This window comes from Petromyzon marinus, chromosome 19 (assembly GCF_048934315.1).
Source record: "Petromyzon marinus isolate PM22_M1 ecotype Great Lakes invasive population chromosome 19, UKy_Petmar_22M1.pri1.0, whole genome shotgun sequence".
NCBI lineage: Eukaryota > Metazoa > Chordata > Hyperoartia > Petromyzontiformes > Petromyzontidae > Petromyzon > Petromyzon marinus.
In genome coordinates, this window is record NC_133685.1 from 3795048 (window position 1) to 3939226 (window position 144179).

At 49.5% G+C, this 144179-nt stretch overlaps 1 protein-coding gene across 1 annotated transcript; it reads right to left on the bottom strand.

The window, feature by feature from the left end:
* Window positions 1-50808: 50808 nt before the first annotated feature.
* Window positions 50809-112940, bottom strand: LOC116943917 (uncharacterized). Its single transcript, XM_032957263.2, has 2 exons — window positions 110460-112940; window positions 50809-62713 (listed from the first exon to the last, which is right to left on the bottom strand). The coding sequence occupies exons 1-2, from the start codon at window positions 111475-111477 to the stop codon at window positions 62322-62324; spliced, it is 1410 nt and encodes a 469-aa protein (XP_032813154.2). The 5' UTR covers window positions 111478-112940; the 3' UTR covers window positions 50809-62321.
* Window positions 112941-144179: the final 31239 nt, after the last annotated feature.

Below are 144179 nucleotides of genomic sequence, written 5' to 3' on the forward strand. Positions count from 1 at the left end.
TCTACTATAGATTCAGTAGTATCTACTATAGAGTCAGTAGCATCTACTATAGAGTCAGTAGCATCTACTATAGAGTCAGTAGTATCTACTATAGAGTCAGTAGTATCTACTATAGAGTCAGTAGCATCTACTATAGAGTCAGTAGTATCTACTATAGAGTCAGTCGTATCTACTATAGAGTCAGTAGTATCTACTATAGAGTCAGTAGTATCTACTATAGTCAGTAGTATCTACTATAGAGTCAGTCGTATCTAGTATAGAGTCAGTAGCATCTACTATAGAGTAAGTAGTATCTACTATAGTCAGTAGTATCTACTATAGAGTCAGTAGTATCTACTATAGAGTCAGTAGCATCTACTATAGAGTCAGTAGTATCTACTATAGAGTCAGTAGTATCTACTATAGAGTCAGTAGTATCTGCACACATTGGGAAGGAGAAGAGGACATCAGTCGGGGCTACGAGCGAGGTGCGTAGCCCTGGGAAGACCTCCAGTGGAGCCAGAATGAGACGGCGGCCCTAGGCTGCCGAAATTCTCGTTTGTTTCGACTTGTCTTTATTTCGACTTGTCTTTCCATGGCATTGTGATTGGCGAATGTGGTAAATTGTTTCGGACAATTGTGCGTGTGCACAAATCGACCGCATACCGACAGATCGTCGAATAGAGTTCAGCGTCCCAAGGGATTCCGAGGCATCTCAAGGACGCGTTTAGCAGTTGAACCACCAACACACAGCAAGCGTACGCAGACACAACACAAAGCATGCCTCCGTGATACGCAACACACGGCATGGGTACACAGACACAACACAAAGCATGCCTTCGTGATACACAACACAAAACATGCATGCATAACACAAAGCATGCGTACCCAGACACAACACACGGCATGCGTACACAGACACAACACAAACAATGCGTGGACAACACAACACAAAGTATGCGTGCACAGACACAACATACAAGGCATGGGTACACAGACACAACACACGGCATGGGTACACAGACACAACACAAACAAGCTGTCAGGCCGTTGTTGGTGGCTGCGCACGTGGGCCTGTGATCCACCACTATCGAGGCGGCAGCAGCAGCAGCGAGGGGTTGGTGGATCACCGCGCACTCCTGTTGGGGAACTCCCTTCCCGCGGGTGTGTCGAGGAGTCGCCCTATCAACATTCGCCAGAAGGCGTACAGCAAGTGGACTGATCGCCACGTGTTTACATCTGTACGGGAGGTGGTGAGGGGTGATGGGATAGAGCGTTGCTCTCTCGCGCGAGGCGTGGGGTGTCTCCGGGTGCTCCGGGTTTCTTGCATCTCCGATTAGCGCGGTTGGCTATGGTAAGGTGCGATAGAAGTTCAACATACATAGCTGCACCCACGTGTAGAGTAACCGCCCATTATTAATTGGATGAAAACATCTTTGAAATAAAAAAAACGAAATGTAGCGGCAAGACTCTCCTGAAAGATAGTCATACGACTCGGCGTGGCTCTCCTCGATAGATGATAATGATTGTTATTATAAATATGCATGCAACCAAACCAAAAAACACAACCCTCAAGTCTGATTGGCGCGCAAGCGTTACTTTTAACCTTGCCGTGCCCAAACCACGGTCACGGTACTTGCTGAGTCGCTGACAGTTCTGGTGCGTAGTGAGTGTCATTTCGAGATGCTGCTGCTGCTGCTGCTCCGTAGCTATTCGGGGTCGAGCCCTAGAGCCGCGCTGCGTCGATGATCACCACACCACGGGGTGCACACACAAACGCCGTATGTCTCCACGTGGCTTTAGTGGGTAAATGATCATTATTAGCCACCGTGATGATGATGATGATAGAGAGACACACACACAAACTCCAAATATACAGCAGGCGTCACAGGGTCGGAATCGCACCCACGACCTCCTGTGTACCGGGCGAGGTAGTTAACATCTCCTAGCCACCGCCGGAGCCGAGGGGGGGGGGGTTTGGGCGAGTGAGGGGGGGGGGGCTGGTGGGCCACGCACCCGGACCCATGCCAACTAAACCCGCTCCTCCGCCTCTCTGAATATTTGAATATCTGTCTAATTTTCAACCCACGCTGACCAAGTACCGCGCCGCGTGATGAGAGCGCCCTGCGGCGACAGAAGCGACCAAGCGAGGGGACGTCCACAAACACGCCGTGGTCACAAAGCGTCGACAAGATGCCCCCTTGAGTGCCCGATGAGCGCTGACAAGACGACGCTACGCGTGCGCTGCAGCTGTCCGACGCGAAGTTTGTTCTCGGGTCTGCGCGGCGTAGCTTCCCCCGGTGCGTATCTCGAGTTGCGCCTCGTGCGTCTTCCGCAGGGTGTCCGACGTTTCGGTCCACGTGCCGTGTTAAATAACCCCGCCGCCCCCGCTTCCCCCAACAGCACCACGTTAAAAAAAAATGTTATCGTGAAACAAAGCGGTCGGACACCATGGCGAACGGCACACGGAGCAGGTGGCCACGTGGGAGAAGCCGGGTCCCGTGTCGTTCCGGGGATCGCTTCCGAGCGCTATAGATTAGGGCCTCGTACGACCGACCGACCGTGCGGAGTGGAGTTGTGCGGGACGGGGTTACGGCCAGGCTGGATGGAGGGGGGGGGGTGTCGGGGCCATGGAAGCTCGCCGCACACGCGAGCTTGGGAGAGAGACAGAGGTGGGGAAGGGGTTTGGGTGGGAGGATGGGAGATGGGGGGCGCTTGTTGACGATGTGTTGTCCTCACGTCTGTCGTCGATTCGCCGTCCAATTAGCGGGCGATCGTTACTTTGGGGGGGGGGGGGGGTGGTGGGGGACAGCGCACAGCCGAGGCCACTTGGGCTTACCGGCTCTTTGCCACGAAACCTTGGACTCTGCGTGCCTTTGTCTTTGGCAAAAACTTTACAAACTAATTATAACGCGGGCTCATTTGAAAGCCGGGCCAGAGCTGTCCGCGGTTACTAATTATATACGCGCCTGTAACGCGGTGTTGATCATAACAAAGCAGTTTAAATTTCATATGTGTGTGTATGTGTGTGTATGTGCAGCCTCAAATGAGTACCTGGTGCGATGTGTAAACATCGCCACTAAGGAGACAAAGGCGGTCAGGCGTGCTGCTGGCCACCCACCCCCCTCGCGTACCGTTGCGGCCTTCATAGGTGCTCGCTAACAGCACTTTCCCCAACAGATTGCTAAGACTTTACGGGGGATCTTTCTCTTTTGCATAAGTATAGTCCAGCGGTTAGCGTGCTGCGCTACGACCCACCGCAGCAGTCTCACTGGGCCTCGATACGGGTCGACTCGATCGGTAGGTCGCGTGTTGGTGGGGCAAAGTGTGGGTAACTCTGCCACCTCATTCGACACGTGTAGTCAGTGTGCGTCGGCCCTTGCTTCACTGCTCTGCTTCATTCGTTTAGCGTTTGACGTCGCGGTCTTTAGTGACCAACGTCACTCATGCAATCGGGATTTCAGAGCATCCCTGATCGAGCCGCGCTGTGCCATTAGCAGAGCACATGTTACAAACTGTCTAAAAAAAAGTTTTGCTGGCTGGCTGGACGGATGGACAGTCACGTCCAAAGCACATGCGGGCTGCTAGTACGCACTAATACTCAACCAAATAAAACTCATAGGAATAGGTTTTACCCTTTTAACTGGCACAAAAACTGACACCTTTATTCAAGGCATCATGTTTGCAATAACCACAATAACCACAACACTGCTTGTGTTGTGGTTATTGCAAACATGATGCCTTGAATATAGGTGTCAGTTTTTGTGCCAGTTAAAAGGGTAAAACCTATTCCTATATCTTGTTACTGGCAAAGGAGGTCTCATAATGTTAATGCTAACCCCGAGCTCTCAATACTCTGATAGTGCGCTGTTTTTGAGTTGTATGCCTTTTGGCGTCTTCTGGTCCAACACCAATGGAAACTAGGCTCTAAGAAAAGCCGTCTCTGGTGTGGACCAATCAAATTCAAGGAAGTGCATATTATTATCAGAGTTGTCTTTTTTGTTTGCATTTTGACTGCTTGTGTTGTGGTTATTGAAAACATGATGCCTTGAATAAAGGTGTCAGTTTTTGTGGCGGTAAAAAGGGTAAAACCTATTCCTATATCTTGTTACTGGCAAAGGAGGTATCATAATGGAAAGAAAACTCATTTTGAGTGCCAATATCCCAAACAGTGTCGATTTGGGATATCCTAAACTAGATATTAAAAAAAAACATACCAGGTAAGGCCCACTGAAATATACAGCTCTTTTTCAGAAGCGACCTGCCCACAAACGATAGCTCAACAAAGTGGCTCAACGCGTGGACATTTATGGCGGCCAAACACTCTGAACGCGTGACGTCGATTTCTAAATTGTGGAGGGGAAAAAACGCAGGACCCGGAGAAAATTCCACGCGACCACGGGGAGAGAGAGAAACCACAAACTCTAAATATACAGCAGGCGTCAGGGTCGGGATCGAACCCACGACCTCCTGTGTACCGGGCGAGGTAGGTAACATCTCCTAGCCACCGTGATAATGATGAGAGAGAGACACGCAGATTCCAAATATACAACAACAGGCGTCAGGGTCGGGATCGAACCCACGACCTCCTGTGTACCGGGCGAGGTAGTTAACATCTCCTAGCCACCGTGATGATGATGATGATGAGAGATAGAAACGCAGACTCTAAATATACAACAGGCGTCAGGGTCGGGATCGAACCCACGACTCCTGTGTACCGGGCGAGGTAGTTAACATCTCCTAGACCACCGCCTGCAACTGCACGAGGAGGCCCAGGCGACGGGCTACGAAGACCGGGGAAAGGGGGGCGGGTGGAGAGGGGTGACCCTGGGGGGAGGGGGGGGGCGAGTGAGGGGGGGGGCTGGTGGGGCATGCACCCGGACCCATGCCAACTAAAACCACTCTCCGCCTCTCGGAATATTTGTCTCATTTCCAACCCCCCCTCCCCCACCACACAAACAACAACAACCTTGGGAACAGTGAATTTCCTAAATTTGATCCGCACATCTATGCGGAGTCTTTGATTTTTGTTATTTATATATCCAGGGCTGTGCATGCGCAAGTGGCGGCGGCTTAGGGGCTTTAAAATGGGAATGAACAGAGAGAGAGCGAGAGCGAGCGAGCGAGCGGGCGCTGTGATCAGGATGCGATGCATTAGCATTACAAAGGTGGTCGGGATATACTCCCGGCATTCATTCACGCACCAGACTGAGCTCTTCCTCATTCAATTCGCATCCATACACCACTCTCTCTCTCTCTCTCACTCACCTTCAAAAGTCCGCAATAACCAACGAGGTGAAGTATAGCAGATGAAAATAAAATAAGTAAATTAAAACTCACGCCCGACATTGAGTAGGAGAAGCACTTCATCCGGCAGTGGATTCATATGAAGGCAGTTTGGATTCACATGAAGGCAGTCAGATCTGGCTGTCCGCCTGATGATGCTGGTTGTAATTACTGGCGAAACGTCGTACACTCAGATTGTAAATGTTGTCGATTTGCTCTCCAACACACCGGTGTGCTGGACTCGTAACGAATTGGGCACGTTCTGTTTACGTGACAAACCTTACTAATTGGGTGTGTTGGGCGGTGGCGGGTTTAACGAGACATTAACCCAACAAAAACCTCTATTATGGGATGATATTGGTCGTGAAAGCCCTAACATGTGTTGAACTGTCTCGGTCGCGGCTCACATCAGTGGCGAGTGACTTTGGTTTCTGTAAAGTTACATCGACCAAACCCCGTCGCAGCGACATGGAGAGGCCGGCGTGAATTGTTGGATTGAAAACGGGGTGGAATTTTACGTATTGAATGTACACAGAGAGACAAAGATTACCCGTTTACCCTCCAACATGCTTTTGGGGCAAGTGCTGTTAGCGAGCGCATATTAAGGCCAGAACGCACCAGGCAGGATACCCATTTAATGCTTCGTCGATCAGAGGGGAAGCCAAAGACCGGTACAGATATTCCTCGCCGATGTTGGCGGCGAGCGGGAATCGAACTCGCGTCGCCGGGGTCGCAATGCAGTGCACGAAGCGCGCAACTCGATACCGCTTCTCATGTACCGCATGTATATATATAGGAACATGCACACACTCTAAACCACACAGCGCTCTATCTATCTACTGCTGAGTGCTGGCCTCCCCCTAGCGCCGTGCGGGTCGTGGTGATGGCGGTGGGGGAGGGAGGGGGGGGGTTGGGTTGTTTGACCATACTTCACCACGCTGGTCAATGCGGATTGGCGAAAGCGGGCATCTATATACGTGGGCGCATGAACATGCCGTGGCGTACAACAGGAGTGGATGTTTCTGCCAGGGGTCGTGAACCAAACTAACAAGAGGGGACATTAAACATAATCGAGAGTTTTTTTTTTCTTTCGTGGGGTGCGATCGCTTGACTATAAAATGCGTCATTGAAACCCGCCATCACCCGACACAGCCAATTAGTCATCTTTGTCACGTAAATGAAACAGCACACCGGTTGGAGAATAAACCCCGCACAGCATTTACAATTCGAGCGCCGTGACGTTTCGCCGGTAATTACAACCAGCATCATCAGGCGAGAGCCAGAGTTGTGGAGAAATCCTTTCGGTCTTGAATAGACGGGGGATGATTAGAACGAACAAAAAAAAGCCTCAATATTTCAAAAGCCGCGGTGGCACACGTGGTGGTGAACACGAGACGGCGGCGGTCGATTTGCTCACGAAGAAAATATTTAAAGAGCCACCACATGCGACTCCGAAGCTGCAGGTTTCCGGACCCCTGCTCTAACCTATCGCACCTGTTATGCATCGTGATCGCCTATATCCAAGTAGTATCCAGCTCCCTCATGCTTCTCTGCCTCTAGACCCATGACTTACTCGCCTGGTACGCCGGAGTTCCGAGGGTATATTTGGAGTTTGCGTGTCTCTCTCTCTCTCTCCCCCGTGACCGCGTGGATTCTTTTCACCGTGTCCTCCGGATCTTCCCTCCGCATTCAGAATCAACATCACGCGTTTAGACTATTTGGATTAGTTTGCTGCTATGAAAATGCCCAAACGACAAGCCACTTTGTTGAGCTATCGTTTGTGGCCAGATCGCTTTTTAAAAAATAAGTTGAGTTTTGTCTGGTGGGATGAGGATGGTTTAGTTTTATTTGTATTTGTTTAGATTTTTTTTTACATTTATTGTACTTTGCACTCCTATCACGTGTTTTTTTATTGTGTGTGTGTGTTGTTGTAACGTTCTTACCCCGTGCCGCTACGGGACATCTGTGAGAAAAAGCTTTGCAGCTCATCGGATTCCTCTAGTCCAAATACATATTCTGATTCTGTTTCGCTGAGAACCGTGCCTACTTATAACGAGTCAATCGCCGTCGATGTCTGTCCTACCTACTCCATTAACACGTGCGCATGTATTGCCACGAAAAATAATAATAACAATAATAACAACAACAACGGCACAGCAATGATCATGATCGCACTTTTACGCTTCAATAACAGGATCGAGATGTTGCGCATCGCCTTGACACTCGGCCGAGATGCACCGCGTCCATCGTGCGGATGGAGCGCGCGAGCGATGGGCTCGCGCGCTGGAACCTGCGGCATCACGGCGCCGTGAACGATGCTTCGTTTGTTTGTGCCCCCCCGACACCACCACCACCACCACGTCTCCATCCGTGCGCCTCGCCTCTATCCACAGCAGTGGACGGATCACGGTTGAAGATTCCGTGCTACGTTCGCGTACGGCGGTTCGCAATGTGGTTCAGGGAGTCGAGGCTCAATGCGAAATGCCAACATCGAGGTCTGTTCCTCGCCACGACGAGAAGGTTCCGGGAAAGAGATCGAGAGTTCGTGTCGTTTGCCGTTCATCCTCTTCTGTTGAAGGAGGGCATAACAGTACGGTGGTTTGAATGTCTAGTCCATAGACAAACACGGGACCCATAGAATAATATTGCCAATCGGAATAACATTGGATCCACGGAATAATATTGCCCATTGGCATATCAATGGACCAATAGACTAACGCTGCCCATAGATTCACATTGCACGCAACACCATTCTGTTCTTGCTGAATCGATATATCGGCAATGGGCAGTGAGCGGTGGCGTCTGCTTTCCCGGTGCTTCGACGTCACACGCCAGGAGTCGCTTCGTCCCCTGCTGATGGGGGGGCTTCGCCGTGACTAACAGGAGGGAGCTTCCCAGAGCACAAAGATTCCCCCGCATCCCCTGGACATCGTTTTTGGGGCAAGTGCTGTTAGCGAGTCGCCCCTGTTACGTACGGCGCGGCACACGAGGGGGTGGGTGGCCAGCGCAGCGCCCGGCCGTCTTTGTCTCCGCAGTGGCGATGTTTACACATCGCACCAGGTACTCATTTGAGGCCGAGTAGACCTAGGGGAGGCCCAGGACCGGTTCAGATAATCGTCACTGGTGTTGACCGTGAGCGGGAATGGAACTCGGGTCGCCAGGTTCCTAGCGTAGCGCAGGGCGCTAACCACTGCACCACCGCTCAGTAGTTAGACAAAGATCCCCCGTATAGCCTTAACAGACTGTTGGGGCAAGTGCTGTTAGCGAGCACCCTATGAAAGCAGGCTCGGCACACACGGGATGGGTGGCCAGCACCACGCCCGGACGCCTTTGTCTCCCTAGTGGCAATGTTTTTACACGTGGCACTTAGTACTAAACTGAGGCTGGGTCTGCCTAGTGGAGGCCCAGGACCGGTTCAGATAATCGTCACCACCGGTGTTGACCGTGAGCGGGAATGGAACTCGATGTCGCCGGGTTCGTAGCGCAGCGTAGCGCAGGGCGCTAACCACTGCAACACCACTCAGTAGTTAGACACACACACACACGGACACGCGCGTGTACAAAAAGCACTGTGTCCGTGCATTTTGCAGCAGCAACAACAACAGGAACAACAACAAAACAAATCCACCAGCAGTTCCTGAAGAACTGCGTTGTTGGTGTGTGTGTCCCCTGTCCACCATCCCCCCGGTGTCTTTGGGTCACGATCACAAATCAATTTGAGCGAAAAACACAAAGCACGTGGCCGACTCACAGCAGCAACAACAACGGCGGCGGCGGCAGCAGCAGCAGCAAGGGGTGATGCTACAGAGCGTGGATCGCGACGACTGTGATGGTGTGTGTGTGGGGGGGGGGGGGTTGTGATGGTTGAGGGTGACGCTACTTGCTTGGCCCTCCGTGTTGTTGGGCCGCGACGCGCAGGGGAGCGGAGGGGAGGGAAGTCCACCCCGTGGTTTGTGCCGACTTCTTTAATTGTTTACTTTGCTTGAGATTCGCTCTTTATGTTTGTAGCTTCAAAACAATGTTAACACTTACATGGGACTGTCGTTTTATGGGAAGAGAACGGATACTACTACACTGTGACACGATAACAATGTGTGTTAATAGCTCCAAAAACTCAAAGAGTCTCCCACGTGTTCGCAAATCGTTGTCAACGAAAATAACACTGTAACATGATAACAAATGTAATGTTAACAGCTTCAAAAAGTCAGTCTCCCACGTGTTCGCAAATCGTTGTCAACACCTGGCCTGGAATCTTCTCCAGGTGGTCTCCAGGGCCCGGAGGCAGCAGCACATGTCACGTGGTATTGTTGCAAATTCTCCAAAGCGTTAACATTTTTTTGAAGCACCCTGTGGAAACGTGGAGAGCGGTAGTGTCGCGGTTAGTTCTTAATGCATTGGTCAATAGCACTGCCCTAATAGGACAAAAAAGCATAAAAATCGGCGATGTTTCGGGTAAAAGGGGGGCTTTGTTATCGTACAAATTGGTGTACAGGATCACACTTCGTAATAAACGTGCTATGGGTAAGGACCATTACCCGAAACGTCGCTTAGTATCTGTACATCTCTCCAATTTGTTTTAGGCCACGGTGCTATCGACGGATGTGCTCAGCTGGTGTTGTTAGTGTGTGCAGTAGCAGCAGCATCGCCATCACCACCACGTAAGGCCGACAGTTCCCGTATCAAGCTTTAGCAATCACATCGTGCGGGCTACAAAGTGCATTTAGGAGCGATACTTTAATACCTAAATGTAGAACTCCTCCATAGCGGCGGTGCTTCTTAAACTTTCCCGCAGCCTTACACCCCTTTGATTCTCAATATTTATATTAAAACAATCTATAATGTTAATAAATACATCGGGGTTTGATGAAACAAAGTAGTTGTACTTATACTCTTTGGTTCTATCCGGTTAAGTCACGTAGATGACTTAACCGAATAGTGATTTTTTATTTTATTATTTTTTACCTACGTGACTTAACCGAATAGAACCAAAGAGTATGGATCCTTGCAGTCACGAAAGCTTCAAATCTTAGTTGTACTTACGTGCCTCTCCCCCCCCCCCCGCATCCTCCGATAATAATTAGCGACCGGTTTGGCTACTTACGGCAGTGCGAAATAAGTTCCACGTGCACGCAGTACAACAACCAACGCACCGGTCGCGGCACGGTGTCATTACAATGTGCAATCTGCGGTGCGCATTGCAATGCGAACGTTGCGTGGACGTGGCCGCTACGACTACTGCTTAGGTCACGTGCACACGGTGCCACACAGCCACGTGATTACGTTGTTCGGGCAAAATAATTGATTATCATCATAATAACAATAATAATTCCATTTAGCGGATTTTTTTTTTATCAAGGGATCTCAAAGCGCTGCACAGGAGCACAGCAGCAGACACTCAGCGTATGCGAAGATGATAACGACGCAACGCAAGTGACTAATTGGCATTTTGTTTTACGTGACGGTGGTGGGTTTAACGACACTTATGTTGACGCGTTCGAACCCAAACAAAACATCTTTTATGGACGACGCATGTAAATAAATGTAGTAAAAGCCGAGGGAGACCATTTGCCTGCATTTTTAATTGTGAGATTGTCTGAAGCAGCTGAACGCACGTAAATTATATTTCATAATGGAGCATCGACTCGTACACCTTGCAATGCTGGATTATAACGTGTAGCACCATAACACAACAACAACAAACTCAACACATTCCAACACATTCCTGTATAAGACGCAACCTTTCGGTCAATGGACTATCTTTATAGTGCAAATTACCAAGAAGGAACATTGCCTATTATATATTTTTGTTGTATGTTAAGATCCACGGTGTTATTGACGAATATAAATTGTTTGTGTTGTCTAATGCTTGTGGACCGCTGCCTAACGCAGTAGCAGCATCACCGAATTATTATTGATAATAATAATTTACATTTAATCTGTAGATCGCAATGCGTGCCGCCGTGTGTGGAAATCCAGGTAATAAACAGCCCCTTCAGGGTACACGGTCATAACTGGTCCAGTGGGGGGGGGGGGGGGGGGGGGGGGTACAGGTGAGTTTCCAAGACAGGACTTAAATAGACCTCTAACGACTCTGATTGTCTTATTTAGCAAAAGCGCAAAACGTGGTTCGAAAGCTCCAAAGCTTGGGAGCTGCACACCTGCAGAAACAGAGCCTTGACCTCGGAGCATCGAGAAGAAGGCGATCCCGAGGATATCTGGGGCCATGATGTGGTCGGGGGAGCGGTGGCGCAGCAGTTATAGCAACTGCACGGTGAACCAGGTGCAATTGAATACGACATTATACACTTTGAAGAACGTCTCCGTGAATATTTGGAGAGATAGAGGTGGGGGGGGAGGAGGGCGATGGAGCGCTTGTTAGTCCACCTCACTGTGCACATTTGCCACCTGAGTTCGAATCCCGGCCCCCGTGCTCTTGGCAGCCAAAAGGGAACGAAACGGGTCTGAGAAATACGTCCGTAGTGGAGATGGAGCGATTAATTCGGCACGTCTGCTGATGCCCTGTGGGATTATTACTCCACAGGATCGTGGGAGATGGTGGCAGTTTTGGAATGCCTCCATTCAGCATGGTGATTTATCTAAATGCATCATTTACACAATGTATTTGGTGATGCTGTTGCATTGGCAGTGACGCACATGCGCTAACAATAATAACAACAGCGCTCAACGCATTCGGCAAAGACATTGTGGCCTTTGGAGGACAAGTCTCAGAGGCGACGTTTCGGGCAATGACTCTTATGCTATGCAGAAGGGAAATTATCCAATTAATGTCACCTTGGCTTTTCAGGCAGTGGTATTCACGAATGTGCGGCGTTTTACATTTATAATGTAGTTCGACACAACGTGTGTATGATTACAGGCTATTGTGTGTGTGTATATATATACGTAGACGTGTTTAAGTTAGGGTGTGTGTCTGTGAATTAGTGCTCCCTAACAACAGTCGCCCCAACAGTAATGTCAAGCATACGCTATCACAATTCAATAAAGCGATGTGCATCAAAACTAGAACTCTGAGACCAGCACCAATCCCTTGGTTCCGCTGAAACATTCTGCCACCGAATATCGACAGAGGCGTGCTAACTGCAAAGGAATATTCTGCACACGTTTCTTACCAATTACAACCACTAAGACCTCAACCAATGTCACCTCTCAAGTCCAGATTTCCTCTCTCTGGAATCGCACTGCTGCTGCTACTGTGGCCATCCTAGAATCTCGCCCAGATCCCGAAGAACTCCAGTGAACAGAGCGGAAATAACACGGACGTACCAGAATAAACGCCTCCTCATTCGAGACCCAAACATCGTCGCCTTTGACATTCCTCCTCGAAGGCACAGCTGGCGGAACCACAAAACCGCATCGGAACATCGCCGGGCCGATGCGCGCATCTCATTCATGAGTGGAAAATTAAAGGCGCGAGCCACAGCCGCGCGACTGTGGGCCACGCGGCCCAAGCCTATGGACCGCACGGCAGTAACAGCCGCTGTAGCCTGCGCTCCTTCAGCAGAGGGGGGAAGGGGGGGGTCAGGAAAACGAGACGAACTCTCTCTCTCTCTCTGCTGAAGCCCTCTCGTCGTGGCATTCAGACCTCGGGGCAGTGACATTTTAACTCCCGAACATATTGCTGCGCAAAAAAATTAAGTGTGTTGCGTCTCCTATCATATGCCTGCGCAGTGTATGTGTTCAGTGGCAAGCGGTATTTGAAATATGCGTTTGGCCTCTCGTAGGTCAACTTGGGTATTAATGAGTGCCTGGTCCGGTGCGCATTAAACATCGGCACGGGGGAGCCAAAGGCGACCGGCCCTTGTGCCACGTCGCGCGCACTCAGATGCGCTGCTTCCGCGGCCGTCTGGAACGCTCTTCATTCCGATATGAGGAAGCCACTGGAGCTATGCACTTTTAAATAACTTAGATTGAAAATTAATTCCTTTAGAACTGTGTGTGTGTGTTTAGGCTATTTTCCTTCCCTCGCACCTCCGATCTGCAGGGCTGGCTTAAGTAAGGTGGTGCGAAATACGTTCAACATGCAAGCATGCGTACATGCGTACTCATTAACTCCAGCGTCTCTCTCGCTCACCGCCTTGTCAGTCGTCTCCTCGTCACTCTTCTATCGCTACTGCTACTACGTGGGTAACCATTCCCATGACACTCCATGAATTCATTTCAATCACAGGACCATTCATTACCCCGCATGCCGCTATGATTGATAAAGCGCCGAACGATCCATCTCGGCAATAATTAAACTGCTTTGTTGTTGTGATGCTACTGCGACGGCTTGCATAAACACAAATAACAGCAACAACACAAACTGAACACATTTGTCAGTAACGCCACTGCACTACTCTATAACGGAGGCAATGTCATAGGTGATGTCGGCCATTGCTCCTCCAGGGCAGAGAGAACAACAACAATGGAGGATCGCAGCCCCCCCCCCCCCCCCCCACACACACACACGCCAATGGGCCAGCAACAAACAGCACCGTTAACATTTCGACAGTGAACACGTTTTGTCGGATGGAGCGAGGCTTAGAACGTTTTCTTGACCCACGAGATGGTGGAAGGGCTTTCCAGGAACCACGGCGACGATGTTCATGGCGAGGATAGCCATGAACAGGTAGGTCGTTATTTATTCAGGATCACCGTCTCATTATTCACCACATTGCATTGCCGCTCCTGAAATGTCGCCCCCTCCCCCCAAAAAAGGGTCGTTTTTTTGGAGGGTTTTGCCCAAGCCCCTGGCCATGAGGATCGGATATTTTATTGGGGGGGGGGATTTCTTTCATCAATAGATATATATTTTTTAATGTCGAAACAATTGGTGATCTGTTCCTACCGCGAGAAGGAATATTGGCCGGAACATCACCTCTTATATATTTGTTTTCATTTTACGGCCGCGGTGTTCTGAGATAATGTGAGCGTTAGTTGTGCTTGTGCACTACTGTCAACGCAGCAGCATCACCCGATAAGCAGAATCATATGTGGCAGTGGTTATCGCACTGCGCTATACATCCACAGTACTGTAAATTAATACTATCGCGCCACCTAAATACATCTGGGGTGGAGGGGGTGACGGCGATCGAGCAGTGTTTAGCACTGCACAGGCACCATCAATTTTGCCTCCTGAGTGGCAAGGACAATTGCCCGAAACGTCGCCTATTACGTACAGTATATATATAATATCCATATATATACAATATTCCTTCTATAGAAGAACAGTGTGTGCAGCAGTGGTTTCTGTTTACTGGCACTTATGGATTGCTGGCACAAGGCAAGGACACGCAGACACACGCAGGCACAGCGGTAACGACACGAAACGGCAGCGGTTGAGGGGGGTGGGCGCTTGACGGTTTAGCATGGAAGGCCAGCGTGATTATCTAAAGGGAAACTTTATACTTTCTTTATATATAACAGCAGCCCCCCTCCCTCCCCTCCCTCTCTCCACCCCACCCCTTACATTTCGGGCTGTCCCTCGCAGATGTCACAGTTACTTGCGAGCCGTTTCATCTCCACACATTAACATTCCTCCACATTGCCGGCCCAATCCTATTAATAATACACGCTGCTGCTGCTCCTGTTGCTGCTGCTGCTGCTGTGTGTTTGGAGACCATTATTTTTTTTTTCACGTGGATCGCAAGCTTCCTCGCTTACTCGCGTGACGGACGCGCATTGATATGAACACAACGACTTTTGGGCGGACATAACTGGGGATATACATCAGAGTAAGGGGGGGGGGGTGAGTTTATAGACTGTCTGTGTGTGTGTCTGTGTGTGTCTGTGTGTGGGGAGCGGTAGTGTAGCGGTTAGCGCTACGCTGCGCTACGAAACTGGCGACCTTAGTTCGATTCCCGCTCACGGCCAACACCGGTGGTGACGATTATCTGAACCGGTTCTGGACATCCCCTAGGTCGACTCAGCCTCAAATTAGTTCCTGGGTGTGTGTGTAAACATCGCCACTGGGGAGACAAAGGCGGTCGGGCGTGGTGCTGGCCACCCACCCCCTCGTGTGCCGTGCCGGCCTTCATAGGTCCTCGCTAAACAGTACTTGCCCCAACAGTCTGTTCAGGCTTTATGGGGGGGGGGGGGGTGGGGGTATCTTTATATTTCTCTTTGTGTATGCATACATCGGATATTTAAGTCCAATTTCTGTATCTTCAACATTTGTTCTCGGAGTATTTACATTACGGATTCAACTATACAATTATTTTCGTAATTTTACCAGGTAAGGCCCACGAAGCTGTACAGCTCTTTTTCAGAAGCGACCTGACCACAAAATGATAGCTCGACAAAGTGGCTTCGAATGTGGAAACATACAGCGGTGAAACACTCTCAACGCGTGGATGTTGATTGTAAATGTGGAGGGAAAAACCGGAGGACCCAGAGACAAAATCCCCGCGACCACTGAGAGAGAGAGACACGCAAACTCCAAATATAGGGCATTGTCAGGGTCTTGATCGAACCCGCGACCTCCTGCGTACCGGGCGAGGTAGTTAACATCTCCTTGCCACTCAGGAACTAAACTAACTAAATAAGCCGATGGTTAGCATCGGTGCGATTATCACCTGCTGTGACACGTGGATTAGAAGCCTTGGACATTGACAGAGAGAGACAAAATCGGTTGGACACGTGGATTTAGTTAACATCTCGCTACCACCGTGGATTTAACAAAGGGATGAGATAGATCCGCTCATCTTTTTCAATGCCTGGATCGCGACTTGTATTGCCCTCGTGCTGCTAACCATAGTGACGTCACCCGATGCCACGTGCCGGACGTGACGTCACGCTTCGGGATTAATAAAAAAACGAGAAATGTGCAAAATGAAGATCGTTCGAAATGTCGTATTTCGTGCACACACACACATACAAACACGTTCTTGCATGCGAATGAACACGCATTGCTCGGGTCATTATTGATGGCTCGCCGGGATCAATGTGATTGAAATAAAGAGGCAAGGAGAACCCGATGAACGAGGAACTAAACTAACTAAATAAGCCGATGGTTAGCATCGGTGCGATTATCACCTGCTGTGACACGTGGATTAGAAGCCTTGGACATTGACAGAGAGAGACAAAATCGGTTGGACACGTGGATTTAGAGGGACGAACGTCTTGACATACGGTGATGCACTTGGTCCCATTACGTGACGCTAATTGAACCACTCCTCCTGGGTGGCTTCGAGCGAACTGCAGCTCATCAGCATTTAGACGAGGTGTGAACGAGTCTGTTGTTGTGTCGCCACGTAAGCGTTCACAGTTACAGGGTACAACCGACGTCGCATGTGCAACACGATGTGGGGTGGGGGGGATGAGGTGTCATAACACTACCGACGAACCGCAGTGCCGAAGAGTGTACGCGTGTCTTGAATTGAGCGATATTATTATAAAAAAATCATAATGAGACAATGGGAGGGAATTCCAAAGTGGAACAGTGAAGTGTTGTGATCTGTAAGTGTGGTGTGTGTGTGTAGGTGGTAGACCAAGATAGTCTTCTTTGCAAGAGTGCGTGAAGAATGAATGACTAGGTGAGTGGGTGAGTGAGTGAGAGTGAGGGTGGGTGAGTGGATGAGTAATTCAATAGGTGGGTGATTAAGCGAGTGGGTTGGGTGGGTGAGTGTTGTTGTGGCCTCTAGTAGTCGCGTGGGGATTGAACGCCGAGTGACGGACGAGACAAGAAGAGTCAGTGTGTGTCTGGTAGACCGGAGTCCTCAACGTGCCTGGAGGTACATGCGGATACTTGAACATATCTGACATGTGACCATGGAGAAAACGAAAATACACTTGCACCCACGTACAGATACTGCCCGTGGGTGTGCGAGCCGTTACATGGATATGTGATGGCCGGATATGCGAAGTCGTGATTGTGTTGCTCATCGTACTAATGTGCGAAAAGGCTCACGGACTTGGTCTATCGACGATTATGCTTTAAAGTGCACGCATAAGTAGTATGCGTCGAATATATAGCGTCCCATTGCTCAAACGAAACTCAAACTCGAGTTGGCCAAACATCCAACAGATTTGTCAAGTATCCTGCGGCCTTCGAATGAGACGTATGTAAACAGGCGACGTTTCGGGCAATGAGCCTTCCTTCTTGCGGTTAATGAAGAAGAATTGCCTGAAATGTCGCCTATTATAAACCGTTTAGCTTTTAAGGCGCAAGTGTTGACAAATATGATGAGTTGTTGTTGTTAAGTGTGTTCGTACACCACTGCCCGCCCTTCGATTGACTCAGCCTGAAAAATGAGTACCTGCTGCGGTGTGTAGTAAACATCGCCACTGGGGAGACAAAGACGGTCGGGCGTGGTGTTGGCCACCCACCCACTCGTGTACCGTGCCGGCCTTCATAGGTGCCTCTCGCTGGCAGCACTCTCCCCAACAGCCTGTGAAGGCTACACAGGGGATCTTTGTCTTTGTGCGCCACCGCCAATGCAGGAGCAGCGGTAGCAGCATCACCGCGTGATTTGTGAAACTCCATTTGGCCTTGAGCCGCTGGTGGCAAGTCCACATTTGGGTGGCACTGAAGGGTCATTCCTACACACAGGCAAATGTCGAGTCCACCACAGCCCAGCGGCTCCTCTTTGCCGATAGCGAGCGATTGAATTGTTAATGTGTCAATCACGGCGGAGGTATAACGACGGTGGTGGTGGCGACGCGAGATCTGGGTGAACAAATAGTCGCAATGGTGACCCGTGATGCTCCAGATACGTTGGAAGCTAAGCGGTGTTGAGCCTTGGACAGTGCTTGGAGGTGTGTGGCCACCACGCGTGAGAACAACGCAACATACTCGCCGATAATGCTGCCTCTAAAGACAACAACGTGTATACAGGAATACTCCGATTTGACGTGTCTCCCTGTTACGTCGTTCAGCAAATACGTCGTCACTGTTATAATTATGAACACCGCTACCCCCCCGCACACTTACGTCGCTGACAGCACGGTGTGTGGTGTATAGTGTAGTGTGATGTATAGTGTGGTGTATAGTGTAGTGTATAGTGTAGTGTGTGATGTATAGTGTGGTGTATAGTGTAGTGTATAGTGTAGTGTGTGGTGTATAGTGTAGTGTGTGGTGTATAGTGTGGTGTGTGGTGTATAGTGTAGTGTATAGTGTAGTGTGTGGTGTATAGTGTGGTGTGTGATGTATAGTGTAGTGTGATGTATAGTGTGGTGTATAGTGTAGTGTGTGGTGTATAGTGTGGTGTGTGGTGTATACTGTGGTGTGTGGTGTATAGTGTGGTGTATAGTGTGGTGTGTGGTGTATAGTGTAGTGTGTGGTGTATAGTGTGGTGTGTGGTTTATAGTGTAGTGTGTGGTGTATAGTGTAGTGTGTGGTGTATAGTGTGGTGTGTGGTGTATAGTGTAGTGTATAGTGTAGTGTGTGGTGTATAGTGTAGTGTGTGGTGTATAGTGTGGTGTGTGGTGTATAGTGTGGTGTATAGTGTAGTGTGTGGTGTATAGTGTGGTGTGTGGTGTATAGTGTAGTGTGTGGTGTATAGTGTAGTGTGTGGTGTGTGGTGTATAGTGTGGTGTGTGGTGTATAGTGTAGTGTATAGTGTAGTGTGTGGTGTATAGTGTAGTGTGTGGTGTATAGTGTGGTGTGTGGTGTATAGTGTAGTGTATAGTGTAGGGTGTGGTGTATAGTGTAGTGTGTGGTGTATAGTGTAGTGTGTGGTGTATAGTGTAGTGTGTGGTGTATAGTGTGGTGTGTGGTGTATAGTGTAGTGTGTGGTGTATAGTGTAGTGTATATTGTAGTGTGTAGTGTATAGTGTGGTGTGTGGTGCATAGTGTAGTGTGTGGTGTATAGTGTGATGTATAGTTTAGTGTATAGTGTAGGGTGTGGTGTATAGTGTAGTGTGTGGTGTATAGTGTAGTGTGTGGTGTATAGTGTAGTGTGTGGTGTAGAGTGTGGTGTGTGGTGTATAGTGTAGTGTGATGTATAGTTTAGTGTATAGTGTAGGGTGTGGTGTATAGTGTGTAGTGTATAGTGTAGTGTGTGGTGTATAGTGTGGTGTGTGATGTATAGTGTAGTGTGATATATAGTGTGGTGTATAGTGTGGTGTGTGGTGTATAGTGTGGTGTGTGGTGTATAGTGTAGTGTATAGTGTAGTATGTGGTGTATAGTGTAGTGTGTGGTGTATAGTGTAGTGTGTGGTGTATAGTGTAGTGTATAGTGTAGTGTGTGGTGTATAGTGTAGTGTGTGGTGTATAGTGTAGTATGTGGTGTGTAGTATAGTGTGTGGTGGCCTCTGTGGAGGAGGCTCGTGGAGGATGCTACTGGGCAGTTGGAGGCAGTCGCCCTCCAACAACAACGGAGGACGGAGGAGCGACGCTCAGAACAACGAGCGGAGCGCCGGGTGGCTAAAGCACAGCAGGTTGGCACAGTAGGGTCACAGGTGGTGCATCAGTCAGTCATCTCAGTCAGTCGACCCGTGGCACCTGGGTCTGCCCCGTGACCTCCTGCCAGCGGGCGTTCGACACTTCACGTGGCCTCAGGGTGCACATAGCCTGGCACAAGCGTCGTGGTGACGTCACCGCCACTTAGTGGCGAATGGCGGTTGTTGTTGTTGTGTGGTGTATAGTTTGGTGTATAGTGTAGTGTGTGGTGTATAGTGTGGTGTGTGGTGTATAGTGTAGTGTATAGTGTAGTGTGTGGTGTATAGTGTAGTGTGTGGTGTATAGTGTAGTGTGTGGTGTATAGTGTAGTGTGTGGTGTATAGTGTGGTGTGTGGTGTATAGTGTAGTGTGATGTATAGTTTAGTGTATACTGTAGGGTGTGGTGTATAGTGTGTAGTGTATAGTGTAGTGTGTGGTGTATAGTGTGGTGTGTGATGTATAGTGTAGTGTGATATATAGTGTGGTGTATAGTGTGGTGTGTGGTGTATAGGGTGGTGTATAGTGTAGTGTATAGTGTAGTATGTGGTGTATAGTGTAGTGTGTGGTGTATAGTGTAGTGTGTGGTGTATAGTGTAGTGTATAGTGTAGTGTGTGGTGTATAGTGTAGTGTGTGGTGTATAGTGTAGTATGTGGGGTGTAGTATAGTGTGTGGTGGCCTCTGTGGAGGAGGCTCGTGAAGGATGCTACTGGGCAGTTGGAGGCAGTCGCCCTCCAACAACAACGGAGGACGGAGGAGCGACGCTCAGAACAACGAGCGGAGCGCCGGGTGGCTAAAGCACAGCAGGTTGACACAGTAAGTGGCACAGGTGGTGCATCAGCCAGTCATCTCAGTCAGTCGACCCGTGGCACCTGGGTCTGCCCCGTGACCTCCTGCCAGCGGGCGTTCGACACTTGACGTGGCCTCAGGGTGCACATAGCCTGGCACAAGCGTCGTGGTGACGTCACCGCCACTTAGTGGCGAATGGCGGTTGTTGTTGTTGTGTGGTGTATAGTTTGGTGTATAGTGTAGTGTGTGGTGTATAGTGTGGTGTATAGTGTAGTGTATAGTGTAGTGTGTGGTGTATAGTGTAGTGTGTGGTGTATAGTGTGTGGTGTATAGTTTGGTGTATAGTGTAGTGTGTGGTGTATAGTTTGGTGTATAGTGTAGTGTGTGGTGTATAGTATAGTGTATAGTGTAGTGTGTAGTGTACAGTGTAGTGTGTGGTGTATAGCCTAGTGTTGTGGTGTATTGTGTAGTGTGTGGTGTATAGTGTAGTGTGTGGTGTGTTTTGGTGCCAGATAAAAGGGTAAAACCATATTACTATATCTTGCTACTGGCAAAGGAGGTCTCATAATGTAAATGCTTACCCCGAGCTCTCAATACTCTGATAGTGCGCTGTTTTTGAGTTGTACGCCTTTTGGCGTCATCTGGTCCAACACCAGTGGGGACTTGGCTCTAAGAAAAGCCGTCTCGAGTGTGGACCAATCAATTTCAGGGACAGTGCCAATATTATTATCAGAGTTGTCTCTTTTTGTTTGAATTTTGACTGCTTGTGTTGTGATTATTGCCAACATGATCCTTTGTATAAAGGTTTCAGTTTTGGTGCCAGATAAAAGGGTAAAAACCTATTACTATATCTTGCTACTGGCAAAGGAGGTATCATAATGTGCTATATTTCCTTTAATGACTACTTCATTCTCAAAAAAGTTAGTGATATAGGTTCACGAATACTAATTACCGCAATATTGTAGCTAAAACAACAGAAAATTTGACAAAATCAGCGACTATAAAAACACGAGCAGCAACGAAAACAACAGCGCGTGCTTGCAGCGCGTGCAGACGAAACCACGTGACTCGAAGCGTCACTGCAGTTGGGTAACAATGGCGGCTCTCACCGGAGCGCATTAGAAAGTTCAAAAAGTAAATTAGCACAGAGTTTGTAGGTATATTGATACGGTACATGTAAGCTGGGCTAACGAAAACTGTTTTGTTGTAACTACAGGGATATTCTTTATTTTAAAAAAAATTCTGCTGAAACACTGCACAAAAATTGTTATTAGACAGTCATTTTGGTGTCAACCCCTCCGATGGTGTCACCCGGTGCGGTCTGCACCCCCCCGCATCCCCCTTGTGACGCCACTGGTCACACCCACCCCCCCTCTCCATCAGCGACAACATCAAAACAAGCGACACCAAGGCGTAGGAGGAGACGCCTTCACGCGGAGTTGGCCATCACGGCGGAGCTTCGGAGGTGCGTTGCGTCTCTCTAACCTCCACCTGTTTTCTTTTATTAGTTATTCTTATCCTTATTTTTGTACCGTCATCACCAGTGGCGTTGGTGTGGTGGTGGGGTGGGGGAGAGGCCCATGTGGTTCCACTGCGATGTGGAACGCTTTGATTATGGCTCCTTAAAGATGAACCATGCGCTTACCTTCCACCACAGAGTAGGAGGAGGAGGGGAAAGCGGGTGGAGTTGGGAATGGAAAACAACACTAAAACAAGACAAAGATCCCCCGTATAGCTTGTAACAGACTGCTGGGGCAAGTGCTGTTAGCGATCACACACACGCGCGCGCGCATACACACTCGCCCACGCACAAAGACAAAGATGCCCCCCCCCCACGGTATAGCCTTTTTTAACTCCTGGGGCAAGTGCTGTGAGCGAGCATCGAATGAAGGCCGGGCACGTCACTCTCGCTCGCACAGCACAAGACAAAGGTGGCCACCTCGCACCGGTGTAGCCCTTGGAACAACAACAACAACAACAAAACACCGTCGGGGGCAAGGTCTGTTCGCGAGCATATATGAAGGCCGGAACGGCACATTTAGGGAGTGGGTGAGTGAATGGGTGGGTGGCCAGCTCCCATGCACGGCCGCCTTTGTCTCGCCAGTGCTGATGTTTACACACCGCACCGAGTTACTCGTTTTAAGGCTGAGTCGACCTAAGGGTGATGGGGCCGGGGGGGGAGGGGGGAGGGTGGTATTGGTGGGCGCCGGGCTTTCGTTGCGATACTGCGGCGCTAACCACTGCGCCACCGCTCCAAAAACGCCGAGCGGCCAGCATTCAGCGGCACGAGTGAAGTCGCAATAGACAAGCGTCAGAGTAGTAATAATAATTGACATTTGTAAGGCGCATTTCACCCCAGGATCTCAAATGCGCCGTGCTGCGTTACTCAAATCGAGTGTGTTTATTATTGATATTATAAAAGCGTTGGGGGGTAAAACATTAAACGATGGGAGGGAATATACAGACAAAAGAGGGTTGTGAGCTACAGCGTGGTGGTCGGTTCAACGAGTGAAGTTCACAGTAACAATGCTAGCGCTCGAAGAGTGACGAGTAGGTGACTGGCCACCGGCGAGCGACTCAAATCAGTGCTGGATCGATGGGTGCAGGAGTTCAAATCCACACGTGGCCCCACGTGGAAACACGGACAAGGCCATGTTCAGTCACAGCATCATCATCACCGTCATCATCACCGTCATTACCGTCGTCACCGTGCGGGTAGTAGCAGCGATAGAAGAGTGGCAAGGAGAAGGGGGATTGGTCGCCGGATACGAGCGACTTGAGTCACAACGGTACAGGACCGATATGTGCAGGTGTTCAAACCCACTCATCGCACCACGTGGAAACACGGACATGGCCACGTTTCAGTCAACACCACCATCATCACCACCGTCGTCATCACGAGCCGCGATCTCTCCACCGCTGGATCAAAGTTAGAACATATATTGCTACAATTTGTTTGGGTTAGATCGCGTAAATATATAAATGCGTCGTACATTTAACGCACTGCATTCTGGGTAACCGTGTTGCGATGTGGCTTTTTATGCCTGTGCACAATCGTGTGCGTGGGTACATATACAGGACAGTGTGCATGCGTTCGCATCGTGCGTTAATTATAAACCCCGTTTGATCTTGGGCTGATGCTAATTAACTTTTTAAAAAAATCCTTGATAATCCGTTTATTTTGGGGATATATCAAACATTTCCACACACGCGCATACAGCCCCGTGTGATGTTCGCGTGTGCCGCGTGTCACGTGACTCGCTGTTCGATATGCATTCGTGGCGTTTGTGTTGGTGTTGTTGTTGATGTTGTTGTCGATGTTGTCATGCCAGTGTTCGGTAGAGCTCTTTCTCACGCCACATCTTCCGGAACGCTGCTGCTAATAGGCCGGCTCGAAGATTATAGATTATAGGCGTACGGCACTACCACTAAACTATGCGATACGCCTTTCAAGAATAGTATTGATAGGCGAACCGTGGTGATGAGATGTTAACAACCTCGCCTGGTGTACAGGTGTTCGTGGGTTCAATCCCGACTCTGACGCCTGATGTATATTTGGAGTTTGCGTGTCTCTCTCTCCATCATCATCACGGTGGCTTGGAGATGTTGACTACCTCGCCTGGTGTGCAGGAGGTCGTGGGTTCGAACCTGACCCTGACGCCTGCTGCTGTATATTTGGAGTTTGCGGTGTCTCTCTCTCTCTCCCCGTGGTGTCACGTGGACTTATTCCCGGGTCCTCCGGTTTTTTTCCCCTCCACATTTTAGAATCAACATCACGCGCTTAGAAGCAATTTAGTTGCTATCAACTTCCTCATGATAAGCCACCTTCGTTGAGTGATAATTTTGATAGCCACGTCGCTTTTGAAAAAAATAGTTGTTTAGCTTAGTAGGCCTTACGTTGTAAAAAAAAATGTTTTAATAGTTTAAAGCAGTGGTTCTTAACCTCTACTGCAGCCTTGCACCCAATTTGTTCGCAATCGTAAACAAATATTGAATGTTAATAAAATACATAGGGTCTGATGAAACAAAGTAGCTGTGCTTACGGTCCCCGTGCTTAATGTGTCTTTTCAATTATTTACCTTCTAAACAAAAATCTGGCCGTGTCTCGCACCCCCAGGAGGGCGCAGCGTGCACCCCAGGTGAACAAGTAGAATAAGAAGAACCACTGGCTTAAACGGACGGGAGGAAGTGTTCTACAATTTACCGTCTCTATCGAGATCGGTAAAAGGGGAGAGGTGGACTGTAGAGGCTTTTTAAAATATAGATTTGAAGTTTTCGTGACTTACTCTTTGGTTCTTTCGGTAAAGTCACGTAGGTTGAATTTAAATTAAATTAATTTTGATGTATTTTATACCTACGTGACTTTAACAAAAGAAACAAAGAGTATAGGGTTTTTTTATTTAAACGACGTTTTTTTTGTAAACCCCCCCCCCCCAAAAAAAAAAAAATCTCACAATTATTTCGTTGGAGGTGTCTATAAACAGATCGCTATGCAAAGGGCGACTGCGCGTTTGTAACGCGTTACTTCTTGCAAGGGAAAAGGCAGGAGGAGAGCTCAAGGTAACCGAAGTGGCGTTTAACTTTTCTGCGTCTGATTTTAAACGTCAGACTTTCAGCCTCATAATTTAATTCCTTACTTTGGGATTTTGTTTTAAGTCGTAGAAGCTCTCCTTTGGAGATTATGTATGAAAAGGGCTGTGCGTGTACTAGTGAGAGAGTGTGGGGGAGTGTGGTGAGTGAGTGAGTGTGCGTGTATGTGGGGTGTGAATGATTGAAAGGGTGTGTGAGTGAACGAGTGGGTGAGAGAGTGCGTGTGTATGTATGTGTGAGTGTGTGGGTGTGTTCATGCGATTGAGTGTGTGGGTGGGTGAGAGTGTCGTGTGTATATGTGAGTGAGAGTGGTTGGGTGTGTATGTATGTGTGAGTGTGTGTTCATGTGAGTGAGTGTGGGTGTGTGAGTGACTGTGTGGGTGAGTGAGAGGGTAGTGTGTATGTGTGAATGCGAGTGTGTGTATGTATGTGTGAGCGAGTGTGAGGGTGTGTTCATGTGAGTGAGTGTGTGTGAGTATCTGGGTGTGTGAGTGTGTGGGTGGGTGGGTAAGAGTGTGTGTGTGTATGTATGTGTGAGTGACTGTTTGGGTGAGTGAGAGTGTAGTGTGTATGTGTGAGTGTGTGCGTGTGTATGTAGGTGTGAGCGAGTGTGTGTTCATGTGAGTGAGTGTGGGTGTGTGAGTGAGAGTGTCTGGGTGTGTGAGTGTGTGGGTGGGTAAGAGTGGGTGTGTGTATGTATGTGTGAGTGACTGTTTGGGTGAGTGAGAGTGTAGTGTGTATGTAGGTGTGAGCGAGTGTGTGTTCATGTGAGTGAGTGTGGGTGTGTGAGTGAGAGTGTCTGGGTGTGTGAGTGTGCATATGCATGCGCGTGTATGCGCACGTGTTCCATGTGCATCTCAGGGTGTACGTGTGTACGTACAATATGTATGCGCGTGTATGTATATCTCTGTGTGTGTGGATACTGGATAGCAGAGTTGGGGGAAGCGTTCGGCTATAGCAAAGCAGTCGAGTGGGGGGGGGGGATGGTACGAGAGGAGGCTGTGGTGGGGTGTGGAGTGGGGGTGATGGAGGAGGGCATGGGGGGGGGGGGTTAGAGCCGCGGGGGAGGGCTGGATGTAGGGATGGAGGAAGACTACGACTACACCGTCTGTGTGTGTGTGAATATTGGATAGTAGAGTGGGTAGAGTTAAAGAGTGGTGGGTGGGGGGGGAGACGTAAGATAGAGGAAGCTTAGACAAGGAGGCGGTGTCGATGGGAAGTGATGGGGGAGGGGGATAGTGGTAGGGTGGTGGGGAGGGGTTGCACGATGGGGTGGTGGTGGTGGGTGGGGGGCGACGGAAGGAAAATAATGGGGGTGGATGAGGAGGTGTGACAGGTTAGTATAGACGGAGATGGTTGTTGGCATTAGGGCTTTACCTGCCATAGAGACGCGGTCTGGCCGGAGAAGCATGCGCCCCTCACAATGCAGCAGGTGGCCCGCCTATCCGCGCATGGCTGAGCTGGCCTGTCCCCTTGCTTCCCGGCCTCCCCGCAATCCCCCTGCACAGCGCCGCTGCTGCTGCTGCTGCCGCTGTCGATTCGAGCGCACTGCGGCCCTACCGCCTGTACCCCGGAGTATATATCCGCAGTGCGTGTGAGTCGGTGTCTCTCTGCACGCTTGGGTGGCCGACTCGTTCGATCGCGGGCCTGTTTGGCACGGCTGCGGGGTTTTTTTCTTCATTGTGTGTGTGTAGTGTTGTGTAGCGGTGTGTGTGTGTATGGGGAGCGGTAGTGTAGCGGTTAGCGCTACTGCTGCGCTGTGAACACGGCGACCCGGGTTCGGTTCCCGCTCACGGCCAACACCAGTGACGATTATCTGAACCGGTCCTGGGCCTCCCCTAGGTCGACTCAGCCCTCAAATGAGTACCTGGTTCGGCGTGAAAACATCGCCACCGGGGGAGACAAAGGCGGTCGGTCGTGATGCTGGCCACCCACCCCCTCGTGTACCGTTCCGGCCTTCATAGGGAGCTTGCTAACAGCACTTGCCCCTACAGTCTGTTAAGGCTACACGGGAGATCTTTGTCTTTGTTGTATCTCCACTGCTATGCGCTGTTGACTCGCTGCTTCCCTCGTGGGGGTGTTTTTAGTTTGTGCCGCGCGAGAGATGTCTTCGCGGCAGGCGGTGTTGTAGTAAGCACTTCCTTCGCACCGTACTACGTAGCCAGCCGTGCTGATCGGAGGTCCCAGGGAGGGTGAAGGAGACATCGAGACAGAGAGACGGAGCGAGTAACAGAGACTGGAGAGGCGCGTTGTTTTTATTTTTTGGCCCGGTGTTGTTTTTCAAGATACTTCCCCCCCCCCCCCACAACCGTTTCAACAACAACAACGACGACAACAACAACAAATTTGTATTGAACTTCAAACCTTCAAACCGAGCCGTTATCAATGGGGGTGGGGGGGTGGGTGGGGTGGTGCACGCACGCACAAACACACCGCAATGAAGTCCATTGTGTGTAACTCGCACTCCTTTTCAAGAAAGAGTAGACCAAGGTAGCGTCTTGCGCGGCCTGCGCTTTCACACTGGCCTGGCGCCTTGCAAGCGATGTGAAGTATATGCAATGCAGACACAATGCACCGTGCCCCAAATACAAAGAACACCACAGCATTAACAGACTGTTGGGGCAAGTGCTGTTCGCGAGCTCCGATGAAGGCCTGAACGGCACACGAGGGTGTGGGTGGCCAGCACCACGCCCGGCCGCACTTTGTCTCCCTAGTAGCGATGTTTATTACGGCATCGAAATGAGCACCAGGTACTCATTTGAGGCTGAGTCGACCTAGGGGAGGCCCAGGACCGGTTCAGATAATCGTCACCAATGTTGGCCGTGAGCGGTGATCGAACTCGGGTAGCTGGGTTTGTAGCACAGCGCGCCCATCGCTACACTACCGCTCCCCACATGTACACACACACACGCAGGCAGGCAGAGAATAAATCTCATATATCCATTACAAATCACAATACACTAATATCCTTATGCGGGTGATTGGCACTCAAAGGATACAGCGGATGGGCAAAGCCGGGGGGCTCAGCCCTTTGGTGTAAAGTGGGGGTGGGGTTGGGAGAGGGAGGGAGAGGGCATGAGAGAGAGAGTGAGAGTGTGTGTGTGTTGTATATGCATGCAGGAAGCTGCATTAACATGTATTCTAACGGGATTAATACGAGCGGAGGTCTTGGCCACTTTAAGACCCAGCGATCTGCTGGGGAGAGCGGTGTGGTTGTGTGATGGGGGGGGGGGGACGATCGCGATGGTGGAGGGTGGGTAGGGGGGTCGTGGTGCTGCGAAGAGCTGGGCGTGCGGTGGTTGTGGTGAAATTTGTGGTGGTGGTGGTGGTTGTTGTGGTTATGGTGTAAAATTCGAAAATGTTTGGCTGGCCATTGAACGAAAACGGCCAATGCATCGCGCGGCGCTTTCAGATTCGCTTCTGCGGCCGTCTGGACCGCTCTTCCTTCCGATGTTAGGAAGCCACTGGAAGCAGCGCACTTTTAAATGATGTACATTGACAAACTCACTTCGTTAAAACTTATTTTTGTGTTCAGTTTGTTGTCGTTCTCCCGCGCCTCCGATTAGCGCGGTTGGCTACGTACGATGCCAAATAAGGTCAACATACAGAGACATGGGTATACGTGCAGCTATGTGGTGGTGGTGGTGGTGGTATATGTGTGCCAGGGTGTATGATATTGGTGATGATATTATGGGTGGTAGTTGTGGACGGAATAGTGGTGGTGGTAGTGTTTGTTGGTAGTGATGGTGGCAATGATGATGATGATGAGCGCTCGAGATGCCGGTTTTGATGGTGGTAGTGATGGTAGCGAGTCCTCGTGGTGGTGGTAGTGATGGTGGTGGTGATGGTGGTGGTACTGATGGTGGTGATGATGGTGGTGGTACTGATGGTGGTGGTGGTAGTGATGGTACTGATGGTGGTGGTGGTAGTGACGGTGGAGGTGGTAGTGATGGTGGTGGTGATACTGATGGTGGTGGTGGTAGTGATGGTGGTGATGGTGGTGGTAGTGATGGTGGTGGTGGTGATGGTGGTGGTAGTGATGGTGGTGGTGGTAGTGATGGTGGTGGTAGTGATGGTGGTGGTGGTAGTGATGGTGGTGGTAGTGATGGTGGTGGTGGTAGTGATGGTGGTGGTAGTGATGGTGGTGGTGATGGTGGTGGTAGTGATGGTGGTGGTGGTAGTGATGGTGGTGGTAGTGATGGTGGTGGTGGTAGTGATGGTGGTGGTAGTGATGGTGGTGGTAGTGATGGTGGTGGTGATGGTAGTGATGGTGGTGGTGATACTGATGGTGCCGGCCATCTTTCTAGTTGGAGTGGCCATCGGGATATAGAATACAAACACATGGAGGATGAGGAATAGGAGGAAGATGTGATATTGGTAGTCATAGTGATGAGGGCAATGATGATGACAATGACGATGGTGGAGTCGGATTCTGTTGAGTTGAAGTGGAGAATCGGGAGACGACGTAGAAGACGAGCAGCAGCAGCTGGCGGTGGCTGCGATGATGATGATGATGGATGATGAACGGCACAAATGGGTTGTGCGTAGATCTGGGTGCATCGTGGTAGAGGTGATAGCGACGGTGGGTTAGCGGGGCCGTGATGAGGCATGCGCGGTTGCCGTAAGCCTGGTCGGTGTATCGTGGCAGCGATAGTGGTTGATAGTGCCCGCGATGACGCGGGGAATCTGGGTGTGTTGTATGGTTTCGGCGGTGGTGGTGGTGGCGGTTGTGCTGGTGGTGGTTGTGTGTGGATGTGTATGGGGCGCGGGTGGAGGAGGAGGAGGGGGGGTGGAGGAGGAGGAGGAGAGGGGCTGAAATGATCCTCATTCTTATTCGGCCGCCCACCCTTTGATCCGTGTCCCAGAACGGGAGGCGAGGCTGGACGGAATCCGGCTCCGTGTGAAATCGAGGCCGGCCTTAGCGCGCCACCCCCCTCCACGAACGCTCGCATCGCCCCTGCTTCTCATTGCCTCTTCACAAAAGGCCGCCTCCAACAGCAGTTATTGGTTTCCGATTGTGTGATAAGCGAGGCGGGGATGGGTGGCGGGTGAGGGGGGTCGTGTGCGTTGGTAGGGAGAAGGGGGGGTGGATGAGAGGGATGGGGCGGTGGGGAGAGCTGGGGAGAGACAGGGGAGGTAGAATTATCAACGGCGAGGGTCATAGACGTTTTATCAATGGGTTCTTTCCGTTAACAAGCAGGAGAAGCTGTTAAAATTACACTTTGACCTCAGTTGTGTTTTTTTTTTACGTGTGGGACTTGAATGACCTATCGTCATCATCATGATCATCATCATCAACATGATAATCATTCGACATGATCATCATTCATCATCAACATGATCATCATTCGACATGATCATGATCATCATTCATCATCAACATGATCATCATTCGACATAATCATGATCATCATTCGACGTGATCATGATCATCATTCATCATCAACATGATCATCCTTCAACGTGATAATCAGTAGCCATGGCCCATCAACTGCTGGATGATAGTCTCATCGAAGCCGCCGTCATCGCCACAACCACCGCATGCAATTCACAACCTATTTTAAACATCCTTAAAGCACCATTCTTACATTCTTACCGCGCAAAAAATAGCAAGACATGTTATCTCCATCGCCCGGTACCGCACGAGGAGGATAAGGATCGTGGGTTCGATCCCGGACCCTGACGATGCCTGGTGTTGTGTATCTTGGAGTCAGCGTGTTATCTTTCTCTTCACGTGGTGCTTGCGTCGATTGTTCTCCAGGCTACTCATCGAGTGTTGCCCTCCTCCACATTGAGAATAAACACGCGCTCAGATGAATTGGCTGCCACGATACATTCCTACGTGTGATGATGACAATGATGATATCAGCCAGTGCCGCGATGAGCTATCATCACGTGTGGCCAGGCCATTTCTGAAGAAGAAGAAGAAGAAGACGAAGAAGAAGAAAAGCTCATAGCTCCGTGGACTTTATAAAAGATGATAAGATAAACTAGTTTCTAGTTAGTTTAATGCGAGCGGAAGGTCCGTTTTGAAGAACGTCTACATTGTTGGTCCAGCAACCGATGGTATTTCCAGAGCAATGTTACCCTGCCGCATCCATTTATATAATCAGCAGGCAAACTCTGTACAGGTTTTGGACCTTTCTGTGTCGATATTTGCTTTGCTGCACGGTTCTGGTTCCAACTGGTCTGTGATTTCTTGGAATGTAATGCCACTTAAATTAATCGTATTAAAATAAAGCACGGGATGTGTGTCTGTAAACGACTGGCGTGTATTCGTCCATAATGCGGTTTTCCCAAATCAACTTTTATTCAATTTGGTCATCCGGAAACACAAACAACAACAACAAGACGTGGATTGGAAATGCAGACGGAAACATCTTGGAACTGAGAAATAACAACTAAATTATTGTTCTTTTTTTCAAATCAACACGCTTGTGTTTAACCAGAATATCCTCACTGAGTCGCGTGCCTCCTTCTCAGCAGGGTCCTGGCGTGTTGTTTACGCAGTATGGAGAGGGGGGGGGGGGATGATTCTCATCTTCCATCTTCCAATTGAGTCATGCCCGGGATCAGTTTTTGTCTTCTTCAAATTCTGGGAATTTGGACCAAATTGTAGCCATGGCTCCCTGTGATCAGAGTTGTCCCGTGATTTTAGTGGGAATACATCGCTTCTCGATTGGGGGGGGGGGGGAGGTCTTCATCTAGCAGTGGATAGACCAAGGCTCGGCAACCAACAATAAACAAAAGAGTAATAATTTTTTTTTATTTTGAATTCGTTTAGAAAAAATCTCAATATTTCAAGAGCCACAACGCGGTGAATACGAGACGGTGGTGGTTCCTTAATAAATAGCTGTCACGAAGCAGTTCCTCCTTGAAGAGTCGCACGCGGCTCCCGAGACGCAAGGTTGCCGACCCCCTGGGGGACAGAGGATGGTTCTCGATGCCGATGGCCATCGCGAATGTTCGTACGCCTGTTTGGCATACATGCGCACGTATCGATGTATAGTCATACACGCGCACGTGCGCACGTGTGTGTGTGTACTTGTACGTTCATGTGCATATTGGGGGAACGCCGTCGCAGTGATTAGCGCACTGATCTACACACCCGGCGATCCGTGTACGATTTCCACTCGCAACCAGCATCGGTGACGATTAAATGAACCGGTGCCGAGCCTCACCCCTAGGTCGACTCGGCCTTAAATGAGTACCAGGGGCGGTGTCCCGATATCAGCACTGGGGAGACAAAGGCGGGCGGGCGGGGTGTTGGCCACCCATCTCGCCGTATGCCGTGCCGGCCTTCATAGATCCTCGCTTAAAAGCACTTTGCCCCAACAGTCTGTTGAAGGCTATACTGGAGATTTTTGTCTGTGCATATATGTGTAGGTACGTATGCATGCACGCACGTGCATCTTCACTCGAGCGCACCTATCCTGGCACGAGCCAGGCGCGTCGACGCCTGCGTGGGCGTGGGAGGCCTTCATCCAGCAGCGAATAGAGAATGGTTGCCGCTGGCTGTTTGTGGTGGTGATGATGCTGATGATGCTGATTGATTGCTAGGGGCATGCGGACACGCCGCGGTCTCCGTCTCGTCCTGTCGGCTCCTCCGTGTGATGTCGGCTTGCTAATTCGTTTGTGTTTCTCTAATTCACTTAGCTGCTTTAGTTTCCGTCTCAAGAACTGCGACAGGGGATGGGAGGGGAGGTGGAGTGGTGTAGGGTGGGGGGTAGTGGTGGTGGTGGGGTAGGGATATGTTGGTGGGGGATGGGGGGTAGTGGTGGTGGTGGGATATGTTGGGGGTGGGGGGTAATGCAGAGAAGAGCGGTGTAATTAGTAATTGCGTTAAATAGAAACATTTGTGCGGTCACATTATCTTAGCGTGAGATGGCGCGGGTGAGGAGCGGTGGCGCAGTGCTTGTGTCGAGGGTTCGGACTCTGCATCCTGATCATCGCCCCCCACCCTCCTGTCACACCCCTAACTTCACCAAGCCGCATTTACCCAGCGTGGTGAAGTATGGTCAAACAATTTCTGTGACCAGCATGGCGTGGAGAGGACTTCGTCCAGCAGCGGATTGAAAGGGCTCGAAGAAAATGTATGCCGTAGCCTAAAAATGAATGCATTTATTTTCTTACAGGAATGCAGAATTATATGCTGTGCTGTACGTATGTTGAACTTCTTTCGCACCGTACGTAGACAACCGTGCTAATCGCGGGATAGTATCGATATAGGTTGTGTGGTCAACAGAATAGTTATCTTCATTCTTTTGTTTATCCACTGCAGGATGGAGGTTTGGAACGTTTGAAAATTTACCACTCACCACTGATGTTAGCCGTAGCCAGGAATCGAACTCAGGTCGCTGGGTTCAGAGCGCAGTGCGCTAACCACGGTACCACCGCTGCCACAATATAGCACGTGGAATAAAACAGTAACAATTTACGTCCGACCGAAATGTACAATTACTACAGACATGGCAATACTACGCCGCCTATTCAATACTTGCAGGACTATGACAACGTTGTGCATTCGTGGCCATTTGTATACCGTATAACGGGCACACGTACAATCCGCGTGCACAGCCTGATGGTGACCGTGCGACTGATATACAGACAGGACGGTGCTCTCTAATGATGATCTAGAAGGGCGCGACAGACAGAGAGCCGTCATTCGCCACGAATATTGTCGAGTCCAATGCGGGTAGAGCGGAGTAACAAAACACCCCGGCTAACCCAGGCCAGTGCTCGTCGCTCTGGGTCCAGTGAGCCGAGGGTTTACTGCTATCGCTCTGTCGGAATCAGAATATTGATTTTCAGAGTGTATATTTGTACTGGAGAAATCCGATGAAGCTCTGTTTTTTTCCACAGATGTTCCAGTGTTTCACTGATGTCCAGTACATCAGCTCAAGCCTCCCGTAAATCACGTGACTTTGTAGTGGCCATCCCCATCATAAGCATACGCATGTATGGCCAATATCGATTCGGTTGCATGTTTGTTTTGTTGTTGTTAGCTACTTGAGGAAACCGGGGAACCCGGAGGAAACCCATGCAGAACAGGAGGCGTAATGGGGAGAACATTCAGACTCCACACGGAGAGGCACTGCTGGGGCCACCGTGCAGCAACAACACCTGGCCGTTTTTCTCTAAATCGGCTGAAGCCCACCGTACACCACGTGACTTATGTGTGGCCACCCCTACTGTGAATCCCTCCCCCACCCCAATCCGCGCCGCCCACTGTGAAATCAGAGCAACAGCAGCGGCAGCGTCGTCGAGACTCTGGTGTCGCCACTTCCTCCTCTCGATCATCATCTCTCGATCCTCCTGACACTTTGCTCCCGTTCCTCCGTTCCTTCTCCTTCATTCCCCTCTCATTCCCCACTGATTTATCTTCTTCTTTCCGTTCATTTAAAAAACATTTTTTATCCCAGTGCATTATGGCCTGGACTCTATCTTGATTTGATCTTGATTTGAAGCTTTCGTGACTGCAGGAATCCATACTCTTTGATTATTTCGGTAAAGTCACGTACTTTACCCTTCCCGTAATGTGTGGCCACGGGTGGGAAAGTAAAACAGAAAAAAAAACGGTTTAATAATCATCCAAAGCCAAACATTTTTTTTATATATATAATTTGAGCTCCGAAATAATTAGGGCACGGAAGTTGATCGGTATCACTGATAGCGAAAGGCTCGGCAGAGACTTTCACGTCACTGCTTCAAGTCTCGCTCTAAACACTCACGCACACACTGCTAGCCCCGTCGTCGGCGAACAGAGTAACTTGCCAACATTCATCGCTGATGCCCGTGAAAATAGTATCATGCAATAGTCGTGTGTATGTGTGTGTGTGTCCGTGGGGAGCGGTAGTGTAGCGGTTAACGCGACGCTGCGCCACGAACCCGGCGACCCGGGTTCGATTCCCGCTCACGGCCAGCACCGGTGGTGACGATTATCTGAACCGGTCCTGGGCCTCCCCTAGGTCGACGCGGCATCAAATTAGTACCCGGTGCGATGTGTAAACATCGCCACTGGGGAGACAAAGGCGGCCGGGCGTGGTGTTGGCCACCCACCCCCTCGTGTGCCTTGCCGGCCTTCAGTTGACCCAACATTCTGTAATAATTCTATAGGGGGAGATCTGTACATTTGGAGAGGTAGATCCTAGCGGCAGTGCAGCGCTGCACTACAAACCTGGCGAACCCCAGTTCGATTCCTGCTCACGGCCGACAACACAGGCAACGCATATCTGAACCGGACCTGGGCCTCCCCTAGGTCGACTCAGTCTCAATTCCAACGAGTACCTGGAAGGATGCGTAAACACCGCCACTCGTGTACCGTTCCGGTCTTCATAATAGGCGCTCACTAACAGCATTTGCTCCACGCAGCAGAACTGCGCATAGAGGCAACGCATGGGTAGAGACTGGGGTCATTCTTTCTCTTTGTTGCAAGTGAGTGTACGGCAATGCCCCGATTTACGTCTCCCCCATTTTTACGTCGTTCGATAATACGTCGTCACTTTGTTATGAGCACCGCTACCCGACTTACGTCGCTCACAGCATCGCCATCGTCCGTCCTGTCTCCCATTCGTCGCCTCTCAGCCTTCGCCTCCACCACCTGCCCCGTAAATCGCTTTCGATGTTTGCCGTTTCGATATTCGTCGTCGCAGATTTCTCGGGACACGCGTCTCCCGACGTAAACCGGGGCGTCACTGAACGCGTCGCCCGACGTAAACCCGGGTGTCACTGAACGCGTCGCCCGACGTAAACCGGGGTGTCACTGAACGCGTCCCCCGACGTAAACCGGGGAGTCACTGAACAAGTCCCCCGACGTAAACCGGGGTGTGAATGAACGCGTTCCCCGACGTAAACCGGGAGTCACTGAACGCGGCCCCCGAAGTAAACCGGGGAGTCACTGAACGCGACCCCCGACTTAAACCGGGGTGTCACTGAACACGTACCCCGACTTAAACCGGGGAGTCACTGAACGCATCCCCGACGTAAACCGGGGTGTCACTGAACGCGTCCCCGACACAGCCTGGCGTAGGACAACGCGCGGCTGTCGAATTCCGCGAGAGGTGCGAACTCACGACCACGTCGCTGTCATTCCTCCTGGCTGCTGATGCCAATAAACACATGGCGGACGTGATCCCCACTCCTTTACCCCCTTCACCACCCCCCTCCCACTTCTCTCCCCTCTGCCCCACGACTCCCCACCCACTCGTCTCTCCACCACCACCGCCGCCGCGTCCACGACAGCAGAGGAAGAACACCAACTCGACTCCTGTATCTCTTTACATGGAGCGGTGTTCATGCGCGTGAGCGCGCATGCGTGTGTCTGTGTGTGTGTCTGTGTGTGTGTCTCTGTGCGTGTGTCTATGTGTGTGTCTGTGTGTCTGTGTGTGTGTCTGTGCGTGTGTCTGTGTGTGTGTCTGTGTGTGTGTCTGTCTGTGTCTCTGTGCGTGTGTCTGTGTGTGCGGTGTAGTGGGGAGCGGTGGTGTAGCGGTTAGCGCTACGAAACCTGGCGACCCGGGTTCGATTCCCGCTCACGGCCAACCCCAGTGACGATTATCTGAAACGGTCCTGGGCCTCCCCTAGCTCGACTCAGCCTCAAAAGAGTACCTGGTGCGATGCATAAACATCGCTACTAGGGAGACAAAGGTGGCCGGGCGTGGTGTTGGACACCCAGTCCCTCGCGTGCCGTGCCGGCCTTCATACGTGCTCGCTAACAGCACTTGCCCCTACAGTCTGTTAAGGCTACACGGGGGATCCTTGTCTTTGGTGTAGGTTCGATGTCTCACGTGGCACAATTGTTTCTGCCCTGATTTATATTTGCTCCTTTGCTCTCGGCTAGCCACAAGAGCCACATGCAGCTCTTGGAGGACTGCTTCGTGCTGTTATCTATTCAGAAACCACCGTCTCGTATTCATGTTTCGTTTGCCCCCCCCCCCCCCCATGCACATACGATTAGCAAGGTTGCCTACGTAGGGTTTCAAAGAAGTTCAACATACATGCATGCATTGCTGCTCTTGAGATATTGAGCGGTTATTCTTTTTTGGGTTTAACACGTAGGCTTTCGCCACCCATATTATTCATTACAAAGGTTCTTGGGGTTGATCGAAGACGTATAAATGTGTCGACACACGATAAACCCAAAAACCTCTATTACGTCTTTTTTTATATACCGAATCAAAATAAAATTGTCTCCTCTTGTTATTTTAGCTGGCGACCCCCTGCCGTAAGCTATTTATGTATTTGGCTTGCATGCTTTTTGTAAATACAATAAAAGAAGATAGCACGCAGTATCACTCTTGCAAATGAGACTCCGTGTCCTGGTCCCTTGAGTTATCGCTGGAACTTCACGTGAAGATGTCGACATTTTTTTTTTGTGTGCACGTGTACGATCGCGTTCAACCACAATGCGGACAACCGATCAGAATGTCAGTCACTGAACCGGAACCTCACGGAACGATTCCTATTCCTATAGAGCACCCCCCCGACGGCTGCTGGACAGGAGCTGCAGCAGGAGTAGGCGTCATCGTACATTCATGTTGCCACCATCGTGCGTTATAACTACAAATAATCCCCGTGTAGCCTTCGCAGGCTGCTGGGGCAAGGGTCGTTAGCGGGAGCGCCGATGAAGGCCGGCACGGCACACGAGGGGGTGTGAGGGTAGCCAGCACCGCGCCCGGCCGCCTTTGTCTCAACCAGTGGCGATGTTTACACACAGCACCAGGTGCTCATTTGAGGCCGAGTCGACCTAGGAGAGGCCGGGAATCGAACTCGTCTAGCGGGAATCGAACTCGGGTGGCCGGGTTCGTGGCCGTGGTGCGACGGTCAGCGCCCGGCGCTACGAGCCCGGAGGTCCCGAGTTTGACTCCGGCTCACGGCCAACATCGGTGACGAATGTCTGAAGCGCTCCTAAGCCGCCCCACTGCCCTCCAGCCTTAAAACGAGTACGTGGTGCAGTGTGTTAACATCAGTATTGGAAAGACAAAGGCGGCCAGGAGTTGTGTTGGCCACCCGTGCCAGGCCCTCGCTGACAGCACTGGGCCTGGCAGTCTGTTAAAGACAATGTGAGAGGATGTTTGTCTTTGTGCGCGTGTTAGAATGTGTTGGGCGGGTAGCGGTGATCTAGTGGTGAGCTGACTGCGCTAAGAACCCGGTGAACCTGGGCTCAATTTTTCCCAGCTACGGCTAACACCAGTGGCGGGTGATACCTGAAGCTGTCGTGGGCCACTCCTGGGTCGACTCAGCCTTAAATGTGTACCCGTGTGCGGTGTGTAAACATCACCACTGAATGGATGAACGCCGATTGGCGCGGTGTCCTCAGCTACATCGCGAGCTGCAAGACCTTAACAGGTGCTCGCAAACATCACTGCCCCCACATGTACAGTTCGTAAGGTTTGTGTCTGTAGGATATCGCAGATGTTTTAACATGTCCTGTCTGTTACACGGGGAGTATTGAAACTGCATTTTATATATACTAACATATATACAATGGTACATATATACATACTTGTCGATACATTTATACAATACATATATAACACATTTTATGAGATTATATTTAATTATGCGATATGTTCGTGGCCGTGATATACAGTTAATGCTGCCCCACTCGCGATCGTCTGTCTCCACGTGTACACACGTGTATCTCACGTGTACACACGTGTATCTCACGTGTACACACGTGTATCTCACCTGTACACACGTGCATCTCACCTGTACACACGTGTATCTTACCTGTACACACGTGTATCTCACCTGTACACACGTGTATCTCACGTGTACACACGTGTATCTTACCTGTACATACGTGTATCTCACCTGTACACACGTGTATCTCACGTGTACACACGTGCATCTCACCTGTACACACGTGTATCTCACCTGTACACACGTGTATCTCACGTGTACACACGTGTATCTCACCTGTACACATGTGTATCTCACCTGTACACACGTGTATCTCACCTGTACACACGTGTATCTCACATGTACACACGTGTATCCCACCTGTACACACGTGTATCTCACCTGTACACACGTGTATCCAACCTGTACACACGTGTATCTCACCTGTACACACGTGTATCTCACCTGTACACACGTGTATCTCACCTGTACACACGTGTATCCAACCTGTACACACGTGTATCTCACCTGTACACACGTGTATCCAACCTGTACACACGTGTATCTCACGTGTACACACGTGTATCTTACCTGTACACACGTGTATCTCACCTGTACACACGTGTATTTTACCTGTACACATGTGTATCTCACCTGTACACACGTGTATCTCACCTGTACACACGTGTATCTCACCTGTACACACGTGTATCTCACGTGTACACACGTGTATCTCACCTGTACACATGTGTATCTCACCTGTACACACGTGTATCTCACCTGTACACACGTGTATCTCACATGTACACACGTGTATCCCACCTGTACACACGTGTATCTCACCTGTACACACGTGTATCCAACCTGTACACACGTGTATCTCACCTGTACACACGTGTATCTCACCTGTACACACGTGTATCTCACCTGTACACACGTGTATCCAACCTGTACACACGTGTATCTCACGTGTACACACGTGTATCCAACCTGTACACACGTGTATCTCACGTGTACACACGTGTATCTTACCTGTACACACGTGTATCTCACCTGTACACACGTGTATTTTACCTGTACACATGTGTATCTCACCTGTACACACGTGTATCTCACCTGTACACACGTGTATCTTACCTGTACACATGTGTATCTCACTTGTACACACGTGTATCTCACCTGTACACACGTGTATCTCACGTGTACATACGTGTATCTTACCTGTACACACGTGTATTCCACCTGTACACACGTGTATTCCACCTGTACACACGTGTATCTCACATGTACACACGTGTATCTCACGTGTACATACGTGTATCTTACCTGTACACACGTGTATCTCACATGTACACACGTGTATCCAACCTGTACACACGTGTATCTCACCTGTACACACGTGTATCCCACCTGTACACACGTGTACACGTATCCCACGTGTCCCACGTGTACATACGTCTATCCCACGTGCGCGTGCACGGGGTCGATGAAAGTGCAGTGTATGTGTGTCTCAGCCTGTGTGAAACACCGGCACCGTGGAAACAAAGGCGGCCGGGAGTGTTTGTGGCCACCCATCCCCGCGTGCGCCGTGTTGGCCTTCATAGGGAGTGCGTGACTGACTGACGGTGTCCGTGCGTGACTGACGGCGTGCGTGACTGACTAATGGTGTGCGTGACTGACTGATGTAGTGCGTGACTGATGACGTGCATGACTGGCTAATGGTGTGCGTGACTGACTGATGGTGTGCGTTACTGACTGATGGTGTGCGTGACTGATGGCGTGACTGACCGATGACGGCGTGACTGACTGATGGTGTGCGTGACTGACGGCGTGAGTGACTGATGACGGCGTGACTGACTGATGGTGTGCGTGACTGACTGATGGTGTGCGTTACTGACTGATGGTGTGCGTGACTGACTGATGGTGTGCGTGACTAACTAATGATGTGCGTGACTGACGGCGTGACTGACTGATGGTGTGCGTGACTGACTGATGGTGTGCGTGACTGACGGCGTGACTGACTGATGACGGCGTGACTGACTGATGGTGTGCGTGACTGACTGATGGTGTGCGTGATTGACTGATGGTGTGTGTGACTGACTGATGGTGTGCGTGACTGACTAACGGTGTGCGTGACTGACTAACGGTGTGCGTGACTGACTGATGGTGTGCGTGACTGACTGATGGTGTGCGTGACTGACTGATGGTGTGCGTGACTGACTAACGGTGTGCGTGACTGACTAACGGTGTGCGTGACTGACTGATGGTGTGCGTGACTGACTGATGGTGTGCGTGACTGACTAACGGTGTGCGTGACTGACTGATGGTGTGCGTGACTGACTAACGGTGTGCGTGACTGACGGCGTGACTGACTGATGGTGTGCGTGACTGACTGATGGTGTGCGTGACTGACTGATGGTGTGCGTGACTGACGGGGTGACTGACTGATGACGGCGTGACTGGCTAACGGTGTGCGTGACTGACTGATGGTGTGCGTGACTGACTAACGGTGTGCGTGACTGACGGCGTGACTGACTGATGATGTGCGTGACTGACTAACGGTGTGCGTGACTGACGGCGTGACTGACTGATGGTGTGCGTGACTGACTAACGGTGTGCGTGACTGACTGATGGTGTGCGTGACTGACTGATGGTGTGCGTGACTGACTGATGGTGTGCATGACTGACGGGGTGACTGACTGATGACGGCGTGACTGGCTAACGGTGTGCGTGACTGACTGATGGTGTGCGTGACTGACTAACGGTGTGCGTGACTGACTAACGGTGTGCGTGACTGACTAATGGTGTGCGTGACTGACTAACGGTGTGCGTGACTGACTAATGGTGTGCGTGACTGGCTGATGGTGTGCGTGACTGGCTGATGGTGTGCGTGACTGACTAACGGTGTGCGTGACTGACGGCGTGACTGACTGATGACGGCGTGACTGGCTAATGGTGTGCGTGACTGACTAACGGTGTGCGTGACTGATTGATGGTGTGCGTGATTGACTAACGGTGTGCGTGACTGACGGCGTGACTGACTAATGGTGTGCGTGACTGATGGTGTGCGTGACTGACTAACGGTGTGCGTGACTGATGGTGTGCGTGACTGACTAACGGTGTGCGTGACTGACTAACGGTGTGCGTGACTGACTGATGACGGCGTGACTGACTAACGGTGTGCGTGACTGACGTTGCACGGAACGCAGAGCCACACTAAAGGTAAGGTAAACCCAATTAAAGTCTCATATACCACGCGGTATAAGTTATACAAGATTGTTTCATTGTATCACATGAAGGGTTATAGTGGTGATAATTATTATTCTGATTAACATTTAAATTCCGTTATTTTTAATTATATTTTAACCCTACGCAAATTTAAACGCATTTCATATATATGTTAATTCAGCACTCGAGGTCATGCGTTCACCCCCCACTGCCCCCCCCCACCCCCCACAAACTGCCCCCCACCCCTTCCCTCCAACAACCCCCCTCACCCACCCATCCACCCCCCCCCCCCCAAAGACAAATCGAAGTCATTACCCAATGTTCCACGGATGCAACTCAATATCAAAGTTGGTCCTCAATAATTGCTTGAGATGGAGTGGTGGGGCCGAACTAGGGCTGAACGATTAATCGATTTCAAATCAAAATCGCAATTTGAAACAATGCGATTAGCAAATCGCAAAGGCTGCGATTTTTTGCGAATTGAAAAGTCCAATTACTTTCTTATTGGAAAATGTTCATTTTTTTCTTAATGTAACTGTATTTATTTAACTTAACAATTGTTTCATGTTTGATTGTTCTATTTCAATTAAAACATTTGAATAAATACATGTTGGGAGCAATTAATATATTTTAAGTTCCCATCCTTGCATTAGAACATATAGAGCAGTTCATATTTTGATGGTACCACGTGGTAATGCTCCATCACATGTTTGAAATATATTACACAGTGAATGTTGAACTGAAGCTCTACTTTATTTTTTATCGCAAATCAAATCGCAATATCTGTCAGAAAAATGGCAATTAGACATTTCCCCAAAATCGTTCAGCCCTAGGCCGGATGCTTTTGCGCACAGCCACCAGCCTAGGTTCGAGTCTTGTGCACGGCTATCGTCAGTGGCGAGTAACATCTCAAGTGGTCCCCCTCCTCCTTGCCTTTCCCTCCTCCTCTTTAGCCCACCCCCCTTCTCTCTTCCCTGCATCAACACCCAGTGACCAGCGCGGTGAAGTATAGTCAAACAAACCTCAAGGCAGACATCGCGTGTGCACAAGGACCCTTCATCCATCAGTGGATTGGCACACACATGTAAATTCTAACTAAATCAAATCAAAGCTGTTTCTAATTAAAACGAGAATTGTATATATATATACGCACACGTATATAAAAGTTATGTTTTGCTCTGTGTGTACGCGTGCCTACTCGGACCATATATAGTATGTACGCTATAAACACAGTACTGTATATAAGGTATTCTATATATAGTATGACTATATCTTCTGTACGCGTCAATGCCGGTACATGCCTTTATAAGGGTGTGTATGTGTGTGTTATGATATACGTGTGTGTGTGTAATTCATAGACGACTCAAATTAGTAGGTCGACTCGGCCTCAAATGAGTACCTGGTGAGGTGTGTAAACATCGCCACTGGGGAGACAAAGGCGGCCGGGCGTGGTGCTGACCACCCACCTCCTCGTGTGCCGTTCCGGCCTTCATAGGTGCTCGCCAGCAGCACTTGCCCCGACAGTCTGTTAAGACTATACGGGGGATCTTTGTCTTAGTTTTTTTAGTTTTTTAATTCATCGAACAGTATGTACAGATTAGTATATAAGGTGGATGGAGCGGTGGGTGCAGAGGTTAGCACAATGCCTTACTAACCTGCCCGAGACCGGAGTTTGATTCCTCCTGCACCATAGACAAAATTAGTCTCCTTCTTGGGTCGAGGTTCGTTTGCGCAGTGCGCTAACCACTGCGCCACCGCTCCCCGTAATTCCCATTCACACGGACAACGACCGCTTTCAACGTTATTCGGCAGTTAGAGGAGGATATTTGTCTTTGCCCGGCGATAGTCAAACACAATCATCCACAATAGAGGTTTTGTTTTTGTTTGGGGGCTTAGATCGCGCCAAAATAAATGTGTCGTTAAACCCGCCACCACCCGACACAGCCAAATGAGTAAGGGGTTGTCACGTTATATTTACGCGATACAACCCCCCCCCCCCCCAAAACCCGCTTTATTATGGATAATATTTGTCGCGAAAGCCTACTACGTGTTAAACAACCACAATCATCCATAATATAGGGTTTCGATTTAAAGCTTTCGTGACTGCAAGGATTCATCTTCTTTGGTTCTTTCGGTAAAGTCACGTAGAATGAGAATAAAATTATAAATTAATAAAATAAAATAACACGATAAAATTCTCACGACGTTTCGGCCACAACACAAGTGGCCTTCTTCAGGTGAAAGGAACAGACCTGTCGGGACGACTGAGCCACTTGTGTTGTGGCCGAAACGTCGTGAGAATTTTATTGTGTTATTTTATTTGATTAATTTATTATTTTATTCTCATTCTACGTGACTTTACCGAAAGAACCAAAGAAAATAGAGGGTTTTTTTTAGTGGTTAGATCGCGTAAATATATAAATGTGTCGTTAAAACCCGCCACCACCCGACAGCCAACTAGTAAGGGTTGTCACGTCAACAGAACGTGGCCAATTCGTCACGAGTACAGCACTAGCATGTAGTGTATAGTATAGTGTATAGTAGTGTAGTGTATAGTAGTGTATAGTGTAGTGTATTGTGTTGTGTATAGTGTAGTGTACTAGTACAGCACGCCGGTGTGTTGGAGAGCCAAGCCACAACATTTACAATCCGAGTACGACGTTTCGCCAGTTATCACAACGAGCTTCATCAGGCGACAGCGTCCGTGTTCAACAAACACAAACGTATTGTTGTTGAAACAAGAGAATACGTGGTGCTACGTACATCAGCACCCCATGCAAGAGTCCTCGAGATTTGGAGTGGGGATGAGCGCGGTACAGTAAATACAATCACTCTTTTTTTTACAGGAGGATATTTATTCGCGTCTATTCGTATGTTTAGTTATGCCAATTTTACAGAGCAAAACAAATATGAAACACTGCAAAACACATATATACACAGCACCTAAAAAAAACACGATGTTATTCAAGAATGTGCAAAAAAATAATCTGTTTCGAATAATGACGGTGTTGCGATTATCCGGCGTTTTTTTAAATTATATTTTTGTAATCCGGAGCCCCCTTTTCCTCCCGAAGCCACCGGGTAATTATCGATTACTTAGCTACTCCACCAACATACCGACCTGCATACATAGGTCCCCGACTGAGCGTTGGACGCCTGCTTGCACACACACTACCTTGCCTCGATACACATAGCCAGAAGAAGACAACGTGGAACAGATCCTCCACCCTCCCCCCACTAGAGCCTTCACTATTTTGTGTGTAGGGTGGGGGGTGGTAAGTGCTGTTGGCGAACAATTTCAAGAGGCAGCGCAACACAGGAGTGTGCCTCGTGTGGCTCTGTATCCACCCACCCCGCTGGGGTGGGTGGATACGCACCGCACGGGGTGTCGCTAGGGGGGCTGAGTCGATCCGAGGGGGTCGCGGTTCGGATTGCACTCGCTGCTGATGCAACTTCGCCTTCGTTGTCGCGGGAGTCGAACGCAGCTCTCAGAAGGCTTAGCGCTAACCACTGCGCCACCGCCGCCCCCCCCCCCCCCCGCCCAACACATACATATGTGTTATAAATGTGTGTGTGTGCGCACAAATGCGCTGCTTTATAATACGTTTTATATACCCCGTCCCTAGCACGCGTATTCTTACATACAAAGACAAATATCCCTTGTATAGCCTACACAGGCTGTTGGGCCAAGTGCAAGTCGCGACTTGTAATCTCTGATGGTCAGCACGGCACACGAGGGGGTGAGTGGTCAGCACCACGCCCGACAGCCTTTGTCTCCCTGAGTCGACCTAGGCGTGGCCCAGGACCGGTTCAGATACAAGGAAAAGGAGGGCAAGGATCTCTCGTGTAGCCTGTAACAGACTGTAGGGGCAAGTGCTGTTAGCTAGCACCTATGAAGGCCGGAACGGTACACGAGGGGGTGGGTGGCCAGCACCACGCCTGGCCGCCTTTGTCTCCCCAGTGGCGATGTTTACACACCGCACCAGGCACTAATTTGAGGCTGAGTCAACCCAGGGGAGGCCCAGGATCGGTTTAGAATAATCGTCACCAGTGTTGGCCGTGAGCGGGAATCGAACCCGGGTCGCCAGGTTCGTAACGCAGCGTAGCGCTAACCGCTACACTACCGCTCCTTAGGTACACACACACCACTACACACACACCACTACTCACACGCACTCGGAGAAGGATTGTGAACGATTGAGATGAATGCTGAAATCACAGGACCCGTGTGTGTGTGTCGGAGGTCTCGCAAAGCGCACGCTGTGGCTAGAACGCAAAATAATAATTATAGTAATAATTATAATAGCAGATGGACGAGACTGGTGACGGAATGGCAGCCAAGGCAGGGAACGACACACGCTCTCGAGGTGTCCAGAGGACTCCCGCCGTGGAGAGAGACAGAGAGAGCCGATGGCATCGACAGCTGCTGATGGGCACGGGCGAAGCAGTGCGTGGAGTGGCATCGCCACGTGTGTGTGTGTGTGCGCGTATTTAGTTTATTGTCCTTACCACCCCGCACCTCCCATTAGCACGGTCGGCTACGTACGGCCCGAAAGAAGTTCAGCACACGCACACACGGCACGCGCAGTACCGCGAGCAATAGCATCGGAGCGGCGGAAATCCTTCATCCAGCAGTGGATAGACAATGGTGCTGGTGACGACAATTTCGACGATAGCGACGATTGCGCAATCGTCAAGTTTTCCTAAAACGAGTGTTTGATTGGCTGCCTAACAATAACCCACGGCACGTGGGGTAAGGACAATGTTGAATCCTGTGGGGGGGGGGAGGGGGGGTTGGGGGTTGATGGGACACGTGTGCTGTCGGCGTGGTGTCGTATCGCGTCCGTGTACAGAGGACCTTGTTTAGTGAATTCCGGGCTCATCCCAGCCCTGTGCGCTTATACATCATCATAGAGACGGGAGGGGTGGACTTCACCCCCCCCCGACACACAGCCCCCCCCACACACCCACCCACCACCCATAGTCTCGCCCTCTCATCCCATTCCCCTCCGCCTCCGACTCCCATAAATATCATCGTGAGAACAGGGCCCTTTCAGCGGCCTATCATTTTCAGCAAAGTCTCGACAGAGTCAATTAGCCCACTCACCCCTCTCCCCCTTGCCTCCCATCTACCCCCCTACCAACCCCCACCATCTACCCCACCACTACCACCATCAGCAACCCCCCTCCCACTCACCACCACCCATCTCCCTGCCTCGCCCTCTTCCTCCTTGCACCTACGTATGTCGAATCTCTTTCGCGCCGTACCGAGCCAAAAGCGTGGAAATGAGGCACGGCACCGTGAGTGGCGGTGGTTGCTTGGTGGTGGTTAGTGGTGGTGGTTGGTGGTGATGGTGTTGGTTGGTGGTGGTTGGTGGTGGTGGTTGGTGGTGATGGTGTTGGTTGGTGGTGGTGGGTGGTGGTGGTTGGTGGTGGTGGTTGGTTGGTGGTGATTGGTGGTTGGTGGTGGTGGTTGGTTGGTTGGTGGTGGTTAGTGGTGGTTAGTGGTGGTGGTTGGTGGTGGTGGTGGTGGTTGGTGGTGGTGGTGTTGGTTGGTTGGTGGTGGATGGTGGTGGTGGTTGGTGCTTGGTTGGTTGGTGGTGGTTGTTGGTGGTGATCTTGTTGATGGTAGTTAGTGTTGTTAGTTTGAGGTGGTGTTTGGTTCGTTGGTGTTTGGTGGTGATTGGTGGTGGTGTTGGTTGGTTGGTTGGTGGTGGTGGTTTGGGGTGGTTGGTGGTTGGTTGGTGGTTGTGGTGGTGGGTGGTAGTGGCGGTGGTAGTGGCGGTGGTTGGTGGTGGTGTCGTTGGCGGCTTTCGAGAGCCTTGAAGCGGGCACCTGTCCAGGCCGGAACCAGCGCGAGAGGTTTCCTGGCCGAGGTCAGAACCCGCGGGGTCAGAACCCGCGGGGTTCGCTCCACCAACTCGCCGTGCCGACCCACGGTGCTCGCGTTTAGCCCGGTGGATTCTTCACCTCTCACTGCAGCCTTGCAAATCGTTGCAAACAACAAATGTAAAATGTGCACAGACGCACATTGGGTGCTTAATTTGTCTTCGATTATTTAAACCATCAAAGAAAATATTTCCATGTCTCGAACCCCCCCTCCCCCCCCCCCCAGAAAGGGCATCTCGCACCCCCAGGTTAAGAACCACTGGTTTAGAGAATGTAACGAGTACTCGTTTAAGGCTGAGTGGACGTAAGGGAGGGCCCGCGACAGGTTCAGACGTCACTGGCATACAAAGCAATTGGTTGTTGTTGTTGTTGTTGTTTTTTCTTCTGGCCGTGAATTGAACTCAGGTTGCCGGCCCGGTTCGAGGTGCAGTACGCTAACCGCTGTCCCACCACTCCCCCCGCATACAAGACAAATATTCCCCGTGTAGTCTTTGACATGCGATTGGGGCAAGTGCACTTAGCGAACTGCGATGAAGGCTGGAAACGGCGCACAAACGGGATGTCGTAGACACAACCACGTCCGGCCGCCTTTGTATCCCCCGGTGCTGATGTTTACAAAGGCAAAGATCCCCCGCATAGTCTGAACAGGCTGTGTGTGCAAGTGCTCTTAGCGGGTGGCACCTATGAAGGCCAGCACGGCATACGAAGAGGGTGCATGGCCAGCACCGATGTTTACACGCCGCGCCAGGTACTCATTTGAGGCCGAGTCGACCTAGGGGAGGCCCAGGAACGGTTTCAGATAATCGTCACCGGTGTTGGCCGCGAGCGGGAATCGAACTCGGGTCGCTGGGTTCGCAGCGGAGCGCGCTAACCGCTACACCACCGCTGATGTCCACGCGCACGCACGCGCACACCACGGGCACGCGCACACCACGGGCACGCGCAATAGCGCCCAGTGCACGCGTACCAGCAAGCATTACTCGCCGATTCTATTAAAATCAACAATGGTTTGAAGCAAACTTGACTATGCACCATGAGTCATCATGACCACCATCATGATCATCGTCGTCGTCAGCTATGTTCTATCTACAGCTGGATGACAACACCGTTGGCGTCCTCCGTGCTAACCTACGACGGCCGCGTTGAGATCCTCGCTCCGATCGCGTCGCTTCGATCTCCGCGGCGTTTCCGCCTCTTTCCCCTCGCCTGCTCGTCCGGCGACGCCACTCCCTCGTTTCACCACTCCAATCTGGGTCCAACGGAAGCTTTGGACGCTCCATCAAAACGCATTTTTTTGTGTTTGTTTGTTTGTTACAACTTGACTTAAAGCTTTGGTGACTGCAGGAATGAATATTCTTGGGTCTTTCGGTAACGCAAGCGGTCGTCTTCCTGAAGACGACCGCTTGCGTTGCGATCGAAACGTCGTTTGTTTTTTTTTGTTATTTTCTTTGAACCTATCCACGCGACTTTACCGAAAGACCCAAGGATATGTTTGTTCAAACTTCCCAATTCTACGGCTGCAGTGGCAGCTCCAAGGTGACTCCCGGTACTCGCGGCGCACGACTTCGCGAACTTTGAACGACCACTTCCATCGTTGATTGGTTTGTGGGGAGGGATGAGGTGGGGGTGGATGGGGGGGGGGGTGGGGGGTCGCTCATCTCACCGTCGACAGATCCTCCGAGCGACGCTCAAAGCGTCCTGGAGTCAATTCGCGCGCTCCGGAGATGAGCGGCCGCGCGAATGACGCCCTGCAGCGCCATGAGCCAGAGGGTGGCTTCGTTTCTCACCCGATATTTGGATGTTGTTGTTGTTGTATTTCGGAACGTTGCCAAGGCTGATTGGCTGGTAGGGATGGATCGTCGGCGTAAGGCACTAGCACGAGTCGCAAGCAATGTACGCCTTTTCGAGCCAATTCAATACGCACGTGGTGAGATTGACAGAGCGTGCCGAGGTATACACACACACACATACATCTCGACAAAATTAACCGCGATGGGTGTGGTGTAACAACGTAACGAGTGGCAATAATCATTCGGGGAACGCGTCATCGTTGTCCCTTGCGCAGTTGCACCGCCTGCACACATTCCAGGTGGTGCCCGCAACATTTTGTTGACGAGAGTTGACCCGAGCTTTTGGTGAGCTGCGTTTTTTGTTTGTTTGTCTCGTTATTACCTGGGGAGAGGGACGGTGGGGGTGGGGTGTAAGGGAGCGGTGGCGCAGCAATTAGCACGCCGCGTGTATGAAATTCGAAAAACCCGACTTGAATTCCGGACCACGGCTGGCGTAAGTTGCGAGTGATGGTCCGAGTCGATCCCTGGGTTCCTCGCTTCAAACATACCAACCAGCACTGACCAGCGAGGTGAAGTATGGCCAAGCAACTTCCCATGGCCGACACGTCGACGGGAGGACTTCGTCCAGCAGTGGATTGGCATCGCAATAATTCGTCGTTAATTAGTTGATTGACATTGTGCACACGTGTGCTCGTGGTGTGATGATGAATGGGTCGATGTAATTACGATTGATATAATTGTAAGGTTATTTCGTATAAGGTTAATAATATAAGGTTATTTAGCGTAAGATTATTTGGTGTAAGGTTATTTAGTGTAAGATTATTTAGTGTAAGGTTGTTTAGTATAAGATCATATTGGGTAAGGTTATTTGGTGTAAGGTTATTTAGTGCAAGGTAATTCAGTGTAAGGTTATTCAGTGTAAGGTTATTCAGTGTAAGGTCATTGTAGTGTAAGGTCATTTAGTGTAAGGTTATATAGTGTAATGTTAAATAGTGTAAGGTTATTTAGTGTAAGGTTATATAGTGTAAGGTTATATAGTGTAAGGTTATATAGGGTAAAGATTATTGAGTGAAAAGTTATTTAGTGTAATGTTAAATGGTGTAAGGTTATTTATTGTAAGGTTATATAGGGTAAGGTTATTTAATGTAATATTACATAGTGAAAGGTTATTTAGTGTAAGGCATACAATGTAGCAGTATACCTGCAACAGCCACCACCAACACAAGAAACACATTTTTAAAACATCCTACATTTAAACATGAGAAGCATAAAACATTTTATTTTGAAGGAGAGAAAGAGGAAGGGAAGGAAAGAGAAAAACCTCAATAAATATAAAGACAATACTTTTCGTCTTTTTTTGTTTATACAAACACACGAACTGTGACAACAGAGATCCGGGTCTGTACAAAGAGCAAGGTGTAACTGCGTGCGTACAACCGTTGGGGTGGAGACTGCCCGGAGTGTATGATTATCATCAATGATTATTATCAATGATTGTTATCAATGAATATTATCATTGAATGGATGAGACACGGGGTGACTGCTTTGTTATTAGACGACGTCGGAAATGCATTTCAACACGATGAGAGCATATATAATAATAACAACAACAACAAACATCTCTTTGCTTTCTCTGCACTTCGTCTTACTGGCAAAAGGGTCATCGTCATTTACAAAGTTAAAACAGAATACTTTTATTTTAAATAAATATGCATTTGTTTGTGTGTGTGGTGTATGCGAATATGCACAATTGTAATTACAGTACCGGCAGAGACCAACCAAAATATATACCGATGGGAAGTCCTTGGCAAATTATTGATGCGCTTACAGCAGAGGTGAACCTATAATCTATGCGGTATACAATATACACTCACGTACAATATACAGTTGCAACATCATCGTCTTTCATCATCGTGGTGGTTGTTATAATGATGATGATAGTATGCACTCACGTTAAAATATTCAATGTAAACAATTACAAAAAAAGAAACCAGTTATATTTATTCACACTCAGCGATACCTGTCCGATATACGAATGCATGTTGCACTTCTTTCGCGCCGTACGTAGCCAACCGTGCTAATCGGAGGCGCTGCAATCCACCCCAACCCCCACATGCACGTACTCCCCTATCCCCCCCCACCTTAACTCGTAGTTAAATTGATCTTTCGCGCACACACAACACGCATACGCACGCACACTACGCACAATTAAGAGATGGTCTTACGACAACCGCACATTTTTATATATATAGACTCCGTTTAGAACATTTAAGCATCGTCGTCATCATCATCATCATCGTCGTCGCTGTCTTGAATCGGGATCACAGACTTACGCGGCAGTTACCTTACACGGCGCACAAGAAACGCAAATGACCGTACGGAGCATCGCGACTCACCAGCAACCACGCGGGCTCGCACTGCGCCCCATCACAACGGATGTGTCACGAATCCTACCACGCCATCACATCCCCCCCCCCGCGCGCGCGCTACGGAACTCGATGCACCATCGCATGCTCCCCAAAAACAAACACGACGAACTCGTTTCGGATACTCGCGCGTAAATAATTTTTGCCTGATAATATCCACAAGTTCCAACACGCGCACGCACACACACACACATATATACGTATATATAGAGAGATCAAAATAGGTGCCGTCAATATCAGACGGCACGTATACACGAGCCGTTCATTCTTTCTCTAAAATTATTTCTCTAGAATGAACTGAATCACGTTACAAATGCTATGTACATTTTGGTATTGTGTTTTTTTTGTTTAACTCATCAATGGCTACAGATATTGCTGGATTGTTTTGTCTTGTCTGTCTGTTAATTGTTGTAAATATTTCATAACCATTAGTTTGTTGTTCTTCTAGAATTGTGTCTACTGTTCGATGTGTGTTTTTTTGTATTTATTGTAATTACTGGTACATATTTACACACAATATACTGTATAATATATAATTTTAGCAGTGTGTTGATTTTAGGCCACTCGATTAAATCTCTCAGCCGCAGCACTTTGATGAACTTGTATTACTGTTGTCCGTGCGCACGTGTGTATACATGTGTATACACGTGCGCACGTGTATATATATACACACAGGGTGGCTCGCAAGTCAGGACACACATAGGGTTATTTCATTTATTTTGACACTGGCATTGAAACTGTTTAATTGTAAATTTAGTAAGTTAATATTTTGTATGAATCTATAATCATGATTCACGTCGATGTTTCTTGGCATTCTTGTGGTAGGTCACCTCAAATCCGTAATTTGCGAAGCTCTACCACGAACCCCGTATTAATTGAGAAAAAAAACAAAAACAGAACCGATGAATGTTCAAAGGGGACGCATGTAGTCTTAAAAAAATATAAAGTCCTACATTAATTTCTAGAGAGAATTCATGCGTCGTGCATTAGTGATCCGGAAGTCAGTTTGGGCACGTGTTTAAACGATGAAATGACCTAATGTGATGTATCAAAATAAATATAATAACCCTATGTGTCTTGACTTTTGTGCCACCCTGTATATATATGTGTCAATATACAGGTTTCACTTGCTGTATGCGAGCTCGGTTCGTGCGATTTCGCGTATATGTGGCTCACCTATTTCTCCCCAAAATTCGCCATATGCGGTTTGAATTCACGATATGCGGTTTGAATTCACTCATGCCGCTATGGAGTCGGACGCGAAACAAATGTGTCCTGTGTGTATTGTGTGAGCTACTCGCCAGGCAGCCGTCTCCTCGTACGATTTTGCTTTGTGCGCCCCCTTTTTGTAACTTTAGAACGCATCCACAATCACTACCGCATAAAGCGTGGGAAACCTATAGTAGATATATAAATGCGGTATATAATATAATTTTCGGAGAGAGGCAAGCGGCGACTTGGGAGAGGTGGGGGGGGGGGGCGGGAGGGAGGCGTCCATTTAGCAGTGGATTGAACGTATCTGATAATAATAATGATGATGATGACTACGACGGAGTGGCGAAGCTGCGGCTGGCACTCACTGTGATGCCAAGCGACCAATGTCCAGGATTTCTCGACCACGAACAATGCACTTCTCCCACCCGCAACCGACCAGCGTGGTGAAGTATGGCCAGACAAACACAACACCACCCGCCCGCCCGCCCGCCTTCCCCCAGCGGTGGCTTGGATTACCAGTGGCCTGTATATAAAATGTGTACACACGTGGCCACATGCGTGGCGCACGTACCAGTGTTCACCCAGCCTGGCGTGAAGCCACTTCGCGGTGCGCGTGCGTGCGTGCGTGCGCGCGTGCTCGCGCGCGTTTTTTTTTAAATTCTCGTCCAGCAATAATCGCTCTTTGGTTTCGGTTAAAGGACAATTTGTCCTTAGTTTCCGTTATGGATTACGCATCGCCAGCTGTGTAGCCTTTTCCGCCTGTGGGAACTAAAATGATGAGCTTCGTGCGCTGTGCGTGCGTGTATCTTCTGTCTGTGTGCGTCGTGGACGAGCGGTTAGTGCAACGGCCAGAGCGCTGCGCTGCGAAACGCGGCTGGCCGACTTCGAATTCCCGCTCACGGTCAACACCGGTGGCGATTGTCTGAACCGGTCGTGGGTCTCCCCTTAGGTCGACTCAGCCTCAAACGAGCACCCGGTGCGGTGGTGTAAAAACATCGCCGCTGGGGAGATACAAAGGCGACCCGGCGTGGTGTCTGGCCACCCACCCCCTCGTGTGCCGTTCTGCCCTTCATAGGTGAAGATCGCTAACAGCACTTGCCCCTACAGTCTGTCAAAGGCGACATACCCCCCGTATAGGCTTTAACGGAGAGGTGGGAGCGGGTGGGGGAGCAAGTGCCGTTAGCGAGCACCTACTAAGGCCATGGCAAAGACAGATCACCCCGTAAAGCCTGAACAGACTGTAAGGCTCGCGAACAGCACTTGCTCCGACAGTCTAAGGCCATTCATACGCACGCACGTGCACACGCGGTGTGTGCACGTGTACACGTGGGGTGTAGGGTGTATACGTGCACACGCGGTGTGTATACGTGCGGTGTACGACGGCTGGCTACTCACTCCGCACTGGCCGCCTTAGTGTCCAGCATCAGCAACAACAACAACAAGAAGAGTATATTTGGTTCTTAGATATTCGTGCTAAAATACAAAAAACAATAATAAACAGAGCTAAATGATATATTAAACGAGAGAATAACCAAACGGCCCCTTTTTTATTTCAAAGAAGCCGAGTGATTGTTGAGATAAACAAAAACAACCCCCCCCCAACCCCAGCGTCTCTCATAAGAGATTCCGTCGTGGTCAGAGATGCCGTGCCCGTCTGTTCCCATGCGTGCACCCACAAAGACAAAGATCCCCCCCTCCCCCGTGTAGCCTACGCAGGCTGTTGGGGCAAGTGCTGTTGGCGAGTAGCACCTGTGAAGGACAACACGGCATGCGAGAGTCGGTGTGGGGTTGCCAGCACCTCGCCCGGCCACCTTTGTCTTCCCAGTGGCGATGTTTACACACCCACACCAGGAACTCGTTTGAGGCTGAGTCAACCTAGGGGAGCCCCAGGACCGGTTCAGATAAACGTCATCGGTGTTGGACGTGAGCGGGAATAGTAGCGCAGCGCGCTGACCGCAACACCACCGCTCCCCACATACATGGGTGCACTACAAACACACACGCACGTGTATACGTGTACACGTGTGTGTGTGTGTTTGGCCATATATACCGTACCGGATACGTATATGAACAATTACAAAGGCAAAGTTCCCCGCGTAGATATACTCCAGGCTGTTGGGAGGAGTGGCAAGTGCTGTAGATAAGGGAGCGCAACTCCGCCACGCGAACCGACAATCCTTGGTTCGACTTCCACTCGCGGCTGACGTCAGTGACAAATATACCCTAACCGGTGCTGGGCTTCCACTTGGTCGACTTAGCCTTAAATGAGTAACCACGGCGCGGTGTGTTTAACATTCGCACGAGGGAGACAAAGGCGGTCGGGAGTGGTGTTGGCCACCCGCCCCCTCGTGTGCCGTGCCGGCCTTCATAGGTGAATGTCGCTACCAGCACTTGCCCCAACAGTCTGTTACAGGCTATACGGGGGATCTTTGTCTTTGTTGCGTGGTGCTGGCCACCCACCCCCAGCTACACACATGCACACACACGTGTGTAGCTGACCATGCAGCGACACACATACATATACTTGTGTGTAGCTGACATTACACACGCGTAAGTGATCACATAGATGTGTGTATGTGTGTGTAGCTGACCATACGCTCACACGCACTTACACGCATGTGTGTAGCTGGCCATACACATGCATGTGAGCACAAGCACACATACGCGTGTGTATAGTCAGATACACACACGTGTGTGTGAACACTTAGACGAGTGTGTAGCTGACCATACAAGACACACACACGCACACGCACGCGCGCGTGTGTGTGTCTTTGACTTTCCGTGTCGTTTCTAGGCGCTGCTCGCTAACAGCACTTGCCCCAACAGTCTGTGCTGAGGCTATGCGGGGGATCTTTGTCTGTGTCGTCTCGAGTGACACACATGCTGGCGACAGCTGCTATTACAGTGTCCGTGCAGTGCAATTTTTCGCCGAGTTCCCAGCGTTGGGAGGGAGCTCGTCGTTATGTTTGTTTTCAAGCTACTGCTGGTGTTTAAGATCGCGCGTTCGCTCGCTCTGCAAGGCACCACACTCTCGTAGCTTCTAAACTACATACTCACTTTTATATATGCATGTCTATGTATAGTAGCCTATGTATAATACCAACCCATCTTCCCCCCCCACCCCCCCCCCAGATATATTTATAATGTACATACAACAGGTACACCGCGCGTTGCTGCTGCTGCTGCTGGTGGTGCTCTCAGCCGTCAAAGAGTTAAGAAGTTCACGTCGACTCATCACGCACGCAACGATGTGTAATACAGCAGTGTGGTGGTGGGGTGAGGGTGGGGGGAGTGGTGGTGGGGGGTCGTGGTGGTGGTGGTGGAGGGGTTTAAGAATCGCGGGACAGACACGGCCTCGTGCTGTCTCGTTGCCGCGAAGGAGCCTTTACACCATCAAAATCGGGGTTCCCCGAGACGATTTTCATCCGCCGCTACCGAGCATCATAGCCGCACTAATCGGATACTAGAGGGTGGGGGGTAGTAATTCCGAACTCGATGCAACGCCACAGTGTTGCGTTTCGATGTTGTTTTTTTTAGCGCGCTCGGTAAATTCCGTTGACCGCACACAAAACAAAACAAAAATAAACAGATCTTGTACGGGACAGAAGTGAATGTACGACCCGTCGAAGCCAATCACAAGATCATATTTGTCCCTGGAATCATCATCATCATTATTACTGCGCTATTCCGTAAAGTTCTGACAACGTTCAAACTGTTCGGGAACGCGCGGTTGACGTCCGCTGAACTTCTTTCGCACCGTGCGTAGCCACGACCGTGGTCATCGGAGGCGCCGCCTCTGGGTTATGAAGCAACGCTTGTAGCGATCAATTCGTTGACGTTTCAAAGCTTAGCGGCGGGATCGGCATCCGGGGAGATGGAGCCATATATCAACAACAACAACAGCAACAACAACAGCAACAACAACAACCCCGGTTCGTGTGCTCAGGGGATCATCGCACCGCAGGATCGCCGGGGCACGTACGTCGGCTCGTGTGAGTCATTGGATCTAGCAGTGGATTGAGCATAGCTGATACAGACTAGAGAAGTCTGTCCCAAGTTATAGAGAGTGTGCCCCCTCTAGTAACGGATCAGAGCGGCAAGGATGCTTCAAATTCCGACAAGCATCACCCCCCCCCTCCCCCACTATATCTATGTGTGTGTATACATGCACATCCCCATACTTCACCATCTGCAGTGAACGTGGGAAGTGTTCTTCGGAGCACTGTGGCAGTGGGAGAGATTGAACCCCCAAAAAAGCAACAATGCCCCGGTTTACGTCGGGGGATGCGTTCCCGAAAGGCGTGACGACGAATGTCGAAACGACGTAAATCCAAAGCGAGTTACGGGGTGGTGGTGGGTGGTGGTGGTGGAGGCTGCGGGGCGACTGATAACGAGAACGAACGGGCGACGATGCTGCTGCTGCTGCTGATGTTGTCAAGCGACGTAAGCGTGGGGTTGAGGCGACCCAATTCGGTTTAGCGGTGTTCGTAACAAAGCGACGACGTATTTGCAAAAACGACGCTAAGGGGGGGTTGGGTGGGTGGGGGAGAGACGTAAATCGGGGTATGGCTGTCCCTTGATAGTGGCTTTAAACCGAGATTCTGCTATAGCGTACAGCGGTGCCACTCGATCTACCTATGCGCGTGTACCCGTCTAGACGTCCAGCCGTCGTCAACCCGCGCTCACCAGCGTGGGTGCGCTACGGATTTACAAAACAAATTTTTAAAAGGGCTCTGCGTTGTCCGTATTAGACAAGGGGGTTATTACGTTGCAAATAACGAGTGAACCATATTTTATCACTGGCCAAAAATGATATATATTTTTTGTACTGCGTGTATAATCTTGCCGTTGAAATGGACAGCGATGAGTAAATAACTCGTGTCCTCAGATGTTTTGGTCATCACTAGCATATGAACACACACACGTGTGTGTTCGTACAGACGTACACATTGACCCCACCGCTGACGTCAGCTGCACGTGTATGCGCGTGTGTGTATTTGTCTACGTGTGTGTGTGTGTGTGCATCTGTCGGTCATCTCAGTCAGTCAACCCAATATCACCCGGGTCTCGGTCCCGTGACCTCCTGCCGGCGAGCCTTCGACATGTCACGTGACCTCAGAGTGCACCTAGCCTGGCACAAAGCGCCGTTGTGACGTCATCGCCACTTAGTGCCGAATGGAGGCTGTTGTGTGCGTGTGTGTGTGTGTCGGGAAATACGCTACTTCAACACGCCCTCCATTGAGCGTGTCTTGTACGTACGTTGAGCTTCTTTCGCACCGTACGCAGCCAACCGTGCTAAATCGGAGGTGCTGATTTAAAGCAATCACATTGTCCATAAAGTTCGCCCGGCCTCCGAAGCTTTGACGAGGAGTTGCTGCGTCCAGTCAAATCAACAGAGAAACATCAACATGTTGTTTTTTTACACGAACGCTCCATATCACTCTACTATCGCTACTACCACGGTTTCCGTTTTCCGTGACCCTCACCCACTGGTAACCTTCACCGAAATCGAGTGAAGGACCTGCCGGACTGAGGCTCACCCGCGCTAAACATGCGCCTAGACTCTTTAGAGTATTTGGCCGCTATAAAATGTTCCACATGACGAGCCACTTCCTCGAGCGCATCGTCTGTGCTCAGGTCGCCTCTGAAGAAGAAGAAGCGAAGAGCTCAGCGAGCTGTCCCTGCTGAAGTAAAATAGTTTATTATGTACTTTGTTTCGTGATTTGTTTACCTTTCCTGTACGCCGCACTCCTATCGTGCCTCTGTATTTCTTTGTTGTTGTAACGTTCTGACCCCATGACCCCCTACTGGACATTTGTGAAAAACAGAACTCATCTTCTTGGTTCTTTCGGTAAAGTCACGTAGAAGGGAAATAATAATGAAGTAATAAAAATAAAACATAATAAAATATTTTATTTTATTTTTTATTTGATCATGTTTTATTTTTATTATTTCCCTTCTACGTGACTTTACCGAAAGAACCAAGAAGATGAATCCATGCAGTCACGAAAGCTTTAAATAAAAAACAGAGCTGTGTAGCCCATTGGATCCCTCCTGCAGTATGAACACATCTCTCTGATTCTGATTTCGTTCCTCAAACGCCACCACGACCACTGCAGGTCACGCAACTCCCTCCGCTACTGCCGCGACTTTGGAATTCTCCCATCTCTTTTTTTTATTCGGCAAAGATCGTCTAAACCACAACCTTGCTCGATTCAAGAAGCACACTCATTTGTTATTTCTTTTAAATATACGTATACATACGTCCACCTTTTGATCGCAGTTGCTGTTTGTTTTGTTTGCGCTATTTGTGCCCCTGCTGTTCAGAAACTGTTCTCATAAGGAGAAGACAACAACAACAAACTTCACTTCTCGACCACTCTTCTACATCAAAGGAGACAAGGTTTCAGTAGTGACCGATCTTACCCATAGCCGGGCATCTGGCTAAACGGGGTTCATCCCTGTAACAAAACGCAGCAGCAACAACAACAACAACAACAAAAAACCAACAACATCTCTGGTGAGTTTCTGGGGAAGGGGACTCGTGTGTTTTAAGAACCACGTGGTTATTTGCTGACGAGAGACTTGGTGACTTTTGAACCGGTCTGGGGTCACGCGGGGTGGAGGATTTGGGGGAGACATCTCTCCATTATAGTCGTGAAAATAATGCCCAGCGTTCTCCTGCGTCTCTCAGCTCGCAAGCAAGGGTCCACATTGCTCTAACAAATCACACGTACTCTATATATATTTTGGTTTTTAAGGCAGTGCCGCAACAGATAAACCAGTGGCTGCACATTTCGCCCCCCACGTTGCGAGCGTAGTACGTCCACAAGCCAAATGTAAAAGGTCACCTACGTTCGCTTGTCTCACCACCGCTTGCATTAAGCGGTAATCAGCTGTGCTGTGGTTGTCGTTGCTATTATTTAATTGTAAGTACATATATATATACATGCGGTACTCTGGGAACTCCGCGGCGAAACGAGTACGATTCCTGGGCCACGTTATAACGCCAGTGGACGAGTGGTAGCTGAACCGGTCACAAGGCCTCCGCCTCCTCCGCTCCCTCTCCAATCAACACTGACAATTAACGGGGAAGTATGGTCGAAGAACACCCCCCCCCCCATTATCAACATGGGGGTGTTGTTAATAGCAGGGCCAGGTAGGGGGCTACTCAGCAGTAGAGCGAGTGACTCTCAATCAGAAGGTTGCGAGTGTGAGATGGTGGGTGTGGTTCAACTCATCATCCATGCAGGGGGGGGGGTCGATAAAATAGGGACCACATTGTGTGGACGTCAACCGTGGTTGCGGCGTGGATAGACTCGGCTCCCCACGCCGTACGAATGTGGAACTTCCACCGTCGACTCTGCAGGGGGGGCTGCAAACGGGGAGGCCAACACCGGTGCCTCAACGCTCGTTTTCGAGCTGAGGAGCAACCCCGCGTGCGCTTTACTCGCACGAGGGAGAAGGACGGCTCACGGAAACGCCGTCGAGGGTGGCAGAGTCGGTGACGCCCGAAATTGGAATCGTCGGGCGGAGGGAACGGACCGGATCCCTCTTGAATCGCAGGGATTACTCCCCCAACCCCCCCCCCCGCCGCCCACATTTGTGTGCGTGAGCAGAAAAGATTGCGGTCATGCCCAAGGAGGCGTGTGTATCGCCGGTGAGTTGTTATTTTTGTGAAAACAAAAAAAAAGAGTTTGGCACGTGCACTTAGACGAGCACAGGACATACGTACACGACAATGTGCACTCATATATACGCGCGCGCGTGTGTCTGTGTGTCTGTGTGTGTGTTTTCAGTGTGTGGGGAGCGGTAGTGTAGCGGTTAGCGCTACGCTGCGCTATGAACCTGGCCACCTGAGTTCAATTCCCGCTCACGGCCAACACCGGTGACGATTATCTAAACCGGTCCTGGGCCTCCCCTAGGTCGACTCATCCTCAAATGAGTACCTGATGCGGTGTGTAAACATCGCCACTGGGGAGAAAAAGGCGGCCGGGCGTGGTGCTGGCCACCCACCCCCTCGTGTGCTGTGCCGGCCTTCATAGGTGCTCGCTAACAGCACTTGCCCCAACAGTCTTGTTACAGGCTATACGGGTGATCTTTGTTTTTTGCCGTAAATACAGTATGCCTATGATAAGTACACGTGCATATTACGCACGTGTGTACCACGTGTGTACCACGTGTGTTCGTTTGTGCGCGCGCGCATGATGGGGAGCGGTAGTTCCGTGGTTAGCGCAGCGCTGCGAAACGAGGTGGAATGCGAGTTCGATTCCCGCTCATGGCCAAAATCGGTGACAAAAATCCTAAACCCGTGCTGGGACTCCTCTAGGTCGACTCAGCTTTAAACGACTACCTGGTGCGGTGTGTAAACATCAGAATTGGAGAGGGGGGGGCGGAGTGGGGGGAGGGAGACAAAGGCGGCCGGGCGTGGCGCTGTTCACCCACCACCTCGTGCGCCGGTGTTGGCGTTCACACTTGCCCTTTAAATGCACTTGCCCCAATAGCCTGTGTAGCCTATACGGGGGGGCTCGGGTCTTTGCATGCGTCCACGTGTGTGTGTGTGCGCGCGTGTTCGCGTGTGTATTCACGCAAGCGTGCGTGTGCGTTGTGATACATTTATAGCCCATTATTATGTTCAGATCCACCGGCCCATGACCGCGACCGGACGTCTCTCGCCTCTCTGCGACGCCTCGTGAAGAGGACACGGGCGTGACCGACAGAGATCGCCGGCGCGACGAGTTTGGCGACGCTGCTGCTGCATTGGCAGCGGCGCACAAGCACAAACGACGACGACAACAACAACAACAAACAAATTCGTCAATGACACTGCGTGTGGCGGCCTTAAGAGTAAACACACACGTACGTAAATAGAACAGCCGATGTTTGGGGCCGAGGCACCCCGAAGTACCAATATCAGAAACGTCGCCTGCTTACTATACGTCTAAGGCCACAGTGTTATTGACGCAATACAAAGATCGCCGGATGGGTAGGCGGGTAAGCGGGTGGCGTGGCCACAAATACCTAGACGCAACAGACATAACGCAACCCACGCAGCACAGTGCACCACACAGGTTCGGCACACGTGACAGCCACAGTTTTGCGATGTCCTGTTCCCGGGGGCCCATCCGAATCTACTCGCTGTCAGTCTTATCGGAGCGCGACCTCTCGCCCGCGTGGTTGTAGAGGCCCTGCGCCATCAGCTGCAGGGCCAGCGGGTTTCGCACTCCGCTCGCCTTCTTCAGCTTGGCGCGCTTGTTCTGGAACCAGATCTTGATCTGTGCCTCGTTCAGCTGCAGTTCCTGGGCGAGGGCCTGGCGTCGCGCCTCGGTCAGGTAGCGAGACGCCTGGAATTCGCACTTGAGACGAGAGAGTTGCTCGGCCGAGAATGCGGTCCGTGGTCGCTTCTCTTCTCCTCCCGAGCCTCCGCCGCCTCCTCCTGCTGCTGCTGCTCCACCCGAACCTCCTCCTGTCCCTCCACCTCCTCCGCCTCCTCCTTTCTTCTTGGCTTTGCGGTTGCGAGGTCCTGCGTGAGAGTTTGGAAAGAAGGAGGCGTGGGGGGGGGGGCGGTAGTGCAGTGGTGAGCAGGCTGCGATAAAAAAAAACGGACCCGCACACCGCCAACACCGGCGAGGGATGTCTGAACCGGTCCTGGGCCTCCCCTAGGTCGACTCAGCCTCAAACGAGTAGTACCTGGTGCGGTGTGTGCGGGAAGCATTCACGGGAGACAACGGGCGTGGTTGCTGGCCGCCCAACTCCCTCGTGCGCTATACCGCGCCGGCCTTCATTGGCGCCACTCGCTAACATCACTTGCCCCCAACGATCTGTTAGAGGCTACACGGGGGATCTTTGTCTTTCGCGGGGTGTTTTCGTGCGCGGTGCGCGTCAGCCGCGTGCTGGGAAGGATGGGTGGGATGGGTGCTTGGGCTGCTCCTGGCGATGGAGAGGTGGGGGTGGGGTTCTGGCAGTGGTGGTGGTGCTGATTGTTGTGGGCCGTGCGGGTTGGTTATTGTCAATGGGGGGGGGGGGGGTGCGGGGGAGGTTGAAGAGTTGGTGGGTGGGTACCGTGGGGCGGGAGCACCAGGGGGGGCACCGGGGGGGGGGCATTGTTGACAAGTCGGGAGTAATGAAGGAGGGGGATAGGGTAAGTGATACGAACACGGGAAGCGAGTTTTACAACAAACCAAGTGGAATTGAGCATTGTGTATTGCACAAATAAATAATATCATGTTTATTTTTTATTACAGTGGGATGGGGGTTGCGTATTATAATGGGCTATGTGTGTGTGTGCCCAGATTTGATTAGGGAGATTTTATTTACACCGGAAACGTGTTCCGGGCTCGTCTTAATTTTCCAGTCCTCCTCATCGTAATCCGGAGAATGCGGTAATCAACAGCTCCGAGTCACTCCGATGCTGGACGAAGGCCTCCACACGCCGTGTCGGTTATGGAAGGCGATTGGCCGTACTGTGGTTGATCACGCTGGTCGGTGCGGTTTAGTGAACTCCGCTTTGTCAGATTATATAGCGCAGTGCTGCTAATCACTGCGCCACCCTTCCATCCATCCCGAGTTCTTGCTTGCTGTAGAATAATGTATACGGCGCGAGAGATGATCCCAGATTAATGCGGGCAATAACGCATCGTGCGGTTATTTTGTAGGGCATTATGCAACGCTTTGAACAGGTGAATTCGCGTGCTCACTCTTTCTAAATAAGCCCTGCAGATAAGCTGTCTATACACAGACATTGAGTTATATTAACTTTTGCGTCGTTCGCATCGTCACCATAAACCGCATTCACGATGACAACTTCAAGAGTGCCGTTTGTTGCTGGCCGCTTCGCGTTTGTCGACACCCGAGCCAGTGCTTAAAAAAAATGTGATTTCAAGTAAATACACAAATAGAAATCCACGCCGTTGCCAGTCCACTGCCGGTCACCTGATTTTGTTTTTAAATCGACAGGGCTCTCGAAGCCTACTTGGTACGGTTGATGGGTTGGAGCCACCCCACCACGGCTTGCCAGGTTGTTGCAGTCGCGGGGCTACGTGCCGGGTGTCGTCTCTCCCTCGTGCGCAACGCGCGCGCGGGGTTTTGTTCTGCGGGAGCTCTCACGGTTTTGTTTGTCCTACTTCTCTCGCACGAAGCCAAACTCTCGTTCAAGTAATGGGCCAAGGACATCCAAAATTGTGGCAGGGACCCTCGTGAAAAGATGGTCCCAAAAAAAAAAGAGACTGGGAGACTCCGGGCCAACGTTTTTTTTTTTCCACAATCGTAACGTTTCGTTAGAGATTGTTATTCTCTCATGTGCTGCTGTCATGTCTTGGAATTCTAACCCCCCCCCCCCCCCACAGCCACCAGCGATATCAACTCCCTGCCTCCCTGTTCAAGGCCTACCTCTCCCCCCTCTGCCTATGACTCTCACTCCCATGTCATCTGACACTCTCTTTTCTCTCTCCTCTCCTATGACTCTCTCTCTCTCCACGAGCCATAAGAGGAGGGGGGGGGGGAGTTCGTCTTTAAACCCTCCACCACCCGACACACAGCCAGTTAGTAAAGTTGTGTCACGTAAACAGAGAGCGCCGATTGGTCACTAGTTCAGCACGCCGGTGTGTTGGAGAATCAACCCACGACGTTTACGATTCGAGCGCCGTGAAGTTTCGTGCTTAATTACAACCAGAATAATCAAACGACAGCTGTAATTGTGGAGAAATCCTCCACTGTCGGTGCGCTGAACTAATTAGAATGCTTTGTTTACGTCAGGATATGTCCGGTGGTGGCGGGTTTAACGAGACATTTATATTGACGTGAATAATATTGGTCGCGAAAGCCCGCTTCGTGTTAAACTCTGTCCACTAAAATACACCATATATATAAACCATATATACAAAGACAAAGATCCCCGGTATAGCCTTAACATACTCTTGGGGCAAGTGCTGTTAGCGAGCACCCAATGAAGGTCGGCACGGCACACGAAGGGGTGGGTGGCCAGCACCACGCCCGACCGCCTTTGTATCCCAAGTGGCGATGTTTACACATCACACCAGGTACTCATTTGAGGCTGAGTCGCCCCAGGGGAGGCCCAGGACCGGTTCAGATAATCGTCACTGGGTGTTGGCCGTGAGCTTGAATCGAACCCGGGTCGCCAGGTTCATTGCGCAGCGTAGCGCTAACCGCTGCACCACCGCTCCCCCTGTTCAGTGCCAACGTCTTTAGACGGCGGTTGCCGGAATTTACGTACGAAGTTCAAATATTGAACGTGCGTGCTTTATATTTTATTACTTCTTTACCAATGACTTGCTGAACTTTTCTCTAACTTACTCCTGTGTCCTCTATTGGTTTGTGTTTGTTGTTGTTGTAACGTGTGGATGCAACTTGCCCACCAACCTGTCCCTGCTGTAAGAATCTGTGACAAAACCAAAAAAAACCTTCACATCTCCATGACTTTAGGTGTGTTGTCCTTCCCCCAGGACCCCCGATTAGCACGGTCGGCTGCGTACGGTGCGAAAGAAGTTCAACATACAGAGATACATCACATTCCCTTCTCCGGGATGAATTAAAAAAAAAAAAACCCCATCTAATTCTAAGTTGCAGTGTTATTTCCTGACAGTGGCGGATGGCCATTCAGCGTGTGTAGGCGGTGCAACTGCGTAGGGACTCGCGAATCCGCGGGGGTGGGGGGGGGGGGTGGAGGGTTGGGGGGGTGGGGCTTGAGGGAGGGGGGGGGTGCGGGGGGATTTCCCCAACCCGAAGTGGAGGGCTGAGTTTGTGGGGCAGTTCGCTAACCGCTCCGCCACCGCTCTCCAACCGCAATACGCACTCGAGTCAAAAGTGCTGCAGACATGATGATCCCCAATTCTTATTTCTACTCGGTCGCCGTGACTAAGACGCGTTTTGTCCAACACGACCGTAAACGACACGTAAAGTACACAGTACTCCCGAGCACGCATTAATACAACTAATAATCGATACTAACTTTTTCTATACACGTGCCTTTAAAAAAACAGTGCTTTCGTGTCACCATCAATCCGCTGCTGGATGAAGGCCTCGTTCCCCACGCTGGTCAGTGCGGGGATGGTGAAGCTTTGGGGGGGGGGGGTGGGTGGGGGGTCATGGCAGGCTGTGTATGATTTGACACCGCATTCGCCACGAAGGGAACCGCATGGCCATGCTCGGACGCAATCGTTCTGGAAACTGCCACGTGCCACACGTTGCGTCTGGGCTCTCTTCTTTGCTCTTCGATACCCCCTCCGCCGCCCGCGCAACGTGTACTGTCGCTTGCTCGGTATAGACTGTCTGAGTTCAGCATCAACACCGAAGGCCAGGGATATGCTGCGCTACGAACCCATCGACCCCCCCCCCCTTCTCCCCACACACACACCCTGAGTTCGATTCCAGCTCACGGCCAACACCAGTGACGATTTTATGAACCGGTCCTGGGCCTCTCCCAGGTCGACTCGGCGTCAAATTCCTCCTTGACCAACAATATCCAACTTGGGATCGGGACAAGGGTTTGTGGATGTTCTTCTTATTCGTAAGAATGCAATTGGCAACGCGCGCAAATTTTGCGGACGGAACGGCCGCAACTCAGTGAATGAAAAAAAGCAAAAAACACTTCTTTTTTTTACTAAAGTAAACATCGCCACTGGGGAGACAAAGGCGGGCGGGCGTGGTTGCTGGCCACCCACCCTCGTCGCGTTCCGTGCCGGCCTTCACAGGTACTACTCGCGAACAGCACTTGCCCCAACAATCTGTTAAGGCTATGGGTGGGTGGGGGATCTTAGTATTTGTGGGGGAAACCTCGCTCATCACACGCCATACACGCGCGCGCGTGTGCGTGCGCGTGATGCACACTGGAGTAGTGCAGCAGACGTGCCACTGACTAATGACTCCGTTTTGCCCGTCAGTAGCACTGCGTGGCCTTAAAAGGATAAATATATATTTTAGATACGATATGTGACGTTTGGCGCAACGGCTCCTTCTTCATTCACTTGCCATGGAGAAGGATCAATGCCCGAAACGTCGCCTATTATACGGTATTATTGTCGTCGAGTTGAGTGTTGTTGTTCATGCGTGTACACCGCTGCTAACGCAGCAGCAGCTACCAACAATATTGTGTTCATATATTGCACGTGCATTGGTGCGTCCAAAGCGTCGTTGTGGACAATCTATAATATACTGTGTAACATAATATACGTTGCGGCATTTTTTTACATTTCATAGTTTTGTGTCGAATTGTAGGACCCATGATGTATCAGACAGAATCAATAATGCCCGTTCACATCTGGAAGTTCGCTGTGCATAGTTAGTTCAAGAAAAGACTGACTCGGGTGATGAGACGCTGAATGGACATATCGCTCCAGAGTTGTGTTTGCGTTCAACCAATACTGCTGAAAAAAAACACGTGTGGCTGATTGGATGCGTTATAAAAAAAAAACTTTCCGTGAAAGGACAGAGTTGGAGAAGGAGGCATAGTGTCTGCTCGGACGGTATACATGTGTGTAGCTGTGAATAAAAATAGCTTTATAGCTCATCGGATTCCTCCAGTATGAAAACGTGTGTGCGTGTGTGTATACTGTATATATATGGTGCGTGTCTTCAATTGTGCACGCCAACAGCCCTTCCCTCAACAGCCTGTGTGGGCTATACGGGGGATCTTTGTAAATGTACGATATGTGTGTGTGCGCAACTCTTCCTGTGTATGTATATGTTCAAAGTGTGTGTGCGTAAATAAAAGTGATTTTACAATGAGTGTGTACGTGCGTGTATACGTGTATGTGTGTTTGTGTACTGTACTTGCGCGACTTTATAATTGTGTATGTGCGCGTGTGTGTGTTTCCGTGAGTGTGTGCATTCAATGTGTGCCCTATATTCGTGCGTGTGTGTGTGTGTTGACATTTGTGTATGTTTGTAAGCGGTAGTGTAGCGGTTCGCGCGCTGCGCTACGAAACCGGCGACCCAAGCTCGATTCCCGCTCACGGCCACCACCGGTGACGGTCCTGGGGCTCCCCTAGGTCGACTGAGCCTCAAATGAGAACCTGGTGCGGTGTGTAGTAAACATCAGCAATGTTGGTCACCCACCCCCTCATGTGCCGCGTCGGCCTTCATGGGGTGCTCGCTAACAGCACTTGCCCCAACAGTCAGTTAAGGCTACACTGGGGATCTTTGTCTTTTTTACACTTGCGTGACTTTATAATTGTGTATGTGTGCGCGTGTTTCCGTGAGTGTGTGCATAAAATCTGTGCCCTATGTTCGTGCGTGCGTGTGTGTGTGTTTACATTTGTGTATGTTTGTGAATGTGTGCGAGTTTGTGCGTCTTAAGCGTTCGCGAACAGCACTTGCCCCAACAGTCTGTTTAGGCTATACGGGGGGATTTTTGTTCTTTGCGTGTGCGTGTGCACGTGTATGTGCGCACAATGGGGGAGCGGTGGTGCAGTGGTTAGCGCACCACTGCATGCCGAACACGGCCACCAGAGTAAAATTCCAGCGCACGGTCAACATCGGTGTCGAATATTCAAACTGGTCCTGTCGAGATGTTAAAAAAGAATATCACGGGAGTGGTGATTGCCAACAACCCCTTCCCTGTGCCGTGCCGGCCTTCAAAGATGCTACGGTAACAGCACTTGCTGTTAAAGTCTGCTTAAGGCTATATAGGTCATCTTTGGTGTGTGCATATGTACGTGATGTGTTCATTATTATAAGTCTGGCAACCCACTTCACGATAAGGATATCCATGTGTCTTTGGATAGCCATGTTGCCAAAGAATTCTGAATCTTTATCCTGGAAGAATCCTGTGGGCAATAAAGCTCCTTTTTTCACGAATGTCCACGTTTAAAGAAGTGGAATTGACTTGGCTACACAACAGACCGTACACACGCACGGTGATGCGTGCATCGAGTTTCCTACAAACGACGTGTAGCCTCTATGGCGGTATCTTATTGTATACAACAAAGATCCCCCGTATAGCTTTAACAGACTGTAGGGGCAAGTCCTGTTAGCGAGCACCTATGAAGGCCGGCACGACTCACGAGGGGGTTGGTGGCCAACACCACGCCCGGCCGCCTTTGTCTCCCCAGCGGCGATGTCTACGCACCGCACCAGGTACTCATTTGAGGCTGAGTCGACTTAGGGGAGGACCCAGACCGGTTCAGATAATCGTCACCACTGGTGTTAGCCGTAAGCGTGAATCAAACCCGGGTCGCCAGGTTCGTAGCGCTCACCGCTACACCACCGCTCTCCACTATACACACAGACACACACACAGACACACAGACAGACACACACACAGACACAGACACACACAGACACACAAAGATCCCCCATATAGCCTTAACAGACTGTAGGGGCAAGTGCTGTTGGCGACATTCACCTATGAAGGCCGGCACGGCACACGAGGGAGCAGGTGGCCAACACCACTCCCGACCGCCTTTGTAGCGCAGTCGCGCTAACCACTGCGCCCACCGCTCCCCCACTCACCCACCGCTCTCCAGCTCGCCCTCCCCCCCGATGTCTCCGCTTGTGGTTTAGAAACAAGCCACGCAACCACCAACTAACCAACCACCACCACCAACCACCCACCACAACCAACCACCACCAACCACAACCACAACCCACCACAACCAACCACTACCAACCACCACCAACCACCACCAACCAACCACCACCAACCACCACCAACCACCACCACCAACCACAACCCCAACCAACCACTTGGGAATGTGCGAAGCACCGCGACCAACATTCACAAGCGCCGAGTTTCATCTCGCGTGGGGCTATCGGCCTGGCCCTGGAGCTCCCCCCTTGTTCCCACTGCTGCTGGCCCCCCTTTAGCCCCCCCCCCCCTCGTCCAGGCACACCTTCGGGCCTACGACGATCGATCGATTGATTCCCTTTCGTCGGCTGAGTGTTTTTGGCTGCTGCTGCTGCTGCTACGCATCGCAGCGCGATGAGCGGCTTCATGGGGCTATCATTTGTGGCCGGGTGGCGATTCTGAAAAATAAGCAAGTGGGCTATATCTGGTGAAATAAGATAGTTTAGTTTTATTTGTAGATATATATTTTATGATTTGATTACCTTTTCTGTACTCTGCACTCCTATCGTATTTTTGTACCGTTTATTCTTGTGACGTTCCGACCCTGGAGGTGTGTGTGAAAATAGATTTTTAGGTCATCGGAGTACATAACTACTTTAATTCGCGCGCACGATGGCACCAGCAGCACCACCAGCAGTACCACCAGCAGTACCACCAGCAGCACCACCAGCACCAGCAGTACCACCAGCACCAGCAGCACCACCACCAGCAGCACCACCAGCAGTACCACCAGCAGTACCACCAGCAGTGCCAGCAGCAGCAGTACCAGCAGCAGTACCAGCAGCACCACCAGCACCAGCAGTACCAGCAGCAGTACCAGCAGCAGCACCATCAGCAGCAGTACCAGCAGCACCAGCAGCAGCAGTACCACCAGCACCAGCAGCACCACCAGCAGCAGCACCACCACCAGCACCACCAGCACCACCAGCAGCAGCAGCACCACCAGCAGCAGCAGCAGCAGCAGCACCACCAGCACTACCAGCAGCACCACCAGCAGCACCACCAGCAGCAGCACCAGCAGCACCACCAGCACCAACACCAGCAGCACCAGCAATACCAGCAGTACCAGTAGCAGTACCAGCAGCAGCACCAGCAGCAGCACCAGCAGCACCACCACCAGCAGCAGCACCAGCAGCACCATCACCACCAGCAGCAGCACCAGCAGCACCACCAGCAGCAGTACCAGCAGCACCACCAGCAGCACCACCACCAGCACCAGCAGTACCAGGACCACCACCACCACCAGCAGCACCAGCAGCACCACCAGCACCACCAGCCGCAGCAATGCGCCGAGGAGCTATCGATGCCAATGTGAAGGTGTGGTGCTAGCCGCGACGAGAGAGGGCTTCAGGAGAGAGAGAGAGGAGAGAGTTCGTGCCGTGTTTCTGTTGCTCCTCGTCCTCCAACTTCATCGGGAGTGAACCGAGTTATTCGCCGCCCGCTGACTGTGTGTGACGCTACATCCGAGAGAGAGAGAGCGAGCCAGGCGAGCGAGCGAAGCCTGGACGCCAACCAATTGACACCCCACTTGCAAAAAATACAAAGGCAAAGATCCCCCGTATAGCCTGTAACAGACTGTTGGGGCAAGTGATGTTTCAGCGAGCACCTATGAAGGCCGGCCCGGCACACGATGGGGTGAGTGGCCAACACCACGCCCGACCGCCTTTGTCTCCCCAGTGGCGATGTATACACCACCGCGCCGGGTACTCATTTGAGGCTGAGTCGACGTAAGGGGAGGCACAGGAACTGTCTCAGATATCCGTGGCTGGTGTTAACCGCGAGCGGGAATGGAACTCGAGTCGCCGGATTCATAGCGCATTGCTCCCGCTCGTACACACCCCATTGACAAACACTGAACACGCGCACCGACGAATCTCGAGTGAACCACGGTGACCTGGGCACGGAGTCCAACTGGGTGTCACTTCGACCGCACTGGCAGCGTGAACGCGTCGAGCTTGTGCGCAATGTGCGCGCCGCGTTCTCAACCTCGTCCCGGGCGCTCAGAGGGGTGGTGGGGGGGACTAAAAACTCACTCGGAACCGCAGCCCCGGCACTTGTCACCTCGCTCACGCCTCGTGGATCCACTGAGCCAGAACGCCCGGCAGCCCAGAACTGGATTCCAATCCAGCCCCGCACGGGATTCCAATCCAGCCCTGCACGGGACTCCAATCCAGCCCTGCACGGGATTCCAATCCAGCCCTGCACGGACTTCCAATCCAGGCCCTGCACGGGATTCCAATCCAGCCCCGCACGGGACTCCAATCCAGCCCTGCACGGGATTCCAATCCAGCCCTGCACGGGATTCCAATCCAGCCCTGCACGGACTTCCAATCCAGCCCCGCACGGGATTTCAATCCAGCGCCGGATGAACTCCCAATCGGGCTCGGCCGTCGTTCACCTCCACGCACTCTCCTACCTCTCCCCTCTCATCTCACTTCCCCTCCACGCACTCTCCTACCTCTCCCATCTCACTCCACTCCCCTCCACGCACTCTCCTACCTCTCCCCTCTCATCTCACTTTCCCTCCACGCACTCTCCTACCTCTCATCTCGCTCCCCTCCACGCACTCTCCTACCTCTATGCTCTCGTCTCGCTCTACTCCCCCCACCTCACTCTGCTCCCCTCCAAGCGTTCTATTACCCCCCGCCCCGCCAACGACCAAGATCCCCCGTATAGCCCTGCTCGCGCTGTATGTGCAAGCGCTGTGAGCGAGCAGCGCCTATGAAGGCCGGCACGGCACACGAGGAGGTGCAGGGGCCCAGCAGCCAGGCCCTCTGTCGTAGCCCGCACTCAGCTCCCGCTCAAGCAGGCGGTTGCTACTGCAGCGGTCCCGTTCGTTTTGTTGTCCAAGCCGCTCCGAAACAAGTTCAGGATCAAGGCTGCCCTCGTCCTCCTCCTCTCCATCACCTATGGCCACCTGTGATGAGCGCGGTTGGCTAGGTACGGTATACAGTGAGGGAGAAAAAGTATTTGATCCCCCTACTGATGTTGTACGTTTGCCCACTGACAAAGAAATGATCAGTATATAATTTTAATGGTAGGTTTATTTTAACAGTGAGAGACGGAATAACAACACAAATAATCCAGAAAAACGCATGTTAAAAATGTTATAAATTGATTTGCATTTTAATGAAGAAAATAAGTATTTTACCCCTCTGCAAAACATGACTTAGTACTTGGTGGCAAACCCTTTTTGGTAATCACAGAGGTCAGACGTTTCTTGTAGTTGGCCACCAGGTTTGCACACATCTCAGGAGGGATTTTGTCCCACTCCTCTTTGCAGATCTTCTCCAAGTCATTAAGGTTTCGAGGCTGATGTTTGGCAACTCAAACCTTCAGCTCCCTCCACAGATTTTCTATGGGATTAAGGTCTGGAGACTGGCTAGGCCACTCCAGGGCCTTAATGTGCTTCTTCTTGAGCCACTCCTTTGTTGCCTTGGCCGTGTGTTTTGGATCATTGTCATGCTGGAATACCCATACACGACCCATTTCAATGCCCTGGCCGAGGAAGGAAGTTCTCACCCAAGATTTGACGGTACATGGCCCCGTCCATCGTCCCTTTGATGCGGTGAAGTTGTCCTGTCCCCTTAGCAGAAAAACACCCCCAAAGCATAATGTTTCTACCTCCATGTTTGACGTTGGGGATGGTGTTCTTGGGGTCATAGGCAGCATTCCTCCTCCTCCAAACACGGCGAGTTGAGTTGATGCCAAAGAGCTCCATTTTGGTCTCATCTGACCACAACACTTTCACCCAGTTGTCCTCTGAATAATTCAGATGTTCATTGGCAAACTTTAGACGGGCATGTATATGTACTTTCTTGAGCAGGGGGACCTTGCGGGCGCTGCAGGATTTCAGTCCTTCACGGCATAGTGTGTTACCAATTGTTTTCTTGGTGAGTATGGTCCCAGCTGCCTTGAGATCATTGACAAGATCCTCCCGTGTAGTTCTGGGCTGATTCCTCACCGTTCTCATGATCATTGCAACTCCACGAGGTGAGATCTTGCATGGAGCCCCAGGCCAAGGAAGATTGACAGTTCTTTTGTGTTTCTTCCATTTGCGAATAATCGCACCAACTGTTGTTATCGTCTCACCAGGCTGCTTGACAATGGTCTTGTAGCCCATTCCAGCCTTGTGTAGGTCTACAATCTTGTCCCTGACATCCTTGGAGAGCTCTTTGGTCTTAGCCATGGTGCAGAGTTTGGAATCTGATTGATTGATTGCGTCTGTGGACAGGTGCCTTTTATACAGGTAACAAGCTGAGATTAGGAGCACTCCCTTCAAGAGTGTGCTCTTAATCTCAGCTCGTTACCTGTATAAAAGACACCTGGGAGCCATACATCTTTCTGATTGAGAGGGGGTCAAATACTTATTTCCCTCATTAAAATGCAAATCAATTTAAAACATTTTTGACATGCGTTTTTCTGGATTGTTTTGTTGTTATTCTGTCTCTCACCGTTCAAATATACCTACCATTGAAATTATAGACTGATCATTTCTTTGTCAGTGGGCAAACGTACAAAATCAGCAGGGGATCAAATACTTTTTTCCCTCACTGTAAGAAGTTCAACATACGTTCGTGCATACGGCACTTCTCTGTGAAGGAAACTGCATTTACAATGCACCTATTATAACAATGATTGTTACGTGCCTATTGAAGCCAGGAGAGCCACCCTAAGTCGGAGGAATCGTTCAGGAGGTCCCTGACGTTTTCTGGCGATTAATAATGAGTTGCGTTTATTATACAACCGGGGGAGCAAAACCTGGAGCAACCGGAATAAACCCACGCCTTGCACTAGGGGGCAAGGTTCTATCCCCGTACAGACGGAAACAGATGGCGATTAGTCCACTTGCTGCACAATCCTGCTCATGGCGAGCCAGGGGTACGGCACAACCTCGACAGCCCCCGGTGAAACGGTGAACGCCACTCCATGTAACCTTGCTCCGGTTGTAGAGTAATGGATGGTGACGGCGTGGGCATAGGGGGGGGGGGGGCTTCATCCAGCAGTCGATAGGACAAGGCTGGTGATGATGATGATGATGTTGGCGTGTGCACTGTCGTGATAAAAAAAAATGCATTGAGACGTTGCTATACGTAAAAAATAAAAAAAAAAGTTGTTTTATTATTGACTAGCTTTACTACCCGGCTTCGCTCGGGACTTTGATTCACCACGCCCGGCCGCCTTTGTCTCCCCAGTGGCGATGTTCACACACCACATAAGATACTCTGAACTCGTTTGAGGCTGAATCGACCTCGGGGAGGCCCAGGAACGGTTGAAATAATCGTCACTGGTGTTGGCCGTGAGCGGGAATCGAACTCAGGTCGCCGGGTTTGTAGCGGAGCGCGCTAACCACTACACTACCGCTCTCCCCACACACACACGCGTGCACGTCTATAGGTACACGTACACGCGCTTGCTGCAGACACACACACAACTTTCAGGGTGCGTACGGCAGTAAACGACTCAAATAATAAAGCAATGTTGCACGAATAACGCCTGAGACCTGCAACACATTTGTATGGCACTTTACTCGCAGAGGGTTGGGGGGGGGGGATGCGTGACGTCAGCAGGCACACTGCGTGACGCTTCAGCATACGCGGGTGACATGACAGATGTGACGTCACAGCTCACGTGCCGTGCAAAATATATGCATTATTGTGCCCTCCCCCCCCCAAACAAAAGTCTATTTTGCATGGTGTACAGTCTGGAAAGTACCCACAAGGCAAATTTCAAGTTTGTTGCATGTCGGGAAGTACGCTAAACATTTTCAACAGACACACATATTCACAAATTTCCCTTTTATACATATAGATTTGAAGCTTTCGTGACTGCAGGAATCCATACTCTTTGGTTCTTTCGGTAAATTCACGTGGGTAGAAAAATAAATAGATCACGACGTTTCGATCGCAACACAAACAACCGTCATCAGGTGAAACAAACACAGCAGTTCTCCTGCTAACAATTTTCTATCGACGTGACTTTACCGAATGAACCAAAGAGTATAAGTTGTTTATTGTTTTGATTTACTGCTGTGGTTGTAGCATGCCGTGTGTATATACACGCACGGCATCTACTGCTGGATGAAGGCCTCCTAACGCCCTGGTGCTCGGTATGGAAGGGGTTCAGGGTCACTTGACCATACTTCACCGTGCTTGTCACAGCCGGTTGGCGACGGGGGCGAGAGGGCAAGACCGGTTCGGATATTATTCACCACTGGAGTTTTGTTGGGAATCGAACTTGGGTTCCCCGGTTTCATAGCGCATTGCGCTAACCACCCCACCATCGCTCCACCTCTGTTTCCCCATACTCAGGCCAATGCAAAGTTTCTAGCCGATGTTGTCTTAGAATAATAATAATTATTTCAATCACATACGCTCTGAAAAATATTGAATCGGTGTCCGAATCAATGCATGGGGATCCAGAAATGTGTGTGGGGGGGGGGGGGGAAGGCGGGTGTGTTGCGGTTAGCGCGCTGCACTACGAACATAGCAACACGAGTTCGATTTCTGCTCACGGCCATGGGCCTCCCCTCGGTCGACTCAGCCTAAAATGAGTACCCAGTGTGGTGTGTAAAAACATCGCCACTGGGGAGACAAGGGTGGTAGAGCGTGGTGCTGGCCACCCACCCCCTCGCGTATCGTGCCGGCCTTCATAGGTGCTCGCTAACAGCACTTGCCCCAATGGTCTGTTAAGGCTATACGGGGGATCTTTGCCTTTGTCTTTGTGTGCGCACTGCCGACTGGACGACTGACTGATTTTGCCAGCCATCTCAGCCGGTCAATCCATAACATTTGGGTTCTGTCCCATGACCTCCTGCCATCGAGCCAGCCTTGGCGAATGCACGTGGCCTCAACGTGCACCCAGCCAGGCATGAAGCGTCGTGGTGACGTCACTGTCACGTGCGACAAATGGCGTCTGTTGATGATGTTGACGTCGTCCCCGATGCTGGAGTCTGATTGTCACGTTCAACCTGAATTGGTTGTCAAGTTCAGTTTCACTTCGATTTTTTACCTGCTCTCAGTCCATTTTTCCTGCTTTCACATATCCTCGTGAGCCTCGCTTAGATATTGTACACGCATATAGAGAGACTGCTTTAGCTCGTGACTATTAAGGTTAAATTGCTTGTGTCTTTATTGCTGGGCCGTATTTGCATTTGGAACAAAATGAATAAGGAATGCGTGTGAGTCTTAGCGGGGGCATTTTTATCTGATTAAACAAAGCAATGCAGCTCACATCTCCGTGCGATTAAGAAAGGCCACTGACAAAAACGTCGCCTAACGTCAGCAACATATTACGGCGGTGTCATTGGCGAATGCGTTTGAGTTGTTTTTGTTCATTATTTGTGCTTGTGCAGCCACTGCCAATGAGCGCAGTGTCGCAACAACAACAACAAACACAACACATGTTTTACTAAGGGACCTATCTGTACGCCCGTCTGCCTCACTGCCTCTGTCAGTCGGTCTGTCTGCAACTATTATCTTAATCTCGTAACTATTCTTATTGTTGTGTATCTTCGTTCTATCACGGCGTGTGGGGTTTCTCCGCCATGGTGGCTAGGAGATGTTAACTCCCTCGCATGGTATGCAGGAGGCCGTGGGTTCGATCCCGACCCTGATGCCTGTATATTTGGTGTTTGCGTGTCTCACTCTCGGTGATGGCGTGGATTTTCCCCCGGGTCCTCTGGGTTTTTTTCTCTGCGCATTTAGAAACACGCGTTTAGAGTATTTGGCCGCTTTAAATTTCCACTCGATGTAAAGCCACTTCGTTGAGATATCATTTGTGATAGCCAGGTCGCTTCTGAAAAAATGAGCTATATAGCTCAGCGGACTATGGCTGGTAAAATAGGAAATAGCTTAGCTCCGGGGTCCCTCCTACGTGTATCATAAACAACAGCAACTCATTATCAATTGGCTAAAAACATCTTACAAATAAATAAACGAATGAAAGCCCAATGCGCCAGGACCCTCCTTAAAAAAGAATAGCCTTACGCCTCGGCACGTGACTCTCCTGGAAAAAAATAAGTGCGTTCTTTTAATATTAATTATTTTATCATTATGATTCTCATCACAGGTTTCCCTCGCTTTATGCGGTGGTAGTAGATGCGTTCCCGAAAAAAGGGCGCACAAAGTGAAACCACTGCCTGCCGAGCAGCGCACACAGTGCACGCTATACAATGTTGTCCCACGTCCCGACTGCATTGCCGCATATAGCGAAGTTTGTTTAGGAATACATTTTATCCGCATATATACAGCGCAAATTCGCGCAAACAGAGCCCGCATATAAAACGAGGGGAACCTGTGCGTAGCTCTGCTGCCCGAGTCGCGGTTCACGCTACGGCGCTGTGACGACACGCAGTGACGTCACGCACCCTGTGACCACGTGACGTCACAACTGGCCAGCACGCGGCGGATGCTTCCCCGTCATTACCGCACACTCGGTCCGAGATGAACTCAGTACGTCGCCTGTAATCTCCCCTTCCACTGCACGCGCGCCTCAGCCGCCTTTGCGTGGACCAGGGAGGCGCTTCGAGCCACGTCAGGTTTATTTTATTCATATGTATATTTTTTTTGCGCATTGTGATGCGTTCTATATTAGCATTGTTGAGTGCTCTTTGAGCTGCTCGTGCGCTGTCGAGGCGATGTAAGAAGGCCTCGCCTTTCGGAAACGTCACAGTTTGTTCGTGGGATGGTTTTGTCCGTGTGTGTTTGCGTGAGGTTGTGGTGGTTGTTGTTGTTGCTGCTGCTGCTGACGCTAGCTTTATGTGGCGTCACCTGAAGGCCCCCCCCCACCTCGCCTTCGGAAATGGGCATTTAATGACCAATGCGGTTTTTTTTCATTCCCATGTGGCCAAAATAAACCTAAACATAAAATTGAGACGGGTGGCATGGAGCTCAATAAAATAAAAGGGCAGTAAATACAAATGCTGAGGTCGATTCCTAGCAGAGATTCTTATTATTTTTTGTTGCTGTTATTATTTATTTGGTAATTGCTGCTGCTGCTGCTGCTTTGACAGTGGTGCACAACTACAATCAACAACAACAACAACACTCAGCATTCGTCATCAAAAGTGGTCGTAACAATAAAAACACAAATATGTAACAGGCGTCTTATCGGGCAATGGCCCTGCCTCCCAGCAAATGCCACATATACGATGCACCATTGTTACCGACTATATCTCTGGTAAATATATTTCCTTGCGAGGGCCATTGCCCGAAACGTCGCTTATGATATATATGTTTCCGTTTAAGGCAACAGGGTTGTTGACGAATGTGGTGGTGGTGGTGGGTTTTATGTCTACTCTTTCGCTTGCTTACTCAGAGATTGCTTCACAGAGACTGAGGATGAGGTTTTTTTTTTTTAATCAGGAGGGTCCTGCCAGCTATTTCACAAACGGAGGCTCGAGGGGAAATGGAGTTGGGTGGGGGGGGGGTGTAATGTTGCAGCTAGATGCTGTATGATCCCAATTTGAGTGATTTGCAGATTACATTTCGGCATTGGGGATGTTTGGCCAATACCTCCGATGAGCAGCAACGGTTGGCTCCGTAACCGGTGTGAACGAAGGGCAAGATACACACAATACGACACCGGTTACACTGTGGGGACTATTTTTAGGTTATGGAAGGAACCCGCAGAAATCGAGTGGTGGCATAAGTGAACCGGTCCTCCTGCAACCAGTGGTTAGCGCGGTAGTTTTCGTCTATCTACGCCAATGCACCCGGGCAGCCTTCCTTACCTTCGCCAGCCCCGCACTGAGCCCAGAGTGGTGAAGTATGGTCATTTTCCGCCAGTGGAGTGACAATGGAACGTGAATTACACGATGTAACACAATTTTTTTTCCTGGGTACTAAGTATTCTTTTTTTAATTGCTCATGCATAAAAAGTATAGAAAATGGCTATTATTATTCCCCGCAAACTTTGCTTTTGTGACCAGGACTTTATGTGAACGAAAGACGCAAATGCACACCACGTTTTCTCATTGAAAATAGGTACATTTAAAAAAATATCACTGTCCTGGTCACAAAAGCAAAGTTTGTGGGGAATAATAATAGCCGTTGTCTTTACTTTTGAGGTCTAAGCAATTACGAAATAACACTTACTCACCCAGGAACAATTTTGCAGTTGTTGTTGTTGTTGCACAATGTTATATGCGCCCTCCCACCGCCCACCACGTGACGCCATGCTGGACACTGCTCTATGTAAATCAAGACGGGCCCCTCCCAGTTGACGTTTTGAAAACCACCTCGGGGCAGCGGTTTAACGTGACATTCGACTTGTTACATGGTCAATGCGAACGCACGTGTGCACTGCCAACTAACTATATAAATATCTCTCTCTGTCTCATTCTCTGGGGCTTCATTTCTCAATGAATTTTTTTTTAAATATCCATGTCCCGGGTCGCCCATAGACTCTGGAATGTTTGTGGGGTGGTGCGTAACTGTTCGTAGCCGCAGCCATAGCGAGAGGTACTAACTACTAGGCGTGGCGTGCCGGGGATGCGGACATAATTTGTGTGTGTGTGTGTGTTCCAGGGGTGGCCGATCCGGGCATAACTCGGCTGGAATTGAGCCTTTGTCTACGTATTTAAAGTGTATCGAATGCACACGTTATGGTTTGTGCAACGTTCACAATTGATAACTGTATCGCATTGCGTACAAATGTTATACGTGTCGGTGCACGTATGAATATCTAACTTCTTTTTCGCAACCGTACGTAGCCGACCGTGCTAATCGGAGGTGCGGGGCAAGGACGACAAACAGAACACAAAAAGCAGTTCCAGAGCAATGTACTGTTAGCCCCCCGCTCCAGCCTCTCCCCTTCCCCCCTCCACCCACCCCCTCCACCATTCCAATATGCCTGGTGGATTTTACCCGGCAGCCGGCTGCAGTCAGTTTCCATACACATGCCAAACAACTCATTGATGGCCAGCCGTGCCAATGTTACGACGCAGGACTCCCCTGAAAGAGACTCCTCTCGAGACGCGGTCGACGACTTCCTGCTTTCGTAAAAATAGGGCGATAATTAATTTGCGCTTGTTTTAACTCAGGCCTCCTTTGACGACAACAACAACAACAAAAGAAGAAGAGACGGTTCGTCTCAATGGGATGGATACACGTGGCGGGATTTGCATGAAATTATCGAGGTACTCGGAATAACATAAATTCTAACGCCACGTTAGCGTGGGGATTTTGATACGCGAATACCGTGCGCACGCGTAGTTACGACCACGAACCCACCGACGTTTAATGGTTTTTTTTGTAAAGATACATTTATCAATTACATTGGCGGAGAGCTGAGATGTAATGAAGTCAACTCATTTATTGTAACTGACACTTAACAACCCCCCCCCCCTCCCCCCTGCTTACCAAAGGTGGGAAACCCTATACAAGCCACGCCCGGCGTGACGCGGTGTGTTGTGTCCTATGACGTCACAGCGAGTCCAGCGGCGTCACGCTTGGTAACCTCCGTGGTTTCATGAAATCAGATTGTTTAGTCGAGTAATCGACCAGATGATCGAGTGAAATAATCGGAAAACCCAGCTCTATCTGTGATGTATAACACTTACCCAGGTGATAGATGCCACCGTGATTCTATACTTGCTGGTAGGCAACGGACCAGCTTTTCGCAAAATGATCACCGAACACGATACCACCTGTACACATCTCTCATGGCCTATATGCGTGTCCACGAATAGCGTTGCTGATTTCACCTTGCCATACGCAACAACAACACGAAGATAGCCTATCCTAACGTAATAAAACAGCAAGTTTCGATTGAAAGCTTTCGTGACTGCAGGGATTCATATTCTTGGTTCTTTCGGTAAAGTCACGTAGAAGGGAAATAATAAAACAATATAAAGTCACGTAGAAGGGGATTTTTAAAAAAATATTATTTTATTATTTCCCTTCTACGTGACTTTACCGAAAGAACGAAGAAAACAGCAAGTGTATATATACTCTGTTATAGCATCTCCATTGTAGAACATTAAATTCCTATATCGTCGGCGAATTGGCAAAGAGTGTCACCGCGGTGACGATGAGATGCCATCGACCTCGTCGGCTATGCAGGAGGTTCGTGGGTTCGATCCCGGACCCTTACGATGCCTGTTGTTGTATATTTGGATTCCGCTTGGGTTATTCTCCAGGATCCTCCTCCGGTGTTGGCATCTTCCTCCTCCTTCTCCACATTTAGACTCTGCACGCGTTGAGATTATTTGGCTGCTGCAATGAATTCCCACGTGTGATGATGATGATGATGATATCAGCCACTGTGATGATGAGCTATCATCACGCGTGGCCAAGGCGCCTCTGGAAAATAACTCGCAGCTCAGTTGGGATTTACGTGGTAAAATAACATAGTTTAGTTTTAATTTAGGGCTGTAACATTCAATAATGATTATTCTGTATACATATCACCATTGGTGGAGGAAGGCCTTCCCAAATGGCCGCCGACATCTCTCACGATCGTGCGATGAAATAATGTTAATAACCATTGATAATCATCATCTATTTAGATAATTAGGATTGTTTTGCTGCTGTAACATTTCACAAGATAAGCCACTCGATTGAGCTATCATTTGTGGCCAGGTCGCTCCTGAAAATATAATTAACAGCTCAGTGGGCTTTATCTGGTAAGGTCATTTTTATTTTTTTATTTCTTGTAAGTGATTTGTTTACCATTCCTCTACTTGCCTGTTTTTTTTATCTTGTTTGTTGTAACGTTCTAACCCGCCTCGACTGAACATCCGCGAAAAAAAAATACCTTCTAGCTCAACGGATTCCTCCAATATCGATACATATTTTCCGATTCTGATCAAGCGCCTGCCACACGCGCACGCACGGAGCCGGTTCGATCGCTGCTCCATATCCTCGGGGGGGGGGGGGGCGTCCACTCGGAACGCGTCCCATTGGCGTTGTTCACGAACTCAGTCGTCGTGCTTTGGACCCTCGGCCGTCAGCCCTTCTCAGCCGCGACGCGCCCTGCCCGAGCCGATAACTTCACTCGTCTGCCGAGTAGCGGCTACGGTACAAAGACAAAGATCCCCCCGTGTAGCCTTAATAGACTGTAGGGGCAAGTGCTATTGGCGAAGCACATATAAAGGCCGGCAAGGGCACACGAGGGGGTGAATGGCCAACACCACGCCCGGCCGCCTTTGTCTCCCTAGTGACGATGTTTACGCATCGCACCAGGTACTCATTTGAGGCTGGGTCGACCTAGGGGAGGTCCAGGACCGGTTCAGATAATCGTCGCCGGTGTTGGCCGCGAGCGGAAATTCAACCCGGGTCGCCAGGTTCATAGCGCAGCGTAGCGCTAATCACTACACTACCGCTCCCCACACTACCGCTACACTAGCGCTACAGTACACACACAGTACACACACACAGTACACACGATGTTGTCACTACCACGTTCGATTGCATGGCCGCATGCGAGCGAATTCAAACCGCGTAGAGCGATCTTGATTTGAAGCTTTCGTGACTGCAGGAATCCATACATACTCTTTGGTTCTATTCGGCAAAGTCACGTAGGTAAAAATAAGAATGCGAGACAGTCTGGTCCCTTCACCTTCACCTGATGAAGGCCGCTTATGTTGTGGCCGAAACGTCGTGATTTTTGTTGTTTTTATTTTTTTACCTACGTGACTTTACCGAATAGAACCAAAGAGTATGGATCCTTGCAGTCACGAAAGCTTCAAATCTGGAATCCATACACTTTGGTTCTGTCGGTAAAGTCACGTAGTAAGAAATAAAATAAAACAAATCACGACGTTTCGATCGCAAACACAAGCAATCTTCATCAGGTGGAACAACCACAGCGAGAAACATGCTGGAGTAGGCGGGAGCGCTGGCCGGGCCCGCAAATATTATCATGGGCGGAATTTCTTGTAATTACACGTAGCAGGACTACGCGATTAATTTAGCAAATAATTGCCCCAATGCATGGTAATGACAATTTAATTAACAGCACGCGGTCTAATTGCGTTTTTGCTAACTCAAGCTACATTTTTTTCTTGGTTTAATTGTTTTTTTGCCCGAATGCGCGGGCGCGCGCGCGCGCACACATTCACACGTAACAATCACAGGCCGTAACAATACAATATTTGTACACTGCTCATTATTAAAAGCATGCACGTGTCCTATTACCTTCCTATGTTTGTACAGAGCGGCCCGCGTGTGTCAACCCGCTGCTGGATGAGAGGCGGGGGGGGGGAAATAGCAGCAGGATAGGAGAACGGCACGTGCGGTCTCCGGTTTACGACGATCCGCGTTCACGACGTTTACATCACGCCGCCGTGGATCGATTTACAACGCACGAACTCGGTTTACGACACGAACTCCGACCGCGTTTGAACCTCGTCGGTCCGATTTCCGATGCCACTTTGGCGTGGCGCTTTTTTTGTAACTCTCAAAAGGGGTTTAGGGTGCGTACGTTTGCCTGTTTAGTTTAATTACTTATTCATTTACCTACTTAGTCTTTTAGTTTACCTATTTAGTTTACCTATTTACGTTTACCGATTAAAAAGAGAGAGAAAACGCATCGGCAAGCAACGTTTCTACTGTTCTGACTGTCTATGGCAGTGATTCTTAACCTGTTCTGACTGTCTATGGCAGTGATTCTTAACCTGTTCTGACTGTCTATGGCAGTGACTCTTAACCTGTTCTGACTGTCTATAGCAGTGATTCTTAACCTCTTCTGACTGTCTATGGCAGTGACTCTTAACCTGTTCTGACTGTCTATGGCAGTGATTCTTAACCTGTTCTGACTGTCTATGGCAGTGATTCTTAACCTGTTCTGACTGTCTATGGCAGTGATTCTTAACCTGTTCTGACTGTCTATGGCAGTGATTCTTAACCTGTTCTGACTGTCTATGGCAGTGATTCTTACCCTGTTCTGACTGTCTATGGCAGTGATTCTTAACCTGTTCTGAATGTCTATGGCAGTGATTCTTAACCTGTTCTGACTGTCTATGGCAGTGATTCTTAACCTGTTCTGAATGTCTATGGCAGTGATTCTTAACCTGTTCTGACTGTCTATGGCAGTGATTCTTAACCTGTTCTGACTGTCTATAGGAGTGATTCTTAACCTGTTCTGACTGTCTATAGCAGTGATTCTTAACCTGTTCTGACTGTCTATGGCAGTGATTCTTAACCTGTTCTGACTGTTTATGGCAGTGACTCTTAACCTGTTCTGACTGTCTATGGCAATGATTCTTAACCTGTTCTGACTGTCTATGGCAGTGATTCTTAACCTGTTCTGACTGTCTATAGCAGTGATTCTTAACCTGTTCTGACTGTCTATGGCAGTGATTCTTAACCTGTTCTGACTGTCTATGGCAGTGATTCTTAACCTGTTCTGACTGGATTCTTAACCTGTTCTGACTGTCTATAGGAGTGATTCTTAACCTGTTCTGACTGTCTATAGCAGTGATTCTTAACCTGTTCTGACTGTCTATGGCAGTGATTCTTAACCTGTTCTGACTGTTTATGGCAGTGATTCTTAACCTGTTCTGACTGTCTATGGCAGTGATTCTTAACCTGTTCTGACTGTCTATAGCAGTGATTCTTAACCTGTTCTGACTGTCTATGGCAGTGATTCTTAACCTGTTCTGACTGTCTATAGCAGTGATTCTTAACCTGTTCTGACTGTTTATGGCAGTGATTCTTAACCTGTTCTGACTTTCTATGGCAGTGATTCTTAACCTGTTCTGACTGTCTATGGCAATGATTCTTAACCTGTTCTGACTGTCTATGACAGTGATTCTTAACCTGTTCTGACTGTCTATGGCAGTGATTCTTAACCTGTTCTGGCTGTCTATGGCAGTGATTCTTAACCTGTTCTGACTGTCTATGGCAGTGATTCTTAACCTGTTCTGACTTTCTATGGCAGTGATTCTTAACCTGTTTCTGACTGTCTATGGCAGTGATTCTTAACCTGTTCTGACTGTCTATGGCAGTGATTCTTAACCTGTTCTGACTGTCTATGGCAGTGATTCTTAACCTGTTCTGACTGTCTATGGCAGTGATTCTTAACCTGTTCTGACTGTCTATGGCAGTGATTCTTAACCTGTTCTGACTGTCTATCGCACCGATTCTTAACCTGTTCTGACTGTCTATCGCAGTGATTCTTAACCTGTTCTGACTGTCTATGGCAGTGATTCTTAACCTGTTCTGACTGTCTACAGCAGTGTTTCTTAACCTGTTCTGACTGTCTATGGCAGTGATTCTTAACCTGTTCTGACTGCCTATAGCAGTGATTCTTAACCTGTTCTGACTGTCTATAGCAGTGATTCTTAACCTGTTCTGACTGTCTATGACAGTGATTCTTAACCTGTTCTGACTGTCTAGAGCAGTGATTCTTAACCTGTTCTGATTGTCTATGACAGTGATTCTTAACCTGTTCTGACTGTCTATGACAGTGATTCTTAACCTGTTCTGATTGCCTATGACAGTGATTCTTAACCTGTTCTGACTGTCTATGGCAGTGGTTCTTAACCTGTTCTGACTGTTTATGGCAGTGATTCTTAACCTGTTCTCACTGTCTATGGCAGTGATTCTTAACCTGTTCTGACTGTCTAGAGCAGTGATTCTTAACCTGTTCTGACTGTCTATGGCAGTGATTCTTAACATTTTCTGACTGTCTATAGCAGTGATTCTTAACCTGTTCTGACTGTCTATGGCAGTGGTTCTTAACCTGTTCCGACTATCTATGGCAGTGATTCTTAACCTGTTCTGACTGTCTATGGCAGTGATTCTTAACCTGTTCTGACTGTCTATGGCAGTGATTCTTAACCTGTTCTGACTGTCTATGGCAATGATTCTTAACCTGTTCTGACTGTCTATGGCAGTGATTCTTAACCTGTTCTGACTGTCTATAGCAGTGATTCTTAACCTCTTCTGACTGTCTATGGCAGTGATTCTTAACCTGTTCTGACTGTCTATAGCAGTGATTCTTAACCTGTTCTGACTGTCTATGGCAGTGATTCTTAACCTGTTCTGACTGTCTATGGCAGTGATTCTTAACCTGTTCTGACTGTCTATGGCAGTGATTCTTAACCTGTTCTGACTGGATTCTTAACCTGTTCTGACTGTCTATAGGAGTGATTCTTAACCTGTTCTGACTGTCTATAGCAGTGATTCTTAACCTGTTCTGACTGTCTATGGCAGTGATTCTTAACCTGTTCTGACTGTTTATGGCAGTGATTCTTAACCTGTTCTGACTGTCTATGGCAGTGATTCTTAACCTGTTCTGACTGTCTATAGCAGTGATTCTTAACCTGTTCTGACTGTCTATGGCAGTGATTCTTAACCTGTTCTGACTGTCTATAGCAGTGATTCTTAACCTGTTCTGACTGTTTATGGCAGTGATTCTTAACCTGTTCTGACTTTCTATGGCAGTGATTCTTAACCTGTTCTGACTGTCTATGGCAATGATTCTTAACCTGTTCTGACTGTCTATGACAGTGATTCTTAACCTGTTCTGACTGTCTATGGCAGTGATTCTTAACCTGTTCTGGCTGTCTATGGCAGTGATTCTTAACCTGTTCTGACTGTCTATGGCAGTGATTCTTAACCTGTTCTGACTTTCTATGGCAGTGATTCTTAACCTGTTTCTGACTGTCTATGGCAGTGATTCTTAACCTGTTCTGACTGTCTATGGCAGTGATTCTTAACCTGTTCTGACTGTCTATGGCAGTGATTCTTAACCTGTTCTGACTGTCTATGGCAGTGATTCTTAACCTGTTCTGACTGTCTATGGCAGTGATTCTTAACCTGTTCTGACTGTCTATCGCACCGATTCTTAACCTGTTCTGACTGTCTATCGCAGTGATTCTTAACCTGTTCTGACTGTCTATGGCAGTGATTCTTAACCTGTTCTGACTGTCTACAGCAGTGTTTCTTAACCTGTTCTGACTGTCTATGGCAGTGATTCTTAACCTGTTCTGACTGCCTATAGCAGTGATTCTTAACCTGTTCTGACTGTCTATAGCAGTGATTCTTAACCTGTTCTGACTGTCTATGACAGTGATTCTTAACCTGTTCTGACTGTCTAGAGCAGTGATTCTTAACCTGTTCTGATTGTCTATGACAGTGATTCTTAACCTGTTCTGACTGTCTATGACAGTGATTCTTAACCTGTTCTGATTGCCTATGACAGTGATTCTTAACCTGTTCTGACTGTCTATGGCAGTGGTTCTTAACCTGTTCTGACTGTTTATGGCAGTGATTCTTAACCTGTTCTCACTGTCTATGGCAGTGATTCTTAACCTGTTCTGACTGTCTAGAGCAGTGATTCTTAACCTGTTCTGACTGTCTATGGCAGTGATTCTTAACATTTTCTGACTGTCTATAGCAGTGATTCTTAACCTGTTCTGACTGTCTATGGCAGTGGTTCTTAACCTGTTCCGACTATCTATGGCAGTGATTCTTAACCTGTTCTGACTGTCTATGGCAGTGATTCTTAACCTGTTCTGACTGTCTATGGCAGTGATTCTTAACCTGTTCTGACTGTCTATGGCAATGATTCTTAACCTGTTCTGACTGTCTATGGCAGTGATTCTTAACCTTTTCTGACTGTCTATAGCAGTGATTCTTAACCTGTTCTGACTGTTTATGGCAGTGGTTCTTAACCTGTTCTGACTGTCTATGGCAGTGGTTCTTAACCTGTTCTGACTATCTATGTCAGTAGTTCTTCATCTTCTTAACCTGGGGTGCCCTTTCTGGGGGTGCGAGACGTGGCCAGATGTTTTTGTTTGTTTAGAAGTTAAATAATCGGAAACACAAATTAAGCACGGGCACGTCAGTTATAACTTACTTTGTTTCATCACACCCTGTGCGTGTATTAACATTACACTTGTTTTTATACGATCGGGAACCTAAAGCGGGTGCAAGGCCGCTTTAAAGGTTAGGAACAACGCTGCTCTTTGTTCGAAAACAGCGGTCCGATGTACGACAACGGGCTTTCCACGAACGCGTTTGTGGCGTCGTGAAAGCGGGGACCGCCCGTACACGAGGAGTGGCGCTCATGTCGCACGTTCCTCGGCTGCCCCAGCACGGCAGTTCCGCCGCAGCCCTGTGCCCAGCTGCCTATGCAGGCTGGTAACCCAGCTGCCTGTGCACAGTGCTCACCCAGCTTAGAACTATCCAGGCTAAAAAAAAAAAACCTCCTGCTTAGCTTCCGAGGCTGATTTTTGTCAGTGGCGTTGACCCTCTGCGGAGGTCGTTCTCAAGCACTCGACGTCGCCTGCATCACGACGCAAACACTTTGCCCACGACGGTGACCACGTGCAAGTAAGTGTACGCGGGACCTCCTCGAGGTCTACTCAACCTTTAAATAAAACACGGCCACGCAACACGTGTGAGTGACAGAAGCCTTTGATTCCATTGCTCCGTCTCTTCGGAGCGAGTTGCGTTAACAAAATAATAATAATAATATTGTATTTGTTTATGCAAAGAACACACCACTGAGTCTCGAGACTCTTTTTAGGAGGATCCTGCTACATTGGAACGTTTGGTTAAAAAAATAATATTCTGCACAAGGACTATAGTGTTAAGACAAGTGCTGTTACCGAGTACCTATGAAGGCCGGAACGGTACACGAGGGGGTGGGTGGCCAGCACCACGCCCGACCGCCTTTGTCTCCCCCAGTGGCGATGTTTACACGCCGCACCAGGTACTAATTTGAGGCTGAGTCGACATAAGGGAGGCCCAGAAACGGTTCAGATAATGGTCACTGGTTCTTTTCTAAAATTGAAGCTTTTTCACTCCAGCGCAGTCTTCGAGACAGTCTGGTCCCTTCACCTGATGAAGGCCGCTTGTGTTGTGGCCGAAACGTCGTGATTTTTGTTGTTTTATTTTTTTTACCTACGTGACTTTACCGAATAGAACCAAAGAGTAATAATCGTCACTGGTGTTGGTTGTGAGCGGGAATCGAACCCAGGTCGCCGGGTTCGTAGCGCAGCGTAGCGCTAACCACTACAATACCGCTCCCCGTACACACACAGACACGTGCATATACTGTGTATAAGAACACACAAAGACACAAATCCCCTGTATAGCCCAATGACAGATTGTTGCGGCAAGTGCTGTTCGCGAGCACCTCGTGCCAATGTTTACACACAACGCACCAGAAACTCATTTCAGGCTGAGTCCACCTAAGGAAGGCCCAGGGACCGGTGGCCGTGAGCGGCAATCGACCTCCTGTCGCCCGATTCGTAGCACTGCGCGCTAACCACTGCGCCACCACTCCCCACGACACAAATACACACACAGACGTGAGGATACACGTCCAGACACGCTGACACGTGCTTCAAACGTCACCACAACATTGCGGGTGTCACTTTGCCTACCAATCCGAACACCCCCCTCCCTCCCCCCCGAGTCCGATTTCCGCTCACGTCCACCATCGGTGACGAATATCTGAACCGGTCCTGGGGCCTCCCCCTAGGTCGACTCAGCCTTAATTATCTATTGTGGTGTGTTAACATCGGCACTGGGGAGACAAAGGCGGCTGGGCGTGATGCTGGCCACCCCCAAGCCCCCCACCCCTCCTTCCTCACCTCTCCCTCCATAGAGTGCCGTTTCTTCCTTAATAGGTGCTCGCTAACAGTACGTTCCCGCGAACGGTCTGTTACTACACGGGGGATCTTTGCCTTGGTGCGATGTGTGCGCGCGCGCCTGTGCAGTCAGAGGACAAATTCAATGCAGCAACTTTCGCCTTCATAGGTCAGAGCGCATCGGCAACGGATAAGTGATGACGATGACGAAGAGGATGTAGTCACGTTGCTCTTATTGTCAGCGCGGAAGTTTTAAGGAGCAACAGCGGAACCGGGTGTTCTGCATTGTAAGCAACTGAATGTGTGTTTCGTGAACACTTCGGCCATGTACAGCCGGAGACCATTGATAACGCGACGCGTTCCCCGATTACGCATGCCCCGAAGTAAATGTAACAGGCGACGTTTCGGGCAACGGCCCGTCTTCCACAGCAGAGAGATATATCCGAGATATTGGGCGGTGTCGTTGACGAATGCGAGTGGATTGGTCGGTGTGTTTTGGTGTTTAGATTTTTTTTGTCCAGGAGGTGACATTCAATGAATTGTATTGTGAATAATAACAACACGATCTTAGTATAATTTCTGTTGATTATCTTTCATTTATTTGTACGCGTGTTGGAGTGATTTGTTTACCTCTCTTACACTTTGCGCTCTTATCGTGTGTTCGTAGTGTTGTTGTAACGTTCTTACCCGCCGCGACTGGACATCTGTTAAAAAGAGCTGTATAGCTCATCGGATTCCTCCAGTATAAATACAATTTCTGATTCTGAACACATATTATGATTCTGATGGTATTTTTTTACGTCATGTCGACTCAATGCATATATACCTGCAACTATATATATAATACTATACACAAATACCTGCCTATCGAATTATATATTAAACCTACCTCTGCGTATAATGCTGTATACAAATATATTTAATAATACGATACACCTACCACCATATATAACGATGTATTGCAATGATATATTCAGTACTGTGTGTGTATATAGGATCAGCTGTACTGTTGTTCGGCTGGTATAGGTCTCCAACGTAGAATTCACGACTTTCTTTATGCAATCCCTGCATAGCGTTCGTAAATTAAATTTCAATTTAAAGCTTTCGTGACTGCAAGGATTCATATTCTTGGTTCTTTCGGTAAAGTCACGTAGAAGGGAAATTGTTGTATTTTTTATTATTTCCCTTCTACGTGACTTTACCGAAAGAACCAAGAAAAAGTTCGTAAATTGTTCGAGTTTTTTTGTAATTTAAAATATGTTTTATTCCGTAGGCCTAGTGTTCGTGAAACCGAAAGCATTTGCCCCTTTCCGTAGACGTCTACGACGAAGAGGAATCGTGGAATTCGATACGACGTGTACGTATGTTGAGCTTCTTTCGCGCTGTACGTAGCCAACCGTGCTACCATTGAATACTATTCAATGGTCGTCGTTAAAACAATAAAAAAAACATCAATTCTAGATTTAAAGCTTTCGTGACTGCTAGGATCCATACTCTTTGGTTCTATTGGGTAAAGTCACGTAGGTGAAAATAAAATAACAAAAAATCACGACGTTTCGGCCACAACACAAGCGGCCTTCATCAGGTGAAGGGACGAGAGTGTCACCTACGTGACTTTACCCAATAGAACCAAAGAGTATAAAAAAACATCGGTTGATATTGCATGAGAGAGAGGAGATGAGAGATTTTGACAAAATAAACATCGGAAGTAGAGTGAGACCAGGAGAAGCTCTGTCGCCGAGAATATTCACAGCAACGTTGGAAAAGACATTTGACAACAAAAACAATTTGATAATTGGAACAGCAATAAGGCCATTCGCATAAATGGGTAAACATGAATCATCTCCTGCTATTGTGGCGACACAGTCATGAGCGCACACTCTGTAATTGGCCGATAACGCCTTCAATATAGGTGGGACCGCGAAGCTTGGGCAATTGTTGGTAGCGCCGGCTCACCACCACGTGATTTGGTGCTGCTACTGCTGCTGCCTTCACACTCGTCTGTGGTTCCTTCTGCTAGCGCCTCTGAGTCGTCCTCTCTGTCTCTCTCTGAGTCGTTCTTTCTCTCTGTCTCTGAGTCGTCCTCTCTCTGTGCCTCTGAGTCGTCCTCTCTCTGTCTCTGAGTCGTCCTCTCTCTCTCTCTCTCTGTGTCTCTGAGTCGAACTCTCTCTCTATGTGTCTCTGAGTCGTCCTCTCTCTCTGTCTCTGAGTCGTCCTCTCTCTCTCTCTCACTGTCTCAGAGTCCTCCTCTCTGTCTCTCTCTGAGTCGTCCTCTCTCTCTCTGTGTCTCTGAGTCGTCCTCTCTCTCTGTGTCTCTGAGTCGTCCTCTCTCTCTCTCTGTCTCTCTGAGTCGTCCTCTCTCTGTCTCTGAGTCGTCCTCTCTCTCTGTGTCTCTGAGTCGAACTCTCTCTCTCTCTGTGTCTCTGATTCGTCCTCTCTCTGTCTCTGAGTCGTCCTCTCTCTCTCTGTCTCTGAGTCGTCCTCTCTGTCTCTCTGAGTCGTCCTCTCTCTGTCTCTGTGTCTCTGAGTCGTCCTCTCTGTCTCTCTGAGTCGTCCTCTCTCTGTCTCTGAGTCGTCCCCTCTCTGTGTCTCCTCGTCGTCCCAACGTTTAGAGCTACAAATCAGAGTGTGCATACCGAGGAGCAGTCATTGGCAATGAATGTGGATCGAGAAAGAAGTTGAATGGAGAGGCGGTTGTGCGCAAACGTGGAGTTCTTCAGGCCAGAAACCAAAACGACATGGAACGTGATCCTAAAAAAACTACACGTGAAGTGCGCCCTGCGGAGGAGGGAATTAATTGGCGTGTAATCACGCGGACTTTGCGGCAACGTCAAATGGAACGTGCGCAGGGAGGCAATGGAGATGTTCACGCCTTGGAATTCTCACACTGAGCGTGGGCAAGAACGCGTGGGGATTGGAGGACAGCAGAACGCAAGTTGGAGACATCCCGGATCCAGACGCTGACGACGCCTGCTGCTGTATATTTGGAGCTTGCGGTGTCTCTGTCTCTCTCCCCCCCCCCCCCCCCCCCCCGTGGTCACGTGGATTTTTCTCCGGGTCCTGCGATTTGTATTTCCCCTTCCACATTTAGATATTAAATCTTGACTTAGGGCTCTCGTGGCTGCAGGAATTCACATTCTTTGGGTCTTTCGGTAAAGTCACGTAGATAGGTTCAAAGAAAATAACAAAAAAACCACGACGTTTCGATCGCAACACAAGCGCTTGTGTTGCGATCGAAACGTCGTGGTTTGTGTTGCGATCGAAACGGCGTCTTTATTGTTTAGATTACTTTGTCTGCTATACGTGTCCACGTCGTATGCCACTTTGTTGAGCGATCATTTGTGACGGGGTCGCTTCTAAAAAAAAAGAAGCTAATAACTCAGTGGGCTTCACCTGATAAGATACAAAAAATTGACTCGTTTTACTTGTGTATGTTTAAGTGATTTGTTTACCTCTCCTATACAGTACTCTCCTATCGTGTTTTCGAACTGTTTGTTTGTTGTAACGTTCTAAAACTGAGCCTACTCTGCACACACGTGTTAAAAAGAGCTTCATAGCTAATCGGATTCCTCCAGTATCAATAAGAGATAGCGGGGGGGGGGGGGGCGGGGCGGGGGTAGAGGGGGGGGGGCTTGGGCAGGACACGTGGCGCTCAGAAAGTGGGTGCGGAGGGGGTGGCACGGATCGTCGGTGGCTCGGGACAGGTCACGGGAGAGGAGGAAATGGGCCCGAGAGGACGACCCCAACGAAGGGAGACGGAGCGGCGGAATTACCGCACTCTCCCCCGCTGGACTGTTCCGTCATCGTGAGAGTCTCGGCGACGGCCTTAATCCATCCAGCAGCGGATAGACCGTGACCGGTCACGACGGCGACGATTATGAAAGGCCCTACTAGTCCGAACGTGTCCGCTCGTAAATCCAGGGTGGTTTTATTTTGGTGCTAAACTCGGACACAGCGAGGATTAACTTCTTATTGTGATGATTACAAAGGGCACGATGGCACAGGTTATATTTACTATAAATACAATGCGTAAACTAATTATTATTATTAGTATTGTTGTTAGCATTGGTTTGTCGGGAGCGGTGGCGCAAGTGGGTAGCACAGTGCTGCTTTTAAACCGCCGGGCAATCCATCTTCTGTGTTCTGTTCAGAATCAGAATCTTTTGTTTAGGCTGTAGGAGGAATCCGATGAGCTATAAAGCTCTTTTCTTCACAGATGTATCAACATGGGCGGGTCAGAAAGTTACAATAGCAAAAAATACCAAAAAAAACTAACGATAGGAGTGCAAATGAGAGAGAAAAAGATAAGCAAGTCACTAAATATATATTTTAAAAACATCTAAATATAATAGATTAATTATATGTCGGATTTATTATCAAGCTTAGGCAGTCCCAGCCAACGCGGCTAACGTCATCATCCACACCCTCCCGACTCCAACCCGCACTGAGCAGGGGTGCAGTGGTGTGGTGAAGTATGGGTAACACAACCCCCGTGACCGTGTCACGTGGTGTGGACGGGGGGGGGGGCTTCATCCAGCACTGGATTGACAAAGGTCCGTAATCGTGGAACATCATGATGATTATTATTATCATGACAACGCATAGTAATGCAACGCATTACGTATCGTGGACACGTCATTTGGGGCCTCGAAGCCTGGGCCGTAGGGGTCGTCGTGGAAGACCCCGTCAACAGGGGCTGCGTGCGAGAGCGAGATTTTCAATGAATGAGTTGCACGTGGTGCATTGCATTTTCCGGAATATAAGACGCACCTTTCCTCCACCCGCCCCACCCACCCCCTCCCCCCCCTGTATGTTAACGCAAAAGTATCGGGTGCGTCGTATAATCGGGTAGTTTGTGTGTCTATGTGTGTATCGGTGTGTGTGTGTGTGCGAGGAGCGGTGGCTCAGTGGTTAGCGCGCTGCGCTTCGAACCCAGCAGACCCGAGTTTGATTCGCACTCTCGACCAACACCGGTGACGATTATCTGCACCGGTCCTGGGCAATTCCCTAGGTCGACTCAGCCTCAAGTGAGTAACCTGGTGCCGTGTGTAAAAACAAAAAAACATCGCCACTGGGGAGACAAAGGCGGCCGAGCGTGATGCTTTGCCATCCACCCCCTCGTGTGCCGTTTTTTAGCCCTTCATAGGTGAAGCTCGCTAACAGCACTTGCCTTGACTTGTATATTACAGGATATGCGGGGGCATAATTTGCCTTGTATGTGTTTGAAACCAAATTCGCATGACGTATTAACACAGCGTCTTACTTTCCGGGCGTCTTGTAATCCGGAATATATACGGTTGTAGTATTAATAATAATAGCCTCGCGTTAAGGGTTGCAGCCTGTATACCACATAACCACAGGTTACCAATAGCTGACGAGCGACTTCACCAACTTAGTCAACCACCAAAGGCAAAATGAGGCGAACATACTGTGGACAGCACGGGGCAATGAATGGCTCGCAGTGTACAGATACGTACCAACAGCTGCCTCTTTGTTAATCCACTGCTGGATGGATACGAAGACCTCCACCCCACCCCCCCCCCCCCCCCACATTGGCCATGGAGATTGTTTAACCATACTTCACCACGACGGTCGGTGCGCGTTTTGTGGAAGGGGTTGAGGAGTATGGGCCAGTGAGCAGCCACAGATAACACTCGCGACTCACGCGTGCCGTGATGAGGCTGCGTTGTGTTATGTTGGCAGGAGCGGCGGTGCACACTTAACGACAACAACAACAACAACAACAACAAGTCAACACATTTGCCAGTACCACCACTGCCCTTTAGAGGAACACACAAAATAACCGAGTCGACGTTTCGGGCAACGGTCCTTCATGAGCAGAGAGAGGGAAAGGGATCGCGACATTGTGCCGATAGGGCCAAATATGATCATTGTTCCTATTTAGGGAAGGGCTGTTGTGGACGATTCTGTGAGTTTTCCAAACTCGCCAGCGATCGATCTTAACCCACGGCTGCCGGGATACGAATCGAACCCAGGTAGCGAAGGTTCACAGCGCAGCGCGCTAACCACTTGCGCCACCGCTCGCACACTGTGCCTGACATGTGACGGCTCAAATAAAAGATCTTCGTGGGCAATTTTGAGTGAACACACACACACGCGCATCGAAAACTACACTCAACTACTTAAACGCGCACGCACGCGCACAAATATGCATGCCTACGTACGAGCACACGTGTCAAAATGAAATTGGGCATAAGTGCATAACATTGTCTTATATGTGAAAACGTGTTTTTTTTATATATATGCTGATAAGCCATTTATATATATGCTGATATGTAATTTTGAGTGGTAACACACGCATCAACACCTGCACTCAACTACTTACACACGCACGCGCACAAATATGCATGCCTACGCACGAACAAAACGTGTCAAAATAACATTGGGCATAACATTCTGATATGTGAAAACGTGTCTTTTTTATATATATACTGATATGCCACAACCCTTCACAAACTACGTATATATGCATACGCAAGCATTGAGCAGATTCTGCAAAGAGAATGACAGTATATATTAAGCGTATATATTTTATTTTACGATTTGCCACTGTCTGCAATGTTATAGGCGCACACGTTGTGGACATGCGGTGAGTGTGAATATCCTGCAACGTATGCACGCACTTCGCTACGAACTCCTGCCGACTCGAGTTTGATTCCCGCTCACGACCAATAGCAGCGGCGATTATTTAAACCGGTCCTCGGCTTTCCCTAGGTCGACTCAGCCTTAAATGAGTACCTTGGGGGGCGTGTGGACGTTGAGCACTGGGGAGACAAAGGCGGCCGGGCGTGGTTCCTGGCAACCCACCCCCCCCCCTCGGTGCGCCCTTGCTGGCCTAGGTGCTTGCTAAGTGCACTTGCCCCCGACTAGTTGAGGCTATAGTGGATCTTTGTCTTTGTATGGGGCAGCGGTAGCGGAGCGTTTGACGCGCTGCCGGGCGAATTCGCGGTCACGTGTCACGTGAGTCGAGCGATTGGCGGCACCAGCGGCACCTCCGAATGGCGCGGTGGACTGCGTACGGTGCGAAAGAAGTTCAACATAAAATGCATAGAAACCCGCTCTGGGACTTCTCGCCAGGGCCTGGGTCGACTGCCTGAACCTTGAATGAACACCTGGTGCGGTGTGTGAAGTCTCAGCACCCGGGGGATACAAAGACGGCTGGGCGCCGCAACACCCGCGTCGCGTACGCCGTGAAGACCTTAATAGGTGCTCGCTAACCAGCACTTGCCCCAACAGTCTCTGTCAAGGCTATACGGGAGATCTTTGTCTTTGTTTGTATGTACGTACGTGTGAATGTGTGTGGGGAGCGGTAGTGTAGTGGGTTAGCGCGCTGCGCTACGCACCCGGTGACCCGAGTTCGATTCCCGCTCACGGCGAACACCGGTGACGATTATCTGAAGCGGTCATGGGCCTCATCTAGGTCAACTCAGCCTCAAATGAGTGCCTGGTGCGGTGTGTAAAAAACATCGCCACTGGGGAGACAAAGGCGGTCGGGCGTGTTACTGGCCACCCCACCCCCTCGCGTGCCGTACCATGCCTTCATAGGTGCTCGCAAACAGCACTTGCCCCAACAGTCTCTGTTAAGGCTATACGGGGGATCTTTGTATTTTGTGTGTACACACGTGGCAAAGGAGACTCACACGCCGCTCAATGACACACGAGCCTGTTGTGTATGTCGAGACCTCTTACGATGGCTTCCAAATGAAATAAAATATTTGGTGATGCATAAAGCACAAATAACAACAACATATACTCAACACATGCGGCGTTGAAATGTGACGTATATACTATTCGACGTTTCGGGCGATGGCCCGTCCTCACAGCAGATATTACAACAACAATTGCAACTTCCGTGCCAATGCCATGTCCAAGCCGTCGCTTGGCATTGCGAACGCACTGGGGCCGGAATCAACCGCACCCGTTCATTCAACAATGCGAGGAATACGCGCTCGAATGCAGCGCTGCCGAGCCACGATAGTACACACAAGTCCTCCACGCTCCGTCGAGACTTCCTGCGAACGTGGAGCCAATTAAAGCCAAACGTGGGTCTGTTCGACGAGACTGCCTCTGCCGACGATCACACCTCGAACGTCGAAAGCCGTTCCCGAGTGTTTTCTCGCATCGACACAAACACGAACGCAAAAACAAAACGCTCCCAAACGCTTGTTGGGGACGTTCCCGAAAGCGCGCAGAGAATTCCGCGCGTCCGATGGGCTGTGGAACAAACAAATTTACTCGCCAGAGACAATCGTGGGAAGGTGTTTAGTTATCGCACGCTTCGTTGTTGACAATCATTTTGCGTGCTGTGAATCGGTACGGTTTGTTCGGCGTGAGTATGCCGTCAATTGGAATGATGTGCCCCGTTTGATAAGGAAATGCGTATGCGGTTCAAAAATTGTCAATGGCTGTGACATTCTGTTGACAATCATTTTGCGTGCTGTGAATTGGTACGGTTTGTTCGGCGTGAGTATGCCGTCAATTGGAATGCTGTGCCCCGTTTGATAAGGAAATGCGTATGCGGTTCAAAAATTGTCAATGGCTGTGACATTCTTAAATTTCCGTAATCTATAAAATGTAACAACAACGGAAAAAGCCCCACGTGCTTGCATAAATTTGTTCTTATTGTTATGAAATCATTACGCATTTTATTTTAGTTCGCTGCCATAAATTGAATATTTCAGTACTATTCCATGAGCAGTACACAACGGTGGATGATAAGGTTCGGTTTCGTCTTCATCAGAGCTCATCAGCAGGCCAGGGTTATCTACTCGGGCAGTTTTGTGGGCGAGAAAAGAGCCCTTCAACAGTTGTACTCCTCAATATAAATAAACATGTGGGATCGCGAGGACTTCGCCTACACAACAAATACATATATATAAACTATATGGCCAGGTCGCTTCTAAAAAAAGAGCTATATAGCTCAGTGGGCCTTAGCTGGTAAAATAAAAAAAATAGTTTAGTTTTAGTTTTTTATATCGCTAAATAGCAATATTAATGGTTTAATTGTTATTACATACGCCACTGTATCAAATTAAACTCGTGTACACGTTTATTTTTATTTATTACAACGTGAGTACGCACATCACATTGTGACCGTTGCATCCGTGATGACTGCAACGCCAAGAAGCAAACAGCGAATATTTAATATTGTTCACGAACCGCACGCGTGCGTCCACGTGACGTGCGCGCGCGCATATCTGATTGGCTGCTGGGGGTGGGGGTGGGAATACCCCGGGAGTGACATCGCATCTGGTCACGTGCTCAGACGTTGAGAGGATGTCGAAAAAAGACGTCGATCGGACGTCGGAAAAAGACGTCGAGAGGACGTCGATCGGACGTCGGAAAAAGACGTTGAGAGACATCGAAAAAAGACGTCGAGAGGACGTCGGAAAAATACGTCGACCGGACGTTAATGGACGCACGAGAGCGCCCGTATGTGTCCGGACCTCTTACAATGGCTCCCGAATAAAACTAAATATTACTTGGTGATGCCCGCTTTATGTATGCTGCGGCGATGGACAGTGATGCATAAAGCACAAATATCGACAACATATCCCATAAAGGTGACATATACAATTCGACGTTTCGGGCGAGAGCCCTTCTTCATAGCAGATAACAACAACAACAAACACGCGCAACTTCCAAGCCAATAGAGTGTCCCAAGCCGCCGCTTGGCATTGCGAACACACTGGGCCTATCAACCACAGCGTCTCTTCACAATGCCAAGACGTTGCGCTCGAATATCGTCTGAACGACGTCGATGAGACGTCAATTTTCGGAATAACGGGGATTGCGAACGAACGGTAAGAGATCGAACTTTTTGTAATGGCATTTTGCAGCCCCGTATAGCCTCAACAGACTGTTGGGGCAAGTGCAGATAAGCGTGCACTTATAAAGGCCGGGACGGTATCACGAGAAGGGGGTGGGTGGCCAGCACCACGCCTCTCCATTGGCCATGTTTACTACACACCGCAACAGGTATTCATTTGAGGCTGAGTCGACCTAGGGGAGGAGGCCCAGGACCGGTTCAGATAACAGTCACCGGTGTTGGACGTAAGCGGGAATCGAACTCGGGTGGCCGGGTTCGTTGCACTACCGCGAATCACACACACACACTCACGCAGCATCTCATTGGCTGGCCACAGCTCTGCTGATGAGACTGAACGTTCAAAACCGGTCCATGATTTGCCTGCTCATACAAACGCTGCTGTGGGGATACATCGGCGGGCAGAAGGCAGGATAATGCTGATGGCCATACAATGTAATTGTATATATACATATTTTTTTCTATTGCGGAACGAACTTCTGTCTATGTTTTGTTCAAATATCTATATATAAATATCATTACGTATCGTGTGTGTCCACGTTTGTCAGAATTTGATAAATGCATTGGCACGCAAGGATAATGTTAATCTTGTCGGGTGGTGGCGGGCCGATGACAATAATTGTTTTGGGCATAAAACTACCACGTGGCCTAACCCCAAAAAACACGCGGATTATAATTGTCTGTATGTGTATATTATGTTCGCGTGTACGCCTGCGGAATTGTACAATCCTACACGCTCACGTAAGACGATGTGTCTATTATGCTTACGGCAAGTACGCCCGCCTATGCTTGTGTCTTGTGCGTGTATGTGTGTGTATATATGTACATCTGTGTATGTCGCATGTGCACGCATTTATAACATATTTATTGAATATATTTGCATAATACGAGTAGTGTATATTAGCACGGCTATACATTGTACATTTTAATAGCCCCTTTGCCGCATCTCCGATGAGCACGGCTGGCTACGTGCGGTGCGAAAGAAGTTCAACATACACAACGCCTACACTACATATTATTGTCATTCTACCCACGGTAAGTATACGCTATCGTATATGCTCGTAGCGGGTGTATGTAGAGCTTCTTTCGCACCGTACGTAGCCAACCGTGCTAATCGGAGGCGCCGTATAAAACCGTGCAATTATGGCTGAACTTGCACGCGCACGATACTACTACTTACAAACAACCACATCTTCATTGCACGTCTTTGCAAAACACCTACATACCGAAGCGTTGACTGCACGTCTTACAACGGACACACACAAACAACTGTCAACCAATATATATAGACCCACGGACACTCTGAATTACCGTGGAGCAATGTGTAGAATCTCAATATACCGTAAGCGGAACTCTGTGTTTTACCGAGATTTAATATATATATTTTTAAACGTCCCATCAGCCTATTGGGTTTTTTTTTATCGAGCAAGCATTTGTATCCTTGCCTAACGACTTGGGGAAAGAGCCCTTTATTGTTGTTGTTGCTGCATCCCAGAGAGATCCTACAACACGTTGTATACTAACAAATACGAGAGCGAGAGAGACACAGAGAGGGGCGAGAAGGTGGGGGGGGGGGGGGGAAAGAGACTGACAAGTGGGAGGCCCAGGTGTTTTGATTATAGAGGCGAGTGAATAATTGATCAGGAGTGGTTCTCTCCACATCACCACCACCGATTGTAGACGCACAGTAGTCGTCGTGGTTCTTCAGGATCGCCCAGAGATGGAGGTTCCACCCCCCCCCCCTCCTCTGCCTTTTGTTGTTTTCGTTGCGGTGGTGGCGCAAATGAGTTGCCAGCCAGTGGCCGTTACGAAGCCTGCTGCAAAAGTCACGGCTTCGACGAATCTAGACGCACATTTGATCGTGTAAAGATGCAGAGAAAGCGCGAGCCCATTCGACACGTCCGCGTGGTAAATGATTTATACTGGCTTCACGTAATGTGGCCATCAGTCTGTTGGACTTCCAGGCCAATGTTATCGGGCATCGTTTGCTTAAAGGCGAGCTTATAAGTCTGCGCCGCACGCGGTGCATTCTGGCTATCGTCAGCAGCAGCATCGGCAGAGCCTGCTGCTGTTGTTGTTGTTATTGACAGGAGCACTCCGTATGAAGCAATGCCGTACGCAACAAAGACAAAGGTCCCCCGTGTAGCCTTAAACAGACTGTTGGGGCAAGTGCTGTTTGCGAGCACCTACGCAGGCCGGCACGGCACACGAGGGGGTGGGTTGCCAGCACCACGCCCGGCCGCCTTTGTCTCCCTCGCTGCGATGTTTACACACCGCACGAGGTACTCGTTTGAGGCTGAGTCGATCAAGGGGAGGCCCAGGACCGCTTCAGATAATCGTCACCGGTGTTGTCGGTGGCCGTGAGCGGGAGTCGAACTCGGGTGGCCGGGTTCGTAGCGCAGACCGCTACGACGCTACCGCACCCCCCACCGTACACGCCACACAACTCGTCAGTGGGTGGGGGGCGGGTGATAAACGGCACGGGCTCGCGGAATCTGTGCACGATACAACAACAACAAGCCCCCACAAAGTAGTTTGCCAGCGTTGCAGAGGGAAAGATAAACTAACAAAATGTCCAACTTAAAACAAAAACGACAACAAAAACCTCATCGATATTCGCGTTCAATCGATATGTTATCAGGCGCGAGGTTTATGCGTTTGCGAGCGAGGGCGTCGCGTCGGCCGAAGTTTCCCAACCCCCCTGGTCCCAGTTAGGGGGCCATCCGTGGAGTAGGCACGCACAAGTCTGTCAAAACCGGACCCATCCCCCCCTCCCTGTACGCGGACTTTTTACCCCCCCCCCCCCACCTGCGAACGTACGCCTGACGCACCACCCCCCCCCCCCCCGAATCCTATAGAACGGCCGATATTAAATCCACCGTTTCTCAAGGGTTATAATAATATGAACGTGTTTAAGCAAACAGATAGTCCACCACCGGACTATCTAAATTTGAAGGCCAATGTAGACAAATTAGTATCGAGGCTTCCCACCCCCCCCCGTTTCCTATGCGTATATTGTCAGTAGACCCCCCCCCCATACACAAGCTACGCATTTGGGTTACCCCCCCCTCTCCCCCCTCTATGTGTACGTACTGAGTGGATGGCCCCGGTTAAGGCGAAGGAACGCCGAGGTCTCGTAGAGCCGACGTGAGTGGACAATGGACAATAACGTTTGCCATTACGTCCACATACCAAATGTGATAGTTGTAATGATAATGCCGACGATTTGCGATTCCACGCACCCTTTGTCAAGCTGCTGCCGGTGGCGAGGTGTTAACGCCCTCGCCTGGTATGCAGGAAGTTCCTGGGTTCGATCCCGATCCCGTACATCTGCTGCTGTATATTTGGAGTCTGCGTGTCTCTCTCTCTCTCTCTTTCTCTCCCCGTGGTCGCGTGGATTGTTCTCGTGGTCCTCCGGTTCTATCACCTCCACATTTAGAGACACGCGCCCAAGCGTATTTTGACTGCTCTGAAATGTCCACGCGATGATAAGCCACTTCGTTCGGATATCATTCGTGGCTAAGTCGCTTCTGAATTAAAGCTATGTAGCTAAGTGGGCCTTAGCTGGTGAAATAAAAAATATATATAGTTTAGTGTATAAGGCCTCCCTATCTAACGCAGTGTCGGTGATCGTGGTCGTTTGGCCATACTTCACCACGCCGGTCCGCGTGCTGACTGGCGGTGGAAAATAAAAATAAAAAACGTTTTGGAACCTTGACAGGGTTACAGAACATCACTCGCCTACCGAGCGATGTTCAGCCTTGACCCAAGAGGTTTATGGTTTTTGTTTAATCAGTCGCCACGCTAACCACCGTGCCCACCGCTCCAACCGAGGTTCATAAGTTAAATGGTATATATATGCATTGTGTTTGTATAAAAGATGCCCATACGTGCCATGCTGCCCATGCAATACACTCGTCTGGCTATTCTCATATTATGCCAGAAAGTGCAATGGTTAATATTTGATGATGGCACAAACATTAATTTCACAGAAAACACTCGCCCCCTCCCCCTCTACCTCCCATCCAACCCCCGCCCCCAGCTCCATAGCCCCCACTCCCCACACTCCCCGATTTATATTTCATACGTTTGCATAATTATTTAGACCCTGATTATTAAACTAAAGACATACAACCGAGAAATAATATATTTAAAAAAACACTCTTACACGGGGAACAATGTAAGTATTACGTAATTTTTTTCCCCTTACTAACCGCTTGTGTATAATGAACGCGGCGTTGATTTCATAGGCAAACGTTGATTTCTCTCGCTGCTGTTGTATGGTTAAATAATGCCTCGGTTTCTGAGCTTGCACGGTATGATGGTAAGGAGACGGGGGTGCAAGTGCTCGCGCGTGTGCGGGGGAGCGGTGGCGCAGCGGTTAGCGCGTTGCGGGGAAGACACCCGGCGAACCGAGTTCGATTCGCGTTCACAGCCACCGACGCCAGTGACGATTATCTGAACCGGTCCCGATCCTTCCCCCTAGGGCGACCACGAGGACGATACAGACGGCCGCCACACTCCCCTCGTGCGCCGTGCCGGCCTTCATGAGGTACCCCAAAATCCCGTGAAGGCTCTACGGGGGATCTTCGTCTTTGTGTCAACTTATGCGCGTGCATTTGGCTGTCCACGTGCTATATACACAATCACGGTGCGCCTTGTGAATGCGACCAAAGGCCAGTTGGCCGAAACGTCGAGTTACTCAATTTCATCTCAGTAACATTTTTTTTTATTTTTTCGTATGTCGTGTGTTTTAAAATAATTTCGCCCGTCGTGGTATCGTGTGTACGTACACGTATGCACGTGTGTGTGTGTGTGGATTGAGCGAGCGGTGGCGCAGTGGTTGTGCGGGCGCGCTACGGATGGGTTCGATTCCGACCCGCGATTGATCGCGCCAGTGGGGCAGATCTCTCACAAACAGCGCGCCAACTCGCCGTGACCGCCGTGGCCAAGTATGGTCAAACGACCACCACGAAGGAGCGACCCGATTGTAAATGATCGCTGTTGAATTATCACTCGTCGCACAATCGGCCACGTACGGTGCGGAAGAAGTTCGACATGCGTGGTTTGTCGTACGCACAACGAAATAGGCACTTTGCTAGCAGGACATTTACCCCCAACGCACACACAACGCGCGCACGTATCATGAACGGTGTACGTGGAAAAGTCACACGTGTGTGTCCGTACGTGCGTACGCAGTTGACACGCTCATGCATACACACGCTGGCGTTCTTACACACAGACACACAAATACACAAATATAAACACGTAGACACGTTGGTGTTCTTACACACAGACACACAAATACACAAATATAAACACGTACACACGTTGGTGTTCATACACACAAATACACAAATATAAACACGTACACAGGCTGGTGTTCATACACACAAATACACAAATATAAACACGTACACACGCTGGCGTTCTTACACACACACACAAATACACAAATATAAACACGTACACACGTTGGTGTTCTTACACACACACAAATACACAAATATAAACACGTACACACGTTGGTGTTTTTACACACAGACACAAATACACAAATATAAACACGTACACACGTTGGTGTTCTTACACACACACAAATACACAAATATAAACACGTACACGCGTTCGTGTTCTTACACACACACAAACACACAAATATAAATACGTACACACGTTGGCGTTCTTACACACAGACACACAAATACACAAATATAAACACGTACACACGTTGGTGCTCTTACACACACACACAAATACACAAATATAAACAAGTACACACGTTGGTGTTCATACACACACAAATACACAAATATAAACACGTACACATGGCGTTCTTACACACACACACACACACAAATACACAAATATAAACACGTACACACGCTGGCGTTCTTACACACAGACACACAAATACACAAATATAAACACGTACACACGGTGTTCATACACACACACAGACACACAAATACACAAATATAAACACGTACACACGTTGGTGTTTTTACACACACAAACACACAAATACACACAAATACACAAATATAAACACGTACACATGTTGGTGTTCATACACACAGACACACAAATACACAAATATAAACACGTACACATGTTGTTCTTACATACACACACAAATACACAAATATAAACACGTACACATGTTGTTCTTACACACACACGCAAATACACAAATATAAACACGTACACACGCTGGTGTTCATACACACACACAAATACACAAATATAAACACGTACACATGTTGGTGTTCATACATACAAATACACAAATATAAACACATACACACGTAAACAAAACTAAGACAAAGATCCCCCGTATAGACATAACAACCTGGAGGGGCAAGTGCTGTTCGCGAGTAGCACCTAACGAAAGCCCGAGACGGCACCCGAGTGCCTTAGGGGTGGCCAGCACCACTCCTGGCCGCCTTTGTCTCCCCCCCCCCCCCCCCGTGTAGACTTTGTCGCACTGTTGTATGCAAGCGTCGTGAGCGAGCAGCTTTTGAGGCCATTCGGGCAGCGGTGTGACGAGAACCACGCCCTGGCCGCCTTTGTCTTCCCAAATGCTGACGTTTGCAACACCGCACCGGGGAACTACTTTAAGGCTGAGTCGACCTAGGGAAGGTTCTAACTTGGTTCTGATGTCACTTGTCACCGATGATAGCCGTGAATAATAAACTCGGCTTTCCCGGGTCGAAGCGCGCCGCTCTAACCAATGCGCCACCGCTCACCCAAACACGTTAAAAAAAAAAACACGTGCACATCAAACAAAGATCCCCCGTGTAGCCTGGAACGGACTTTTGGGGCAAGTGCTGTCAGCGAGCAGCACCCATGAAGGGCCAACGCGGCGCACGCGCATATACACGTACATACAAAGATCCCCCATATAGCCTTAACAGACTGTAGGGGCAAGTGTTGTTAGCGAGCACCTATGAAGGCGTGCATACACACACACGTACATACACACACGTACATACACACACACAAACACACACACGTACATACACACACGTACACACACACGTACATACACATTTACATACACACACACGTACATACACACACACACGCGTACATTCAGACACGTACACACACGCACGCGACTACACATAACAACATACTCAATAACACAATAACACACTCACACGCGAATGCACAGGCAAATTCATACGCATCCACCCATGCGTGCAAACACAAACACACGGAGATACAAACACGTACAACAACATACACAACAAAAGATCTCCCGTGTAGCCTGTAACAAACTGCTAGGGGCAAGTGCTGTTAGCGAGCACCTATGAAGGCCGGCACGGCACGCGAGGGGATGGGTGGCCAGCACCACGCCCGGCCGCCTTTGTCTCACTCGTGGCGATGTTTATACATCGCACCGGGTACTGAGGCTGAGTCGACCTAGGGGAGGCCCAGGACCGGTTCCGATAATCGTCACTGGTGTTGGCCGTGAGAGGGAGTCGCGTTGCGCAGCGTAGCGCGAACCGCTACACCACCGATCCCCACACAACAACATAAACACACACACAAACACCAACAGACATACGTACACACAAACACACTCGCGCAAGCACGCAACAATAACTAAGACAAAGATCTCCCGTACACCCTTAACAAACTGCTAGGGGCAAGTGCTGTTAGCGAGCACCTATGAAGGCCGGTACGGTACACGAGGGGGTTGGGCCAACACCACGCCCGTCAGCCTTTGTCTCCCCAGTGGCGGTGTTGGCCGTGAACGGGAATCGAACTCGCGTCGCCGGGCGCGGTATTGCAGCGCGCTAATCACTGCGCCACCGCTCCCCACGTACGCTAACACTTACATGAAACGCACATGCACACTCATACGTACAGACGCACGCAATACATGCATGCATACAGAAACACACTCACACGCACGTACAAATGTGCACAGACACACGGAAACACGACCCCCTCCGCGCAACGCATTAGAGACACAAAAACTTGACCCTACAAACACACACACCAATACAGATATGCCTAACAAACACATACATACACATAAATACACACAAACGCATGCACACACAAAACACAACACACACACCAATACACAGACAAAACCCATCACACCAACACACAAAGATCCCCGTGTAGCCTTAACAGACTGTTGGGGCAAGTGCTGTTAGCGAGCACCTATGAAAGCCCGCACGGCACACGAGGGGGTGGGTGGCCAGCACCACACACCAATACACATACAGTACATACAAACACGCATACACTGTGATACACGAATACATTCGTCAAAACACACGAACGCACACACAGACAGTATAATCATCATCATCATACACACATTCAAATAAAAATACGCACCAACATCAACACGCACAAACACGCACGTTCACACACTCGCAAATACACACGTAGACACAAATGTATATGTGTTAAACACGCACACACGTGCACAAAGACAACACACACAAAACGCACAAACATATACACACACACAAACACGCATGCGTACACACACAAACAGATCAAATACAAATATCCCCCATATAGCCTGAACATACTTTTGGGGCAATTGTTGTTTAGCGAGCACACAACACGCACATGCACAAAGACAAACACACACAAAACAAACTAACACAAACACACACACACATCAACATACACACACACACAGAAACGCATTCAAACACACGTTCGCACAAACCGTACACACAAACACCAACACACAAACACACGCATTCAAACACACGTTCGCACAAACCGTACACACAAACACCAACACACGCATTCAAACACACACACACACATTGGGAAAGAACACGCGAACACGCAAACACGACCGATAAAACACGGTCGCTAATTCAAAAACACCTTCTCACACACACACACGCATTAATAAAAAGCAAATCTGCAAACATCACAATAACAACAACCGCCATTCGACACTAAGTGGCGGAGACGTCACCACGGCCCTTGTGCCAGGCTATGTGCACGTTGAGGCCACACAATGAACACACGCACAAACACAGCACCAACACACTTTCGCACAAACACAGCACCAACATTCTCACACGCAAACACAAGTTCGCGCACATGGAGATGAACACCCCAACGACAAACTTTCACACGCGAACCTTAACATACAAACACATTTTCACGGACACACACACACGGACAAAAAAGATGCCCCCGTATAGCCTGAACATACTTTTGGGACAAGTGCTGTTAGCGAGCACCTATGAAGGCCGGCACTGCATACGAAGTGGGTGTGGGTGGCCAGCACCACTCCCGACCGCCTTTGTCTCCCCTGTGGCGATGTTTACACAACGCACTCGGTACTTAGTCGAGGCTGAGTCGACCTAGGGGAAGCCCGGGACCGAGCCAGGTTCGTAGCCCAGGGCGTTAACCACTATACCTCTGCTCCGAGCCCACGAACACACAAGCACACACAAAACAATCACATGCGCGAAACACACACATTAAGACACAAGTTCACATGAACACAAACACACGTTCACACTCACGTTCATACACGCACAATCACACACACATTGAAACACGTACACACACACATGCGTTCACGCACAAACATGCGTTCACACAAACATACAAATACACGCGTAAACCACATTTCAAACACTTTCACGCGTGTACAGAAACACGCGCACGCGTTCACGCACGCACACCCATTGAAACTCACGTTAACAAACACAAAAACACGTTCACGCACACACACACATATAAACACACGTTCACACGCATACAAACACAAGTTCACACACACATACACACACACGTTCACACACAAAAACACACGTTCACATAAACACACACACATACAAACACACTTTCACACACACATGCAAACACACGTTAACGCACAAACACACGTTCACACACACACATACGAACACACGTTCACACACACCAACACACATACATACAAGCACACGTTCACACGCACAAACACATGTTAATACACACAAACACACTTTAACAAACACACACAAACACACGTTCACACACAAACACATGCACACATTGAAACACCCCTTCACACACACACACGTCACACACACACAAAGATCCCCCCATAGCCTTAGCAGACTTTAGGAGCCAGTGCTGTTAGCGAGCACCTATGAAGGCCGGCACGGCATACGAGGTAGCGGAGTGGGGGGGGGAAGGTCACACACATTGAAACACAAGTTCACATTAACACACACACACGCAGACGCGACGACATACGCACGCGCGCGCGCGGGTACTGAACCCCGGCTCGTTGTCCTTACCGGACGAGGGGCGATCCGAGTAGCGGGTACAATAAACCCACGCGGGCCACGCCATCGCCTGCTGCTGCTGCTGCTGCAGCTGCAGATCAACTCCAGGACTGCCTGATGCTCCTCCAGCTGCCCCTCCTGCTGCCCCTCCTGCTGCCCCCAGCCCGCCCGCGTTGGGAAGGGTCCCCATTTCCAGCGCGCGCTCCGCTGTCGCTCCTCCGTCCGCCTTGGCTCCGGGCTTCGCTCGAGACTTGGCCAAGCCCCCCAGCCCCTTGCGATGCAAGCGGCCGCTGCAGGGATTCGTTTGTCCGTCCAAACTGAAAGCGCCGCCACCACCGCCGCCACCGCCTCCTTGTCCGAGCTCGCGGATGATGATCGCGTTTCTTCCTCGACTGCCTCCTCCACCACCACTACCACCTCCACCACCACCGACGCTAAGAACGTCGTCGTCCTCATCCTCGTCATCGCCGTCGCCGTCATCGCCGTCGTGAGCGCGGTCGTCCGCGTGGTCGCCATTGCGCCGAGTCCTCTCCGGGGAGCGACTGCTGGACGAAGCGCTGTCTCCTCCTCCTGCTCCACCACCACCACCGCCGCCGCCACCACCGCCACCGCCACCACCTCCGAGGCTCGCCTCGCCCCGCCTGCTCGTCGACAGCGGCCTCGGCGGCAGGAGAAGCGCGCGGCCGCCGGGCTCTTTGCGCCGCCCAAAGTCCGGCCTTAGGATGTTCTCGATGAAGAAGTTGGTGAGTCGGCTTGGGGGGGGCACGGCATGAGGGGGGCCGGCTGCTGCTGCTGCGGCTGCTGCGACTACGGCGACAGCGGCTGCAGGAGGAGCAATCGGCTGATGGGCGGCAGCAGCGGCGATCTCCAAGGGTGGCGAAGCCGGCGGTGGTGGAGGTGGTGGTGGTGGCGGCGGCGGCGGTGGTGGTGGCGAAGATGATGACGAGGAGGAGGAGGATGAAGAGGAGCTTGAGACACGGGAGTCGGGGTCCCGGGTGCGATTGTCTTCCGTGCTCACGCCGTTATCCATGGGGGTCGCTCCTCCAGGAGCTGCGCGCCAGGCGGGAGTCTGGAGGAGCAGGACTCCCTCCTCCACCGGCCCCCGCCTCCTCCACCCCTCCACCTCCCCCCTCGCTACAGCCTCCCCCTGTCGCCACTGGTTACACTTTGTATCCCTCCTCTCTCTCGCTCCTCTCTCGCTCCTCTCTCCCTCCTCTCTCTCGTTCTCGCCGTGCGAGCCCTCGCCTCGGTCCGTTTCTCTTCCTCCGCTGTCGTGTGCCCGCGCCCTGCCCGATCTCCCCGCGCGCTCTCCCGCTCGTTCGCTCGCTCTCTCGCCCTCGCCCTCCTCACCGACGACCCACAACAATCAGCGGCAGGAGCAGACGCAAATCAGCTGCGGCCACCACCAACACCACAACCACCACCAACAACAACAGCAGCAACAGCAGCAGCCGCAGATGTTGACGCTGCAACGTGGGGATGGCAGAGAAGCGCGGCGACTTGCCACGGGTGCAGCCGCCGCCGACGGCGGAGATGGCAGCTTGCGCCGATGTGGGGTTCCGTTCTTGGTGCTGTTGCTGCTGATGCTGATGTTGCTGCTAATGTTGCTGCCGCTATGGCGGCGATAGCGGTGGCAGCAGCAGCAACAGCGGCGGCGGCGTCGTCGCTGTGAGAGAAGGACGCGGCGTAGGGGTGAAGGAGAGAGAGAGAATCCTTCTCGATGGGATGGCTCTGCCCCAACCGCGATGCGCGATTACGGGGAGGAGGAGGCGGAGGAAGAGGAGGATGAGGAGGCGAATCTCATCATCGTGGCGCGTAAGCCCTGCGGCGCGCGTTCCAGTTCAGGCAGTTCGCCGCGAATTCATTCCGCACGTCTCCGGCGTTCACTCACGAGCAGCGGAGCAGCGGAACAGCACCCCCACCGGCCCGCGTACCCACTCCACCGCGAGGCTAACCCGACCCGGCACGCCAGTCACCACGATCCAAATCGTGCACTTTTACTCGGCCGAAATGAATGCCCTGCCCACCACCACCACCATCACAACCCCCAAGATGCAAACTGTTGTTACGACTACGACCACTTTAGCGCATCGATAGCCGCCAGGGTGATGCTGCTGCTGCTGACACAGGACTATTGGTATTCGCAACGTTACACTTTTTCTTCTTATAATAATTATTATTCAACAAAAAAACATTCTCGCGTTGCTTTTGCTCGCTTGGTTCGCTGTGATTAAGAACGAGAGCGGGGGGGGGGGGGACTGCACGCTCGAGAGGGAGAGACGGACAGAGAGAGAGAGACAGAGGCGAGCAGAGAAGAGAGAGAGCGCAGAGAATTGGAGACGGCGGTTGGGTGGTGGTCGTGATGATGGTGGTGATGGTGGCTACTTGGCCAGGGTTGAAGCTGATAGCCCCCCCCACCCCCCGTGTGTGTGTGCGTCTCTCTCTCGCTCGCTCGCTCGCTCCCTCTCTGTCCGCGAGCCGCGTGACGCACTGATGTGCGATCAATTCCCTGAGAGCCGAGCTCTTATTGCAGCTCGATGATACGAGGCACGTGACGCCTCGCGCAACGCGCGCGCGCGACCAATGGTGAGCGCGATAGGCGACCCGACCGCGTAATGATGCCCTCGTGTATGCATGCATGCACGCACGTGTATATATATGTACACAAAGACAAAGAACACCCGTGTAGGCTTTTATCAGACCTTTGGGGGGGGGGGGCAAGTGTTGTTAGCGAGCACCTATGAAGGTCATTCCCCGACACAAGACGCGCGTGTGCGCGTCTTGTGTCGGGGAATGGTGGCGCAGTGGTTGGCGCGCTGCGATTGCATTCATCCCGACCAAAACCTGAGTTCAATTGCCGGCCGGCGGACATCACGGGTGTGGTGGCAAGCGGTATCTGATTATGTTTATTGTTAGTTGTCGGAGGGGGTTGGCATTCCCCTAGATTGACTCAGCCTCAAATTAGTAGTACACGGTTGTGGTACGTGCGTGCTTGTGTGTTTGGGGAGCGGTGGTGTAGCGGTTAGCGCGCTGCGCTATGAACCCGGCGACACATGGACCTCCCCTAGGTCGACTCAGCCTATAATTAGTACCTGGTGCGATGTGTAAACATCGCCACTAGGGAGAAAAAGGCGGCCGGGCGTGGTGCTGGCCACCCACCCCCTCGTGTGCCGTGCCGGCCGTCATAGGTGCTCGCTAACAGCACTTGCCCCAACAGTCTGTTAAGGCTATACGTCGGATCGTTATCTTTGTGTGGGGGGTGCGCAGGCTATACGGGGGATCTTTGTGTATAGCGTACAATTACTTAACACAGATGTGAGTTCGTCCTTGATTAGATTTGAGAAGAAACGAATTCTCGCACTTTCAGTATCGCATTCTCAATTTCTGCGGCCACTATGCATACATGGACATACGTGCGCACACATTAAACATGCTTTGTGCGTTCGTACGCACACGCTCGTGCATGTTACATATTTTAGTATATTGGGAGCGGTAATGTAGTGGTTATAGCGCACCGCGCTACGAATCCGACGTCGTGAATACCATTCCCGCTCACGGCCAACATCGGTGGCGAATATTGTAACCGGTCCTGGTTCTCCCCTGGGTCGGCTCAGTCGTAAATGAGTACCTTCTAGCATCAGGCGACCAGGCGTGGTTGCTGGTCACAGAGCCCCTCGCGTGCCGTTCCGGACTTGGTAGGTGCAGCTCGCCAACAGCACTTGCCCCAACAGCCTGTGTAGACTATACGGGGGGGGGGGGGGTCTTTGTGTTTGTTGCGTGGTGTCGGCCACCCACTCCCTCGTGGGCAGTGCCGGCCTTCATAGGTGCTCGCTAACAGCACTTGCCCCAATAAGCTGTGTAGGCTATACGGGGGGATCTTTGTATCGTATATATATTTTAAAATACAGTTAATGAATGGCATTGCTACAAAGTGCGTTTACATGTAAATACATGCCGCATTTTGTTTTACAAAGTCACCAGTATCAATGCCTTTAAAATCACAAAATGTCCATCATTAATTTACAGTGTAATCCCATAGTTATCTCTATATATGCATAGTATATATATGCAGACAGGAATTATGTGGGTGTTGACATTGTATCGCTTCGCATTACGCGATGGGGGGGGGGGGTCTCACGTCGCATGAGCCCATGCAGATGACAGATTTCTATAAATCGCACACGGCAAGACACGTAACCCCCACCCCCCTATAGCCATTCGCAGACTTTTGGGGCAACTGCTGTTAGCGAGCACGCGTACACATATAAGTGTTCCCCACCGTATTGACCTATTAGCGAACAGTTATGAAGGTCGGCACGGCACGCGAGGAGTTGGGTGGCCAGCAACACGCCCCGACCGCCTTTGTCTCCCCTCGTGGTTACGTTTACACACCGCATCAAGTACACCCCTTTGAGGCTGAGTCGACCTAGGGGAGACCCAGGACCGGTTCAGATAATCGTCACCGGTGTTGGCCGTGAGCGGGAATCGAACTCGGATCGCCAGGTTCGTAGCGTGGTGCGCTAACCGCTACGCTACCGCTTCCCCATATACACATAGATACATCGACTATACACTCACACGCATTCATACATACACACACGCGCGTGCGTAAAGACAAACACATGCACACACGTAATTTTTCGAGTCAAAATAAAAATATGAATCGCACGAGATAGTCGGGAATCTAATATTTTTGCTTCATACCGTAATAGTGTTTTCGCTTATTCTGTAGAGGTACGGTTCACTCTGTTAAGGGGAAACGTTACGTACGCGTGAGCGTACGCGTATCATCGCCGCCCGATACACAGACACGCTTAGACGTATTATGTGTACACGTGTGTATAGTGCGCATTATACATTGTATGCGCAGAGTAGTACAATGTAGTGTGCAATATGTGTCCGCATTGTACATTGTACATGCATGGAAGTGTACCGTGCGTTAAAACCGCATCATTCATTGTACATGCATAGTAGTACAAAGTATCATGGGTAACATCCACATCATGCATTGTACATGCATAGTTGTACAAAGTATCATGGGTAACATCCACATCATTCATTGTACATAAATAGTAGTACAAAGTATCATGGGTAACATCCACATCATGCATTGTACATGCATAGTTGTACAAAGTATCATGGGTAACATCCACATCATGCATTGTACATGCATAGTTGTACAAAGTATCATGGATAACATCCACATCATGCATTGTACATGCATGTTGTACAAAGTATCATGGATAACATCCACATCATGCATTGTACATGCATGTTGTACAAAGTATCATGGATAACATCCACATCATGCATTGTACATGCATGTTGTACAAAGTATCATGGATAACATCCACATCATGCATTGTACATGCATGTTGTACAAAGTATCATGCGTAAAGTTCGCAATATGAAGTTCAACACGTTCAATGGACATTGCACATGTACAGTAATGCAATGTATCACGCGTAAAGTCCGCATTGCACATGCAAGGTGGCACAATGTGGCATGCCTCAAGCGCGCAATGTTACATCGCAGCGCCCAAGAGCTTCTGTGGACACGAGCTTCACCTACCCCAAACCTTGAAGTTACGATTCGGGAGAGGGCCGTGCGAAGGAGCGTCTCCTTACACTCTATCTACCCACCGGCACATCGGCCCACACCGCCGCTCTCTGTACGCGCCAGAGTGTGAATGCCGTGGCGACGGAACACTCCACACACGCATTGCGAGTGGGGGGGGGGGGTCTGTAGCATGTGTTATAAAAGGGGCCCTAAATTCAACAACAACAACAACAAACACACGTAAATATTAAAACACGTACATGTTTTTTTACTTGCACAATAAAGTAATTGTATTTTTTTTTTTACATTCGCTATACGGCTCAGAAAATACGACAAATCGCTAAACCTTAAGCGCTCAGTCGTTCGTAAAAGTTGAAGGCGGCACAGTACTACAGTAATAGAGCAAGTGCAGCATCGCTGAATCGGAATTGAAAGCGTGAAAGCGTTTAGCGCGGGGCCCTTGGAAGTGCGGGGTGCCCCCCACTCCCACCACTCCCCCCGTAGCATTATGCGGCTACTTTTTTTGCGACTACGAAAATGCGGCACTTGCCGCTTATTGCGTTGCGTACGCCGTATTGCGTGCGCTCAATGTTCAACACTTGCCAAGTTGGCGTTTTGTGCACGTGGCACGCGCGTGTCGCGTCCCGTGGCCGCGCGTCGTTTGGCGAGACGACGCGAACTTCATGGTGCGCGTGAACTTGACGTCCGTGTAAGCCCGGGTGACTTTGGGCGAGGGATTTTATTTCGTGACCGGGTTTAAGATCGCCGCTGGTGCGACGCGCACTTTAAGTTGATGTTTTAATTTAGAACAAATATCGGCCCCCACCCCCCACCCCCGCCCGCCCCACCGCTCTCTAATTATTGGCGTGCAACTGTTTACCATATTGGTGTAGAATGACGTAATGTTCTTCTTTGGTTCTTTCGGTAAAGTCACGTAGAATGAGCATAAAATAATACATTGATACACAACACAAGCGGCCGAAAACGTCGTGAGAATATTATTGTGTTATTTTATTTTATCAATTTATTATTTTATTCTCATTCTACGTGACTTTACCGAAAGAACCAAGGAAGATGAATCCTTGCAGTCACGAAAGCTTTAAATTGACGTAATGTTATTTTGTTTTCTTGTCAACTGTTAACACTAATTATTGGACTTGGGGGTGTAACACAAACAAATGTCAAATCGTTACAATTTCATATTGCAATAACTGTGTTATTTCCTTATCTCTGTTTACAGGCAGTAGTCATTGTTGTTGTTTACATTCTCGGCCTACAAACTGACGGTTCACGACGATCATATTTGTATTATCACGCGGTACATTGGCAAAAACTTGCGCGCCTAAAGACGCATTCGAGCGTGCGTGGTGACGTCGACGCGCACGTCTGCGTGATGACGTCACCCCGTGTCCTCAACGCTGAGCCGGGTTCGTGCGTGGCGACGTCACTCCTGCCCCCCCCCCCCCCACTCCGCCCACAATTCACTCCGGCCGCGTATCCCACGCGAAATGCTTGGGCAGTGCTCGGCTAAACCTCAACTTACAGCTTTCGTGACTGCGATCGAAACGTCGGAGGTTTTTTGGGGGGGTTATTTTCTTTGAACCTATCTACGTGACTTTACCGAAAGACCCAAAGAATATCAGTGCTCAATTGTTGTTGATGTTGTCACCATCGTTGTAAAATGTTGTTCTCACCGGGCGTGCTGAACTCGTGTACCGAATTGGACACGTTCTGTTGACGTGACGCAAACCTTTACGAATCGGCCGTGTCGGGTGGTGGCGGGCTTAACGAATGCATTTATATTTACGTGATCTAAGACGAAAAACGCACCCGCACGCCAAAATGTGTGCTCGATGCCAATCAAGTGAAACAAGACTAGTCACGTAACATATACGCGCGCACACATGCACAGCGATCCCCCGTATAGCCTTAACAGACCGTAGGGGCAAGTGCTGTTAGCGAGCACCCTATAAAGTCCGGCACGGCACACGAGTGGGTGGGTGGCCAACACCACGCCCGGCCGCCTTTGTCTCCCTAGCAACGATGTTTAAACATCGCACCAGGTACTCATTTGAAGCCGAGTCGACCTAGGGCAGGCCCAGGATCCGGTCCAGACAATTGCCGCCGCCGTTGACCGAGAGCGGGAATCGAACCCGGGTGGCTGGGCTCGCTGCGTTAGTTGCAATGGTATCGGATGAGCGGTCAATATAAATACGCGTGTCTCTTCTGTATCACAAGCGATGCGTATGTGCCTGGCGGTGCGTGTGCTTCATATGTGGGGAGCGGTGGTGCAGCGGTTAGCGCGCCGCGCTGTGAACCCGGCGGCCCGAGTTCGATTCACGCTCAGGGCCAACACCGCCGGTGGCGATTATCTGAACCGATGCTGGGCCTCCCCTAGGTCGACGCAGCCTCAAATGAGTACCGTGTACGGTGTGTGTAGTAAATATCGCCACTCGGGAGACAAAGGCGGTCGGGGCGTGGTGCTGGCCACCCACCCCCTCGTGTGCCGTTTAAGATGCGATGTCATCTGTGTATGTCCACATTCAGGGCTCGAATGTATCCAGGTTTAACGACCCCCCCCCAACCAAAAAAATAAGACAACGAGCACACCTTCCACCCGGCTCACCACATCCAGTAACACCCCTCTCGCGATGGCCGTGGTTTAGTGCCACCAGTTCGCGTGCCAATCCCGTGTGAGGTGCGGTTGTGAATAATGAACGATGACGGTGGTGGCACCGATGCTGCGGCTGCTGCTGATGATGATGATGATCATCACGATGATGTCGAGTGGAGAAAGGCGGCGCAACGGACGGCGGAGCTGCAGTGGTCCCGCTATCTATCGGCTTCAGCGTCGCACTCCGACGGGGACCTTTGTGTGGACGCGCGTGGCTTCAGCCTGAAGATCGGAACGTCGCGAGATTACTACACTGGTTCGGGGAGGGGGAGGCCCGGGGGAGGCGGTTGACTCAGCCCATCATAATACTTCACTCCGGGTCGATACAATTGTGTACCGCTTTGTTGTTGTTGTTGTTTTTGTCAACAGCGGCGACTCGCCCGTTCTGCCCAAAACCGCCCGGCCATAGGAACGTGGACTTTCACACAACTGGCTCAGGGGCTGTGAAGAGGAGGTGATCGCTGTGTCGACGTTTGGTCCTATAGGACAGGGGGTCGGCATTTAAAATGGCAATAAGAAACGTTTGCTTTTCGAATTCGGTAAAACTACAACAACAACAACAAACTCCTCGATATTTAATGTGAGACTGGTGGCTCGTTAATAAATATCAGCGATGAAGCAGTGCCTTGAAGAGCCGCATGCGGCTCTGAAGAAGCAGCAGCAGCAGGTTGACGACTAGCCTGGACTCTTAAGGCAACGTGGCACTTTTTAAGGGCTGTTGACACACTGCCCCTGTGCAATTGACCAATCAACAACTTGTACGGCGATCTGGATAGACGCGACTATTGTCTGTGCGTGTTCAGCCCGGCGACCCGGGTTCGATGCCCGCTCACGGCCAACACCGGCGACGATTATTATCTGAATCGGTTCTGGGCCTCCCCTAGGACGACTCAGCCTCAAATGAGTACCCGGTGCGGTGTGTAGTAAACATCGCCACTGGGGGAGACAAAGGCGGTCGGGCGTGGTGCTGGCCACCCGCCCCCACATGTGCCGTTCCGGCCTTTATAGGTGCTCGCTAACAGCACTTGCCCCAACAGTCTGTTGAAGGCTATACGGGTGATCTTTGTCTCTGTTAAATGTAATCTCTCCAGGCCTTCGAGAACGTCATTACAATTTACATTACTCGCTCGGCACGTTCATTTATTACCAGCCGACATTATATGCTCGATACGCAGGCGTCAACGTGTGTTCAAAGACCAATACTCACACAGTGAGCGTGCGTGTATATAGCTCGAAGGTCATTCATCCAGCAGTGGATCGACAACGGCCGATTATGATGATGGTATATGTAATTTGGGCTACATATACGTGCACTGCAGCATACCTACGTGTGATGATATTGATGATATGGAGCGTGTTTACGATGAGTACAATAGCATGCCGCGTGCTGTGATATGAAGCATGTGTGTGATGGTACAATAGCACATGTATAGCGTGGTATATAATACGTAGCAGGCATATGGTGGTACAAGATCATATCCAGCGTGCTGCTATTAGTAGCACGCGTATACGGTACGCGCTGTTAATGTGCCAGTTGACTTGTTATTACAGTTAAACAATAATACTTTTTTATATATATAGCGATGCACACGAGTGATAACGCGTGTCATCCCGCGAAGAATTACCACCTACCAAATGATTAATGATGAAAACATAATAGGCGGCGATTTTGGGTCGGCGATCCTTCTTTAAAGCTGAAGAATCGCCCGATTATTTTCACAGCGGCGTTATGGACTAATGTGAGTCTGCGTGTCCTGTGACGATGCCCTTGTGCACCAACGCAGACACATCTCACCAAAAACAATCGGGTTCATTTTTTTGGGGAGGAGGGGGGGGGGTCTCATCGTGCTCGAGTTAGGCTCGCAAAAAAAATCCCAATTGGTTTGACCAGATATTATTGAATCTTGATTTGAAGCTTTCGTGACTGCATACTTGACTGCATACTCTTTGGTTCTCTCGGTAAAGTCACGTAGGTATATTTTATTTTATACCTACGTGACTTTAGCGAAAGAACCAAAGAGTATAGATATTATTGGTGAGAGCACTCCCTCTAACCATATATATACCACGAAGAACGTATGGCACGCACGAACTCTAATGCACACGCATGGGTACACGGTCTAGCTTCTGCGTATGGCTGGCGATGATTTATATAAATGCGAACACGTTCAAGTGCTGTTTGCGAGTATCACCTATGAAGGACAACACGGGGCACGAGGGGGTGGGGGCACCAGGTACTACTTTGAGGCTGAGTCAACCTAGCGGTGGCCCAGGACGAGTTCAGATAAAAGCCACCGGTGTTGGCCGTGAGCGGGAATCGAACTCGGGACGCCGGGTTCGTAACTACGCGCGCTAACCACTGCGCCACCGCTCGCTCGCACGCACGCACGCGCGCGTAAGCACACAACGAGGCTTGATTCCTGCGTGAATGTGAAAAATAACGAGACGTTTTTTTTTTGCTCTGTACAAAAGTGAGCAGTCTTCTATTTACGGCAAAGTCTCGTGATTTAAAAAAAAAACACGGCCAGCAACCCTGACTACGTGAGTTGAAGGGGAAGCCGAAACCTTGCGTTAGGCGGCACTTTACTCCCACACCCGATCACCCGGGTCACGCTCAACATCGGTCACGATTGTGAGCCTCTCCTAGGTCGATTCAGCCTTAAATATAAGTTGCCGCTGCGATGTATAAAACATCAGCACTGGGGAGACAAAGGTAGCCGGTCCTGGACCTCCCCTAGGTCGACTCAGCCTCAAATGAGTACCTGGTGATGTGCGTAAAAACATCGCCACTGGGGAGACAAAGGCGGCTGGGCGTGGTGTTGGCCACCCACCTCCTCGTGTGCCGTGCCGGCCTTCATAGGTGCTCGCTAACAGCACTTGCCCCAACAGTATGTTACAGGCTATACGGGGGATCTTTATATTTGTCTGTTAATCAATTGCGGTAACATTATGTAAATAACACACACAGGCACAATTTATTTCCTATCACAGGCTATGTATACACTGTCTTAGAATGAATATATACAGTACATAGGACGTGAAATTCAAAAATATTCTAGCAACAGTAAGTAGAATTTTATTAAAACGGGGATGCACAGCACTTTCCACTCACGATCGACTTAAAAAAATCTCAACACACTTGTCAGCAACACTGTGCCCTTAAATAGTATATATATAATTCGCGACGTTTCGAGCATCGACCCTTCACCATAGAAAATAAATAGACAGGCAATAAAGAAAGAGTGGCTGAGAAGCGAGAATACACCCTCCGGCCTCTAAATTTATTTGCTATCGAAGAAGGTTCATTGTCCGAAACGTCGCCAATGACGCATTTCCTTTTAAAGCCACAGTGGCGTCGTCGTTGTTGTTGTTGTTGGCGAGTGTGATGGTTTTGTGTTTTTGTTCGCTAGCTGTGCTTGCGCGCCACTGCCAACGAAGAAGCAGCAGCAGCAGCATCGCCAAATAATGTATTGCATTGCGAACTTGGTAAGCCGGTTTGAAATTCAATGCGTACTTAATGATGCAATATCCTCTCTGTGTGTGGGTGGGTGGGTAGAGATTCACACTTGGAAGAGCGAGCGATGGCGTATCGGTTTAGCGCCACGCTGCGCTACGAACCCGGCGAACCCCGAATCCGATTTCCGCTCACGGCCACCAACGGTGACGATTATCTGAACCGGTCGTGGGCCTCCACCGCTAGGTCGTCTCAGCCTCAAAACGAGTGCCCGGTGCGGTGTGTTAACATCGCCACTGCTGACCTTCCATTTCCTCGCGTGCCGTTCTGAGCTTCATAGGTGATCGCTAACAGCACTTGCCCCAAAAGTCTGGTGAAGGCTATACGGGGTAATCTGTATCTTCGTTTGCAGCGATCCCGTCTGTACGATGCCCAATTGCCGCGGTTTGAAGACACACCGGTCTCTTGAAACTAAATCATTAAACATCCACGCGTTTCTCACGAGCATTGTCGTCCACCACGGTCTATCCACTTGCTCGACCGAACGGCTTCCGAAAGTTGTTGCAGCAAAACCGAGCCGGGCCGGGTCACCCTCTGCCCGGGAGTAGCCCAAGCACGCCCCGCTTGAATCGCGCTCCATCTCCCCGCAGTGACGTTCCCCACACTACCACCACCACTTGTAGTTGTTCTCGCTGCTGCATCAACAGAGGAAACTCCATTCCCGATGTTTTCACTGCAGCGTAATTAGTTTAACGTGCCTCGTGTATACAGACGGCTGCGTGTGTGTGTGTGTTTGGACGCGGAAACGTGGGGAGTGGTGGCGTAGCGGTTAGCGCTACGCTGCTGTGCTACAAACCCCTGCGACCCGAGTTCGTTTCTTGCTCACGGCCACCAATACCCAGACTGTAGGGGCAAGTGCTGTTAGCGAGCACCTATGAAGGCCGGAACGGTACACGAGGGGGTGGGTGGCCAGCACCACGCCCTGATCGGTCCATACACATGCAGACATACATACACATGCAGACAGACATACATACACATACAGATATACATATACATACAGACATACATACACATGCAGACACACGGACACATACAGACACACGGACACACACGGTTTAAACATTCACCGCTAGTGTTAGCCGTGGCTGGCAATCGAACTGAGATTGTCTGGTTCAGTAGTGCAGTGAGCTCATCACTAAACTTTCGCCGAACTCATCACACCTTCTCCCCACTCTTCTCAAAGACAGAAAAAAACAAAGATTCCCCGTATAGCCTTCAACAGACTGTTGGGGCAAGTGCTGTCAGCAAGCAGCACGGCGCACGAGGGGGTGGGTGGCCAGCACCACGCCCGGTCGCCTTTGTCTCCCCAGTGACGATGTTTATACACCGCAGCAGGTGATAATTTATGGCTGAGTCGACCTAGGGGAGGCCCGGCACCGGGGGAGCGGTAGTGCAGCGGTTAGCGCCATGCACTACGAGCCCGGTGCCCCGAGTTCAATTCCAGCTCACGGCCAAACACCAGTCAGGATTATTTGAACCGGTCCTGGGCCTCCCCTAGGTCGACTCAGCGTCAAATGAGTACCTGTTGCGGTGTGTAGTAAACATCGCCACTGGAGAGACAAAGGCGTCCGGGCGTGGTGATAGCCACCCAACCCCCTCGTGTACCGTTCCGGCCTTCATAGGTGCTACTCGCGAACAGCACTTGCCCCATCAGTCTGATAAGGATACACGGGAGATCTTTGCCTTTGCGTGGTTTCATAGCGCTCGCGTTATGATTGCCACGACATCTTCATCGCACGCCGCCTTTGGTGAGGCAGCTGTTTCATGAAGAGGCTGTGACACTCTTCAAAGTTTCGCGCTGCGGGTCGCCATGGCATGTGTCTGTGTGTGTCAGTGTGTGTGCGTGTGTCTTCGTGTGTGCGTGTCTTTGTGTGTGTCTGTGTGTCTTCGTGTGTGCGTGTCTGTGTGTGTCTGTGTGTGTGTCTTCGTGTGTGCGTGTCTGTGTGTGTGTCTGTGTGTGTCTCCGTGTGTGCGTGTCTGTGTGTGTCTGTGTGTGTGTGTCTTCGTGTGTGCGTGTCTGTGTGTGTGTGTCTGTGTGTGTGTGTCTTCGTGTGTGCGTGTCTGTGTGTCTGTGTGTGTGTGTGTGCGTGTCTTTCCCCGAAAGTCTGTTAAGGATATACGGGGGATCTTTGTCTTGTTCTTACGTGGGGGAGCGGTAGTGTGGCGGTTAGCGCGCTGCGAACCCCGAGGCCCGAGTTCGACTCCGGCTCACGGCCAACACCAGCGACATTCATCTGAACCGGTTATGGGCATCCCCTAGGTCGACTCAGCTTCAAAAATTAATACCTGGTGCGAGCATCGCCACTGGGGAGACAAAGGCGGCCGGGCGTGAAATTTCGGCCACACCATCCCCCTCGTGCTCCGTTGCGACCTTCGTGGCCGTCTCGATAATAGCACTTGCCCCGAAAGTCTGTTCAAGCTATACGGGGATCTTTGTCTTTGTGTACATAAGTTTAACATTTTAGGGGGGGGGGAGGCGAAAATTTGGGAATGTCCGCGTCTCGAATTCCATTGTACCGTAATTACGCTCTCACGTTTCAGATGCCGGCGTTCGTGTTATCCGCCTTCGGGGTTTCTGGCGCCGCGTGTTGGATCGGCACCCGTGTCCGACGTTTCGCTCGCCACTCGCCGGCAGCCGCCTCCTCTGGGCACTTCTACACGAGGCCGAAGAAAACCGCTGCCGCTCGTTCCCGCACGTTGGGGACGCCCGTCGCATGTCGTACGATGCCACATTCACGCGATTCGTATTTGCACAACGTGTTTTGAAATACCGTTGTTGTTGTTGTTTATAATTAGCGTCAATATATCGGCAGCAGCAGCAGCCATGGTCAGTCCACTGCTGGATAGAAGGCGCTCTCTAGGTCGCCACCAACCGCACACGATCCCGCGCGATACGGCTTCTTATGTAGTTGGCTTAATAAATTAGTTATTTACGCGAAGATTATTGGTGTCAACGGAATAATTGGAACACTGAGAAGTGCGATTAGTGCATAGAGTATTACATTTATACAAAAAAACCTAATAGTGTTATAAAACAAAAATATGTCCGATGTACATTTCACGACGCTCTCGAAAGGGTTAAATAGATTATATTTGCTACGAATATAGTCGAGCTTACGTTTATGGGTACAAATAAAATTAATGAACTGCAAGTTTAGGGATATGGATCCACCCTAAATTAAGCCTTGCTCAGATTGATTTCACTCACAGCGGGGGGGGTAAGAGTCAAATAGGGTTCAAGGGTCAGTCTATCGAGTTCTACATTGGTCCGTTGATCTCGCGAAGAACACTCATCATTATCATCATCACCAGCACCATCACTCATTGTAGATGTTGCGGGTTTACTCTCCAACACAGCGGTGTGCTGAACGAGTAACGAATTGGCATGTTCTGTTTATGCGACAAACCTTGCTAATTGGCTGTGTCGGGTGGTGGCGGGTTTAGCGACACATTTATATTTACTCGATCTAACGCCCCCCCCCCCAAAAAAAAACCCCTCTATATCATGGACCATCACTCATCATCATCACCACCACCACGAAGCAAGTGGATCATAACCCTGCCGTCAAGTATGACACTAAGAGAGAACGCAGTGCGAGAGTCGATTTCGCTTCCCGGTCGTCACAGACCACGCGTCCGTCCATACGAGACCTAATTTCAGCGCATTAACAGAAGGTCCATTGCATATATATAGTTTCACAGCAAAAGCTGGGGGGGGGGGGTGAATGAAATACTATCTCGCAAAATGTGCCAGCTGTTTCTACTCACACACATATATAGTCCTTAACGTTGGCATTCTCATATTTACATTAGGCGTCGGCTCGCGTTACGAATCTGCTACTCTTGAAACGTGGGTTAAAGGCACATCGATTTGTATGCCAGTGCAGTGCGACGTTCAGAAGCGTGTGTGTGTGTATGTACGTGTGTATGTATGTAGTACACACAGCAGACACTGGTCACATGTAGCGCATGCACTGCGATACGAACCTGGCGACCCGTGGTCGATTCCCCAGTTCACGGCTAACGTCAGCAGCGAGCGATTATACCAACCGGTCCATGGGCCTCGAGTTTCATCAAGCTGACACTGACCATCGTGGTGAAGTATGGTCAAACAACTAGATGTACACTTACCGAGGAATTCATCCAGCAGTGGATTGACAGAGGGCTGTGTATATTGATAAGAGTGTACCGCATGTCGACTCGTTGCATAGATTAATACTTTGAATCCAGTGACCACCCTGATTGTTTATTTGGGTATCATAATATTGTAGAAAGTAATAATCGTAATAAGCATTGTATGCGTCGTGAGCTTCACTCACAGCTGACGGTAAAGATCCCGTGACGTCTTTCGCAAGCGTTTAGGCCCATCGTGTGCACGCGTCTAGCTCCACATTTGGCAAATTTGTTATTTTACAGATCTCTAATAAAAATAATCACCACCAAATTACGAAAGTGAGATTATACCATCGCAGCCCCCCCCCCCCCATCTCGCGCTACTGTAACAACAATACAATTGTCAGGCCACTCGTGAAAGAGGGGTCACGTCTGCACGTGGCTGTCTTGTGACGGTAAGTCGAGAGCCGCGCGATACGCACAGGCGTACAATGGTACGAGTCGGGGTTGTCTGACCCCCCCCCACGCCCCACCCCCCGCCGATACGATGTGGCGTGAAATTGCCGTCGGGTGTGACACCGATTGATTAAAGCCGGATAGCCTTTGTCAATTTGCTAACGTACAACAAAAAAAAAACAACGACGAGCGGCTTTTTGTTTTTAATTTAACCCCGCCACAGGTCTAGCCGGCGAGATTGCGCGCGATGAATGAGTTCGGGATAATCGCCGTGAGCGCGTACACGGAGGTGTTTAGTTTTAAATGTTTGTATTTATTGGTTATTTGAGAACACTGTGTACGTATTATAGTTGTTGATTTTGATCATGAGAACGCACAATAATGCTACATCTTCATAATACTGGCGGCAGTAGTTGCACGAACGCAACATGACAAAATAAAACCACGCATTCAACAACAACAACAACCACAACAACAACACCGCGTGGCCTTAAAACGATAAAACAATATATACCGGCCGACGGTTCGGGAAATGACCCTTCTACACATCACACAGATGCTGTAGAGCTGAAACGTCACAGATGGTGTGTACAATGTTTATTTAAAATCAGATTATATCACCGAAGAACCGATGAACTTATGTTTGAGATACTCGTAAGACGACGATGTTCAATGTGAACCTTGATTTTGTTAATGCGGCCAACGTCGATGACGAATATTTGAACCGGTCCTTGGGCCTCCCCTAGGTCGACTCAGCCTCAAATGAGTACCTGTTTCGATGTGTAAACACCGCCACTGGGGAGACAAAGGTGGCCGGGCGTGGTGCTGTTGTTATTTCTGCTTTGTTCTGTTACCCATTGCTTAGTTTTTTTTTCTCCCAAAATCGCCCTTGTACACTGGGCTACAGTCCTCTACAACATGCATAACATATGTCAATACGTTACAGCGCCTTGGTCAATCCACTGCTGGATGCATGGCCCCCTCCCCCCTCCCGCTCACGGCGTCTCATTTGAGGAGGTTGTTTGACCATACTTCACCACGCTCGTCAGTGTTGGTCGGTTGATAAAGGAAGGGTGAGCCCCATGGGATCGGTTCATATATCGCTGGCCACTGACGTTAGCCGTGCATCGGCTTGTCCATTGTGCTCGCCTCAATGGTAGATCCGTGTATCGATCAGCACACCTCCGATTAGCACGGTTGGCTAAAGAAGTTCAAGGTACGGTGCGAAAGAAGTTCAACATACAATGCATCTATCCATCCATCCAAAGTAATTTTTTGCAGACCGAATAACTTCGTGAATAACAACACCAACAACAACAACACGAATAGTATAATAGTCATCATCAGCCATGGTCTATCCACTGTTGGACAAATAGCCTCATCCCCAAGACGCCCCCCCCCCCCCAACTCTCACACGGCGCTCGCGATGCAACAGCAGCAACAACGGAAATCCACTCCCCTCTACACGGGAGCGGGATTAATTGGCATCGCTCCATCTCCACGGTGCGGAACGTCCCTGTGCTCTGCCTCCTTTGGCTGCCACTCCGTCACCAGTCTCGACCACCCGACGAGAATCGCCTCCCGTCCCATCCCCACAAACGGTCCCAACCTCATACCAACATCGACGTCGGCGTGGTTACTAATTGTGGGTGTTTGTGAGTGCAGTAAAAACAAAACAAAAATCATCGTTAACGAGCAGACACTGTTGCCTTTTTACACATCCCTTCAGCCACGCGGCCACCTCCGAGCGCGGAACGCTCAGCAGAGTTGTGTTCAACGCGAGCGAAACTCTGGACCGGGTTCGACATTCGGTGTCTCATCAGCAAGCCAGGCTCGCAACTCGGTGGCGAGTATAGGAAAATATCGACGTTCTCGGACGCATGGACTACATTTTTTATCAACACTTTTATCAACACTTATAATATTTCTATCCATACTTATCAGATATGTAGAGCCCTTTGTCAGTTCACTGCCGGATGAAGGCCTCGTCCACGCGGTGGCTATGCACGCGGTGTGGAGTCCAGCCCGGTCGAGGCGGCAGCGAAGATTGGTGGATCAACGTACAGAGGGGCGCCACGGTGGCTAGGAGATGTTAACTACCTCGCCTGGTATACAGGAGGTCGTGGGTTCGATCACGACTCTGGCGCCTGCTGCTGTATATTTGGAGTTTGCGTGTCTCTCTCCGTAGTCGCGTGGATTTTATTTTCCATATTGATATTTAGAATGAACGTGCGTTCGAAGTATTTGACTGCTCTGAATTTCCACGTGAGCTATCATATGTGGCCAAGTCGCTTCTGAAAAAGAGTTATAACGGCTCAGTGGGGCCTTACCTGGTAAAATAAAACAAAAACATCGCTTAGTTTAGTAGATGCTGTGGGCGTTCGAGGAGGTTGCTATACCCTGGCTCACCAGGAGACGGCAGTGTGTAGCGAGTGGATGACGGGGGGGGGGGCGGCGGCGGGATCGAGTGTTGCCCCCTCGCACGTGTGTGTGTTTTCTCTGGTTTCCTCCCACGTGTAGAAGAAGAAGAATAAACATCAGTAATAATAATAAGACTCATCATTAATCGGCCGAAAACGTCTTTGATAAAAAAAAACAATGTGGCGACAGGATGGTCCTGAATAAAGAGTCTTACGACTCGGTGTTGCCCGCCTGGATGAATAAATAAACACTGATAATAATAATAACGACAATAATTAAGACGAAACTGTGAACAAGTGTGGGTCAAAGGGGACTTGTTTGACCGCCGCGCTACTCACCAGAGTACGATCCTCCGCTCACGGCCAATACCGGTGACGATTATCTGAATCGGTCCTGGGCCTCGCCTAGGTCGACTCGGCCTCGAATGGGCACCCGATGCGTGTGTCTAAAAGGCGTCGTCACTGGGGAGACAAAGGCGGCCGGGCCGTGGCGTTGGCCGCCCTACCCCCTCGCGTGCCGCAGTGCCGACCTTCGTGGGTGCTGCTCGCTAACAGCAGCACAACTTTGCCCCAAACAGTTCTGGTGTTAAGGCTGTACCGGGGGAGCTTTGTCTTTGTCTGAGCATGCTTCACCGCGCGCGTGTGTCGACGTCGATGGGCAAGCTGGAGTCGCCACGTGGCCTTATTTATTCGAGTCGTCTGTGATTGCAGAGACTCTGCTCAGCCGACTTTGGATGCGTTCCATTTACAAGGCAAAGCTGGTAGGGGCTGCTGTGTGTCTGTGTGTGTCTGTGTGTGTGTGTCTGTGTGTATGTGGGGAGCGGTGGTGTAGCGGTTAGCGCTACGCTGCGCTATGAACCTGGCGACCCGGGTTCAATTCCCGCTCACGGCCAACACCCAGTGACGATTATCTGAACCGGTCCTGGACCTCCCCTAGGTCGACTCAGCCTCAAACGAGTACCCGGTGCGGTGTGTAAATATCGCCACTGGGGAGACAAAGGCGGTCGGGCGTGGTGCTGGCCACCCACCCCTTCGTGTGCCGTGCCGGCCTTCATAGGTGCTCGCTAACAGCACTTGCCCCTACAGTCTGTTAAGGCTATACGGGGGATATTTGTCTTTGTATGATCGAATGCAGGGCTTATTCATTGTAATAATTATATTGCCTGTGGTATAGTAATTACGCAGTATTAGATAATGACGATATAAATAGTTGATCTTATGTACATTACACGTCTCGGTGGTTCTACATATATACGGCAATTACGTAACGCTTCGTATGATAACAATGGCACTGTGTTATAACGTATAATCTACGCATCCCTTTGTGAGTTCTCCACTGCTGGATGAAGGCCTACTCTCGTTATCCCAACGTTGGCCCAACGTTGCACCAACGGTTCCCGCCGCAAGCCAACGTTGATGCAACGTTCGGGCGACGTTGGCATGTGTACTACAGTCGGCGGGTGATGTTAAAGTATAATGTTATTCCTAGAAGGCCTAAGGACTACACGTTCGAAAAGGTGTCCTTAATGGAGGCGCGGAGTTCCACATCGCTCTGAGACTCGCGATTAACAACACAGATCGCGACTTGATTCGAAGCTTTCGTGACTGCAGGAATTACTCTTTGTTTTTTTTTTCGGTAAAGTCACGTATAAATAAGAAATAATAAAATAACATAGTAGCGTACGACGTTTCGGTTGCAACACAAGCAGCCATCATCAGGTACAGAAGAGCTAAATTTACGAGAGAGAGGAAACACATAACCCCAGATGTATATACAGACACCCAAGTAGGGGGGAACTAACACAGATACAACAGGGTACAACAGAGAGAGAAGCATACCAAACAAACAGGGTTTAGCTAAATTTGGAAACCATATAAAGCGACACAGACGGTCGGTCAAAACACAATTGTGTTTCCCCTCTCTCGTAAATTTAGCTCTTCTGTACCTGATGATGGCTGCTTGTGTTGCAACCGAAACGTCGTACGCTATAATGTTATTTTTTTTTTTTTATTTATACGTGACTTTACCGAAAAAACCAAAGAGTAACACAGATTCCCCCTATATCCCTAACAGACTGTTGGGGAAAGGGCTGTTAGCGAGAAACCTAAGAAGGCCGTCGCGGGACACGAGTGGATGGCGATGTTTACACACCGCACCAGCTACTCATTTGAGGCTAAGTCGACCTAGGAGAGGCCGCGGACCGGTTGGCCGTGAGCGGGAATCGAACCCGCGTGGCGGTAACGCGCTAACCGCTGCGCCACCGCTCCGCACTCGCTAAACACCCGCGCGCATCATCGCACTTGAGTAAAGCCGTCATCAGGAGTGAACCGAGTGGTTACCACTCTCCCTCTCTGGGTGTGACTCTGAAGCCGATCAACAAGGTTTTATCGGTTACCCCTTTAAACGTTGCGTACTTTCTGATACCCAATTCAGATCACGTTTCGTTATTTCGTGTGCTGTAAGAATCCTGGCGTGGTGGTTAGCGCTACGCTGCGCTTCGAACAAGGTCAACCGGGTTCAAATCCCGCTCACGGCCATCAACACCAAGTGGCGATTATCTGAACCGGTCCGGTGCCTTCCCTCGGTCAACTCAGCCTCAAATGAGCACCTGGTGCGGTGTGTAATCATCGCCACCGGGGAGACAAAGGTGTCCGGACGTGGTTCTGGCCACCCACAATCTCGCGTGCCGTGCCGGCCTTCATGGATACTCGCTAACAATACAGTCTGTTAATACTATACGGGGGATCTTTCTATTTCTTATAATATATACACACACGTGTGTGTATGCATGTATACATATTCTTGTATGTGTGTGTGGGGAGCATTGGTGTAGCGGTTAGCGTGCTGCGCTACGAACCCGGCCATCCGAGTTCGTATTCCCACTCACGATCAATAACACAATATTTAACGCGATCATGGGCCTCCCCTAGGTTGACTCAGCTTTAAACACATAACAATTATAAGTATATTAATACATCGCCTTTTAACTAGACGCGCTGTACAAAATAACCAAACTAACAAAAATGTTACAATAATAATGATAAAAGGCAGTTTCGAAATTAGCTAATAGTTCAATAAACGGAAGTGCATAAATACTGTGTGTACATTTCATATATATGTACATACACATATATGTACTTGTTTCTAAAATTTATTTTAGATATATGTATATATATACAAATATGTTTTACACATATATATAAAAAAACATATTTCACACAGGCGGAATTCTGGGAGTTAAGAATTTAAACAGTGAAAAAACAAATCTGTATTGTTTTTAGGTTGAGGTGTAGAATGTGTGACGGTGACCCGTCCATTCATTGACTTTGTCATTTATATTCTTTATACAACGACGCTGATGATTACTGATGAGATACTGAATGTCGAAACCGGTCCGAAGTTTTGCTTGCATCGCACCCAATGCAGCTGAAAATAGAATACTCTCACAGAAGGCCCGTGTTTGCCTGATGGAACGTGTCTAAATAAATACTTTAATTATATGCATTTGTTCATTTGTGGAGGGACAGACATGTGAACGAAGCATATTATTTGTCTACGCTTGTACCGTATTCTATTTTACAACTGAATTATTATCCAAACTTCCCAACACAGAACTCTCGGAAAAAAATAACCCCCCCCCCCCCCGTAACCTTGAGAACCCATCTGGCGCCTCCGATAATAATGATCACGGTTGGCTACGTACGGTAAAAAAAAAATCACAACTACATGCATACATGTATTGGGACTTTTCTAAAAGAATAAACACAAATATAATCATTATTATTGCTATTGTTGCCGTTTAGAAAATACGAACACTATCATCTTCATTTTTCTTCCTGATGACGACCGCTTGTATTGCGATCGAAACGTCGTAGTTTTTGTTTGTTATTGTTTGTTATTTTCTTTGAACCTATCGACGTGACTTTACCGAAAGACCCAAAGAATATTCTATTGTAAAGCACCCCCCGTGCCGCCTACCCGCTCACGGCTCAGCGTATTTCAATGAGGTTCCTAATTATCAAACTGTCGTGGAAGTCGCAACTCCATCCGCTGGATGAGAACCACTCAGCTCGCTGAGGAACACGGCACGCATACAATGGCGAGATCAAAGCTTGATCCGCTGTGACTGCCTCTGCGGGTGAAACCAAACGTCGGATTGTGAATGAATGCATCTCGAGTCGAGGCTACAACTTCGGGATGACACTCGGAAGTTGTGGCCTCGTTCGATATTTTTGCGATCGATTTTCAGTTTTCTTATTGCCCCTGAAACTTAACAAAAAAACAACACGTTGTATTTAATCTTGATTCGAAGCTTTCGTGACTGCAGGAATCCATACTCTGGTTCTTTCATGTAAAGTCACCCGAAGACGGTCGCTTGTGTTGCGATCGAAGCGTCTTGATCTATTCAATTTCTATCTACGTGACTTTACCTAAAGAACCAGGGAGTATGTTGTATTTAGTTTTGGGCGGTCCGGGTTGTGAACGTTATATTTGGGTCGCGATAGCAACTTTAATTGTTCTGTTTTAGAACCTGAATAGAACATAGGTCAGGTCGCCAGGTCATGATGGTACGTCGAGGAAAAGTAAGGCTCTTCATTACTTTTTAAAGTACGGATCTTCATTCATTTTAGAAATACGGCTCCTCATTCATTCAAAAAGTACGGCTCTTCATTCATTTATTTGAGTTGCGGACTCGGCTGGGAGGTGAGGTGCAGTATTGTATCGATGCGTCGATGAATATGGATCCACGTTGCTTCGATAAATGAATCGAATCGCGCGCGTTGCAAGAATGTCACGCGGTTTGCTTCCCGTTAATATACTCATACCTGTCAACCACTTATCAGTGCCCTACCTTATTATAATTCAGGCCTTATTGGTCACCACGTGCCCTTATAAATCTCAACGTTCATCCGACAAAGTCCCACCACAAGGGAGAAACACAAACAAATAGATATGTTGTGTGCCCGTATTGTAACGGCTGTTGTGCCGTATGGACCTGAAAACTCGATTTACCTGCACAATAATACGGGGTAAACTGTATGGGTTGACACGGTATGATACTATACACTACTCTACACTACTACATACGTGTCTACCCCTGATCAGTGCCCTACCTTATCACGGACCAATTCAGACCTTATTGGTCACCTCCGTGCCCCCTTTAAATCGCAACGTTCATCCTACAAAGTCCCATCACAAGGGAGAAACACAAAGAAAGACAAAAATCAATTATTGCCCGTGTTGTAACGGCTGTACGCCGCATGGACCTGAAACTCAATTCCCCTGTACAAGAAATACGGAGTCGAACCGTATGGGTTGACAGGTATGGTATATCCTGTACATGAAAGTCCTTATAGGTTCAACCTGACACCTCCCCCCCATCCTCGCCATACAGCCGCCACTAGAGGCCGCTACAATCATAGAACATGTGCTGCCCTGGGTCTTCGCGGTTGGCTTCGTCCCGTGAAGAGCTCTGTCTCTCTCTCGCACGTGATTTGTGAGTCACGCGGCGTTGTTGTGCTTCACACAACTGCCCGACGTTTCGCTGCAACAAGCACACACACAGCGGGGCAAACGCTCACTTCCCCTAAGACAGACGCGGAATGTTTATTTACGCCGCAAATTAATCCGATGAGCTTTCAAGCTCTTTTTCGCAGATGTCCAGTCGGGGCGGGTAAGAACGTTACAACAGCAAACACGATACAACAACACGATAGCAAGCAATGCAAAGTGCATGAAAGGTAAACAAATCGTCCAAACGTGTACGAACACAAACTAAACCATGCGCAACTTAAACCGTGCCCATCCTACCAGGCAAATACAAACCGAGGTATCAACTTATTGTTCAGAAGCGACCTGGCGACCACGAATGATTGCTCAGCAAAGTGGCCCATCATTTTGGACAATTATAGCGACAAAGCGATCTCAGTAAACTCAGCGCATGAAGCGCGTTGCAGCGAAACGTCGGACACCGTCGTGCCGATACAACAGCAACGTCAGCACGCGGTACAAACCAGAGATCAACATCGGGTGGGGGAGGGGATATAAAAAAAAGTCTGATGGTTTGTAAAATTGGAAGAAGATCCACGTTTGTTGAATATTCTCACAAACAGAAGGGCCAATTTGGGAAAACCTTTACATGCATCTTCACACGCGCGCGTGCAGCCCGTAGTAACATTGACCGGTTGAACGAGTGCTGTTAGCGAGCACCTATTAAGGCAATCGGATCGGCACACGCAGTGGTTCTTATTCTTCTTCTTTACCTGGGGTGCGCGCAGCACCCCCTGGGGGTGAGAGATGGCCCCTTATGCCGGTGCGAGACATGGGCCATACATAATTTGTTTCGAAGGTAAATCATCGTGAGCACAAATTGAGCGCGGGCAAGTAAGTACAACAACAAAAATTCTTACTCATTGGTTCTTTCGGTAAAGTCACGTATGTAGAAATACCATAAAATTATATTGAAATCAATCAATCACGACGTTTCGACTGCAACACAAGCGATCTTCATCAGGTGTAAAAAATAAATAGCGAGGGAGCACATAGAGTGACATCAACGCAACACATAGAGAACGTTAAACTGCACGGAGGTAAATACAACAAGAAGATGAGAGACGAGAATTCAACAAACCTAAGAAAAAAATACGTGATGCAAAACCAGTCAGGCCAACAACACAGTTAGACACTTGCCTGGCGGACCACGAATTTCAGAAGAGTGCTAAATTTCGTGTTCATCCTCTGGATTGAACATACCAGCATAGACAGAGTGAACAAATACGAGGTACAAGGCAGCAGAAATACATATACAGGGACAAGAAAAAAACAAAGAGTAATTTCTGCAGTCACGAAAGCTTTAATTCTTTAAAAAAAATTATTGTCGTGGTTTTCCCACCTTATGATGATTGCTTGTGTTACAATCGAAACGTCGTGATTTATTTTTAATTTATTTTTCTACCTACGTGACTTTACCGAAAGAACCAGAAAGTATGGATTCATGCAGTCACGAAAGCTTCAAATCAAGATTAAGTACAACAACTACTTTGTTTTATCAAACCTTATTAACTTATTAACAACAAAAATGTAACACTTGAGAACCAAAGGGCTACAGTAAACAGAGGCAGGGCCGCGTTCAGGCTCGATTCGGATTCAAGTTGTCAACTGGTATTGTTGAGTACACATTTTATATCTATATACGTGCTGTATAGCCCGAACATACGTTTGGGGCAAGTGTTGTTAGCGAGCACCTATGTGTGTGTGTACTATGTGCGTACTGTGTGTGTGTACTGTGCGTATTTTATGTTTACTCTGTGTGTGTACTGTGTATACTGTATGTATGTACTATGTGTGTACTCTGTGTGTGTACTATGTGTGTACTGTGTGTACTGCGTGTGTACTACTGTGTCTACTCTGTGTGTGTACTGTGTATACAGTGTTTGTACTTTGTGTGTACTATGTATACTATATGTGTGTACTGTGTGTGTACGCTATGTGTACTGTGTGTGTACTGTGTGTATACAGTGTGTGTACTATGTATACTATATGTGTGTACCGTGTGTGTACGCTGTGTGTACGCTGTGTGTACTGTGTGTGTACTCTGTGTACTGTGTGTATACAGTGTGTGTACTATGTATACTATATGTGTGTACTGTGTGTGTACTGTGTGTGTACGCTGTGTGTACGCTGTGTGTACTGTGTGTGTACTCTGTGTACTGTGTGTGTGCTGTGTGTGTACTCTGTGTGTACGCTGTGTGTACTGTGTGTGTACTGTGTGTGTACTGTGTGTACGCTGTGTGTACGCTGTGTGTACTGTGTGTGTACTGTGTGTATACAGTGTGTGTACTATGTATACTATGTGTGTACTGTGTGTGTACGCTGTGTGTACTGCGTGTGTACTGTGTGTGTACTCTGTGTACTGTGTGTGTACTCTGTGTACTGTGTGTACTGTGTGTGTACGCTGTATGTACTGTGTGTGTACTCTGTGTACTGTGTGTGTACGCTGTGTGTACGCTGTGTGTACTGTGTGTGTACGCTGTGTGTACTGTGTGTGTACCCTGTGTACTGTGTGTGTACTGTGTGTGTACTCTGTGTACGCTGTGTGTACTGTGTGTGTACTCTGTGTACTGCGTGTGTACTGTGTGTGTACGCTGTGTGTACTGTGTGTGTACTCTGTGTACTGTGTGTGTACTGTGTGTGTACTCTGTGTACTGTGTGTGTACTGTGTGTGTACTCTGTGTACTGTGTGTGTACTCTGTGTACTGTGTGTATACAGTGTGTGTACTATGTATACTATATGTGTGTACTGTGTGTGTACGCTGTGTGTACTGTGTGTGTACGCTGTGTGTACGCTGTGTGTACTTTGTGTGTACTGTGTGTATACAGTGTGTGTACTATGTATACTATATGTGTGTACTGTGTGTGTACGCTGTGTGTACGCTGTGTGTACTGTGTGTGTACTCTGTGTACTGTGTGTATACAGTGTGTGTACTATGTATACTATATGTGTGTACTGTGTGTGTACGCTGTGTGTACGCTGTGTGTACTGTGTGTGTACGCTGTGTGTACTGTGTGTGTACTCTGTGTACTGCGTGTGTACTGTGTGTGTACGCTGTGTGTACTGTGTGTGTACTCTGTGTACTGTGTGTGTACTCTGTGTACTGTGTGTATACAGTGTGTGTACTATGTATACTATATGTGTGTACTGTGTGTGTACGCTGTGTGTACGCTGTGTGTACTGTGTGTGTACTGTGTGTACGCTGTGTGTACTTTGTGTGTACTGTGTGTATACAGTGTGTGTACTATGTATACTATATGTGTGTACTGTGTGTGTACGCTGTGTGTACGCTGTGTGTACTGTGTGTGTACTGTGTACTGCGTGTGTACTGTGTGTGTACTGCAGAAGTCTCCTCCGTGTGGTTTCGCTTCATTTTTTTGGAAAGCATCTACCGTATAGAGCGAGGTAAACCTGCATGCGAGTGTATATATATAGAAGCATATTTACATGACCGCGAAAACTATATGTACGGGAATCCGGGAAGGAAAACAGAGACTTCAGTTCCACAATGCTGTAAGCAATTTAAACAATTGTATGCAACTGAGAGGAGCGTTATAGATGGATTTTTTTTGGAGTAAATATAGCTGACAGACCTCCAATGATCCCCGACTTTTTTGAGAACGGATATGGCTAATATATGTAGTGAGATATATATATGCGACTGTACTCATATGTATATATCTTTGCAAAAGGCTCTCCAAACAAAACGTTATTATGATGTGTTAAGAAAGCGTGGAAGTACAACACCCAATGTATATAACGTTGTGAATGACCGTGTGTAAGATTTTCAACCCTGTATCGAACTCACCTACCCTGGCATCTGGAGGAATGGCAAATATTTCGTCGTGGCACCGTGTGCGATTAAGAGATATGCAGAGACAATACGCCTCCTTCACATGTATACACACGGACGTAAGCTGACTGCCTGTCCACGTAACTTGTCCAAGTACTTCTCATGTCAGCCAGCCATCGGTCCCAACCAAACGGCCTTCAGTCGCATTGCTTCAGGGCAGGCAAACTCGGCACTCGTGTTGGCATGCACGGTGTCTCAGCGCCAGGATCGGGTGGAGATTAAGCGGACATGATGATGATGGCGATGATGATGATGAACTTCCCACAAGTCCGTATCGCTGAATTTGCTGTGCAAGAAATATGCGAGATTTGAAGCTTTCGTGACTGCAGGAATTATTCTTTGGTTCTTTCGGTAAAAAGAGTAAGGAATATGCTGTTACGCATTGCGTGGAGAGACGCTTTGAAGCAGCATATTAATTGTCTGCTGATCTCGTTTGTTATTTATGTTGTCCATACCAAGACGCTGATTATTATTTGGTGTCACGTACGTTCGTCATTCGTCACGACCCCTGGTTTGGCTTTGGTTCGATTCCCGACCACGGCTAACGTCAGTGGCGAGTGATATCTGAACTGGTCCTACAAAAGGCGTCCTTATAGGGTCGACTCAGCCTTATAAATGTGGAACCCGATGCGGTGTGTATATTAAAAAAAAGGTCAGCGCTGGGGAGACAAAGGCGGCCGGGCGTGGTGCTGGCCAGCAACCCTCTTTCGTGTGCCCTGCCAGCCTTCATAGGTACTGCTCGCTAACAGCACTTGCCCCAACAGCCTGTTACAGGGGGGGGGGGTGTTTTAATTTGTCTGTGATGCGGATATGTATATAGACACACGCACACACGAGTGAGCAATGTGATATGTTTGTGTGAATGCAAACACACAACAGACAAAAAAACACACACACAACTCCGTATTACGTCAACGCATTTGATAAAAAAAATAACAGCGCCAAACTTAACCATTTTGCATTTCATATTTCAAACGTAAGCGGAAATGTACAAAACAACTTTATTCATACGTACACATATAAATGTACGCACGCACGCGCACGACAACACGTGTCTGTCCTGATTGTGTATTTAAATACCAGCGGACACTGATGATTTATGCATTGACTCTATGCGGCACGCCCTGTAACTTTAGAATAAATAAGATAGTCCATTGCGTTAATGATAACATTGCCATTAACTGTAATATCGACGTTTACTTTTGAACGTGTTCATGTATATGTACATGGACTATGTATATATAGTATACATATAGTGTATATATATAAACACGTGTGTCTGCTCGCTTGCCACTGAGCTAATTTGCAAGAGAAGCAAGGCTTAAATGTCATCATCATCATACTAATAATAATAATCGTTTCAAGACATCGCAACACGACTGGCATCATCTTAATGAACATTGTTAACATTTAGATTAATCTGCCACACGCACCTATATCATCATCATATTCACCATTCGTTGTATTTTTTTTTACCAGGCGAGGACCTGTTTTAATCCCTTACAAGGGACACTTGGCTTGATATTTTTTTTTACCTTCATAATGAAAAGCTTACTCTTTGGTTATTTCGGTAAAGTCACGTAGAAAGAGAAAATAATAAATCAAATAATAGCATACGACGTTTCGATTGCAACACAAGCAATCATCATCAGGTACAAATGGAAGCGAAAACAAACCGAGTAAACTTAGAAATATAATGCAATACAACACAGATAGTCGGCTAACACAACAGTCAACACCCTACCTGGTTGATTACGTTCTTCCAAAGATTACTAAATTTGAGAGAGAGAGACGAAACATAGACACGGAGAAGTGATCAACCAGGTGGGGTGTTGACTGTTATGTTAGCCGACTATCTGCGCTGTATTGCATTATATTTCTAAGGTTACTCGGTTTGTTTTCTCTTTCATTTGTACCTGATGATGATTGCTTGTGTTGCAATCGAAACGTCGTATGCTATTATTTTATTTATTATTTTCTCTATCTACGTGACTTTACCGAAAGAACCAAAGAGTAATTCCTGCACTCACGAAAGCTCCAAATGAAATGAAAAACTTACGTGTTAAAATTAGTCCATACAGTCCATATTTTTTTTTTAAAACCTCATATCACAATAATGAAGTTATTGCTCAACAGGAGTTTATCGAGTGCAACATCGACTCCGTGAACGATGTAAAATCCACTAATGTTGTCATGGTGAATAACTTTACACAGTTCACTTGCTGGATATCAATCGTGAATTCCGAAAAAATATAAATATAATGTTCAAAATTAGGGATCTCAACGGAGCGGATGTTAATGGCAGCTGTCACTCATCCACAGGTCTTTAACGTCCTAGACTGGCCAAAGTCTCGCGCTAAACAAAGACAAAGATCCCCCGTATAGCCTTAAGAAGATCTTGGGCCAAGTGCTGTTCGCGTTGTAGCAGTACTTATGACGGCCGGCACGGCACACGAGGGGGAGGGGGGGGGGGGGGAGTGGTGGCCAGCAACCAACCCCCGGCCGCCTTTGTCTCCCCACAGCCGCGATGTCCACGCATCGCACCAGGGACTCACTTGAGGCTGAGTCGACCTAGGGAAGACTCCCGGGAAGCCGGTTCAGATAATCCGTCACCGGCGTCGGTGGCCGTGAGCGGTGGGACTCGAACTCGGCACCCCGAGTCTCGCAGCGCAGCGCTCGCCACTACTCCGACGCTTCCCCGCCCGAACCGCACCGGCTCCGGAGTCGTTCGCCTCCCGTAGAGTGTGAGGGTAACGCCGATAAATAGCGAGGGGTGGGACACAATAACGCTCGAGTACTGCGTAGATAATAGCAGGCAACCCCCCCCCCGCCCCCGCCTCTTGCGATGCGCTCTAAATCTGTACTACTACACTACACTATACACTACTACACTACACTATACACTACACTACTATATAATACTACACTATACACTACTACACTATACTATACACTACTATACAATACTATACAATACTACACTACTATACAATACTACACTACTATACACTACTACACTATACACTACTACACTATACACTACACTACTATACAATACTACACTATACACTACTGCACTACACTCTACACTACACTATACACTACACTATACACTACTACACTACACTATACACTACACTACTATACAATACTACACAATCCACTATACACTACACTACTATACACTACTATACACTACACTATACACTACTACACTATTATCCACTATATACCCCTATACACCATACACTACACTACTATAGACAATACACCACTACTATACAAAATACACTACTATACACTATACATGACACTATTGCACCATACAATACACGACTCTACGCAGACTCTAAGCTCTTACTGGGGAATTCCCAGGCGTCCCCAGGCCAGCCGAGCGACGTTGTCTCGCCAGCAGCAGCGTGGTCCTGTAAATATTCCATTCATTCGCGCACTGTCGTTGACACTTTGGTCGAGCGAGAATTACATCGGTTTAGTGTTTGTGAGTTGCAAAGAGAATGTGTGCAATCCAATTCATTTCACGGACAATGACGTTGAATCCTTTGTAAATCTACTGCTGGATGAAGGCCTCCTAAACCTTACTTACCATCAGTCATGGATGGTGGAACGGCGTCGTTGATTGACCATACTTCATAACGCTGGTCAATGGGAGTTGGTGAAGTGGGGAAAGGTGGTGTGGGTGGCTCAGGTTCAGATAATATCACTCGCCGCTGATGTTAGCCGTGGCCGGGAATTGAACTCAGGTTGGGAGTGCGGCATCCACAGACGAGTCTCGAGGCGAGCGGCAGGGATTGAACTCGGGGTACCTGGCGCAAGCCATCGCTACGGGTGGTGCCGTAACCGTTCGTGGTGGGTGAATGTTGGGACTGCATCACCTCCCTCCCCCACACACACAAACACATACACAGCGAACTGCTGCCGGTAATATTCATAGCAAATAATAATGATGATAATATAATTTACGAACCGTCCAAATGCATCTCACTGCATCTCATCCTGAAGGTTATTTACATTCGGAAGATTTCTTGCGGGGCTCGCAAAACACCAAGTACTGGGATCCTCCGAGTAAAGAGTTTATACCCCCCACCCATCGCGTGCGTGATTGTGAGCCTCCCGACAGCTCCCTGTGGTTTGTTGTGAGCGGCTTTACGTGGGTGTTATTGTGTATTAGCGATGGCTTATTTTACCAAAGTTAATCACCCCCCCCCCCCCGCCAATTTTTCCAATCCACTGCTGGATGACGGCCCTCCTAAGCTATGTCGGTCACAGGAGAGATAATGTGGTACGGGAGAATGCGAAGCTGAGTAGACTTGCTAATGACTGCTTACCAGCGGTTGTCAAGATCGGCCTCCGTGGAGGAGGCTCGTGAAGGACGCCGCCGCCGCTGCTGTTGCTGCTGGGCAGTTGGAGGGCAGCAGTCGCCAATCCAGCAACAACGGAGGGCGGTAGGGGAACGACGCTCACAACAACGAGCGGAGCGCCGGGCGGCTAAAACGCAGAAAGTTGGCACAGCTTGTGCATCGGCCGGTCATCTCAGTCATTCAAACCCACGGGCACCTGGGTCTGTCCCGTGACCTCCTGCCAGCGCGGCCTCAAACTGCAACCTAGCCTGGCACAAGCACCACGGTGACCTCACCGCCAACTTAGCGGCGAACGGCGGTTCCTGTTTTTTGCCCATACTTCACCACTAATACTTCACCACCAATACTTCACCACCACGCTGGTGGTGAAAGGACGTTCGCGGGCGGGGGAAATTTCGTAAAAGTCCCCACAGGGCCGCTCCAGACATCGATCGCCGCTCGACGTTTGCCTTGACCGGGCAATTGACGTCAGGTTAGCTGGGTTCACGATGCAGTGCGCTAGCCACCGCGCCATGCGTCGCTCCCTCGTGTCACAGGTGCACTTGCATGTCGATGAATGACGACGATGACGACGACGTTAATAATGATCACGCACGCACGTATTCGCGAACGAACTACAGTATACAGACAGTACGCGCATGGCCCATTGCAAAACGGTGATGGAATTCGCTTTTGTCGATATTTGGAGCTCACATTAATGATAGGGTGGTGGTGGAGCGGTGGTGCAGTGGTTAGCGCACTGCGCTATTAACCCCACCTCAAATGAATCAAATTAAACCTTAATCATTATATAATAGCATAGAGGCAAGGACAAATATCCCCCGTGTAGCCTGAACAGACTGTTGGGGCAAGTGCTGTTAGCGAGCAGCACCTACGAAGGCCGGCACGGCACACGAGGGGGTGGGTGGCCAGCACCACGCCCGACCGCCTTTGTCTCCCCAGTGGCGATGTTTTTACACACAGCACCAGAAACTCATTTGAGGCTGAGTCGACCTAGGGGAGGCCCGGGACCTATTCAATCACGCGCGTGAGATCAATGAGTCAGAGGGGAGGGTCACGGTAAATTGGCGGGGTATCTGCAAATGGATCGCCCTGTTTATTGACGAGCGCAAGGCGAGGTTTACCTGCTCGAATCGAGAAACGCCGTGTGCTCTTTGTTGCTGGCCGCAGGGCGTTTTGGGGCATTTTGGATTTAAAAGGATCGCTCCT

Coding starts and splice junctions, on each gene's coding strand:
- LOC116943917 (XM_032957263.2), bottom strand. CDS start 111,477: ATGGATAACGGCGTGAGCACGGAAGACAATCGCACCCGGGACCCCGAC. Junction 62,714..110,459: donor CTCGGATCGCCCCTCGTCCG/GTAAGGACAACG, acceptor ACTCTCACGCAG/GACCTCGCAACCGCAAAGCC.